The sequence below is a fragment of the Lipophrys pholis genome (genome assembly GCF_963383615.2).
Source record: "Lipophrys pholis genome assembly, chromosome: 10".
NCBI lineage: Eukaryota > Metazoa > Chordata > Actinopteri > Blenniiformes > Blenniidae > Lipophrys > Lipophrys pholis.
The window spans coordinates 28,970,122-29,113,672 of record NC_137640.1 but is presented as its reverse complement, the minus strand read 5'-3'; the positions used below and the strand labels follow the sequence as shown (position 1 = coordinate 29,113,672).

General features: G+C 42.9%; 7 protein-coding genes across 8 annotated transcripts in view; 5 read left to right on the top strand and 2 right to left on the bottom strand.

The window, feature by feature from the left end:
- The first annotated feature begins 26,379 nt into the window (after positions 1-26,379).
- Positions 26,380-30,557, top strand: LOC308115605 (proproteinase E-like). Its single transcript, XM_080473194.1, has 8 exons — positions 26,380-26,434; positions 26,522-26,610; positions 26,690-26,787; positions 26,952-27,080; positions 29,186-29,322; positions 29,553-29,695; positions 29,807-29,959; positions 30,095-30,557. The coding sequence occupies exons 1-8, from the start codon at positions 26,392-26,394 to the stop codon at positions 30,110-30,112; spliced, it is 810 nt and encodes a 269-aa protein (XP_080329320.1). The 5' UTR covers positions 26,380-26,391; the 3' UTR covers positions 30,113-30,557.
- An 8,993-nt stretch (positions 30,558-39,550) lies between these two features.
- Positions 39,551-44,575, top strand: slc34a2b (solute carrier family 34 member 2b). Its single transcript, XM_080473135.1, has 13 exons — positions 39,551-39,577; positions 39,970-40,017; positions 40,091-40,222; positions 40,311-40,439; positions 40,556-40,699; positions 40,936-41,047; positions 41,134-41,329; positions 41,553-41,648; positions 41,905-42,016; positions 42,570-42,737; positions 43,008-43,124; positions 43,213-43,337; positions 43,974-44,575. Exons 2-13 carry the CDS (start codon positions 39,972-39,974, stop codon positions 44,508-44,510), a joined length of 1,914 nt encoding a protein of 637 aa, XP_080329261.1. The 5' UTR covers positions 39,551-39,577; positions 39,970-39,971; the 3' UTR covers positions 44,511-44,575.
- Positions 44,576-57,034: 12,459 nt separating this feature from the next.
- Positions 57,035-74,270, bottom strand: LOC308115727 (protein sel-1 homolog 3). 2 transcript variants are annotated; one of them, XM_080473425.1, is made up of 24 exons: positions 74,148-74,270; positions 72,741-73,266; positions 72,493-72,619; positions 71,867-71,988; positions 71,570-71,685; positions 71,247-71,296; positions 70,987-71,110; positions 68,495-68,636; positions 68,179-68,325; positions 67,886-68,085; positions 67,619-67,798; positions 63,902-64,027; positions 63,600-63,740; positions 63,437-63,499; positions 63,144-63,320; positions 62,914-63,041; positions 62,471-62,554; positions 62,283-62,364; positions 61,017-61,092; positions 60,804-60,925; positions 60,499-60,620; positions 59,183-59,297; positions 58,876-58,939; positions 57,035-58,682 (listed from the first exon to the last, which is right to left on the bottom strand). In XM_080473425.1, exons 1-24 carry the CDS (start codon positions 74,241-74,243, stop codon positions 58,450-58,452), a joined length of 3,363 nt encoding a protein of 1,120 aa, XP_080329551.1. In that variant the 5' UTR covers positions 74,244-74,270; the 3' UTR covers positions 57,035-58,449. The 2 variants fall into 2 exon arrangements, with proteins under 2 accessions (XP_080329551.1, XP_080329552.1); XM_080473426.1 differs by lacking the exons at positions 71,570-71,685; positions 71,867-71,988; positions 72,493-72,619; positions 72,741-73,266 and having other exon boundaries at positions 74,148-74,236.
- Positions 74,271-74,890: 620 nt separating this feature from the next.
- On the top strand, positions 74,891-78,098 carry psmb11b (proteasome 20S subunit beta 11b; the record flags this gene model as incomplete). Its single annotated transcript, XM_080473966.1, is given in 3 exon segments — positions 74,891-75,537; positions 75,539-75,541; positions 75,694-78,098. Coding segments are annotated over 3 exon segments (975 nt in total). The 3' UTR covers positions 76,019-78,098.
- A 2,940-nt stretch (positions 78,099-81,038) lies between these two features.
- Positions 81,039-112,149, top strand: cdh24a (cadherin 24, type 2a). The gene is made up of 14 exons (XM_080474091.1): positions 81,039-81,143; positions 89,412-90,281; positions 97,843-98,137; positions 100,157-100,276; positions 100,664-100,831; positions 104,108-104,289; positions 104,979-105,235; positions 105,330-105,466; positions 105,633-105,754; positions 106,997-107,114; positions 107,197-107,505; positions 107,652-107,844; positions 107,978-108,377; positions 110,590-112,149. Exons 2-14 carry the CDS (start codon positions 89,613-89,615, stop codon positions 111,457-111,459), a joined length of 3,840 nt encoding a protein of 1,279 aa, XP_080330217.1. The 5' UTR covers positions 81,039-81,143; positions 89,412-89,612; the 3' UTR covers positions 111,460-112,149.
- Positions 112,150-131,073: 18,924 nt separating this feature from the next.
- Positions 131,074-136,662, bottom strand: cltrn (collectrin, amino acid transport regulator). The gene is made up of 6 exons (XM_080472851.1): positions 136,415-136,662; positions 135,385-135,443; positions 134,278-134,363; positions 134,011-134,127; positions 132,592-132,783; positions 131,074-132,506 (listed from the first exon to the last, which is right to left on the bottom strand). The coding sequence occupies exons 1-6, from the start codon at positions 136,479-136,481 to the stop codon at positions 132,443-132,445; spliced, it is 585 nt and encodes a 194-aa protein (XP_080328977.1). The 5' UTR covers positions 136,482-136,662; the 3' UTR covers positions 131,074-132,442.
- A 1,943-nt stretch (positions 136,663-138,605) lies between these two features.
- reps2 (RALBP1 associated Eps domain containing 2) overlaps positions 138,606-143,551 on the top strand; it is a 27,940-nt gene continuing 22,994 nt past the window's right edge. Inside the window, exon 1 of the mRNA XM_080472885.1 lies at positions 138,606-141,046. Coding sequence (XP_080329011.1) covers positions 140,867-141,046 — 180 coding nt within the window. The 5' untranslated portion in view covers positions 138,606-140,866. The remainder of the gene's footprint in view (positions 141,047-143,551) is intronic.

The following is a 143,551-nucleotide window of genomic DNA, read 5'->3' as shown; positions in this document are numbered from 1 at the left end:
TTAATTGGCTTAACATCTTAAAACTGACACTCGGTGCTCTATAATAAAAGATTGTCAGTGAAATGGGAGCGTTTTTAAGTACCACATAGCATTCAACACTTTAATTGGAATATTCAGCTTGGAATTTTGCACGGTATAAATATTTTTGCAGAGTTGTCGTCATCATCACAACTTTGAATTTGGCTTCATCAGCATCAGCACTGTGAAGCTCCAACATCAGCTCCACACCCGACAGGTACTCAAACTACAAGCATCACTGGATGATAATTGTGACACAACATTTAATCTTCTGGAATAATGATGTATGACACGCTGTGGTGGCGACTGCAGAGTGCATCGCTTGACATTTGAGCTTGTGGGCAGCAGAGGCAGAGGCAGGTTATTTGGGAGAGATAAGGTCAAAGTGTTAATCACTTGGTCTTCAATGCTCCAGCGCCACGTTACCAGGAGCACGCAGCTGTCGGAGTCAGCTGAACTTTGACTGGAGCTTTGGGATGACCATCTCTGTGACCAGGAAAGGCAACATGTGGGAATTCAGATCTGCTGGTGCTCAGTGTGTCAGGTATGTTCATACATTATAGCTCAAATGTTTGGCCTTTACAAAGTGTCCCTGTATATTTGCATAATGCAGAGAATCAGATGATTAATAGATGAGCACTGGCGTGGATCTACCAACACAAACAGGAAGCAGGATGGGAGTAGAGCTAAAAGTGCAGCAGGATGGTGTTGGTGTCCTGGTGAGCAGGGTTCATGACAGTGAGGTGGGACGGGTCACCGGCAGGTCAGCGGGACTCGCCTGGTGGTCTGCAGATGCTGAGAGTGACAGTTAAGACCTGAGATCTCTGAGGCTCAGCCGCAGCGCCGGGGTTATCGCACTCGCCATCGCACACTTCCCAGGATCTGGTGACATGTTATGGCTATCACTGACAGCAGCTTAAAAGCAAGGTACATCAAATAAAGAGCTCCAGTCATGCATGTAAATGCCCTGCGCTGCAACACATGAGCCAAATTAAAAGTCTGCTTAGTTTATTTTCTGCCTCAGAGACTTATTTTTTCACGGATTAGCAAAGTTTACTAAGAATGACATGGCTTTGAAGAGGTAGAATTGATCTGATCAGGAATATTGGTCTTGTTTGGATGTGATTGTCTAAAACTGATCTGCAGTTTTAGACAAATTATTTGTACAAGCAGAAAATCCACACATTCACAAATGAAGCAGATCCGGCTGGTTGGTCCACACTTTTTGAAATCCTTGGGACTTTTTAAGGCTCTTGCCTGAGTAAGAATGAGTCATTGGCCTCACAATGGGCCACAGTGACAGCCCGTCCTCCGCAGAGCTCTGATGCCTCTCTAGTGAGGGTTGAGCCGCTTTATATTCTCTCCACGCCGAGGTCCTAACCCCCCCTGTGTCAGCCCCCTCACCCCTCACCTCCTGTCTCCTCTAATGTGGCTTTATTGACTGTGACACACTGAGCATGGAGACGATGACCAAACAATTAAAAGTGCCCCCAAAGGAAGGGCCATTAGAGTCACAAACCATTCGACGGGCTTTGTGTGCAGGAGCGTGCGCGTGCATGTGCACGGGTTTGTGTGCTCCAAAGTGTGACAGTAACACAAGCAACAGTGGACAAGTGAGGCGAGTTAAATTCCTCTGGCTGCATCAACCCGGTCCCCCCCCCCCCCACCCCCAACCCCCTACCCCACCCCCATCAGTCTATGAAATGAATGTGAAAGAGTGTCCGTAGCTTCGTGAGCTACACCACCAAAGGCAACGAACACCACAAACAAACAAGTGCCGCATTTCCCTTGAATTACTGAAAACTGGTGATCGGCCTCTGTTACTGTCGACTGATAGCAGTAATTCATCTCTGAACTCTTCAAACCAACCATTTCAATCGTTTCTTTTCCCCCACATTCATCTTAAGGAGGACTTTCCTACCCATTTGGCTGCACATATAAGCCTCCACAAACTGGGTTATCTGTGAAATCAAGCTCGCAAAAGCTTGGCAAACATCTCTGAGATCAACTGGATTATGATATATTTAAGTGCGCGGTGGATTCAGCTGCCACGCAAAGCTCTCTCTCCACAGAGAGAGATCTCTAATGAAGTGGGGGGATGACAGCAAGTGGCTAATGCTCTTAAAGAAGCCCGGCCACAAATGTAAGAGCGAAACTCCAAGAGACCCTAATTGTGTCTCCTTATATCTTTTTTTTTTAAGAAACAAAAATGTAGCTGTGGTTCTGTTCTGTTCGCAGCACGTCAATGTGAAGTGAAATGCCTATAATTTGCCTGCTAATGATCCACATGACCTGTGACCCTGTGTTTCTGTTAGGGTCTTCACAGGGCCACAGGCCAGACACATAATGACTTCCATGAACCACTCACAGTTCTTTCAAATGGGCCTTTTAAACATGCTGGAGAGTTAAATGTTAATTTTGTAAAATGCAGCGAAGGCTCGCCTGTCACTTGTCGTCAGGTTTGATTATGTTGCTGAGCTGTTGTTTGTCCTTCTCTATTAGTTTACTGTGTGCTGAAATGATCTGTGTTTCATTACGGCCTCCTGGAAACAATCCCGTCAACCATTTAGGCGCACGCATGCAAATACACACATTCCTATTCAAGCCCACAATCCCAGCAATATTTAAATGGATAAAAATGAAAAAAGGAGAGAATTGGATAATAATGGAGATCTTTGAATGGATCAGCTTCTTCTGATTTATCCTGTGGTTGATATTTTGAAACTCCACCAAATACTGTTAAAAGAAAATCATCTGGTAGGAAGATGTTTACATATCTTACAGTCTGTTTCTTTGTAAGTGGCCATATATGCCATAACGTTTTAAACCAACATTGCTTCCATCCTGAGAGACTTTCTGTAAATATCATCTGTATTCAACTTTTACCAGACCGCCCTCCACACTGAGACAATTTCATTACAGCGAGAGATGACCTCACCAGAATAACTGGCTCTTTTATCTTAGTTAGGAACAGTATCAATTGGATTTGCTGCCTTTAGAGAAAATTGGAAGAACATGAGCCCAAAGCAGCGCAGAGCTTTGGGAGTCGCGGGCACGCTAACAGGTATGAAGAATTCACTTTTCCTGTGTGCGTGTTTTCGTTCACGGGGGAAATCATTAACTTATGAAAACATTCCTCTCTTTAGCACAATGTCTTCATCTGAGCACTCGCAGGTGAGGCACCGCCACGTCGCCTCAACCCAACGAGGGACAGGTTCTCCATTGCAGAGCATCAACGCAGGTTAAGAATCGTTGTATTGGAGGACATCAGCTCCAGAGACACATGGAGACCTTCCCTCATCTGCTAACATGTCTAAATGTAAAGGTGTGATGATGATGTCAGCACTCTTCATCCAACTGTTGTTCAGATCACCTCCACAGCTTTTATGTTTTGTGTTTTGGGAGAGCTTTATTTTTTCTATTCAACGTTACAAGATAATTTCAGACGAAGCAAATTCACTGTACACCGTCTGCTCAGCATAAAACCTCAGAGGAAGTTTTAGGTGTTGGTCAGGAGCCGTCCAATCAGCTATTTCAAAGTTCAGTTGAGCCAATCCTGCATTCTGAATAAACGCGGGCCTCTGGTGACAGGATGCTCACGATAGTTACAATATGTTTCTATCCTTGACTAGAGTTGAGTTGCTCATCCTGAGACACTGGAGGGAACATTTCCATGCAAACATTAATCAAGTAAAAATACCTTCTGAAAACTTCAATCAGATTTTCTCTCAGAGACACAAAAATTGTTATAAAATGAAACAACTTACCCACTACTGGGGTTTTTTCCACTCACCAACACTGAATAAACGGTCCACCAAGTATTATAACTGCTTTTCTTTTGTACTGACCAAAACATGTTCGCTAACTATGAACCTGAAAGGGTTAAAAACACAGTCAACCTTCATTTTGTGCCACACACACACACACACACACACACACACACACACACACACACACACACACACACACACACACACACACACACACACACACACACACACACACACACACACACACACACACACACACACACACACACACGAAGCCATGTAGTAACAGGTCTGTCAGACCCACGAAGTAACACACGCTACTAATTTAGAGCATTTACCTCCATCATAATAGCATATCAGGCTTGTGTGGTTTGGATTGCAGAAAATAGAAAGCGAGTAGATTGTTGTGATTTACGATGTCTGAAAACATTTGTGTTGAGCAGAGATGCTGTGGCTCGTGTTCATCAGCTGGCTCACCATGACTTTTATTTGCAGACTTTCTTTTTTGAATCCATTCTTTTGTACCCGTCGCAGGTCCCACAGGCTCTTTACAATCTTTTTTTTTTTTTTGCTTTTGTTTTCCCCACAGTTTTGAACATCTCTTTTTTTTATTTTCTGCTAAAGCCAGATTAATTTGCTGTGACACTCAGATGCGTTTGTCCAACAGCCCGTCCAAACACCTGGTATCACATTTGGTTTTGTGTTTGAGGCTTCTCAATGCCCCCATCCAACTGCTCCATGCAAATGTAAAAGCAGCCATGCTCAACCATGCGTCAGTCACGGTGTCATTCTGAGTTGGTCACCTGCACACCTTAACTTAAAGTGCCATCTATTTGCATCTGCCTCACTTAGCTTGCTTTAACAGTGTCTCAGTAGATCCAGTCCAAGGTGTCTGAGAGAGGACTGATAAATCCTGGATTAACATCATCTCAAAGTCTGTTTGAGTTTTTAATGAACCATTGGCACTTAATTATGGCACTTAAAATGTTTACGTGACCACATTTCTTAAAAGGTAGTGGCCATTCTGTTGACATCAATAGTGAATGATGTCACATGACCAACTTTCCAATACTCATTTGTTATTAATGCCAACGGTCACCCTACAGCCAGATGGCAGCCTTTCACTGACACAATTTGTTTAAGAAAAAGACTACTGCAAGCAAATTACCCAAACAGGCCACCAAATATGTTGATGTCACCTCATCATGTCAAACTAGACCACCATCACTGCCTTGTTGCATGTTTTAAATGTGAAGTTTAGACAGAAATATTCTGGAGAGTTTAGTGGCGATGCCTTAAACCTCCAGCTCACTTTCACCTAAGTTATCTTTCTTTTACTTTGACCTCATGTCGCATATGTCTTTTTAATTTTTCGATTATGTGGCTGAACAGCATATTCAGGAATAATAAACTTTTTTTCAGTATCGATCTGAACACTCGCTGGTTTCTCGACAAATGCATGGATTTAACCTCAAGGCCTTGGAAAAAAAAATCTTCATCCCGTAAAACTCCATGTCAAATACTATTCTATGTTAAACGTGGTTCACATGTCAGGATTTATATAGCATGCTAAGCTCATGGGAAATTCCCAATGGCAAAACGTCTCTTGCTTTCATGACATGCATCTTCCTCGAAACATTTATGGGGTTTTCTGCAGCCAAATCTCTCAAGGAGTTTACCACATAAATGCACCTTCCATGGCAATGCTTCCACCCAGTGGCTACTGCAGCCTTCTATTGCAGTGAATTAAAGACTGGATGACAAGACTTAAAGGTTCCCTACCAATTAACACCTACTTAATTTTTTCCTCCTTGAAAATAACTCTACTTTTAAAATGGGAAAACTTTATTTAGTTGCTTACTGAAGGTTTGACCAGACAAAATCCGTCATGTGCAACCTATAGCAAGATCAGAGTGTTGTACAAAAAGCGAAGTGTTAAGATCTAAAGTTATTTTCATGAATAAACTAGAATAAAGTGAGTGTGGTGCAGAAATCAGGCTTAGAGTTACCCACTACTGCCATCTACTGGAGACCACATTTCATCCGTTTTTCACAGTGTCACAACCACCTGCACGGATGACTGCCTTGTAAATGGATGGCTGTCTTGGGTTTCAAGTGTTGGAATCATAATCGGCAATAAACAAGAAATGAAAACCCTAAACCACTAAAAACACAGCAGAAACTGATGAAATTAGGGTGACGTGACAGCAAAAGTCCCCATTAAATTCTCAACGCGCCGCTCGAGAGAATTGTTACTCTGACTTCCAAATATGACCTCAGAACACTGGTGTGAGTGGGGAAAAAGTTTTGCCAAAAAATAGGAATAAAACAGCCAGTGTGAGCCGCATGGTGAGGTAAGGTGAGGTAAGGCCTTTTTGGGCCTTTGCCAGCCACCAATGTCATTAAAATGAAGTAACTAAATAAAAACAGACTTCATACATAGGGGTCATGTGAATCAGAGCCTGATTTCTCTGCTGAAGTGCACAAATACAGGCCAGACTTATCCCCAATCTGTAGCTGCATATGCAATTTAAAGGGATTATGTTAGCACTAAATTTAAATTATATTGCCCGTATTATTTGATAAAATGTTTTCTTAATATATTTACGAATATAGAAGTTCTGCACAGTAATTAAACACATGTAAAAAAGCAATATTTGACACAGTGCAAGTGATGTTGGGAAGTCCAATGTCTTTTGAGACAGTGCCCCCCTCTGGACCAACGCGGCGATACCATCCAGGGCCTTACGACGCCTAAAGGGCACATCTATATCATTGAGCATGTGTGGCTGACCACTGCGTACTGCCATTCACTGCTAACCACAAGCCCATTATGACAGGTGCACGAGTGTGTATGGCTGAAGTCAGTGGTGTGAATAAGAAGAGCTATTGGAAAATGAATTGCTGGAACTGTCATAATAAATTCAATCTTTTAGTGTTAGTTGCTGTTTGCACCGTTTCCCTTGCTGGTGATAGAACAGATTAATTTCCCTCGCAGTGTAATCTGGAACATCTGCTCAGCGCTAAAGAGGATGTGGATCCTTTCATAACATTCCTCAAAACGACAGCGTGTCATTCCTTAATCAGACGACCCAGAGCCCGTCCAGTGGGACTGGAAGCCTCTCCCAGTATACTCTCCTCACACCCAGAGAGTTACATAACCCCAGAAGAATCCGTCTGCAGGCGATCCGCCTGCAGACAAATGGGCCACAACAGGTCTGATGTGAATTTGGTCTGGTAGACCCAGACAAACACCCGAGACGCCTCCAGACAGACACCAGAGGTCCTACAGGGAGTCTGCACCTGCTTTGTTTGAAAAAAGCTGAATTGTCTCTCTGAGTGGAGGAACGCAGGTAGCATGAAATACTGTCCAGTGTGAGAGTACAGCTCAAGAAGTACCAACAAGCAGTTGGTGCTGAATTGTTGGCATTCAGCTAAATTACACGGTGCTCTGACTTTAAGGCACGTTTAAAATGTCTGAATCCTTAAAACAATAATTCAGCAGTTGAAAAAATAGACTTTGTTGTCAATACACTTGGTAATTATGAAACTACTGCCAATAGCTGATTAGCTTAGCTGAGCGATATTATGGGGGTAAATACATGGGGTAAACAAGCGCCCTGTGTCTGCCTCTCTCATGTGCTGAGTACAAACAAAGACCTAAATGTAAATGGATGCTGTCATTCATCGTTTCATCTACTGACGGGACAGTTTCATTACCACCTTTTTGATCAGTTGGGGACTTTAAAACTGCCCTTTTCCCAAACCACCCCTGGAAGAGTGCAGTGTTGTCAGTTAGAAAGTGTATTTATCTTACGGGATGAGTTGTAAACAGTTTACCTCTGGGTATCGTCTGAGGCTCATTCATCATACATCCTAATTATCGCAGTAGCTTTTCGTCAGTTTCTCCTCAGGTGAACTTCACCATGACAGCACGCTTCATCCTTTACTTCTTCATCACAGTTTACACATTCATGTCACTGGTCCCCTGGATAATGCTGAATGAAGGAAATTTAAAGGTGGATTTTTTTTCTGTCTTTATCTTTGAGGTCTTCATTGGTGCCACAGCGGAAACTGTTGTTGTGAAACCAAAGGTGACAGAAATCCAACAATCTATGTTGAAACTAATGAGTAAAAAACAATATCACCATCATCTCTGCTGTCTGGCAACAAGCACATTTACAGGTGACGTGATTTTCTGTGTACTGACCCATTCATGCAGTTAAAAGTTAAGGGTTGTCATTATGTGAGTCCGACAAGCATTTTCTGAGTTACTACAGCCACAATCTGGGGCAATGATAGGGCTGAGTGACCTTTAACCAACAAAATCTGACCAGCTTTACTTGAAGTATCTACAAAATCAAACTGGTAAAAGTGTGAAAGCTGATCTGAAGCAGACTGAAGCAGATCGGTGTAGAAACACAGAGAATGACAAGAAGCTGATCTTCTGGAAACAAATGCACAAAAACATTTATGTTCACAAAGTTGCACCAGAGTTGATGAAATCCTCACTGCCACAATTTCTAGGTTTGGGGACATCAGAACTCCTTCTTCTTTTCTCTGTTCAGCTTTGAAACTCTCTGCGAGCCAGCACACCTTCTTTCCATCAACTGCTTGAGGTCCCTGTTGAAGTCCTGGTCCGCCCGGCCTCCGCCCCGCATCCCAGCAAACACAGTGGAGAGAGAAATCACTAGCACATGGGCACACACACACACACACACACACACACACACACACACACACACACACACACACACACACACACACACACACACACACACACACACACACACACACACACACACACACACACACACACACACACACACACACACACACACACACCACTCCTTTAACCCTGACCTTTCTTTAAAGAACAATACGAGATAAAAACACCAAGAAAACCTGAGCTGACTCAGGAGATGTTCAAATATTTAGAGAACGAATCAGAAGTATATGTTATGTGAGGTTGAAAATGTTAGAATCTGTTAGAGTCTGGCACAATGTGTGGTGGTGGTGTTGAAGCATGTGTGAACGCTTACATGTTGCACAGAGGGCTCTTTGTGTTTTGGCTGTAAACTTTGAGGAGGCACCAGAAGTCAGCGGGCTCCAATTTTATGTCAACGGCTTTGTGACAATATTTACACAATGTTTGCATAAAAATTTCAAATATACAGGTGTATATTTGCAGGAGGGGGAGGGGGGAGTACTGCTCTTATGCTATGCCGTCTCTGAGACCAGCCACTATGCCGGACACATCGGGACCAGTGATTTGTACGTGTTTGTTTAAGCTTCGGGTTTCAGGCCCGGCCAAGTTCGCACTGCTTTCATTAACACGTTGGTGCGATCAGCCATGTGACTGCAAGGTCATCTAGAGTTACACACTTTAGCTTTGTGGTCACCAACTAGCTGTGGTTTCACTGGGCAACAAAACACTGGGGTACATACTATCTGCTGCAACGCTGGACAGTCTCTCATTTATTTCTGCTTAGTATCACAAGTGTTGTACTTCTTTTAACTCTTGTATTTGTGTCCATCCTAAAGATGACACATTTTTAGATGCAAATTCTCCATTGATTTCTGGCACCAAAACCCCTTGTATATATCGTATGCAATAAATAAAAATGCCGTTTTTCTGACTGAGCATCTGGATCAGCTCTCCTATTCAGTGGCCTCAAAGCCGCACTATTGGCCAGGTTGCATGAAGATTTATGGAGTCTTCTCAGCTCAGTATATTAAACCACTCCTGCCTGCCAATTTGTAGGGGTGTTGCAGGTGTCAGTGGGAGTGTGAGGTGAGTTTAAGCTGGTCAAAGGCCCCATTATGAACGAAACACGTCCAGAGAGGTAAAATGAAAAATATATACATCTGGGAAAGGAGCCTCTCACCAGGATTTAACCTATTTAAACATCTGCTAAAGGGAAAATATACAAGTTGCCGCTTACTATAGTATACATGTTTTACATGATCTAAAAAATATATACTTGGACTAAAGAATTGGCTATTTAGTTCAATCACAAGCTTGTAAAGACTTTAATGTCTGCAAGATTGAAGCCAGAAATCTTTTATTCTCTTCAATGAGAAATGTTTTGAGGTAAATGCTGAAGGCCTTTTAGTCACACAGGCTTCATTTCTACTTTTCAAATGATTCTCTGTGCAGTACTACCTACATAGGAAACTCCACTCTCCACTAAATAAATCCATCCTTCCATTGTACATGCTTTATTCATATTAGTGTTGCTAACCAAGTTTATGTTGTGGCCAACATTGAATTTATTTCAACTTTGATCCAGTAAATTGATGTACTTTGTTGTATTGAGTTGCAGTATGAGGTCTGTTATTTTGGTTGTGTAGGAGAAAAACTGCCCAATGTCGCCAGATTAAATATCAGATGACTCACAGTTGGAATATTCTGTCATGAATAAATTAATAAATGAATTAAAAGTCACAAATACAGGCTCATGCTGTAAGAAAGTTACAAACTCTGATTGCAGTATAAATAAGAATAGCATCAGCATCAACTCTCACTTTTTTTGTTTTACATTTAATGCCGTCATATTTTCTGCATCCTCAAATAAACCGACATCTCTCTGACTTCTATAAATCGTCAGTTTTAGTATTGAGGATTTAGTCTTTTATGTACATGGCATTATTTCACTGGAACAATAGGCTATTAAAACTGCAAGGTTCTATGTAATCTTATTGCATTTAAGTTGCTGTTGAGTGTATAATCTTGAAGCTGAAATAGAACTAGCACCAGAACCTTGTGACATGACAGGAGAGTAAAGCACAGTGGGCCATCCATAATAATCCTTTACAAACAATCCAATCCACACTAATAACAATATCAAAATACTGACTAATACTGTTTAATAATGACAGTCTGGTCACGGGGTGATGCAATACTGGCAAAAAAACCCCAAACATGAACAACTGACCCAGAATGAGAAGCAGACTGTGTTTAGAACTTCTTAAATTGATCCTGATGATAAAACCAACAATTATCAACCTTAAAACCAGACAAGAAGATTGATGTTCGCACATTCATTTTAGTGTTGTAATCTGTGTCTTTTCCACATTTTGTACAAGGTCTTCTCCCTTTGTTCATTTGATGGAAACATGGTGAATGTGTTGTTTACCAATCATCCAATCATGCCAGAGTTATGTTGGTGTGAGGTTGCCGACCCCAAATTACAAATAGGTGTAAATGCGAGGTGGTTCCCTGTGTCTCTGTATTTGTCCTGGGACTGAGCGGTGAACCTGTCCAGGGTGTAACCAGCCGACTGCAGGGACTCCAGCGCCCTGTGACCCTGAACAGGGTCAAGCGGTATAGAAGACACGTTTGGAGAATTGAATACCTCAGTGGTGTTCCACATCTGTTTGCAATCGCACGAGTATCATTTCCAACATGATTTTAATTCCTTTTAAGTGGAGGTCTTGATAATGGTATCTTACATCAGTGAAATCATAGCATTATGTTGAAACTCTGAATCTCCTCCCCCATCTACTGATATTAGTTTTGTCTGATTCGAGAGTGAAAAAATTGTTAAATTAGTTCTCTGATTCCCTCAGTGGTTGTTTGATTTCCCTTGGATGTAACTCTGGCAAGATGTGATGCCCTACTCTGAGCTGTAATGTAATATAATATAATGTAATGTAATGTAATGTAATGTAATGTAATGCCCCACTCTGACTGAGTGGCGCCCCTGCAAGTGATGGTGCTTGTTCGCATATCAGAGATGCTGAGCAGCACATAGCCAGCTCAGCTGTTCTTCTGTTACAAGTTCAGGAAGGAAAGTACAGTCCCTGTAGAAGTTGCATCTGTCACTGGACTCCCACATTACCTGGGAACTTCTGAGTGCTTAAAGTCCATCACACCTTGAGGAGGAGGTCTGGACTGATGCACAGAATTCAGTAAAAGTACACTGAAAGTTCAGAAACAGTAGACTGTAATAAAATCTTGAACACATAAGGGAAATGATTTCAGGCAGCACAGTTCTTTCAGTATTGAGTCACATTGTTAAATTAATACAGCAGAAACTTCCTGAGCTGTACGATGGAACAGTAGTTAGAACTCAGAGCGAGACGGTCCAGTCAGTCTGGAGTTTGCTTGTTTCCCCTGCGTGTGTGTGCGCGTGTGTGTGTGCGTGTGTGTGTGTGCGTGTGTGTGTGTGTGCGTGTGTGTGTGTGCGTGTGTGTGTGTGTGTGTGTGTGTGTGTGTGTGTGTGTGTGTGTGTGTGTGTGTGTGTGTGTGTGTGTGTGTGTGTGTGTGTGTGTGTGTGTGTGTGTGTGTGTTGACTGATTATCATATAAGGTGTGAATGTGAGTGTGTATGGCTGTACTGTGATGGACTGGCTGCTGATGACGTTTTCTATGACACTGACACGGATAAAACATTATAGATGTTATATGTATGTATGGATGGATGGATGGATGGATGGATGGATGGATGGATGGATGGATGGATGGATGGATGGATGGATGGATGGATGGATGGATGAATTGAGAGGCACAGCCGGCACTCATGCACTGACTGTGGATGTTTGTAAGGAACGGTGGGCTTTAAATAACTCATTACACAACCCGACCAACATGTTCCTTTAGGTTCAGGCTAAATGAACGATGATTTTCAGTCTTCTGAGAAACTTTATAGCTTACAGGCAAGATGTCTTAAAAGTATATAGAAGCGGGACTTCTTGATGGTGCTAAAGAAAACATCAAGAGAGCTTTAAAATGGAGTCTTTAAAAACAGTAGATATCTTTTTATGACTCTTCAAACGTTTGTCTGGTTCGGTCTGGACCAAAGTGTTGGAGCAAGCCTCTGACTGACAGTGTCATCCTCAAGTAGCCAGAAATATAACAACTTACAAAGTACTGCATTCTCATTTCAAGAATCAAAGACTGTTAGTTTTACAATTTTATTTGAAGTCATGAAACGAGGGTTTCAGATCTTGCGAGTGCAGAAACAGCACCGGGATGAGAAGACATTACTATGAAATACAGACAGGGGGTCAGATGACTTCCTTGTTATTGCCATTATCATTCACAGCCAAGAAACTTAAGCCTCTGTGGGAGAGGGGACCAGAGAGGAAGACCACCTCACAGCTTTCGCTGTCTGGTGTTTCTCTGTCGCTGTCCTTGTGCTGGCATCTGAGACGTTCTCTGAAACTTCCTTTTCAAAGAAAAAAATCAGAAGCTTATTTCATTTCAGCTCTGGTAGGTTAGTGTTAAGCGCTGTGCTATCTAATCTAACCCGACAGTTCATTTTGGGGTGATTAGCCGTCAGAAAGTCGACGATTAAGTCTTATTATGTCATTTTCCTTTTGATGTCGTGGACCCTGAATTGTGGATCTGTTCACTTTCATTTAACCTCACAGTAGCCAGGTGGCACCTCTGAGAGGTTTCTGCCAAAAAGTATTACCCCTAAAATCTCACGTTAGCAGAATTAATTTCCATCTGTCACTTTGATTTTTGGTTGTCGTTGCATAAAATTGTGTTTCCATAATGGGGATCCCTCACAGTGAGCCACATGTGCTCACACACTCTCTCATTGCGCTCCAGTGACGCTCGGCAGCAACACAGTGGGCTTCTCATTTTCACTCTCCTTATAAAAACTCTTTTATCACACCCGGGCCTGCAGCTGAACTTCTCATTGGTGAGTTAGTTGGGCAGAGATGATCTGCGTGCATCTGTCCCACGCGACCAAAGAGTTTTTTTTGTTTATGTGCTCATGACCTGTCCACTGGGCTAAACTGTTTTTCATTTCCCCTATGAGGTTTTAGTTAGGCAGCAGGCAAGGAAAATGAAAGAGGAGGAGGGAGGAGAGGGGGAAAGATGGGGTGGCAATGAATCAAAGGGTAATGTGTCGCCACAGGAGCCTCACGGTGCCCAAATGGAGACAATTACCAGAAAAACACTGGAGTGTCTGCGAGGCTGTACGGTCAGACAAAGTGTGAAAAGCCTTCAAAGGAAGATTCTCCAGTGAAGCTTCTCAACCTAAAATATGCATTTTATTTGGGACTTTTTCAGCCAATTGTGCCAATTGAATAGGGTCTAATTGTTTTGTTATGAATGGCTCTCTTCTATTCTTTTAACATTTGTTTTGTTGGGTTGAGGGTCCGTGACACACAACAAAGCCGTTCCCTTTGTAGCTCCTCTTTCCTTTGGAAGTGAATCAGAATCAGGCACTTGAGGGCAAAACAAATTTGGCTTTGATTCTTTCTCCTTTACAACAAAAGACTGAACCATCACATTGTTAACATCCTGCAGGAACCTCAACCTGAGAGCTGTGACCAAGCCCAACCAAATGTACCGTTACGTGGGAATGCACAGTAAAACAAGAAGCGACAGTGTTTAGTTTAACACTCCTCTGGTTCTCTGTGTGAGATAAAGGAGATTATTGTGAAATTAAACTCCCCTTTTCTGGAGAAAAGAAAGAAGCTACCAACAGAGAAAGAATCAAGACTAAGCTGAATGTGAAAACAAGCGATGCTTGAAAAAAACAATCACTCATTATTTCACGAGTGAGTAAATATTTCACAAAGTTCCCGGGACCAACGTCTGCTGTAGTAATTGGATTATTCTCATCCCATTCGTCCTGACTGAGAGGAGAGCTGCAGCAGAGAGGGAGAGCTGGAGAACACCACTGCATGTCAGAATGCCAAGCTCAAGGCTACAATTTGTGCAGAGCGACTTGCAGACATAATTATCTTTGACTGGAGCCTTCAGGAAAACTTCACTCTGCCTCTCAATCGCCAGAAAATGTCCACTGCAGACGCAGGAGAGGAAGAGAAGGATGGAACTCAAACAGCCGGAGGGGGAGGGTCAAGGGAAAGACATGGGAGGGATTGATCATAAAATGAAATTCTACCATTTCCAGTGCAGTTTGTTTTCAAACGTAGGTGGGAAAATGTGTTTTCTCCCTTTTTTTTTTTTTAAACACATGGGGATAAGACTCATATATAATTTGTGACGTGCCTGGAAGGCTGGAAGACACAACACCCATGGTCATTGTATGAGTCTCTGTATTATTTATTGTTACCGCAGGAAGGGATACAATTGATTTCCTCTACATAATGAATACCTTTTTAGCTATTAATCCCGAGCAATTAACTCTAAATTCACACTCAACCTGTTCACCATGTGTAATCTTCATCATGTGGTCAGAAGCAGATCTAAAGCCCACAAACGGCCTCGTCGGATGAGTGCTGGTCAGTGGATTTTACCTTGAAAGTCGAAGCTGTAGTCGTTGTAACCGGAGCACCTGAATCATTATAGTCTTATTACATTAGATTTGACTAAAATGTTATTTTCACTGCTCTCCTTTCATTCATCACCTCTCCTCCTTCTGCAGCTGCACCGGCTCGTCCCAGTGAGAGAAACTGAGGTGAACGAGGACAAGCTGGTCCCTTTATAGGCTTCACACTAAGCAAAACCAACTTTTAACCACTTATTTTCAAACAAACAAACAAAACCTATCAACATGCAAGAATTTGTGGTAAATGTTAATGATTTGGTTGTTGAATGTCCCCCTTGGCTCTGTGGTTCAATACAGTCTGGAGTCGTTTCTTACATCAAATAGTTAGAACAGAGCAGCAGAGATCACCTCACCTACTAGTTGGCTAAATAAATGAGAATCACTGAAGTATTCACACATCAAACCAAACTACTTCTGGTCATTTATTAACATTATTCATATCTTGATCGATGAAACTGCAAATCTCAGCGTCTTTAAGTGCATTTTGGTATTTAGTGTAACAATATGACAAAACAACTACAATCTTATTAACTGCTGAAAGGCATTCATGTTTTGTATGTTGTGTATATGTAGTTTGTTTTAGTAAAACAAACAACGAACTGTGATCATTTTACTGAAAGGCATATTTCCTGTCTGAAATGTGGGATTGTCTCCGAGTCTAATACCCAGTCTCTGGAGTTACGCTGCAGCTGCTTCCATGACTTGGTAACATCGTCCAGGAGCAGCTGGTCAGCTGACCTGAGGCACGAGCAGGAGGGCAGCAGTGGAGCAGCTCAGAGAGGCACCATTCAGACATTTAAAGGCAAATAAAAGAGTCTTAAAATGGACTCTAAAGTGCACAGGAATTATATGTTCTCTCTGACGTGTTCTCGTCAGTAACCGTGCTGCAGCATTCTGGACCGACTGGAGACGTGTGACAGAAGACTGGCTGACTCCAACATAAAGTGTGTCACAGTAATCCAGCTGAGATGTAATAAAAGCATGAATTACTGTTCCAAAGTGCTGACGCGTCAGAATGGGCTTCACCTTTTACTAACCTTCTGAGAAGAAGACTGAACCATTGTGCTTATCTGTACGTCTGATTTGAAATCACCATTTTAAAACCCAGAATACTTTTCTAGCAACAAATGTACACTTCATTTTAATAGAATCTATTTGGTTTATTTGTACAAACGCTTGTTTTTTAAATTTTCAATTGCTAAGGTTGTTGCTACGGACGCTCAGGACAATGAACTGGGAGGAAGTTGATGTGTCGTCACAGCCCTCAAAATCTCCTTCATTTTCAACAAATATGCTTTTGAGGATTAAATGTTTGTTGAGAAAGCTGAAAGAACGTCTGGGGCTCTTTCTCTTTGTTAACTTCATTTAAATACAGTGTTTTAAACCACTTTACAACAATTCAGTGATGAAAATGATCGAACTTTTAAACAAATAGTGAATAGAGAGCATTTATTAAGACCGTTTTATTAACCTTGTAAACAAATACAAGCAGATGCTTCATTAGTCCCTTTTATCAAATGAATGTGTTTTGCGGCTGGTTTACTTGAAATGACAGTTTGTCTGAGTTTAGGAAATGCTTTGAAGGAAACCTTAAATAAAAGTGCAACATAGACTGGGTGCTTTTTTTAAGCTCTTAGATTTTCAGTCATTAATAAATATGAGCATTTCTAAACATTAACAAACCTGGACACACGTGATAAATTCTGAACACGTTTCTGTTTGTGTGCATTTGAAAATAACCATGATGGAGAAAGTTGAACCTGACCTGCAGCTTTTCAGACAAATTTCTCCTTTTAAATGAGTAAATTAGAAGAGACGAGACAGAGTTAATAATCAGAGACTCACCGCTTGTTGTCTTCATCTCAGCATCTGGTAGGAACAAGCGAGAACAAACCAGAACTGACTTTAACTAATCACAGAGCAGCTCTGGTGACGGGAGGTTTAGAAAATCATGTGGGGGCTGAACTTTTGTTTCTTCAGGATGATGTTGTCCTTCCTGCGGCGTCACACTCGGGCCTCCAGCGTTCACTGAATCGGTTCACTGCCGAGTGTGAAGTGTTTGGGAAGCGGATCAGCACCTCCAAATCTGAGTCCACGTTCCTCTCATGAAAAAGGATGGCATGCCCTCTCCAGGTAGGGGGGAGGAGCTTAAGTATCTCGGGGTCTTTTTCACGAGAGATGGGTGGAGGGATGGTGAGATGGGTGGAGGGATGGACAGGTGGCTGCAGTACTGCGGTCACTGTACGGGACCGTTGTGGTGAAGAGGAGCTGAGCTATAAAGCAAAGCTCTCTGTTTACCTGTCGGTCTACATCCCCATCCTCACCTGTCCTCATTGTCATGACTGAAACAATGAGGTCACGAATACAAGCAGCTGAAATGAGTTTTCTCCGCGGGGTGGCGGGCGTCACTCTTGGTGACAGAGTGAGCAGCTCAGCCATCAGGAGAGACTCAAGGTCGAGCAGCTACTCCTCCACTTTGAGAGCAGCTAGTCGAGGTGGTTCATCTGATTAGGACGCCCCCTGGTGGCCTCCCTTTAGGGGTCTACCAGGCACGTCCAACTGAGAGGAGGCCCCAAGGTCGGCCCAGGACTCGTCTTCATCCGATGTGCTCTTTCCCTCAGCTTCACCTGAAACAACCGGCTCATAGTCCAGTAAAAGCACGTAAGAACCTAATACTAGACCAATCTCATTTTTATGCCGCTTGACACCTTCTTCATGTTTCCACAAATACAATCCCAATCTCCATGTGTGACGTCACTGTTCAGATCTACTGACAGATTTAAGTCAGCTGTCTGAGATCTGGAAACTGCCCATTGCAGTGGAAGTTCATAAAAGATGGCGGCTTCAAGCCTCAAACCCAATATTCTGTTGATCTGTGGGAGAAGGTTTGACTGCTGAGGTTCTGTTCCTTTCCCTGTGGCAGAAGTTAGCAGATGACGTATTTGGAAATAGTACCACAGATATTCTGGCAAGATTTTATCCACCAGCCAGCTTCTCAAATGACGTTATATCAACCCTTTCAATCAGGTTTGCCAAAGTTATATTTCCTTTTGCAATCCTCTCTTTTCATGAGAGGAATGTTCATCGACATGTAACTTTGGGTTGTTCCAAACACATGATTCAGATAGTAAATGATGTTTACATTACAGAGGATGGATAAAACAGAGTGAGGCAGGGAGAGACATTTTATATTCAACTGTTCTCCAGTTCACAGGCTTTAAAGCTTCTTTTCAGTTGTGGTTCAGCGGAGTTTTACAGTCGTCTCCTGCTCCTGGCTGAAACACATCATGGCGCTGAACCCGCGGTTTGTGTCTGTATGTCTATTCAGAGGCAATTAACAACGGGCATTTAAATGAAAATTCAAAAATTAAATACAGTTATAAAAAGGCCTCATGGATAATAAATCGATTTTAAAAAGTGATCCATTAATGTGTTATTTTCATGAACATATGCTGTTTTATTAGGAATTATTACCTGAGAACAAACTCAATCTTTATAAGTAAATTGAAAAGTCCCAACATGCTCCCCAATATCTTTCTTGGGAGTTAATAGTTTTTTTCAATTCAATATGAAATAGTGTAAATAAAACTCACTAATAGTTCAGCTCAGCTGGTTTCATCTTCATATTTAATGTACACACATGCGAGTAGTACTGTCTTTCTCACTCAACTAACAACCACTACATAGTACATATGTTCATTTTTAAAAGAAAATTATATTTACTTGAAAACTGCATATTCTTTTCTTCTGGATGAAACTGTAATTAAAGGCTACACTTTGGGACGAAATAAAAAAAAAAGGATTGTATTGTTACTCTTTTGAGGTGAAAATGATATCATGGAATAACTCATAGGCTGTACATTCATTCTGCCTATTTTATGCCTTCTATTAATGACTGTCGGTGGCTGGAGGGAAACTGAATATTGGCCACTTGATGTGACAGAGCAGTAAGTGTGATTTATGTTTCAGGGGTCTAATTGGCAGCATTTCCTCTGTCTCCAGGCTGCTCTCGTCACATTTTTGACATATCTGAAAACCTGGGGAGAAATATACTTGGCCTTAAACTGTGCTGGCTGCTCTTGGATAATTTATCTCTGTCTCCAGCAACCACTGAATAAAGAGCAGGCCTGCTTCTGTGGCTAACTGTATTTCTCTTTGGAAATATCAATTTACCTAGTTCAGCAGAACAATGTCTTGATGGAATTTAGTTTTTCCCTACCAAGAAAAAAAAAAAACCCCAATAAATTGTTATTGCTGCAAGTAGTTCAGGAACAGCTCGTTTCCTTTGATGCCAAAATTTACCAGCCATTTCATCATAAATACATTTTGAAGTGAAGTATTTTGTAATGTGATACCACAATCATTTTCTGATAGAGAGTGGTTCGACTGTTTCTGCGGCTGGCAAGACTTATCTTATTAAAATGACATTAAGGACACACGTCCATGTTCCCATTACACATACTAATGTTGGTGATTTACATGTTTGGTACTTAATGGAAAAAAAGCACATACTTCCATCACATCCAGTACTATTGAACAGTCCTTCATCCTAAAATGCCCAGTGTTGTTTTTTTTTTTGTATTATAAGCAAGACAAATACAAAGCCTGTTAATGGTGTTATTACTATTAATACTCTGCTGTTCAGTCCAGTGTTTCCATCATAAATAACATTACACTCAGACATTAAATTGATTGAAAAGAACCATTGATTGTTTTTCACACAGTTTAACTTTATAAAATTTATTGTTTTAAACACACGTGCTCATAATAAACGCTGCCTCCCACCTGTGTGACCTTTAGCAGCTAATTCACTGCACGCTCTAGGTTTTGCAGCCCTAATCAGAATTATTCACAGTTCTGTCACTGCAGTGTTATGCAAACATACAGCACAGGTCTGCTTCATAAATCTCCACACGGTATCCGGTACAGAGAATTATCCTAACATGGCAAGGAAACAAGTGGAGCATTTTAGCTGTTGAGGCAGTATTGATTTGATTTGCTCTCTAAAAGGGAGAAATTTATAGATGCACAGCGCCTTCTCCAGAGAGGGATATTAGTTTTCCTCGGGGGGAAAGGATCCTGTCGGAGCGAGGCGTGAAGAATTGAGTCCAGATTCAGCAGCAGCATGGGCCCCTTTGTGAAAGTATAACATGTTATTAAAGGAGAGAAAGTTGTTACTGGACTGTTTCTCCTGAAGGGAAACCCACAGCTTTCCAGTTCTGTGGTCGCAAGAGGAAAATGTATTCCCCGCGCTGCACTGTGCATCCAGACAGCTGACGACACTAAAACCCTCGTCTCCCTTTCAGCCTGGTTCTTTTTTCTTCACTCAACCTGAGCTGCCTCCTCGTCTACTTTCGTTCTCACTTTCACACCAGCCAGTTTCTCTTAAACAATCTTTTTCTTCTTTCATATACAAAGTGTAGACAAAGCACCTGGCAGTGAAATAGTTTTATGTTTTAGAGGCTCTCAGTGCTTTTGCGCTACACTTTTTGGAGTTTACAGTCTAATTAGAGTCGACAGTCAATTGTTTCAAATTTTCTCAGAGTTCTGGGAAGCTCAGTTCTGCCTAAACACATGTTCTGCCTTAATTATACAAATAATCAAATTTTCACATGCACACTCCACAGAGTAAGATCCAAAAACCGAAAATGCCACCAAGGACAACGTCACTGTGGATGTACTTGAAATATGGACACTTCTTAGAATTTAGTCAGTTGATTACAACCAAAAATGCAACAAAAATTCTGAAAACATACAGAAAACTGCGAGGAGAAACTTAAAAACGGTTATGCTTTAGTTGTTTTGTAGTGGTCTGATGGGTTTCTAATTGTGACAGGTGTGATTGCAACCGAATAGCAGCACAGCGGACACACAGGTACCGTTGGTGAAGGTTTTAATGAAGTTTGAAGGCGATACAGACGATTGCAAACAGAATGTCCAGCAGGCGAAAATCTACACAGAACAGCCACCAGTGTGGCAAAAAACAAGAGTCTCTATTCAACAGGGAATTACCGGAAACTCGTGTTCGGGGACAGAATGCTGAGGTAAGAATCAGGGTTCAGGCAAGGTTGGCTGGTCATAGGCAGGCAGAGTTGGCAACAGGATTTCAGTCCATGAAAATAGTGCTGGAAGGTCGTGCGTGCGAGCAGGCGACAAACAATCTGGCAGTGGGTGAGTGGAGAGCAGGAGTCTTTATACTGAACCAGTCTGATTGAAAGCAGGTGAGTGGAGTTGCCTAGATGAGGTGGGTGGCTGGCAGTCAGAGTGGAGCAGAAGTGGGTGTAGCTGGCAGTCAGAGTGGAGCAGAGGTGGGTGAGGCTGGCAGTCAGAGTGGAGTTTTTTTTTTTTTTTAAAAGAACACAGTCACAAAGCACCACCACAACCAGCGGGAGAGAAGGCCCAGAGAGGCCCCTAGAATTCCTCGGAGCCAGACCAGTCCATGCCTTGAACGGGGGGTGGGGGGGTGGAGGGGATTCGAGGATGAACCTGGCAGGGACCCATGACCTCTCTTTCGGACCATACCCCTCCCAGTTAATCAGATACTGCCAATGTATCTGATTAACTGGCGCCACTCCTCTAGCGCTAGCTTGACTGCCAATAACTTGGGGTTCCCAATGTCATAGTTCCTCTGGGCAGGGGAGAGTCGAAGAAAGAAGAAGGCGCAGGAGTGGAGGTTCTGATCGTCGGCTGCCCTCTGGGAGAGTACCACCCCCACCCCAACATCTGAGGCGTCCACCTCCACAACAAACTGTCTCTCAGGGTCTGGCATGTGAAGGATTGGGGCTGAGGTGAAGCGGGGCATTGAGGGTGCCGAAGGCAGCGGCGGCAGCTGGGGACCAGCAGAAGGGCACCTTGGAAGAGGTGAGGGCGGTGAGAGGGGCTGCTACCGTGCTGTATCCCCGGATAAAACGGCGGTAGAAATTGGCGAAGCCAATGAACCTCTGTAGCTGCTTACGAGACTCAGGGATGGGCCAGGCAGCGACAGCGAAGACCTTGGCTGGATCCATCTGGAGGTTCCCCTGGCCGACCACATACCTCAGGAAGGGGACCAAGGAGGCATGAAACTCACAATTCTCGGCCTTCACGAAGAGCGAGTGCTCCAGAAGCCGCTGGATGACTGCCTGGACATGGTGGACATGGTCCTCCTTGGTTCTGGAGTAAATGAGGATGTCATCCAGGTAGACAAAGACATGTTTGCTGAGCATGTCATGGAGGACGTCATTGACGAGGGCTTGAAGACGGCGGGGGTATTAGTGTGGCCAAAGGGCATGACCAGGTATTTGTAGTGTCTGGTAGGCGTGTTGAACGCCGTCATCCACTCATATCCCCCTCGGATGCAGACCAGGTGGTAGGCATTGCGGAGATCTAGCTTCGTGAAGATGGTGGCCCCTTCCAGGAGCTCAAAGGCTGACAAGATGAGAGAGAGGAAGTACCGGTTCTTCACTGTAGTGTCATCAAGGCCCCGATAGTCAATGCAAGGCCTCAAGGTCTTGTCCTTTTCCACTGTGACGGTGTGTGCGTGGGTGTGGCCGAGCTGTGATGCAGCAGAGAGAGTGGGAGGCGGATTGAGGGCAGCGCTGAGAGGAGAGCTGACACACCTGATGCACATCAATGTTTAATTGTGTCTCCCTTCCCTGACAGTAGCGGCTGGGAAGACTTTAAAAGGGAGAGAACCTCCAGAAGGAGCCTGGACAGGCAAACATTCACGTGCTGTGTGTAAAATAAAAGAACTCAAAAGCCGACACTGCCTCTGCATCTGTGTGAAGTAAATCTTGTACAAGAGACACTTATTACATCCACAAAGAAAAAACCAGCACCAGCAGGGGATGAAGACGGGCGGATGATGCCGGCTGCCAGGGAGTCATTATAGGATGTCTCCATGGCCTCTATTTCTGGTGCAGACAGGGAATACAGGCGACCTCGAGGTGGACGGGTGCCGGGTAGAAGGTCGATGGCGCAGTCATAGGGGCGGTGAGGAGGAAGTGTAGTGGACTTTGCCTTGCAGAAGACCTCTCGGAAGTTATGGTACTCTGGTGGAACCCTGGAGAGGTCAGGAGATGGGATGGTACTGGTCGCGGACAGAGGAACTGAGGCTTGCTTCAGGCAGACTTGAGGACATGCAGAACTCCACCCCAGGATGGACCCCGTGGCCCAGTCAATGTGGGGGTTATGGCAACAGAGCCAGGGGTATCCCAGAATGAGAGGGAGACAGGGCGATCTCAGGATGTGAAAACTGATAGTCTCATGATGATTCCCGGAGATGAGCATCTGTACAGGTCTTGTCTGATGGGTGACAGTGCCCAGAAGTTGACCATCCAGGGTGCTGGTGGGAACTGGCAGGGGCAATGGAACCCTGTTGATGCCAAGCTGCCAGGCTAGTTCCTCATCAATGAGGGAGACATCCGCCCTAGAGTGAATGAATGTAGCCATAGTGTGCGAACCCCCTGCCAGCAGTAAACGGGTGTGAAAGAGGGGGCACCTCTTGTGGAGTAGTCCAACAGTTGGGCTCACCAGTATCTCCCCAGCTACCGGCAAGCCTGTGCTTTTGCTGGACAGTGGGAGAAAAAATAACCAGCTCGACCGCAGTGCAGGCAGAGATTCTCCTGATGACGACGTTGGCATTCCTCTAGCGTGAGGCTGGTTTTGCCAACCTGCAGGGGCTCGGGCTCTCCTCCCAGAGTCGCGGCTGTGGGAGCTGGGGAGGACGACGAGACTGGTTCAGAAGGCATCGGTTGCCCCCTTCTCGCTGCCTCTCCTCCCGTCTGGCTTGGATACATCGATCCACTCATGCCGTCAGTTCGATAAGCCCATTCACTGACCCGGGAAAGTCATAGGAGACCAGCTCGTCCTAGATGTACCTCCACAGGCCCTGCAGGTAAGCCTCACACTGGGCTTTGGCGTTTCAATTACCCTGGCAGACCCGGGTGCAAAAGTCAAGGGAGTAGTCTTCCCCCTGCCGTATATTAAGCAGACCTCTAGAGGAATCTGGACCCTGGACAGCCGCCCTGAATACTTTGTGGAGCTCTGTGGAAAAGGCTTGGAAGGAGGCGCAAGCTGGAGTCTGACGCTCGCATTTGGTGGTTCCCCACAGGTAAGCCCTTCCGGTAAGGTGGTTAATCATAAAAGCCACCTGGGCCTTCTCTGAAGCAAAGGTGTGTGGCTGCAGGGCAAACAGGATCGAACAGTTCGCAAGGAACAGATTACAGCTCTCAGGATCCCCTGCATAACGTTCCGGGACCCCCACTTGTGGCTCAGGGATTGGTGTAGGACTCGCTGGCGGGGGTGTTGCAGATGCGGGTGTCGTAAACGAGGGTACTGCAGAGGGAGCTGAGGCTGCCATCTGTGAGAGGGCAGTTGTGAGCTGCCGGAATCGTGTGGTTAGAGCAGCGAGCGCCTGCTGCTGGCAAGCCGTAGCCTATTGCATCTCTGCAATGGTGGAGGTAAGCAGATCCTGGTGCTGCTGAAGAACACTCTCCACCCTCTCCAACGCTATGTTTGCTGGGTCCATGTCGAGGCCAGATTGCACTGTGTGATTGCGACCGAATAACAGGACAGCGGACACACAGGTACCGTTGGTGAAGGCTTTAATGAAGTTTGAAGGCGATACAGGCGACTCCAAACAGAATATCCAGCAGGTGAAAATCTACACTGAACAGCCACCAGTGTGGCAAAAAACAAGAGTCTCAATTCAACAGGGAATTACCGGAAACTCGTGGTCAGGGACAGAAGGCTGAGGTAAGAATCAGGGTTCAGGCAAGGTTGGCTGGTCATAGGCAGGCAGAGTTGGCAACAGGATTTCAGTCCATGAAAATAGTGCTGGAAGGTCGTGCGTGCGAGCAGGCGACAAACAATCTGGCAGTGGGTGAGTGGAGAGCAGGAGTCTTTATACTGAACCAGTCTGATTGAAAGCAGGTGAGTGGAGTTGCCTAGATGAGGTGGGTGTAGCTGGCAGTCAGAGTGGAGCAGAGGTGGGTGTGGCTGGCAGGCCGAGTGGAGCAGAGGTGGGTGTGGCTGGCAGTCAGAGTGGAGAAAGGGCGTTAGAGATATGAGAAACACACACCATGTAAACGTTGTAGCACTCAATTCACATATTACCGGTCACTGTTCTAGACAAGAGGGTTTTTTTACAAAGTAATAAAAGAAAACTGTACAGCTCCATATGTTTAAATTTTCTGGTTGGTCAGGTTGATTTTAACTACATTGGAAATGTCTTGTTAATTAAGTGTTTTAACAATAAAATCCTGTTGTAAGATGGGATCAAAGGCATATGAGGGATTATTTATCAGTCTCGTGCATAATTCTGTTGGATATTTACATATTATTTACTGTTATTTTGATAACAACAATTTTTAAAAAGTTTGTTTTTATGGTGCAAGTGAATATGCACACACGCACACGCACATGCACACGCACACAGCTGCCATTCAAGGTGTCGACCTAAGAAGCGGGAGCAGAGATCAAGCCATCACAATATTAAGGACAGCACACTCCACCACCTGAGCCATGCTCAACTCTGACTACTGAGGGTAAATAAAGACCCAGTTCACTACTCAGCCCAGTCTGAAAGAAAAACGTTATGTCATTGTACATTTCTGCAAGGCATCATTGCTGAAATATATTTTTCTGATGTTTTTACCACTATCCATTATAGTGACCATAAATATTACAGCAGAAGCTCCACAGGAGGTCAGAAAACTAATGTTATGAAGCATTTTGACACAACAAACACAGTTTTAGTCAAAACACAGTTATATTACCTAAACCAACAAACGTGCATCATTTTACAATGTTGAGGCTGTATTACTGCTGTCATGACACACAGTCGTTGGAAACTCCATTTGGGATCATTCTGTACTTTTGATGATTCGGAATGATTCAGGTTTTTAAAAATGTACAGAATCAAGATTCTTTCTAGAAATTGGATTGCATGCTGGTTATGTGTTTTCTCTTTATATATTTTACAACTAGAAAATATGTAATGAGATTTAGAATTCCTCATCGAAAGCAATGTTGAGTGTTGAATGTTAAAATGTCCCTCACAGCCATGTCATCTGCTTGTCAGCACACGCAGACTGGAAATCTTGCTTAAGTAAACTGTTGCGGCTATTTAAAATTAGACTTGGTCACAAATGGTAAACCTCTAATGTTTTCTCATCAGCATGCTGTTCAAGTTCAGCTCAGCAGACCAACTGATGCATCTGTGGAACGCTGAGTTTTTTCTCAGAGGCAGACGCTGATAAGAGAGTTGCTCAGGTTCGCAGTGACCTACGTTTGTGCTGACAGACAAACAGAGTCGTTATAAAAGGGTCAGTCTGGCCTGAGAGAAATGCCCCTCACACCGACGCCATGATGCAGACACTGGTCCTCCTGCTGCTGCAGGCAGCTTATGGTGAGTTAACGGCTTTGGTCAGAGAAGAGTAAGCATTAACATTAAGCTCTAAACACACAGCAGCTATAAGTTTCTGTGTCCTTGCAGTTTTTGGTTGTGGTGTACCGGCTGTTTCACCTCAGCCCGGTCGGGTTGTCAACGGAGAGGATGCTCGCCCCCATAGCTGGCCCTGGCAGGTGAACTTAGTGCATGGACCTGAGGTCGTCTCTTAATTAGAAAGACTGTGGATCCTCAATCCTCCCGTTTTTCCCTCAGATCTCCCTGCAGGTGAAGCACGGCAGCCGTTATCATCACACCTGTGGAGGGACTCTGATTGCGCCTCGCTGGGTGCTGACTGCCGGACACTGCATCTGGTGACTGACCACACTGCACAATCAAACACTGACGGGAGAGAAAAACCAGAGGGTTCAGAGAATGTGTGAAAAAGAAACAACGTAATGGTCATGAGGTAGAAGTACAAAGTGTGAGGAGGCACTGTGCTTGAAAGTACCTAGAAATATTAAAATGTGTCTCTCAGGCCAGGAGATGTGTACAGAGTGGTGCTGGGAGAACATGACATGAGCGTGCAGGAGGGCAGCGAGCAGATCAGAGATATCCTGCGAATCGTCGTTCACCCCGACTGGGACATTGACCATGTGGCTGATGGGTGAGCGCATTCTGACTCCTCAGTGATGACAAAAACCACAAAGACAGGGAGCAGTGGGGACATTAGAGGAGACCTGGGCTTTAAATGTTTGATATTAGAGGCAAACCTGGGCTTTAAATGCAGCTGAGTCTGTCCTTGTGTCGTGAGAAATGTGACAGTAAATCAAACTAAAACAAGACGTGATAACAATAAGTGTCAGTACAGCATGCAGAGCTGTGAATCCAGTGATAGATACAACTTTTTATTTTACAGTTTTTCAGAATCCTTTTGAAACCCGTGTTAAGATATTCACCTGCATAGTCCACTTAAATAAAGTCCTTATGCAGGATTTCTAATCTGAACTCTGAGCACCAAAAACAATCCAACCAACAAAGAAATAATGCGGCTGTTTCACTGACGCTACAAACAGAATGGACTTCAGCCTCATTTGAGGTTTTTCTTCTTTTTTATTTTTTTAATAATTAAAAAGTCTAAAATCAGCTTCTGCACGTTTTGAGTCTCAGAACAGAAGCGAGGTTTGATCCTGATGAGCGGAGAGGCCCGGGTGGCTCAGGGCAAAGCAGAAAACCAGCGATGTGTTTAGGCCGAAACCTTTCAGAACGATGCTTTGAAGTTAATTCACCGAGTGACAGGAAGTCAGTGCAAAGACCCGAGAGCTGGACTGATGGTGCCGGTTATCTTGGTCTCGGTGAGGAATGGATCGTCAGTCCTCTGAATCAGCTGCATCTGGCTGATATATTGATTTTCAGGAGGACAGTGAAAATATCTTTACAGTCTACTGAAGAAATACACTTAAATTTGTTTCTCTAAATCCACTTAACGTTGGTCATTTTATTTATTGTTCTTAAAGCTATTTTTCCCCTTTGCTCCAACAAAACGTCTCTGGAGCCACACAATAAATTTTAACATCAAAACATTAGTATTTTTATTTCCTATATTTATTCTATTAATTCAAAAAGTCTAATTCATGTTTGGTTGTTAAGCCGTAACTCAAAGTTTATTACTTCTTCACTGCTTTTCAACCTCTCTGGTGCATCCAAACGTTGACCTGATTCATACTGTGACCTTTGTGGGAAACTCCACATTTCACTGTGGTGTTTGTTTATCAGGAAGAAAACTGTGTCAGTGTGGAAACACATGAGGATTCTGCTCTGCACAGAAAGGACAAGTTGAGTTGATAAAACCAAACAGTATTTTCCAGAAAGCCTCCGACTTTTAATTTTTGAGAAGAAATTATGTTTAAAAGCGAAACAAAAATACGTTAATAAATAATAATAATTTTAAAATAAACTTTCTAATTTCTAAGCGAATGTTTGAATGAAAGTGATGAACGATGTAATGAGGACAAATCAAAGGCAGTGAAAAACCTGAGTGCGGCTGTAATAAACAGGACAGTTTTATGCAATTATTATTGAACGACTGACTATTTGACTATTTAACTATATTGACGGTTCTGCTGTGAGATTTATAGCTTGAATCATTACATTGAATCGTTGCATTACAAGATTCTGGCGAGGTTTAGAATCACGTGTGTCACTCACACTCTGGCAGCCCAGCAAGTTTTTTGTTTGTTTGTTGTTTCTTTCTGTCCATGTTGATGAAATTAAAACTAATCTTTTTTTATGGGAGGTGGAAAAGTGTCTATTCAGCAAGCATCTATCCACGGCAGTTCCCATAAAATTCTTAATTTATTTATACTTACTTTTGTTCAGCGTATCAAGAGACTGTTGTTTGCTGACAATTACATCTTTTAAAGATGTGAGACAACATGATACTGTTATTGGAGTTTAATCCTTCAATGTGACGCTTTGTTGTAAACTCAAACTGCGATAATAATTTATATGGACTCTGTCATCCACCGTGGCAGTCACAGTTCATTCTTTATCACAAGCCTAAACACAAAATGTATCTCCGTTGACGTGATTGCAATTTGCCAAATAACACAGGTTATTTACAGTTTTGAAAGAAAAAGTCCACGGCCGTAAATCAAACTAAAGTAGAGACCATGAAACAATCTGGCAGGAGGATCCTCACAGTTCTAAAGTGACTCACTCCTGCCCAGGCATTAGAACCGTTCTCACGGTACACATCATGTCTCCTCTCAGAAACGACCTGGCCCTGCTGAAGCTGGATAAGAGCCCCATCATGACTGACAGCGTCGCTGTGGCTTGTCTTCCTGAGGACGGAGAGGTCCTTCCCCACGGGGCTCCGTGTTACATCACCGGCTGGGGCAACCTTTACAGTAACGTCACTATCTGCTCTTGTGTCCCAAGCTGATTTCTGTCTTCACTTCTTTCGTCCCTCTTTGCAGACGCTCAACAGAATTGATATGCAAGTGAATTTTAACACCGCCAATTGTATCGTGGGCACTATCTGCTGAAAACTTTCCCCAAAGCTGCTGCCAATTGATGTGTCAAGAGGCGAGTGTGATGTAATTAGGTTTTGAGCAGCATTATCCTCTTTGTGTGTCAGCTCATGGTCCCATGCCTGATAAGCTGCAGCAGGCTTTGCTGCCGGTGGTGGAGCACAGCGTGTGCAGTCGCAGCGACTGGTGGGGCATCAACGTCAAGCACACCATGATCTGTGCAGGAGGAGACGTCATTTCTGGATGCAATGTGCGTGAAACATCACAGGAAAGCGGCTTTGGCCTGTCAGAGCTCAACCGCCAGTCGAGTGCAAGGTCATTCACTCACAAGGTTTCCATCTCTACCTCTCCTCTCTCCCAGGGAGACTCTGGTGGTCCTCTGAACTGTCTCGGTCAGGACGGTCGGTGGTATGTCCAGGGAGTGACCAGTTTTGTTTCCTCCCGGTACTGCAATGAGGTGCAGAAGCCCACCGTCTTCACCCGCATCTCTGCCTTCACTGAGTGGCTCGACCGGGTAATTAAATCCAGTTTCCTGTTCTGTTTGATGTGCAGCCAAACAACAACTCACCCGAACCTCAAGCTTCAGAAAAAACATACAAATGCACTGCAGCCACTTCAAATGAATAAACAAAGCACCTTGTCTGTTTAGGTCATGGTGCAGTACTGAGGATCTGCTGCTGGAGACCAACTGATGAACTACATCCAAGTATTGAGATCCCAAGTCAGCCTCCTCTCTGGCCTCCTGCAGGTTTCACATCAGGATCTAAGGCCCAAGAAAACAGAATTATCCTCCATATTTCCATAATAAAATAATACTTAAAACTGAATTAATTAATTTATTTATTTTTTATGTGAAAATATTCAGTGTTGAGGATAGGCCATTATACAGTAACATCGCTGGTTGTGGCAGTAATTAACTGACACTTACCATTGCTGAACTTCCCAACACCAGTGGTAGAGCTGCCGTGTCCCTCTGTCCTGCTTCCTGTGCTGGCTATTAGCCTGACGACAGAAGAGACTCTTGATTGCTCCTGAAGCAGCACAGCCTCCTGACACAAAACGTGTCTCCACAGTTCCTGTGATGGATTCACTAAAAGACGCTTTCCAACATGCAGTCTGTGGTTTATGTTTTGACGCACTTTTTTTTTTCTCATCATTGGTTTCTTATTTTTCTCAAGCATTTCTACGGTAATGCCGAATTCTGCAGGCCTGCATCTCCTATTTGATTATTTAAACAAAATAATATTTAAACTAAAAAGCCTTTTTCTCCAAACTAACTGAGGCGACTGCAGCTCATCTTAATGAATTAATCAGTCGGACCACCTCAGACTAATGAGCCTCCAGAAGCTCTGCAGAAAGCCTCACAACAAGTCACTCAGTACAAAGAGAAGTTTCAGAGCAGGACATCATCTCAGACATGCTGTGGCCCTGAATACTGTAGATTAGGACATCCTAATCCAGCCAGACTACTTCTACTTCTAATTAGGGAGTATTTTATGAAGAATTAACTAGTGACTGGACTTGCAATCACAACAGCATCCTGCATCCTGCTTTTCCACATCTTGAAAACACGTCTGAGGAAGGTGTTGAACATTTTATGTTTGCTTCTCGTGGCTGTGTGATAAGAGGAAGGAGGACTGAGTGCCGGCGCCCATCGGCGTGTGTAGAGGAGATATTAATCAGTATTTCCTATCAATCACAGCCAAGGTCAGCCGGGTGTCAGCACCCATGAGGACGGCGTCTGATGATCGTATGTGAGAGCCAAGAGGGAACGCAACATTTCACATCAGATGAATAACAGCCAGAGGTTACCGTGATGCATGGCGTCAGCCGCCGGCTGCATCTGATACCTGCAGCGTCTCCGAGCCTCTCTGACTAATACTCCTCCAGTTTACCAGCACACACTTTGAGGGCTCGTTTCCTGGCATGAAAGACGATGATGATTATAAAAGAAACATTACAAGCTGAGCAATTTCATGTCATTGGGAAATAACTGAGTCAAATATGAAAAAGTTGTAAATTTCATTCTTGTTTAGTTTTATTTTTAATAAATTTAGATTTTAGTTAAATCTTCATTTAATGAAAAGATAATGAACTAAATTACATAGATTAAATACGCTTGATACTGAACTGCTGACATCTACAAAATGGTAAATCTTTAGTTTGGTGGTAAATTGATGTCAAATAAACTGACTAGTTATCATATTTAACAGCTGGACTATATGTATGGCTGAAGAATCAACTACAACAACATGAGTAAAGTTTAGTCTCGTTCAAAGGTTCAAGTGAACAAACATCAGGCACGTCTTTTGTTTTAAAGTAGATCTTTGTGAAGGTTTTTTCAGTTACCACCTTGAGACACTTCCACTGATCCTGATCGGTGCTGCTGCTAAATCCAGCTATTAATGCCTTTTTCTTTTTTTTCTACCCGACTGTCATTAGCTTTTACTACATTTTTATGCAAATTGCATTATTTTATACAATAATAAATGTATTGAGCCCTTCTTAAACACATGGAACTGAGTCGATAGGTCATTATATTTAGATAAAACAAAGCTGTGTGCAAAAAGGATGTATTTTTGTAAGCAAACCCAGAATTCAATGTTACTACACTATATATAGTCCAGTGATTTCATAGACATAGGAATCTTTGTAATGTTTTGTTTAATGACATATTCTTCATGAATCAACACAGCTGTTGTATTTTTTCGGAATAATATAATCACCAGGTATAAGTAGTGAATGTTAAACTAAAGCGAGGTAACACTACAGGAAGCATGTACTTTTATTTAATGGACTTACTTCCTCTAAAAACAAAACGTCCTTCATTATGACTATATGAAAACACCACAAAGTTAAAGTTTGAGTCAGAGTAGTTTGTCTGAGAGTGTGACTCCTAACATATTGAGGCTGTAAAGACAGAATAGTCTGTGTCTCTATCCTAATTCATCCCTTGTTGTAATTTTATTAATTCATTAGAAAAGACTGATATAAGACAAGTAAAAGCTTCAAAAGCCTTGAGTTGGACATCTACAACAAAACGTGAGACTGTAAGGAGCCAGCGTTAACCACTGAATTTATTTCTGACATCCAAACCCCAAACCCGTAAAGAACCACGCACAGCATCAACGTCAGTAGAACAGATCCAGAAGTGCTAAAATGCTCACGTTGTCCCAGGTTTTTATCATTAATTCCTGCAGCACTGCATGATGGCATTGAAGCTGTGACCCAAGTTGCAACCAAATGTTTTGTAGCTTTAGAAAAGCTTTTCCATCTGCCTTAACTTATTGTTTGTGCTCATCTGATAAAATGTTCAGTATGTTTTAAATCTTTTTGCGAAGTCAAAGGCCTTCGTGCTTCAGATCCAGCTGAAGCTTTCCGATGCACCAGCAGTGTTTTTGTTGTGTTGCAGAACTTTCAAGGAGTTCAGGCGGTGAAGTGACTTTGCCTTGTGAAAATAGTCCTGACATTAATCCTGTAATGAGTGCGTCGGCTGCGGACCCAGACTATAACCTTATCTAATCTGCTCGACTGTGAAGGAGGAGATGTTTATGAGGCGCAGGTGCATCTTATCTTTTTTAGACATTTCACTCAGAGTTAAATCTCTTCTTGTTTCCTCATAAAACTTGGCTACAGACCAGCCTCAGCCATTTCCTTGATTGATTTATGGTTTAATTGTTTGAGTATTTATCAGGTTCTTGTTGTCTGCAACATAATGTTTGCATTTCTCTGGTCAAAGCTGTGCAGAATTTGTACACGTGACATTTTCCATGGTGAAAAGGTGAAACTGTTCCCACCGAAGTACTACTCCATATGCAGAATGCCTCTTTTAGAAGTAGCGTATATTAGACAATAAGACAGTGTGTTTGGACGCAGTGATGTGGTGGTGAGTACTGGTGAAAGGAAGAAGGCCCCACTTTGAATCTGGCCAGAGCGTTTGTGTTTTCCCAGTGGCTGCAGGATTTTCTTTTCTTTTCTGGGTTTTCCGACCTCCGTCACAATCAGGTTAATTGGTAACCTGGAATGGATTTGTGACCTGCCCACTTTGTACCTGCAGCTCACTCAGCGTCACCTGTGATAGGCTCCTGTGAGCCGAGATAATAGTCATAAAGAAGATGGTTGGATTTTCCTTCATTTTATATCTGTTTTCTCTTTCGATGCGCAGCAGGCAGAGTTAGATCTTTTAGCATCATTTTCTGCTGGATTCCTGCAGTAAAGTGTCTCTGAACTGTGGTTTGAAGTAGTTGTACTCATGAAAAACACAAGTACCTCAGCTGTTGTAATTCACCTTTGTAACCAAAGTATTCTGGTAGTGGTATGACATTTGTAGCTCCAGTATTCTGCTGAATACTATGACAAAGTATTGCCACTTTGAGACCGAACAACTGCCTCATGTTGTGAAACACACAAAGAGTATCCTGTGAGTACCACATAATTACAGCTGCATTACAAACACACATATCCAGATTTTTCTGTCTTTTTAAGGTTTTGAATCCAACGTGGGCATGGACACAAACCTTTGGACATTTAGCTGCCCCCATCTGCTGGTGCTTGGAGGAACTTCATCCAGCAGAGGAGAGGCTGAGGGTGGAGCATGTGACGTGTATTCACATTTAAAGAAGACTGGATTTCTTTGGGGACTAAAGTGATTTAAACACCAGCTTTGTGTTTATAAAGACATTATGTAGACGACAAAGAGAGAAAATCAGTTAGAAAAGATCCACGACGTGGTGGTGAGATTTGGTCTTTGTCCTTCCAGTTCGCTGCGTCAAGAAGTTTCATCTTCGTTGTGTTTTTCCATGGACTCATGCTGCCACTCCATCCTCCCCATTGGCCGAGCTGATTGTAGAGTTAACTTTAACGTTAGGTCCGTCCTCACGAGAAGAACAGTCTGCTTCTGTGTCAATGAACAGAGGAAAGAGGAGAAACGTGGTGATTCCCACTCCGGACTAACGGGGACCAGTTGACTAGTTTTCTAACTTCAGTGGATATTTAGGACAATAACAGAGGACGCTGGGTGGAATCTGGCTTGTTTGTTCATTGTTCTAAGGCTTGTTTTACTTTCAAGCAAGATATGTATTCTTCAAACGTTTGAAGGATCTTAACTACTTCTAAGTGCTTCGCTCAGATTTTTTGATATTACAACAGTTTCAAACTGAAGATCTGTCAAAAGTTTAACAGAGGTAGTTTTACACTGGGATCAGTAACAGATGACGATGACACACTGCCAGCGTGGTATAATCCTATTCTCTGTTTTCTGCTCAGTCAAGAGTCTGTCTGCTCTCTCACTACTTACACTGTGTGCTCTCTACCCAGAGTGAGAGAGGAAGGAAGGAAGGAAGGAAGGAAGGAAGGAAGGAAGGAAGGAAGGAAGGAAGGAAGGAAGGATTTATTTATTATAGCACCCTTCACTGATGAACATCATAAAGTTCTTAGCAGCATAAATCGCAGAAAGATACAACTAAACAAATAAAGGACAAACAAAATCAGTCAAATATAAGTATATGTAGTAAAACTGATAAAACAGAGTAACAGCGAAGACACAGAGCAGCAAAGCACAGAGTACACACCACAGAGCCTAGCTTAACATCCTTATAGTTATTTATTTTTCCTACATCATCTATCATCCATAATGTGTTTTTTATTTAAATGTATTTAAAGAAAATATTTATTTTGCTCTTAATATTTGCATTTTCATGAATCAAATAAAACACAAATGTGTATTTGGAGTAAAATAGTCTCGGACGTATCTCTCTAGGTACTGTTATGCTGTTAATCTCTATCACAATAATACAATGAAATATTAACTCGTTGTTGTCCAAATCAAATTGAAATAGAAAATAAAAAACTAACAAGGCATTTTATCTGTATTTTTCTTCCCATCAGTTGTTTTGCCCTGCGGATCTCAGTGAAGATGTTTGAGCTACTAATGAATATCCTGATTGGTTCAGTGTCTGACTGCTCTGTCTGCCTCAGCGCCACCTTTGTTCTGGAAACACAATAAACTCCATGTGACGGCGCCACGAAAAGGAAAGGCTGTTAAATGTGGGAGCGCACGCTGCCCTGCAACAAGCACAACGGACACTTAACCTGCATTCTCACCCAGATTAAACTCATAATACTGACCTGTCGTCAGCAGGACGCCGCTTAACTCGCCATTTAGATATCACGTCCTTCCTCCAACGTGCTAACATGATTTTTTCTTAAGGTGGTAAACTCCTTGAAAGAAAGAAAGAAAGAAAGAAAGAAAGAAAGAAAGAAAGAAAGAAAGAAAGAAAGAAAGAAAGAGCATTTAGATGCAAAAAGAACTTGACAACACTGAATTTTGACCGTTCTTGCTCCGTGGGCAGTTTTAGTTTTTAAAGGTCGGAGAAGCAGACTGGGGATCAGGAGTTGAGGGTTTGAATCCCACATCTGACATGTGTCTCCACGGTGGGTCCCTGAGCAAGAGCCTAGAGCCCCACCAGCCCCCCGGAGCACCGTGGCGTGGCTGCATCGCTGTAATCACCCTAGAAGTGGATGAGTCAATGGTGAAAAGGAATTGATAAAGTATGATTAGATTACATTCGTTCAGTTCGTACCGAGAGATCAAACCTGTGGAGAGACGCTGACCTTCTGTCACACAGTTAATCCGTTCAGTTTCACCACCCCCAGAGATACAACCAGTCTGGACAAGTTCTAACAGCAGTTTTATGGTTTTATAGGATACAGCGCAGTGTCGTGCTACAGGGCGGCCCACCTTCGCACAAACTGCTTGACCCCATGTGCCAGCATGGCAAACGAGGTGGCATCAGTGCAGCCGTCCTGTGGACAATCATTGACATTGACAAGGCCTTAGTGGAGATAGAGGAGAAGACAGTGCAGCTTTGAATGCAGAAAAGAGCTGAAATGGGAATTTAAAGGTTGTATATGATCAAATCAGATGGATCAAAAGGTCTTTTCAAAGGGCAAGCAATCTGATGCCTCACTACAGACAAGTATTTCGATTAGCAGCATTCCAAAGGTTGACGCCATACCTCAGCTGATCTCCCCATCATATGTAGGTCTCCTGCAGTCACATGGGACAGAAAGCATTGCATCAAGCCTAATGGGTTAGTCAATAACTAACCAGGAGAATTGTAAAGTGAAGCTGCCTTCAGATGAGGCCTTCATCCTCGGCCGCGCGCTGCTCGTCACACCACAGCACGGCGGAGAGGTGGAGGTCAGGCCCACAGGCTGGTGGTGGAGTCACACATCAGCCCAGCACCGTGTTGTAACTCCACAGTAGCACACACACACACACACACACACACACACACACACACACACACACACACACACACACACACACACACACACACACACACACACACACACACCTGTGTGTTCCTTTCAACTGCAGGCTAATCATAGGAATAATTACTTCGAACATAATGAATGAGGGTCGTACTCAAAGACATAATGAAAAAGTATAGATGATTTACTAGACGCAGCCGGGAGAATATTACTCACCTTTATGTCTTTTCAATGATTGTTAAACTTGTCAAATAATTGTATTAATACTGCTTTCTTGTGTATGTGGTGAGTGACAATGAAAAATAGTAATAAATGACTTTTAAATACTTTTGCACTTTTTCAATCAGATAAAAAAAACCGCTGAATAAAGTTGGATTAGATTCTGAAGTGAATTAATTTTAATTTATTACTTCTTGTACATTTGTCATATTAAACATTCTTAATCTTTTAAGTAGTTAATCTTTTGTAATGAATCACACACGTCTTATTTTTAAAGTGTTTCTTTCAATGTAATCTTGAATTCTATTGAATATATGTATAATCTACCAGATGCATTTTTATCTGTTCAAAGTACAGAAATGTGGCTGAGGTAGAGATTTTTCTTTCCTCTGGTGTTTTTTAATTATTTGTTGGCGCCGTCGTTCTGCTGAACACTGTGTAACTGCTATTGCCTGCAGCTGCAATCCCCTTACTGGTGGTGAAGTATTGTTTATAAAGTTGTAGTGCTGTATAATGATTGATTGCTTGTCAAACTCTATTGCCTTGAAACTATAAAATACTGCTGCAATTTCTTTTCGTGGCTCAAGCAAACCAAACAAACTAAACAAATGTGAAATGAATTAGAACCTTTATGTTTCAGTTGTTTTATTACTGTTGAGCTTAATGTGAGGGTTCAGGCTTTTTAAAGAGATGAAAAGGGGAAAGCTTGTACAAACGTGTAATTGAACATCTCGAGTGTTAAAAAAAATACACATCTAAGCTGCACTTGAGAAGAACTGCAGCGACCAAAATTGACTAAATTAGTGCAAAACTGTTAAGAGTCTCTTTGGAGTTTCTTTTCAAAGACCAAAGTTAGTTCAGATGAAAATGTGCACACACACATCTCATACTTTTCATTGCAATTTCATCATAAGATTAGATACCACTCTCAGCTTTTACCTAGAAAAATACTTAAAAAACTAAACAAACAAACATCATCACATTCAGATGTGATTTCGTTAAACTAGCAATTATTCTAAGTGAAGTTATGTTAAGTCAAGTGACTTTCCATCAACTCACTGAACCCTTTTTATAGGCGGCATCAAACCTGCATGGATCATTTTATTGCAGTTTGGGAGTAACTCCAATATGATTTCAGGTTTAATCTTTTACTCATATTCACACCATTTGTTACAGATGTAATATGCAATGTTATGACAGTCCTGCCCCAGCACTATCACTCACTAGAACCTTAAACTAATAGTGCATGCCATAAAGTGTCCACGTAGAAGCGTGGGCATTATCTCATTATCTCATGAGCTGTAAACCTCTGTGTGTGTGTGTGTGTGTGTGTGTGTGTGTGTGTGTGTGTGTGTGTGTGTGTGTGTGTGTGTGTATGTGTGTGTGTGTGTGTGTGTGTGTGTGTGTGTGTGTGTGTGTGTGTGTGTGTGTGTGTGTGTGTGTGTGTGTGTGTGTGTGTGTGTGTGTGTGTGTGCGTGGCAGAGCCTATGGAAAGGTAATGACATAGATACTGTGCCCCACTACTACACTGCGCTAGATTTGTTGTTGTTGTTGGCCTCAAAACAACTGAAAAACACAAACAAAATAATTTCACAATTTTCAGATTTTCTTTGTCCCAGCTTTGAGATATTTAGATGAAGTTCAGTCAAAGATGCTTTACTTTGCTATTATATTTAAAGTATTCCTCCTCTGCAAGGATATGAACTATAAAACAAAATAATATCTCTCTGCAACCAGAGGCAAAGATCCAGAAAGCCTTCTCAGACATTAATTAACATGCTTGATGTACCTAAAACAAATAAAAGAAAGTCTGCTTTCCACAACCAACGGTACAAAAAAACCTTTTTCAAGTCGTACTGAACAAATGTAAAAAAAATTCTAATTATATCAAATCATAATTGGAATAACTCTTCTGTTTAAGACAATGTAGTTCCAATAAAATATATCTCACTGTGTTTCAGTTAGGTAATGTAAATCCTTACAAATATTACTACAAAAACTGTAGTATCACATGAGGATTTCTTTTTCCAGCACAATTTTCACTTTCTGTGTGAATAAATGAAAGCTTGTGGCATAATGTGTATCACAAGACAATGGGAAGAGCTCAGTTTCATGGGATTAGAACTCCCCTGAACGCCCCTGGCAGGACGTGGAACGTGAACAAGATCATACGAAAAGAAAGTGTGATTTTTTTATATTTTCTTTGCAGTCACGTTCATGTCCACGGCCAGCAGGGGGCGCATGAACCGATGCCAATGCAGTTACACCTGAAGCAGAGAATGAAGCTGCGAACAGGTGCAAATCTCCAATTTAAAGTATAAGATGGTTCTTTATATTTATGACTCTACTAATGTGACAAACTTCATTAGACGATCAGAGTAAAGACAAGAGAAACAAAGAGCGGATAAACTGGAGCTCTCCCCCTCAGGTGAGTCACTGTGTCACCGTCAGTCTGTGCGGTGTTTCCCAGCCCCGCACACACACGCGCACAGCAGACTCCGCACATGCGTGTCTCACCTTTGAACCGCTGGCCGCGAGTGTCGCGCGCACAGTGGCGTTATAAAAGCGGCGGGCAGCTCCGACCTGAGCTACAGGTGACCCGACAGCCGAGCTCTCGCCCCACCTCCGGACCCTGCAGGTGAGCACGGAGCCTCCCGGTAGTACCGCCGCAGGAGCCGGTGAAGGTGTGACGGTGTGGAGGTGTGGAGGTGTGGAGGTGTGGAAGCAGGCAGTGGAGGATGTGAGGCGCTCCTGCGGTGTTTGTCCTCCGCTCACTGTGAAAGCTGGAGTTTTATTCTGAGCGTTCGATGGGCTGCTCCAGACCCAGGAAAAGTTTCCTCCATTGAATTTCACCCTCCGTCTTCCATGCTTGTATTCAGAAGATATTCTATTGGTATTGTGGGAAACTGAAGCTGCCTTTTCATTTTATTAAAGACAGTTTTTACTCCAGCTTATGCTTGGTTGCTATAACAGTTTTCATTGATTTCAATGAGTTGATAGTTGTGTTATAACGTTTTCTCTGCTCTCCAGTCATGGCTCCCAGACCAGAAGTAGGGACGCACTCCTCTATGTCTCTAGGTAGGCCCTCTCCTCTGGGATGTGTCAAACGGATTTTGCTTTGTTGTAACAACCCTTCCTGTGCCTCCATCAGGTGACAATGTTTCCACTAAAGGCTCAGACATACACCCGGCTCACTCCACGGTGGACCTGATGGATGAGGAGGCGAATAAAGACGACCCCTGGGTTCTCCCCGAACTCAAAGACACTGGGGTCAAGTGGTCAGGTGAGGCACCGTGAGGTTGGGATTAATACTGCAGACGTCCTCACAGAGCCTGCTGATTCACTTTGTGTCCGTGGGTTTCTTCACACAGAACTGGATACCAAGGGAAAGATTTTACGGGTGATAACATCGATTGTGAAGTTTATTTTACTGCTCGGACTTCTTTACCTTTTCATTTGCTCCTTGGATATCCTCAGCTCTGCCTTCCAGCTCGTCGGAGGTAAAACAGTCTACTTTTAACACGACGCACAAGCTTCCTTCCTCCCGTCTTCACTACAGTACTTTATGTGCTCTGTGTGTGTGTGTGTGTGTGTGTGTGTGTGTGTGTGTGTGTAGGCAAAGTTGCGGGAGACATCTTCCAGGACAACGTGGTCTTGTCTAACCCGGTGGCCGGCCTGGTGATCGGAGTGTTGGTCACAGTGCTGGTGCAGAGCTCCAGCACCTCGTCCTCCATCGTGGTCAGCATGGTGTCCTCTGGATGTGAGCAGAATACAGACACTATTCATCCATACATGCATCTCATCTGATGAAACTGCTTGACTGAAGATCATATGAGGCTGTCGAATCGTCGTTAAATTGTTGTTATCATATGATCTATAATATAATCAATAATACCCAGATCAGACTAGCAGATCAGAGAACTGGCATTAGGGAAATGTTGCGTATTCACTGAAGTCTCCTGTCATTACTGATTTTAACTCTCGCTGCCTTGCCAGTGCTGGACGTCCAGTCGGCCGTACCAATCATCATGGGAGCCAACATCGGGACGTCCGTCACCAACACCATCGTGGCCATGATGCAGGCAGGAGACCGCAATGAGTTCCGCCGGTGAGTCAAAGCACGCCATGAGAAGTGGCAGTGGAGCAGGAGAGCTGGTCTAGTTTCTGCTGTGAAGCTCCTTCCTGTGCTCTCAGGGCCTTTGCAGGTGCGACAGTCCACGACTTTTTCAACTGGCTGTCTGTGCTGATACTTCTGCCGCTGGAAGTTGCCACCGGCGTCCTGTACAAACTCACCCTGCTGGTGATTGACTCGTTCAACCTGGAGTCTGGAGAGGATGCCCCCGACCTGCTCAAAGTCATCACAGACCCGCTCACCAGCGCCATCATCCAGGTAACCAGTTGAAGGAGGAGGCGTGAGATTGATTCTAAAGGAAGGATCACCTCACAGCGAGCCAGTCTCAGGTTCACAGGTTCTCTTTACATCTTTACATCCATCCCATCATCGGCTCCAGCCACTGGCACCTCAGTAAACAAAATAAAAAAGTGTAGATGATGAATGAAAAGTTTCTTTTGTTTTGTTTTGAAAAATGAATAGTCTTTTCTTAATCCATCAGCTGGACAAATCTGTTATCACTGACCTGGCCACTGGAAACCCAGCAGCCAAAAACAAGAGTCTGATTAAAGTGTGGTGCAAGACAAAGGACAACACGGTAAGAAATCACCAAGAGCTGCATCACCAACATCAAATTATTAGTTTCACGTGATAAAGCCATAGTTACCGCTGCTTTTTTCTCTCCTAATGACTGATATTGTCCCGCTGGTACTGTGACCACGATGATTCTGCAGTTAGATCATACTTTTCTTTTAAAAACCTGTGCAGTCACACAGATTATAATCCACTGCTGCATTAATTACTGCACTGTCTATTGTGTTTGTGTTTGAGGACGTGTTTGTCATCTCTCCCAGACCTTCTGGGATGAAGCGGTGGACGTCTGCCCGCCTGGTGGCCTCTGCTGGGTGGTGGACAACCAGACCTACACTCAGATGAACCACACTTGGACCGACTACCTGGAGAAATGTAACCATGCTTTCAGTACAGTTGGGCTTTTTTTTTAAGAGAGGAAAACAGAACATTTTCAAAGTAATTAGGTTTACTTGATCCTCTGAAGCTCAGTGAAATATGAGAGAAGCTCCCGGCCACAGCAGCCTGCTGTATCAGGCCCCGCTGATGTTAGACAATGACTACCTTTGAGGTAGTGACTCAGCTAAAGCCTTCTGTCTTGACCCTCGACCTGCTCAATAGGTCCATTCATGCTTTTTTTTGCCCACAGGGACAAAAAAACGTTAAAGTATTTTGGCCCATTGCCGGTACATTTTCTTGGTGGCTGGTTTTGTAAAGAAGAGAAGGCTTCAATATATCATTTGAGAAGATCCGACACTGACTTCACACTGTGTATATTTTACACCAACAGCGAGCAACAACTTCCCCCTGAATTAGCATTATTGCTTTTTTAGCTCCTTTCATCCAAAAGGATTTGAAGTCCGTCTCGCAGCACAGGGCTATTTTTAGCAATGGAATCCCAGAGTGGACGCCGTTAAATACCAGTCGTGTCTTTGACCATCCTTGGCAGGCACACACATCTTTGTCAACGCGGACCTGCCCGATCTGGCCGTGGGCCTCATTCTCTTGGCGCTGTCTTTGACCTGCCTGTGCACCTGCCTCATCCTCATCGTCAAGCTCCTCAACTCCATGCTGAAGGGACAGGTGGCCGTCGTCATCAAGAAGGTGCTCAACACAGGTAGGAAGACAGCCGGAGGCTTCGATAGTCCAGCCTGTTTGATAGTCGGCACATCTGATGTCAGTGATGATGCCTGATGAGCAACACAGGCATATCCTCGGTCCTGTGGCTTCCAGCACGCCTCCACGTCCCACAGTCCTGTTGTGTGGCACACCAAGCTCAGGCACAAACACCATTTTGACAGAAATGTCCTTTTAGCTCCTCACTTCTTCAAAAGCTTTGCAGATGAAATCGTAGGCCTTATTACTCACCTGCCACCTTCTTCTACAGACTTCCCTTTCCCCTTTGCTTGGGTCACTGGCTATATCGCTATTCTTGTGGGAGCAGGGATGACCTTCATAGTTCAGAGCAGCTCCGTCTTCACTTCGGCGATAACGCCTCTTGTCGGTAAGGCTGGTTAGAAAACTCACTAACCTCAATTCTTTATTTTTTAATTCAAACCTTCTTTTATAGTTTGGAAACCTTCTTTTTCCAGGTATTGGTGTGATTAGCCTAGAGAGAGCGTATCCTCTGACTCTGGGGTCCAATATTGGCACAACAACCACGGCGATTCTGGCGGCTATGGCGAGTCCTGGAGAAACGCTGGCCAACTCTCTGCAGGTCAGATCCAGACTAGTTCAAGTTGTTTCCACTAACATACATCTGTAACATGTGTGAGTGACTTTCCCACAAACAATAATAGTTCTAGAAGTTTTTATACTTCCTGTAAAATGCAAATATTGCCGAGGTATTTACCGTCCCTGGACTTTTGGGACTTCCCAGGTAGAGCCGTTATATCTTTTACTTTTACTGCTTCATTGAACTTTAGGGAGTTTATATGTTCACATTTATTGAATCCTTGCCACTGATGTTTCATTAGATGTTTAACAAAATGTCTCTGGATATTTATAATCCCATGCATGCATTTTAACCATTCAAGCACAACATTGAAATATGAGTCAATTTAATAATAAAGTGAAATGATACCTGGGATTGTTCTGACCTTGACAAGCACTGCACAGTATCCAATTACAATTCACCTACTGCCAAAGTTTAAGGCTAAATACCATCATATCTTTTGACGTTAAAATGTTTGTATCTGCTGATTGTGTTTGTTGTCATGGTGATGACTAATTACATAATAAAGGTGAACTCTTGTAGCACCAAGAACATCGCTCATAGAACCAGGAGCACAACTACTCATTAGAATTCCAGTAGTTCGTGCAAATGTGACATTGTTCTGTTTTTGTGGTTTAGATTGCACTCTGCCATTTCTTCTTCAACATCATGGGCATCTTGCTGTGGTACCCAATCCCATTCACGCGAGTTCCCATCCGGTTGGCGAGAGGCCTGGGGAACAGTACGGCCCAGTACCGCTGGTTCGCTGCCCTCTACCTCTTCCTGTGCTTCCTGGTGATGCCCCTGACCGTCTTCGGCCTGTCGCTGGCTGGCTGGCAGGTCCTGGTCGGCGTCGGGGTGCCCTTCATCACCCTGATCATCTTTGTGATCATTGTCAATGTGATGCAGTCCCGCTGCCCCCGCTACCTGCCCAAAGGCCTCCGCAACTGGGACTTCCTGCCCCTGCCCCTGCACTCCATGGAGCCCTGGGACTCCGTGGTGACCAAGTCGCTTGGCTTCTGCGGCAGCCGCTGCTGCTGCTGCTGCAAGTGCTGCTCGAAAAGCAAAGAGGACGAAATGATTGAGGGGAGTCAGAAGAAGATGGAGATGTACGACAACCCCGCCATGTCCAAAGACCAAGATATAAATGACTCCTCTAAACAAACTCAGTTTTAATACCATAACATTTCATTTGCATCTAAAAGCAAGACTGAATGCAACACTGTATTTGTAATATACTTGTAATTGAGCTCACTGCTCTGGTTGCGGTATGTGATATTGATTCCCTCTTGTTGTTTGACACGTGGACACAGTAGTGTGAAGTGTCTGTACGAGCCAGCGGCGTTGACACGTGTTGCACAGACAATGGACCTGCTGCATGTGTTGTTTATTTCATCATGTTTTTAACTCCTTGTCCAGAATCACATCGAGTGGCTCAGAATGTGATCACCTATTTTTGTATATGTATACGATTTGTGAAAGGTGCCTTTGTTTTATTTTTCCGTCTTTGAACGTTTCACTCTCAGATGTTTATTGTATCGTTTGATATATCATGTTATTGAAATGTGTTGTTATTCTTCAGTATTTAGCATATATGATATTTCTAAATAAAAATGTTATTTTTAAAGTTGTGTTGTTTATTTTACATAGTTGACATTCAGCCTGAAGTTTTAGTTTCTTTTTTCATTCCCATGGAACTAAATCTATAAATGTATTTGATATTCAGTGCAGATCAGTCTTGTGGTGTGGATGATGGATGAGAAAATGTAGCTTGAGGCTCCTTTAAAAAGGTTTTTTTGTTTTGCTTTTGAATACTTCTTTTTTTTTTTACAAATGATTGAAACTGCATTTTCAACTATTTTATGATTGGCAGTAAAAAAATGGCAAATGTTTCATAAGCACAATTTACAAAAACACATGGTTAACCACTTCAAACACAATTAAAACGGCTTTCAAACAACGTAAGAGTCACAAAACATTGTTAAAATAGAGAAATAATCTACCAACACCAAAATGCCATGCTTTATTATGGCATCATAGACCAGACCTGCTCCACTCATAGTTCTACATTTTCTTTATTTTAAACTCTCAAATGTTGCTTATGTATTATATCATTCAATTGGTCTGTCAATTCTAAACAGAGTCTAGAAATATTATTGAAAAAAGCACATTATACAAACAAAGGAAATAGTCCAGAAACATTCCTGTTGTCTTGAGTACTGTCTCTGCTGTATTCATGAGGTACACAAGCGCCCCACCCATTACCTCTTTAATCTTACGTTTTATTGCTTCTCCCGATGCTTTTTCGTTTGCACTTGGACAGTGCTTGCTGACAGCTTTCAATAATTCATTTTGGTTGTTTTTTTTTTATGCCACAAGCGTTATTAGATATTTCATAGCCGCAGCAACTCCAAGAATTCTGTCAATGATTAAACTTTGATATTAAATTAGTTCGAGTGATGAGTATCTTGTGCTTTCATTTCATCATAGTTTAAGTGTGCAAACTGGTAAAAAGGAGCAAACCGGATGTTGCATTTATTTATATATTTCCAACCGGAGTATCTGGAAATCTGCTCAAAGAAAAATAATGAGCACATAAGCACACACCGGCTGGTAGGAACACCGTTGTCTGTTATCACTGTCAGACTCCGGAGGTCATGTAAAGTGTAACACATTTTTATCTTCAATTCCTCGAATTTTTGCCACATTTGTGCATCGTATCTGGCGGTTGCACAATTCCAGGCAAAGGTTTTTGGGGTATAAATTTAAATGCAGAGATAAAATACAACAATGTATAAGACTGTAAATATAAATATTGAAACAGTGCATTGAAGCTGATAGCAGTCACAAAAGCTCCTGACGCGGTAAAGGTCATGGTGGAGGAGCTGTTAGGGACAGACACATTTCAGCTGCTCGTTATTTCACGGGAACAAATCAGCCACCATCGTCATCCCTCAGTCGTCCACAAAAGCTGCCGGCTAGGTTTGTGTGATACCGTGGAATATATGTGATGTATTGTCAGAAAGTGGATCGGGATTGTTCAAAGTCAATTCAGAAAAGACGACAAAACTACCAAACAGTCTTTTTTTTTTATTTACCTGTTCAGATTTCTATTTGCAGTCCTGTGACTTTGGTGGTGGTGAAGTGAGGAAAAAACTCTGAGAAATGTCTAAACTATCTCCGAACTCAAACTGTGGAGAATCATAAAAACTGTAAAGTAATCCATGCAATAAAGTAATCACCTGCATTCAAGGTCAACCATCAAGCTATCAGCTTTTCAGAACTCAACAACTCCAAGTGTCAACTGAGGACAGCACATATTATTCCTGGTCTACAGTCCAACACCCGGCTTCAGTCCACACTCACAGCGTCAAACTATCATGGACTTTCACAAACGTAGCCGCTCAGAGCTTGTTGAATGGAAGTTAGTTTGTAGTTTCAGGAGTTTGTACATTTTTTTAAAATTCTAAAGTTGTCAAAGTTTTGCGGACCTCCAAACTGTTTATTGCTTAAATCGTGGAGGCTTGTGTTTTGGCTCCAGTGAAATGTTTTGTAAAACCATGGACTGGAGAGGGGGTCCCGCAACCTGTCTCAGAAGTGTTCAGGTGGGAGACAAAAGATCACGAGTGAGTAATCCAAGTTGAAAATTAACTCATGTTATCAATGTTTAGCTTTAATGAAAACCTTTGTCAGCAAACACGTTAAGTCCAGAAACTGCGGAGTGACATTTGCATTCATGTAAGGATGTCATTCATGTTTTCACATGAACGTATAATGATTTAATGAGTCACTGCTTAGTGTTCTGGGCCGCACGGTGGAGCAGTGGTAAAGTTCTAATACCGTCTGGAACCTTCCTGTGTTCAGTCTGCATGTTCTCCCCGTGTGTGGGGGTTTCCTCCCACAGCCCAGGATAATTGGTGACCCTAAGTTGCCCCTAGATGTGAATGTGTGTGTGTGTGTGTGTGTGTGTGTGTGTCCTGTGATGGACTGGACAGTGTCCAGGGTGAATCCTGCTCTCGTCCACTGGGATTGACTGCGGCGCCCTGCGACCCTGAACAGGATGAAGCAGCATAGAGAAGACTAATGGATGGATTCACTTTTTAGTTTTACAGCCATTTCTGTGGCGGTTGATTGTGAAAGTGAAGCAGGTGAATAATGCTTGTGGATTGGTGACCGGGTGAACTGGCCTCTGTGGCTCCCATTCGTACCAGGAAGCAGCAAAGCAGCTTTAACTTTTCAACCCTGAGTTTACGTCTCGGGAGTGTGCAGTTTTATGCCGCTCTTTGTATTTAAATTAGTGTTGCAAAGCAATTCACTCCACTAATCAATCACCAACAACCCTCAGATATCCCATCATCAAGATTAATGACTTTATATAAACAGATTGATAGCAGCTTGATAAAGTTGTAACTTACTGGATTGTTGCCCATTTTTCCACCCTCAACACTCTGAGGCCGTAATATATCAATATCAACTAACAATTACAGAAAATACCTATAACTTAATGTTCTAACAGTTAAAAGTATTTTAACAGACAATTATTTGTTTATTAATAAACAAATAATTGTCTGTTAATAGACAAATAATTACTTTGTGACGTCAGTTTCAATAATTAAGATTTTTTTTTTTAAATTTCCCCAGAACGTTCTTGCTGTCTAAACCTTACATTTATAAATAACTACATGAAGAGATGTATACATCTAAATACAAGCAGTAATATTCTCTATAAATTTGTGAAAAACTTGATTTTCTAAGAACATGAATTTCTCCCTCAACTTCAACAAACGTTTTAGCTCTTTGGTCTCTTGTTGTTTCCTGCCGTGACTGCGTCGTCTGAACAAGACCAAACACCGAGGACATCCTGGCCGGACCTTCAGCTGAATAATGTTACAAAGTGAACTGAACAAAGAGGATGAAATGTGCAACACTCTGTGTATACACACCTGTAGCAGAGTGCCTTTCTAATGGGGGTTGTACTTCAGAGCAAATCTTTGGTCGTATTTTTGCAAAAGTAGATTTTTGGTATTTATCATAAAAGGTAAAAGTCTGTTTAATCATGAATTAATTTATTGCAGTTTTGTCCTAATTTATTTGTACAAGATATGATATTTTAGTGGTTGATTGCAGTTATTCAAAAATTTTAGAAAGTTGACTGTGCACAGCCCCACTATGATATATTAATGATCTCAATATATAAAAGCAGCGGGGCCTGTCCGTCTCTCGGTGTTGTGTCCTCAGAAGGTGCACCGAGCTGTATTATCGTAGTGTTTCTGTGACTCATTGTTTCAGCTGTGAGCTTTGTGTGGGTCAATATAATGACTAATGTTATCTGAAGTCTTATCAGCTGTTTGGATTCAATTCATCTGTAATCTGGACGTTGCGCTCCTTGAAAGAGTTTGATTGAAGAACTAATCCAATTGAGAACAAGTTTATTTCAGCAAAGAAAAGAGTTAGATCAACAACCAGCATGCAGACGGCAGCAGTCCTTATTATACAGGTAAACTAACATGTACACTCATAAATCACCAGTACTGTGGATACAGGCTACTTAAAGGTCCCATATTATACCGTTTTTAAACAACTTCAGAGGTCGAACAATATTTAATATGTTGAATATTCAATTGTATTCAAAGTGTATAATTCAGCCTTGGTCCTGAATATCAGCCCGTCTGAAAGTCCCTCTCGTGGCTCTACTGAGAACAGGCTGATTCTGTGTCTGTCCACTTCTGCTCCACGACACTCTGGGAGAAGAATGTCCGCCCTGTGTCTTCTCAGAAGACGCAGCTTTCCTGTACCGTGCTCTAAAGTTTACAGTGGATTTATCGCTACGGTCCGTAGAAACGCTGTTTTTCCACCAGACCAGTTTGAAGCAGAATCTGAGCCAGAAGGAGACGCTCCTGAAGAAGTTCAGACTCTGCGGCTGCAGCAGAATGATGAATTAAAATTATGGAAGCAACACCTACATCAAAATATAACAGAAATATTATATCACGTCTATAATTATCATGTGTTTACGATCATTAATTCAGAAGAAATATAAAATATAAGGAAGTGACAAAGTATTATGGTTACTTACTCAATGAATGGTGAAGGAAGCACAGGAAGTTAGTGAAATAATAACACCTGTTCTTAACTGGAGAGATTGGTGTGAAGCTGAACTCACTGAGCAGGACTAAAGGGATTACTGTCATTATAGCATGAAAAAAAAAGGTAAACTAATACAAAATCACCAGAAATGTGTAGGAACACCCGGCTGGACGTTTTGTCATTTACGTCTTAATTGTGTTTCACAGCTCAACACAGAAGATTAAAATAAACCAAAGAAAATCAAGCTGTGTCACAGATTCTGACTAACTCCAGCTATAGCCCTTAAATGAAACAACATCGCTGGCAAAGCGAAGCCTGACTACACACTGCAGTGACTCCCCACCACAAGGTCCTGTTGTGTCAGAACAATATAGATCGAGCAGCAGTTGGCATCTTGTCTTGACATTTTGTGTTTAGTTAACCAAATGATATGTTTTTGATGACAGAGTAGAACTAGAAACACTCAGACAGTCCGTGTCAGCCCAGCTGAGTGCTTTTCTTCAGGTCCAGATCAAGTGAAGCTAACTAGTGAGGCTGTAGTTCAGCGCACACGTCCAAAGTATTTGTGCTTTAGGTTCACATGGTCACACAGGTGATCGTGTCTTTGAGGTGAAACAGTCACTTTGCTCACAGTGTTGACGGCCACATCACCACCGGTCAGACTTAATCTGATTATTAGCGTTAGAACTGGTTTTACAGCAGCAGCAGGCGGGCCAGCGTGTAATTACTGGTGGGTGAAGGTTCAGAAAGCAGACCAACGAGTATGTGCATGTGTGTTGACCGGAGCTGAACACAAGGTGGGTTTCACTCAAAGCAGGCAATCGAAGCACGTGCCTTCATGGCCGCACTTCATTTAGGGTCAAGTTGTGCGTGCTGGGTCACTGACAAGACTTTCCCAGTCATTTTCCCCATTTCTTCCACCCTGAGGTCTTCAAATGTTTTTATACATGAAACTTTTTAGTCCAGCAAAGAAAACTCAAAGAAAAGTATGCAGGAAGATCTTCTTTGATAATATGTGTTTTTCAGTGACCTCCACATAGACAATAACAGAATTTACAGGGGAATCTCTTTTCCCAGCAGGATTTTTTAATTAATTTTCTGATAAGAAATTGTGATTTAAAAAAAAAGAAGAAAAACAGTGATTGGAGGGTAGAACTATGATCAACTTCATTAAACGTCACATTTTATTAATGACTGTGTTGTGGGTGTAGTGGAGATGTGATGTGGTAAAGATTAGGGTAGAATTTTAAAATGTGAAATTCAAGTGGCATATTATAATTTTCATGTTTTTGTTATCATTTCTGCTGTGGCTGCTCAATTCTATAAGCCACATTTGTCTAAAAGCCAAACATGTCTGTTGTTCGGCCCAGAATCCTTTCAAAGAAACATATGAATAGTTGATTTAGTTAAATAAAAAATTTTCTGCAAGCAAAAAATAGCAAACTAACAACAATGAAAATATAATACTAACTAGTGCTGTCAAACGATCAAAATTGCTAATGAGATTAATAACAAAACTGCTGTGGATTCATTGTGATTAATCACGATTAAATATCAGTCACTTTTAATCTATATTAATCATGTTTCACTTTGCATGAGCAACCAGACTGAGGAAAGAAGGTAATATATCTGCACTTGAATTGTGTACACCTTTAACAGTTCAAGTCCCCCCAAAAATTGTCTTTTTCAAAACAAGACATTAAAGTGTTTGTCAGTTATTTGTCAGTAGCTGCAGTTACAAACGGACTTGTTGACATGGCTCGAGAGGAGAGCTGACCGCTTTATGATGTTGCTGCAGCTGAGAAAAGTCTCTCACCTGGAACAGTGGTTGCAGGAGTGGCGAGATGTTTGTATGCCAGCAGCTTCTCCTGATCTTTTGAATGAGCTTTCCCCCAGTTAGGGATATCGTCTGCATTCAGACATCAGATATTCACTTCCCGAGCTTCGTGAACTGGTCAGTCACATATTTGAATAGGACAAGAATTAAGCTTAGACATTTGCAAACTAAGACTCTTCAGATCAGCTCCTGGACCAGCTGACTGTATTACAGAGGAGTTTGTGTTAGGGATGCACCGATACTGATACCAGTCTTGAGTATCGAGTCCGATACTACATGGTGCACTCATACTCGTAAAAGATCCCCGAAACAACCCGGAGAGTATTACGTGACTTCATGCGTCAGCGACGTCAGCAGCAGGCAGACAAGAGGGCAGGAGCAATGTCAGCGGTTTGTAAATACTTTAATATTAATGACAATGACAAAAGTAAGAGAGACAGTAAATTCTGTTGTGTTAGGAGAAAGCTCGTTCTTACAACACCAGCAACGGAATTAGCAGAGACATTTGGAGCCGCACAGTTTGCTCGACATCGATCATCACTTTGACTGCTCAGCATGTATCTCCGAGCCGTGCTACATGCTACATGCTACATGCTAAAGAGTTTTGGGGTTCACACACCAGAGATGCTCCATGTTAAAGATGATTAAAATCTGACTGATGCACTCATTAACAGTGATCTTGGTCCCTCGATGTACAGTCTACAGTAAACAGTGTGTAGATAGATGCTGCGCTCTGCGTACTGTATGACTGTACGACTATACAACTGTACAACTATACAACTGTACAACTATACAACTGTACGACTATACAACTGTACGACTTTACAACTGTACGACTTTACAACTGTACGACTATACAACTGTACGACTTTACAACTGTACGACTTTACAACTGTACGACTATACAACTGTACAACTATACAACTGTACGGCTGTTGGAGGCGATGTAACACTGACGCAGAGCTGTGCAGAGGTGGTTTGCAGCGACACATAACCTTCGAAGCTAGTTTGATTATGTAGTATAAATGAACTTTTATGGCATTTAATAAGTACTCCTATTGGTACTCGGTATCGGCAAGTAGCTAAATGTTAGTATTCATATTTATCAGTGCATCCCTGGTTTGTGTAACTATGGCGGGTTTTTTTCTTGCTGTACTTACACTGGTGACAATGATGGTGGAAACATTATACAGGATACAGGATCTGACAAAGCTGTGTGAGGTACCTGAGGCAGTATCCTGTGGTCCAAAACCCAGTCCTGGTATGAAATTGTGATGAAAATGATTACTCCTTTGTTTCCTGTAGTGCTCTTTCAGTTGTATTATTTTTTGTTGCATCATCTTGTGTTGCAGAAGACTTTTTTTTTTTTTAAGTGTTTCTGAAGGACTTGTAATAATCAGAAAGAGTTAGAGAGGAGGAGAAGGAACATTTAATCCTATGTATGCAGAGGACAGCCCTGTCTGAAAAAGAAAATACCACAAATGATGATAAAGCCCAAAGAATTTTTTTCTACTTTACACTTATAAAGTTAAACTTGTTTTTTTGTTTGTTGTTGTCTTCACAGCACCATTAGTATTATAACCCTAACCCTTAGGATTATTTCTTAATGAAAATAGTATAATCCACTTTGAATAGTGGCTAAATCCAGATACAAGCTGAATGTATGCATTAGTCTAATTCGTGGTCATTCCTGGATGATGGATGACATGTCTCATCTTTTCTTTACAACTTTAGTCATGACATGTAAGACCTGACCTGAGGTCATGTTGCCTCATAGAGCCATGTTGGCTGGGTGGAGGATGATAGCACCACAACTTTGGGAGATAAAAGATTACGGGAGTCGTTGTGTAGGTGTACAATCTGGAATTGTGTGTCGACTTTGTGCACCCTTGATTGAACACAAAGACTCGACTTAAAATAAACTTACATGAGAGTTGCCATTTTTCTTTCTGGTTAATGAAAACAAAAACAATGTTTTAGTCAACAAAGTGACACAAAGTGCTTCATTGCTTTTAATAACTCTGCTTTGAGATCACAAACAGGTCACAAAACAGCACCTGAACCAGTAAGGTGGTCACTATTGTTCTCTCAAGCCCTTTGGGCTTTTTTAACTGTTTCATCCAGTATGGAGTCTACTTGACGATTAAGTAACTAATGAGCATTAAGGAGGGATTTCAAGTCAAACCAAAGGTTTTACCACAGTGTTTTGTATGAATTTCAAAAGCCTCTGGGATGATTCTAGTCAAAGAGGAGCTTCTCTGCCCTCGTCACCAAACCAAACCTCACAAAGAATCTGAAGCTCTTCCCACCAAAACATATTCAAAACAACACATCGCCAACAACACCATAAACATTTCACTGGTACAAACGTCAAACTGTCCCTCATTTAATCTGCAAACAACTGGATGTTCACGCTGCGAATGATTCAAATAAAAGCAATGCAAATTGTCCTCAATGTGGACAGAATCTCACCGCAGTGTTCGGGTTACTCTGACAAAGACAAGCTTACTATTAGCAGTGTGGGTGGTGACATGTCTTTCCCTGGAGGCTGCCCGTACCAGTGCAGACACTCAGACGCACTTAGCCTGAGAACAGTGCACCCGGACTGCATGTGCTGAGAACATTCAGTATTTTTTATTAGCTCATGGCACATTTAGGCTAAGTGCTGCTCTGACCTTGAGTCATTAAAGACCCTGTGCTTGTGTCATTTTAAATTGTTGATAATATAACAGCTCATTCTGCAGGGCACTCAACAACCCTGATAACATTCCTGAATTATTTCACACTGTGCTAACATTGATTTACTCAATTGCTGCATTTACACACACTGGAAATGTCCAGCAGCAGCTCATAAGTTGTAATGACGCCCCCTGATCAGCCATGGGAAATGGTGAGATTACCTGGAACTTCAAGTCCACGGGCTTGTCAGCAAATGTGCATCTCTACATCAAAATCTGTAATTACAGTCAGGAACATCTGAAAACAACTGCACAGATAGAAGCTATTCTCTGAGATGATTAGACTCACAATCACAGAGATAGAATGTGATCAGAGGAACTTTAGTGTGAGATAGAAGGAACTGATTTGGCCAATACTGACTGTCAAAGCGTGAAGAATAACTTGAAATGTTTTTATAGTGTGTCAATTGAATCAGTGCAAACTTCCCACTTCCCAAGAAGATCCCCCACAAGTGGGTCTGATGTCACTCAACATGGCAACAGTGGTGAAAGTTAAGAGAAATACTTGCAAAAACGATGTATTTTCACCTTTTGTTTACGTGTACACATGGGTATACAACGCTCCACGCTCCCTTCAGTGAAGTTTTATGGCGAGTGTGAGATGTGTTAACAACTGAAAACAAGCTTCATCTCTTCCCCCTCTTGGTGGATGCTTGTGATGATAAGCTTGCTTGTCTCTTTTCTAGATCTTAAACAGCAGCAATAAAGCAGCACTGCTATTGTCATGCTGACACTGTAAACTCAAAGTGACATTTTATCAAATGTGAGTTTCTACTTTTTACAGCTTCATGGATGCAAACTCCAAATAACAAGGAGGTCCTTTGTTGTCATGGAAACCTTTGGCTTGATGATGCAACGGCCAAGTTGCTCTACAGATTATTAAACACATTAAACCAGGATAAAGAATTTCAGAATTTTCATTCAAAATATACACACAGGCTAAATGTGAATCCCACCCCTTCGTGTTGTGGCTCTTGCTACCCTGCAATGCTTCTGTCCTAATAACTATAGCCACAGGGGGGCATCAGGTCAGGCCGTTGCAGCTTTGAGCCCATTCTATTTCCCCCCTGTAGAAAAACACTGAACTCCAAGGAGCTTAAAACTGTGGATGAGCACATTACATGACACCTTACCATTGGTGTGTGAACAGATGAATGAGCCTGCGTGTGTAAATGTGATTTTAGACTGCTGAAAGGAAAACAACAACACTATAAACAAAGGCCATTTATCTAATATATTACATTGTGATTCCAGTGGGTGCAGTTGGGTTCTACAACCCCAAATAGACTCAATTCATTTACACATTCAAATAAGCAAAAGATTAAAAGTGGTACAAATACAAACGTATAAATAAATCTTGCGATTACAACCTGAGTGGATATGAGGTGCAGAATCACCGATGACTGGGTTAATAAAGACAAACTACACTCAAACACACCTGTGGTGTTTATGCAACAAACATTTGAAGGAAAGTTATGGCATAAGAATGTTTTGATAGATTTCCAATAGTATCATATAATGAATATATTGTTAGTCTTTTTATTGGGTTAAGAGGAGAGGGTGGGTGGGGGTGGGGTGGGTAGGGGGGTGGGGGGTGGGGAATTCACCAGGTCATTAGATACAGATGTTGTCAAAGTCCAGTTGAGGCTGCAAAGGCATATGTGCTATTTTTAGTGATGTTGCAACTGATAAATTCGAGCAAACTGCTTTCCTTATTACAATATGTTTTAGTTTATAGAGAGCTACACTTAAACAGGTTGTCAACAGCTCTTTGCATCACTTCAACCAATAAAATCTGTAATTACAGTTGTGGAATATTATCAGTGGCAACATTGTACAATGAACACATGTTGGCTTCAGACCACAAGACTTTGAAACATCTACAGTACTTGTCAAATATTTGTTTTGTTTTTGTTTCCCCCGGGCAAGAATGTCCGTTGGGAATAATGGAAAAACTCCTGAGGGTTCAGGAAGAGTTTATTTCAATATAATGAACAATTTGTGTGAGAGCCTAACGTCAATGCATCGGGAATTGATGAACAATATTGGTTGGGCAGGAAGCACAGCTCACAAGCTGAGCACTCAAAGCAAGGATAGTGTTTGTGTGCTCAAATTAATTAACAATTGATAAATTCAAGCTGTCTCTTCATATACTACAAAGCTTCAACCTCCAGATGCTTCAATGTGACAAACCTTAGTCAACACAAAAATATCAAAATTAAGGAATTAAAAGTAATAAAGGTAACGCGTGTAATCCAGGCCGACTTTAGTAATTTGTGATACTGAGTCACAACTACAGTGTCGCATCAAACTGTGACTTGAATATCAATACGAATGGAACACCAGTGTGGTCAGTAAATCAATTTATTCTTTCCAAGGAATGATAAGAGTGATGTCAATGAGTAACAGCGTAGGGTGAAAGAGCAGACAGAGGAGTCATGAGCACGAATTACATGAAAGACACAAAACTTTGTCGAAACTCTCCCTGAAACTGCTGCTTTGGTACAATCAGTCCCTGTGCTGACATATCTGACTGTTACAGACAGATCTTGGCAACTGTGAGTGGCCATGAACTTCAAGCACAAGGGACCTAATGAGTTTAGTGTCCTCTGACTTCTCTCATCTAGCACCATCATGAGGCCGAAACGGTTTAATGATATCACCACATGCCGGGATGAAACCAGGAGAGACCTAGGTACATTTCTACATGGTGGAAATATGTTTGAAAAAATAAATCTATAGTTAGCACGAGTGACATTAACATTAAACTCCAGGCACTCACGGCAGGGCGACTGAAAATATTTTCAAACAGTAGCAATGAACAGACTTTAACGTCCCTCTTCACTATGTTTTGTCCTCTTGGTATTAAAAAGAAGAGGAGTGAGTGACGTAGATGAAGGCCTTATTCCTGCACGAGGGGAAACAGCACATCTCCAGGGCACATAACCTAAGACTTTAGTTTTACCACTCACATTCAAGCCATCGTAGTCCAGAATTAAATATATTAATACTTGAGGAATATATGTCCTTTTTAAGGATTTTTATAACATTACTTTGTTTTTGTTTGTTTTTTTTGTTTTTTTGGGTGGGTGGGGGGGGTGTATTACTCATTTGAGGCTTTTTTTTAATGTCTGGAGGCGGTGTATGTCTGGAGGGGGTGTTTCAGTGATTGAAACTAATTATCGCTCATTGTGTGAGACAACGCAGACTCTTTTCACTTTATTTCATTTAGCTGTTTTGCTTTTAACATCACCCCGATGGCCGTGGTGAGCGGCACAAAACAGTTTCACAAGTGATGAATGAAACAAAACCGATGAGTGATCGCTGAAGTACATGAAATAAATGCTTTGGTTTTTTTAGAATCTGGTCTCATTTAATGTGGAGAAAGATGGCAGAGAAGGAGGATCATTAGTTCTTCCTGCTTTACACACAGACATCACTCTGAACTGAAGCAGCTCCACACGGAGCTGTTTACACTGTGAAACTCCTTATTTAACTAATGACAGCTCTGCCAGACAGCAGCTATAAACTGCACATCATCACAACAGTCACTCAGACCTGTAAATAACTGTTAAGATCTGAGCAACAGTGCCTACTCCTTGGATTTGCCACAGGAACAAAATCTATCACAGGATACTGCCCGTTGTGTTGTTTTCATGAACAACAGCGCCACAGAGAAGCATCAGCATTTAACTCATAACCCGACACAGACTCCAAAGGTGTGTTGAAGTCCCACACATTTCCAAAGCAAGTCCCTTTTTCCCCAGACAATCTCTCTCTCCTCAGCGATGCGTACAGCTGATAATGTGTTATCACTAGTTCCTGCCTGGCAAAAGGCTGAATCAATACCATCTGAAATTCCTTTGTTCTGGCCTCAGACGCGGCCGGACGCTTGAGTGCTCTACATGCTGCTGTTGCATGTCTCATCTTCACAGTGATGGTTATCTTTGACATGTCACTGATAGGATCAGGGACAAGCCTTTAATAGATGACTCATTAGACCAGAGCTGGGGCAACATCTCTCAGAGGATCCCTCACTAAAGCTGACTCTTTTATTATAGAAATGCACAACCATCCCTGATGTGTATTTACTGGACTATCATAAAAAGAAGTTTCACTCCCAGACCGCGGTACTGAATCCCCAAGATCAAGGCAAGCAGGTAGCTGAACTCAGCTTTAATTAAATTAACTCCCTTATAAGTATTTTATCTGCTGCAGCCAGAACAATGGAAGAATGTTTAGTGAAGCAGCATTGGCTCAGATGAAGGTGTATGCTCACATCCTGACCAGCAGCTCTCACTTTCCCCACTTAGCAACTGAGTCACAAGGTTTCAAAACACAAATGTGTCACACCAGCTGTTGTGTAGCTCATCCTATAAATGCACGCTCTCACACTAGGGAGTGTCTAGAGCTTTTTCTGTGGCTATTGGATCACTGTGCTGGAGGCTTGATGTCATAAGACATGATAGAAGACTGTGGTCCAGAAAGCAAAGAAGCACAGGCCAGACAGAGTCACCACCAAGTCGCAGGTCCGCCGGAGCCACCGCTGGCCATTCAGAGTGGTAAGCCACAGATTCCCCGCCACTCTGGAGGGTCTTCCCATGAAGCCATCTTGCTCCCTATTCAAGTTGACACCATCATGGCGGAGAGTCCTCGCTCTGTGTGCAATCCCGTGGCCTCTGTGTTCTGTGGTCATTTGGAAATGAAGAAGATGAAAGATGCTACAGCTTGCTTGTTTGGCAGATGTTATGCTTCCATTAATGATTTCTTGATAAAACCTTCGAAGGTGCAGACTGTGGACAGATTTGTGGGGAAATTGCACCATCGTGTGGTAAACACATGTGAATGGGTGCAGCGGTGAACAACACAAATTACTCACCCAGGCAGCTCTGCACAGGCACAACGACAATAATGACAAAGATGGAGAGAAGGGATGCATATGCCTATAGAGAAATAAGAAGAATGATTTGAATAAATCATGACATTTTCTTTCTGAAAATAGCAGTACATAATGGCTTTAATGTCTTATTCATAACAGAAAGCCAATTTGCATTTCCTCATACTTCAATAATTAAAGGCAGATCAAATTATCAAAAGAAGGATAATATACAGTGGGATTACCGACTCCAGGGTGTTTGATTTCTTCCCGTGCTACATACTGAATGAGTTGATTGCTTTATGCCTACCAAGAGGAGCTGTGCACTGTTCTGGGTCACTCTCCTCCAGGCTTTTCCCATCTGGAGTCCGAGCAGAGCTACAGAACAGGGACTGACTCGCTCTACGTCCTCGATCTCCACACATCTTCAGGGGAAAGAACAGTACAACTGTGTTACCCATTCCATTAGAGCTTATACTTACAATAACAATAAAGACAACACTGAAACGATGTAAACAAGACAAACAAAGCAAATCAACACAGACGTGCTTAACAATTATAACTATTCATCTCTTTCAATTGAGTCGTTTCTAAAAGTAGATTAAATATGATTCAACTTAGGACATGTTGTTGTGACAGCGTTTGTGAGTGACGTGTGTGTGTTGTGTGTTTTTCCCTAAATCGAGGGAGTTGGATCTTTGTTAACAGTAGAATCTTTGTTTGACTAAAGACAGACAACACAATGGTGTGGCTCAATATGCCATCGTGTGACTCATTGTAGTATTAAAGGATAGGACGACAGGGTTTTTAGCCTAAAGTATTATCAGTGAACAGACGTGTTTGCGGTGGCTCTTATGATCAGTTTAGTTTCTCAAACAAAATGATATTTACATTTTGACCCTTTGAACAAATGTAGCCTTCACTGATTTTTTTCTTGTTCTTGCAGTTCATTCTGATTTTCTGTAGCAACGCTCAATACGGGAAGAAAAACATACGAATGATGTGACCTGACCCACTCTGCCGGTCACTGGCTAAGAGTAAATATTGTGTTTGTTGCTTTGGTTTTGGGAAAAAATAAGTGATGATTGGTTAATGTTGAGGTAAGACAGTCAGGATGAGGCAGCCAGAGATAAAGAAGGTATGTCACAAGGCTACCATAGTGAAACTATAATTATAGTCTGGGGGAAAAATACACTGCTAACATTTACAGTCAAACAGTAATTTATGAAAACAGAAGTAAATTGTATCTAATAAGCCATGTAGGACATAAAAAATGTTTTGCAACTGCTCACTTAAATAGGTAACATTATTGGATTGGAAATTAACCTAAATGAGTTTTTATGTTTGTTTTGGATTTTTTTTTTTAAAAAGGAAGCAACATTAAACATTTAACTTTGCACAAATACAGAAAACAGACAGACAGTCTGGTACAGCCAGTGCTGTAAACAACTTGCCAAACAGTATTGTCTTATTGTGTCTCGAATACCTGTAGTAGCAGCAATCCTTCACCATGGTATTCAGATATGGGAAACACGTCACATGCAACATACATTGGAAACCCGCTGCTTTGAACTGATGCGAATGTCATTATTCATTGCTGTGACAAGAGATTATTGTTTAAAGGACCTTTTCAGGATCTTCTCCATCACAGTGTCCTGCTCGTCCCACTGCGACACATTAAACGAGTTGAGGACGCCCAGTGGAAGAATGTGTCCTTGATGTGCCAAAACAACCAAGTTGTACATTCCCTGCGAATGAGTGTGGGAATAAAATCATAACAGTAGGCTGATGGGTTATTCACTGAGAAAGTCTCCAAATAATAACAGCGTATAATGCTGTTTGTTGTTTTTATTGCGGTGGGCCTGAACCCGCGGAAGTTTAATTAAGTTTATCATAGGGTGATGAGATTACAGCCTGAGTAAATCTGTCACCTGGGGGCTGCCTGCTAGAGCGGCTCTGCTATACATTGATATGGTCCGCTCAGCCAAGGATAATGAGTCCTCTTGTGCGCTGGAGGAATAGTAGTAGTAGTGGTCTCCCATTTTCAGCAAAGCTATAAAAGAAGATAAATACTTGCTGTTCAGGGGCCAGATTGACAGGAAGAGGGGGGGGGTTTAAAGCAAAATGAAATGAAAGGAACTCACCGGATGGATGAGGATCATAGTTCAATATAGAGTAGTTATGATATCTCCACTGACAATCATAACTGAGATTCAGTTCCTGTGTTTGGGAGAATGAGTGTACAGTGAGAAGGAGCAGAGCAATGATGAAGTTTACATTATCAACCGCAGATAATTTCCCTCTCGTTTAGTTTCCTGATTTCACTGCGTGACTGGAATCATGTGCTGTTTGTTCATCCGCCACCAACTTTAATTATGACTCAATTGTGCTGAAAATCAAATAAAATCAAATGAAGCAAGATCTGGCTTTTGTGAACGTTGTTGTTGAAAGGAGAATGCTGAATGATGTGAAAGTGCTGTGTTTCCAATTGACGGTCAGTTTGTCATGCTAACTCTGTTGCCAAGATTCAGATAAAAACATGCATGACTTGGATCAAATCACACATTTGCTTTTCAGTTGGACGAGAAGTAAACATTATGAAACATCCGCCGCCTGGCGCTGATGCTCATTGCAGCAGGAATCAACTGAAAGCCAACTTGTGCCTGACAGCAACTTGCTCAGCCTCGGTGTGGAAGGTCTTGTTCTTTCCTTCCAACTGATTCTGGGAAGGTGAAACACAATCACTGAGTAAACAGTGTTAATCAAAGCTGCTGTTGCTGCTCTGCTCATCCACCACCGTGTTGAGAGTTTCATCAAACAACAGGTACTGCTCTGTGCAACAGTAGGTTTTAGTTTGTTTCTTCCCCCACCGTCAGCAGCAGCTCTGTGAGCAGACACAAGTTTACTGGAATATATTGTCTTAATGGACAGTCCCGATGTCCACATGTCTTTTTGTCTCCATCCTCCCTGTGTTCGCCTCTGCTCGATTCAAACCCCCGTCTGCGTCTTGTGAGAACTAAAATGACTTCATATCATTTATATTCTGATCCACGGGTGTAATCCACCTTTGCTGTGATCCGTTCACTGTCGGTACGGTGAAAAGTCAGCCTTGCATGAAAATAAACTGCCTGAGCAGAAGGATGCATCGTGCAGCCAACTGACCTGGATTTCTCATAAAAGCTAGCATTAGCACTTTCCGGGTGGCTAACATCCTGTATTTTCAACTGAAAAATTAATGTTTGAAATCGTTCATGTAAACTTTGTTGTTTGTACAGCGAGGAGGAGGTTTGTGTTGTATTTACATTTCTGTATGCATGCCGTTTGCCTTTCTTTGAACATGTACAGAAAAAGCCTGTTATCTAATCAACAGACGAAAAGGGGTTAATATTGGGCAGGGCCCATATGTTTACCTCACAAAGGTGTGCAATGTTGCTCTGGGCCAAACCCAAACCAGTTTCAGCTGCCAAAATATATTTCACAAACGCATCCTGCCTGTTGGCGAGACAATAAAACAAATAGCAGCGGAGACGAACAGTATAGGGAGCAGAGAATGAATAAATGAGGACAATTGTGAAATAATTGAAATGAATGTCCCTACCAAGAGCCCTGGAGGTAGGCCTGCAGAGCCTCTCTGATCATAAATCCAAGGTGTCCATTCTGTTCGCAGACCTTTTTTAGGATTCTGCAAAGAGGGCAGAGGACAGCTGATGAATTATGGAATATAATTTACTCCACCTAAACGAAAAATATTTTAGCATGATCCAAAAATAGTTTCAGATTTGTTGAGGTCATTCTAAAAAAAGCCCCATGCAGGAGGAGCTTCTTTAAATTCATAAGATACGAGAGGGAACATTGGTAAGCAGAATCTCTCAGTGCCAGGCAATAATGCGGTGACAGTGCCTCTTATTTTTAGATATGCAAATACCGAGCTCTGACCTTGAATTAGCCACTGTCATTGAAATTAGATGCCAGTGAGCTGCAGGCTACAGTGCAACAGCCCATAACAAAGCTTTCTTCACCAAGCTAATGAAAGCCTCTTACATCACAGCCCTCTCCACATCCTGAGACACCCCTTCCAGGCTTCCTGTTGAAAGGTACCACGCAGCCTCTACTGATGCAGCGACGTGACCATACCGGGATGCGTTCAGAAAGAGCTTGAAGGCAGCACTCTGTGGTGGAAGATATTTAAAAAAGAGGTTTACCTTTATCAGCCTGTTGATCACACTTGGACAGAGACACAGTTACATTTTGACAAGGAGTTCAAATTGAACCTCATTGGCCACCGGGTTTCCAGAGATGTTCCCATTCAGGTGGTAAAGTCCCAGGTTGAACAGTGCGTCGCCACTCCCATTCAAAGCAGCTCTCTCAAAGTATTTCACTGCATTTTTGTGGTCGTTAAGAACGGTCCCATAGTACCAGCCCAAACCATTCAGGGCGTTAACTGAGCCCTAAAGCAAGGAAACAGACACTGCTATTCATTGTGGATTCACAGACTGTGAACACACAAACACACACACACACACACACACACAGCACAAACAACAATTGATTCCTACATTCTCACCATTTCTGCAGCTTTTTTAAGCAGCCGAAAACCTCGAGTGAGGTTTCTTTTAACTCCCTTGCCCTGAAAGAATCGACATCAATCAGTGAATCAATAACTGTCAAAACACAGACACCACATCAACTTTGATTGTAAAACAACAGTACCCATAGTCTCACACAACCTGCATCAGGAGAATGGAGTAGTCGTACATCACTGTAGGATCTCTCATTTGCATCGCACTCCTCTCCAGCCACTTCACTGCTCTTGCCAAGTCTTTGGGGATTCCATTTTGTCCCCAGTAAAGCATTGTCCCAATGCGTTTCTAAAGTTAATAGAGTTTACATGAGCCACTTCTGGACACTGAATCAGCTATTGACCTCTAAGTGGAAACTAAAGAAGCACTTTCAGATGTGCAAACATGCAGCCATTTTTTGTGCAGTGCAATTTCTCAAAAGTCCCAGCAGTTCTAAACACCACACGTACCTGAGCCTCTACGTCGCCTCTCTCTGCTTGGTATTTCAGGTACTGAAAGACATCGCTCGTCTCATCCTGTCTCATCCGCTCTAAATCCTCTTTATTCTCTATGTGGAGATATTCAGGTAGGTATTGCTTTAAGAAAAAAAAACAAGCATTATTAGAACATCGTAGAGCATATTAGTACTTGATTACAGTTAGTAGTTACTTCCCAGAAAGTTGTGATGTATTTTACTAATTGCAGAAAATGAACTGGTCACTTGGTAAGGCAACTAACGTTGCTGCATTACTTTGGCCTTCCTCCCTGAGGACTGTATTATTGTAGTGTGGCTGTGACACATTAGCTGAGCTGACAGCTTTGTGTGGGTCAATCTAAAGACTGACTCACAGCTGGAGTTACATCAGTTAATTGGAGGAAGATGTTCTCTCATCTGGATGTCTCTTGAAAGAAACTGATGTAAGAACTAATAACAGCAAGAAAAAGAAGCGACAAAAGAGCTGAGATAAACTGCCAACATGCAAGAAGCAGAAGACGGCTCCTATAGTCTGCAAACCGCTGGTGTGAAGATGACGAGGATAGGCAGGCCTCTCTGGTGGCTCTTTGAGGCTGATGTGACTGAAGCTACTTCAGCAGAATGGACCAAAAAAGTCTAATAAATGGCTTTAATATCTGACTAAAGCAGAGCTGTCACCTCGCACAAGATGAGTAAAACACATGATTAACATTAAACTCATGCTGCACACGAGGAGACTCACACCAAGCAGGAAGTTTTGGTTGAAAGCTGGACATGCAGCATTTTCAATATCAACATCATCCTTTTCAATTGCAGACCCATAAGAGATAATTGACTTCCAGTTATTGTAACCACATTTATAGAAAACTAAAGTTTTAAATATTTGGGTTTTACTTTCCACTATATACTATTGCATTACATCTGGTTACCTGTTGTTTTATGACATGACAATCCTCAAACCCTAATCTCAGGATTAATGAGACACTCGTCCTTTTTCACCAGCAAACAGGAGTTTAGTAATAAAGTAGCCATGAGCAAGACAGAGACAGACAGTAGCTGTTTTCATGCACCACAACACTAACTGCTTACAATGATGTCATTACTAACAGAGTTACACTTACTGAAGATTTAATGAGCTTGTTACCTGTTATGAGTGCAATACTGCTAAATGTCTTGTTACTCACAGTATGTTATCCAGCACAATATTAGAATCTACCACAAAACAAGTGAGAGTACTATTTACTCTGTGGTAACATTTACTGTCACAGTTGTTGAAATACAGCCAGAGGCTACATGTCAACTTTGTTTATTTGTTTGGCTACTCATGCGGACTTATATGAAGAATTGATCACTAGATGTCCCTGGATGACAACATAATGCTGCTGCAGTACTAAAGAAAAACCTCCATTACTTCCACGTTTAACTGATAGCACAAGCTAAGAAAAAGCCAGACAGCAGAATTTAAACTAAAAACTAAAAAATATATACAGTACAAAGTGGAAACAAAGCAGCTGAAAGAACATCTGGGAAACTTGTGATTGATTGGAAAAAAAGCAGAAACATTTTTACTGTGATGAAATACAAGAAATGCAAAGTATGCGATTTATATATGTTGTTTGCTGGGTTTTTTCCACTCCGTGATGTACTTTTCAACAGATAACAATTTGTGCTTAGAGGTGATTTATTTTGCTGTAGAATATATGGTATTTAGTCATCTAAACTGAATGGTAAACAGTTGTCCTCAAGTTATAAATATATTATTTTCTTCAAACAGAACATTTCATTCCTGGACCTAGAATACTCATAAGGGTGCATAACTGTTACTTTTTCCATCCACCACACGACCCACCATTGTCACTCCAGCTATTACTACTGGACAAGCACTATTCCTAATGAATCAGATGAATATATGTATGACTGTTTCTCATTCCTCAGTTTCTAAGGGAAATGTGTGCTTTTCCAGTTGCTAAATGTTCCGCTGGGCTGCCCAGCTTGTTGCCTGCTGTGTTTGGCAGGTAATCTGCAGCAGATATTTAGAGATGCTTTTTGGCTACAGAAAGAAAACATGTGATGTGGCTAAAATGAAAAGTAGAGAATAAACAATACAGCTGTGGGTTGGCCCATCAAATGATGAGCTGAAATCTGCTTTAATGCTTGTGAAGAGGAGGGGGAGCCGCAGATTTGTCTTTAGCCTTTTTAAATATTCATGGCTCAATATGCAATCAAACTTTAAAACAGAAGTTTAAAAGAGAGATGAATGAAATAAAAGAATAAAAGAAACTCCACAGGTGCTATTCAACTCATCTCATCAACAATACTGTGTGGGTGTGATGTGTTGTGATATGATCAGACAACACAAACAATGCCACAACAGTATTCAATTCTGATGATCATGGTGATGACGGGGACATGGCATCAAACTCAGAAAACACTGACAGACAACAAACTAGATAACAGGACTTTGTTGCCTTCAATCATGATTGGATTTGGTTGGATTGTTGTTCTGCCATCTTCACGTACTGAGAAAGCCTTGGAGTCGGTCAAATCATCATAAAAGATTTGACTACAACTGTGTGTTCCGTGCTTTGGCTCTCTTTATTCAAGCCGTTGCAGACAGTGGGGGCTTTTCATGTTTCCATGCACCTGTGTTCATTAGACGCAGCGGATTTAAATACTAAGAGAATAAACAGGAAATCAGTCAGAAGTAGCCTTTTCTCATCAGCGGCTCCTTATCTGGAGTGCTCTTGCTCTATTCATCAGGACTGATTCCCATTTTCAAATGAAGATTTTAGAGGCGTCTATCCTTCCTGTAATACAGATTCCACTGATCCAGCCAACATTCTATTGATCTAATAGTGAAAACAGTATGTTTTGTTATGTTGCTATCATACACCCGTATGGTTGTACAGTCTATATCCACATTTTGACAAATTTTACAAATTTTAAATTGTGTATTTACATGCACACACCTTTTCTGAAAATCCAATGTACATTTCCTGTGAGCATCTTATGTCACTTCTTGGTTTCAAATGAGAAGATCAAGATCACACTCGCCCTCAGAGCCCTTGGCCCTCCAGGACTCTCCTCATCTGCCTATTTGTAAATATATGCATAAATCTGAGTCTGCAACCTGTTAAATGTTCTCACACATCTGAAGGATATGACTGTAGGCAGCGCTTTCTTTGCACAATGATCGATGGGCTCTTCAGGTTGACATGAGGTTAAGAAGGTGAGAAGAGCTGCAGCTTTGAGACTGAGAGAGTGGATGAGGAGACGGCGCTGACGAGCTGGATCGTTTAACCCATAGATCGTTGTTTACTGACTGGACAACAAAGTACTTTTGTACTTTTAAGGAGCCCCAGGAGTGTCATTATAGTCTTTTATGTTTGTGGCTTTCTGACTGAAAGCATATTTACAGCATTTCCTTTTTCTTGAGTTTTGTTTTGCATTGTGCTGCATCTCCTGGAGGAATTTCTGATGCTTTTTCAAGCAAAGATTTCTATCAGTTATTTTCTATAATGAAGCTCAGCTAATACATTTAATGAAGAAAAAAATCAATTACAATTACTTCTGAATGAATTAACGCCACACTTGTTTCTGTTATTTAGACCACTTAAAATACGGAAGAAAAAAACGACAACCTAGTATGAGTAAAATGAGTCCGGCACTGCAGTACAATGCAAAAAGAACATTGGGTGACATTTAAACATACCTCACTGTCATGTATCCTCAAAGCATCTAAGCTGGTCTGTGAACCAACATTGGAATAATAGCTATAAGCCAAGTCCAGGTCTTCAGGAAACCCATCAATGCCTTGTGTGTGTTTGTACCCAATGTGCATTAAGGCCAAACGATCATCACTCGCAGCACCAATCAAACTGTAGACATGAGCCTGAAACACATGAATGGGATCCCTATTATTAAATAAGGTAGTTTACATGTGATAAAAAGTGCCTAAAACACAAGGTATCGCCTCTACCTGCTGCTGATTGACTGGACGTCCCAGACCGGAGAGGTGGATGGTCGCCAACAACAAAGAGGCTCTATGATTCCCAAAGCAGGAGGACACTTGTAATAAACTCACTGGTTTGGAAGTAATGGTCAGTCTATCCACAGAAAACAGTCCAGCAACTGCCAGCTCAAACAACAATCTCCCGAGGTGCTTTATACCAAACGAGCCTACCAAAAACAGAAAAACCCATGACTTGATTTACTAATCTGCTAATATAGTACCTGATTTCAGACAGAGAGAAAAGAAAAATCCTCCCACACCAGTTTCAATTATATCTTCTTTAGTTTGTAAGACACGATAAAGAGTGCTGAATTGATGTTGCACTTTCCAGGTCCATGTTTGTGTGCAGGTTTTCTTTCTGTCTTTGAGTTGACCCCACCGTCCGGAGAAACCAGTGGTACAAACACCTGAAAATAAAATAGAAAACGAACATGTCAACAGAATTCTTCCCTCACTCAGTGGGTGTACAACTGGGGAATTGGCACTATTGATATGAGGTCCATTATTATACAAGGCTTCTCCCTGTAGAATGGTTTTAGCACTGCCTTTATAAGACTTGTCAGAATAATATCTCACCTTTGTTGTTTGTTGACAGCGAGTGATTCTCACCAGCAACTTCTTCACAAAAAGCTTCTGTGAAAGCTTTTATTTCCTCACACTCCTGATGAGTCTTTTCCAGTTCGTGTAATGTTGACTTGGGATGAAGTGGATTTTCTGTCTGTACAATAAATTAGGCAGAAGTTTAGCTTCAAACACTAATAAAGCCAAAGTGGCCTGATTATCAAAGTAGGTGAGAAAGCAACAATTATGGGGGAATCGTACACATGCCTGTTTCTGTATTTGTAAGTAAAACTACATTGTATTACAGGTCTGTTAAGGTCACTGAAGCTCCTCATGTTTCCAGAACATAAGGAGCTGCGTCAACCTCTGATGATTATTGATTAACCTGGTTACAAGTACTGAATGACACGTCTCTGCAACATTGCGTGGCAGTCGGGGACAGTGCCTCTGGGGTGGCAGACCGGGGTGGTGGTCCCTCTTTATAAGAAGGGGGATCGGAGGGTGTGTTCCAACTACAGGGGGATCACACTCCTCAGCCTCCCTGGGAAAGTTTATTCCAGGGTACTGGAGAGGAGGATCCGGCCGTTAGTCGAACCTCGGATCCAAGAGGAACAATGCGGTTTTCGTCCAGGTCGCGGAACACTGGACCAGCTCTATACTCTCCACCGGGTACTCGAGGGTTCATGGGAGTTCACCCAATCAGTCCACATGTGTTTTGTGGACCTGGAGAAGGCATTCGACCGTGTCCCTCGGGACGTCCTGTGGGGGGTGCTCCGGGAGTATGGAGTCCAGGACCCTTTGCTAAGGGCTGTCCGGTCCCTGAACGCCCGGAGCAGGAGTTTGGTTCACATTGCCGGCAGTAAGTCGGACCTGTTCCCAGTGCATGTTGGCCTCCGGCAGGGCTGTCCTTTGTCACCGGTTCTGTTCATAACTTTTATGGACAGAATTTCTAGGCATAGCCAGGGACCGGAGGGGGTCCGGTTTGGGGACCACAGGATCTCGTCTCTGCTTTTTGCAGACGATGTGGTCCTGGTGGCTTCATCAAACCTGGACCTTCAGCGTGCACTGGCGCGGTTCGCAGCCGAGTGTGACGCAACTGGGATGAGGATCAGCACCTCTAAATCCGAGGCCATGGTTCTCGACCGGAAAAAGGTGGCTTGCCCCCTTCAGGTCAGTGGAGAGCCCTTGTCCCAAGTGGAGGAGTTCAAGTATCTCGGGGTCTTGTTCACGAGTGGGGGGAAGATGGAGCGTGAGATCGACAGGCAGATCGGTGCAGCGTCTGCAGTTATGCGGTCGCTGTATCGGTCCGTCGTGGTGAAGAAGGAGCGAAGCCAAAAGGCGAGGCTCTGGATTTACCAGTCGATCTTCGTTCCTACCCTCACCTATGGTCATGAGCTTTGGGTCATGACCGAAAGAACGAGATCCCGGATACAAGCGGTTGAAATGAGTTTCCTCCATAGGGTGGCTGGGCGCACCCTTAGAGATAGGGTGAGGAGCTCAGTCACCAGGGAGGAGCTCGGAGTAGAGCCGCTGCTCCTCCACATCCAGAGGAGCCAGCTGAGGTGGCTCGGGCATCTGTTTGGGATGCCCCCCGGACGCCTCCCTCGGGAGGTGTTCCGGGCACGTCCCTCCGGTAGGAGGCCTCGGGGCAGACCTAGGACACGCTGGAGAGACTATGTCTTTCGGCCGGCCTGGGAACGCCTTGGGGTCCCACCGGAAGAGCTGGAGGAAGAGTCTGGGGCGAGGGAAGTCTGGGCTTCCTTGCTTAGACTGCTGCCTCCACGACCTGGGCCGGGATAAGTTGAGGACAATGGATGGATGGACAAGTACTGAAGTTACCAATCATCCATCAACAAAAAACTAGAAACAGCAGCAGAATGACTTGTGTTTTCTACTAATGTTGGGGGAAAAAAACCCAAAGCAACATTTGTTGATCTTACAGCGTCTTGTCTAGAATTGTAATTAAACATATGGAAATGCACCATTGTTAGTCTACCTTCATACTAATTTATGCAGACAGTTTTCACTACACTCTGCATCCTGGCACTTGACAAAGAAATGTCACTAATTGTGAAGATAATTGGCAAGTGACATGTGTTGTTCATCCTCTACATAAAATGAAGAAAGCAAACAACTTCCTCCAGTTAAAATGGTTTTCAGTGTAGCTGATGACAGTATACACATAACACAGGAATATTATTTTGGTTATCATTAGATGCTAACATGTGAGCTGTAATGTGAGCAAAAGCCTGATATTATTAACAAGTGTTGTCAATAAGAGCAATATTGAATGAACTGTCACTTGAAGTGCCATGTTACTGCTCAAGTTATACTGAGTTCAGTGGCAAGCCCCTCATCATCATTACTATTGAGGTTAGAGGAAGGAAATGTCAAAGTTATCAAATATGGTCACTTGCTCAATAAAGGGTTAAGAGCAACGCTATAATATAGTAGATGAAAAAAAAACAGACAATATTTGATTGCCTTTAAAAAAAAATAAAAAATACCTCTGCAGTTCCAAAGCGGTAATATTTCATTGGTCCAAAATATCCATGGATGCCTGGTATGTATTTTCCCCCTCCAATCACAAAGTATCCATCAGTGTCGTCATAATGGATACTGTCCTGAAAACTTCAATATGTATTAAAAGTATTTATTACCAGCTTTCACAACCACTGTGCATGTCGTCAGAATTCTTATTTTATGCAGAAACTCAAGTAAGAGGTGCTTTCTGCTTTCCTTATTGTACAGAAAAAGAACATCTTACTTCCATTCATGTCGTTTGGTTTCATCATCCCATGTTGTATCTAACAGCACCTGCAAGTCAGACATAACAGCACATGGGTTCAGAAAACAACCTACTCAGCTGTGAACGACTTCAAATTGCAGTGCACACCGCAATCGCCTGGAGTTCTCCAGGTGGAAAGGACCCATCTTTCAGGATCTTACAGCTGTTGCAAAAAAACAACAACAACAAAAAGAAATGGCACCAAATGCAGCTCAGAACTGGAAGGATGAGCTGTTGCCGTGAGCTCCGTTCTAATTTCAGTTACTCCGCCACCCAAGGGCACACATGCTGGGGTGCGTTACCTTTGAGTGCTGTATGAAACAGTCCAATCTGATCCATTTCCACAGGGGCAAGGCAGCATTGATTAGGAAAGCTTCATCTTGTCCTGTTGTCAAACGTGCCTGAACTATAATATCCCCTAAACAAGACATATGACAATCATATATTTTACCAGGGGAGACTCCAGTCTTTATTAATGCAACAAACAGACTTTTTCACAGTCTGACGAAACACATATCACCAGTGACAATCGTCTCATGGTCCTGTTGTCTAAGTCTCTAAAGTGGCATCAGGTGCACACACAAGCCGCCACGACCCACCTGTGTCAGTGAGCTGTAACAGAATGGAGTCGTACGAATCATTTCCAGTGATGTGATGGATGATCCCGCAGAGCTTTGTGTGACATCGTCTCAGCAGGTAGATCCACACAGATAAGGTGACGCTGAAAAGCCCCGCAATGAGACACGGTTTGACAAAACATTCCTTGAGCCGCTCAAGCTTGAAGTTGAATTTAAAACGCAGAGCTGCCTGCTAAAAATGACTGACCTCGCTGTCTTTCATTGACCGTAAATAAAAAGCTTATATGCTCTGGTGAAGAGGCTTGGTGAAGCTTGTAAAGTCATTTATAAAGACAGTGAAGTAAAACTAAAAGTGGAGTGTGTTCTGACAGACGCCGGTGTTGAAAAAGGAAACAATCATTGACCCGTGGCCCTCCAATCTGCTGATGTCAGCACAAACCACTGGCCTTATATTCTCTTCATCTGAGCCAATTCGTACTCGTGTCCACCTTTATAACATTTAACATCTAAGAAAGTCTGCTCTTGTGGAGTACTTGATACACATTTGGAAACCCTGAAGGAGGCTTTTTCATGCTGTGCGGCTGAACTTCATAGAGAATACAGTCCAGCTATAATGAAGCAACAGAAGTCAGTGAGTGAAGTCAAACCTGGGTTGTGTAACAGCATGCAGGCGTGCTGTCTCAAGGGCTCTGTCAGTGAAAGGCTGGAGCCTGCGGACCACTCCAAAGTGCTCACCAGTGCTTGCCAAAGGGAACTTTAACACATCGATTATGTCTGTGTGCAAGCAGCACAAAGAGAGGCCGTGTTTGCCAACAGCATTTTCTGTTTACCTTGAATGCTTTGGATATGAAGACGAGACGTGAAGAGAAACTGACAAAATGATTAGAGCACTGACCTGAGTCGTGTGCACACTGATGAATCCTGTCGTCGGTCAGCTGCCACATTAGCTGAGCCCACCATGACAAGCACTCAGTGGGAGGTTTGCTTGGCCGCTCGGAGAGCGGCATTATCTGCAACACTTTATAAACCCTCAACATTGAGCGGTGGTATGTGATGAGTTCAGTGCCATTCTTAAAATAGTCCAGAAAGGCACGAACTGTCATATTCTGTATGTCCAAAATGTTCCTGTTGAAAAAATCAAGTTGATATGAAATGGACGGAGGCAATCTGAGCGGCACCTGGTGGACCCTGTTGACTTGGGGCACACTGCTGATCCATTTCCTTCTGAAGACCACTAAATCTGTCTTCTTTAATGCAGACACCACCACCTCCACTCCCAGCCGACATGGCCTGGAGCATTGATACCGCACACGGACCACTGAGCCATCTACCACTTTGTCAGGCACTGAGTCAAACCCTATGAAATTGTCAGGCAGGGCTTCAGCACTCTGGGTTGCAGTGGCTTGCAACTCGCAGTGATTCTGAAAATGAAATGAATTATTATAGTAATGTGTGTGAAAATAAACACATTTTCCAGTCATCTGTTTATTTTTCAAAATACATCAGACTAATGATGCTCTTTGTTAGTGTGAATGATTTCTAGGTTATTTAGTAGGAATTTAAAGGTTTTGATTAGTGGGTGAAGCTTACTGATGCACTTGAAAATACTCACCTTTTTAAAACCTAGACATTCTTTCCCTGATATATCTAACTGCAAAACTCGACTGCTTACAGTTTCAAACAGTTTCATTACATTGATTTTTCAATTCACTTTGTATTTTAGGAGCGCTATTAACTTTTTTCTGCATCACTGAGTGCTTTTACAACATCAAAACACTTTCAATCAGAATGGTTAAGATGTTACCACATAAAAAGAGACAATTCTCTTGTGTATCCATCTATTATGTGTGAAATTAACTCTCAGAGAAAAGAAACCGCTGGTGGAGGGTCCTTCAAAGGGTTACTCCTTGCTTTCATGCTTTGCGTACAGTTCAGAGCCAATATTTCATTACTTACAATTCTGAACACCATCTTCAGTGCACAGGTAACTATACTTATTTGAATCTGAAGGATTTGAAAAAAGCTCGAACTTATAAATTATATTCAAATTCAAATAAATTATATTTAGTCATAAAATATACTAAAATCAACAAAATGTGAATAGTTTTCTCTAAAAGTGATGATCTTTTCAACTGTCACAGTCTTCTGACTTGTAATTGACCACATGGTTATAAAAACATCAACCACAGTGGCTTCGAAGAACACAAACATTTATGTTCCATTTCCTCATTCATTAAAATCAATGGCGCTTTTATATTCAAAAGCTGACATCAGGGCAATAAAGAGTCATAAAGTCACTTACCATGAGAACCGACGCGGTGAAGACACATCCAAAAATGACTGAGTGAAGCACATTCATTTCGAGGTTTGCTTGGCTGAAACTGAAGAAGACAAACATAAAAGCAACACTACTGGCTGTCAGTTTGACACTGGCAGCACACTTCCTGAACAGGTGGCTCCAGTGTGAGAGGACATGTGGAATACCTGATAGTCAGGTGTTACGAGTTGAGCAGTTTGTATGGATTACCTTTAAAGGGCTCGTGTCAGAGCAGGGTTTGGCTGAATTCACCCTGCCGTGCAACAAAATGTTGTTTGGTTTATTTCTTTGTGATTCTATTAGGAAACTTTCCACGGGAGTGATGCATCAAAGCTCACAGTCTAACTTAATTTGATGTGCTCGAGTAAAGGCTTCACCATCACCCCAAGTCCTCTTTGGCCTACGCTCACACAAGACTTTGAAGAAATCTGATCTGAAAAACAACCTGATATCGCAGCCAAAATTAATTACCCATGGGCTACTGACTGTTTACGCTTCAAAGTCAAGGGAATGAAGCGTTGGTAACGTTGCTGATGGGTCGTTTCAGATGACCACATGGAGGTGGCTATATAAAAAGCAACCGGTGCTGGAATAGCGACGAGCTGCAACTCCAGATGACGCGCAGTGCTTCACCAGAAAGTGTGAATATAATTGGCCTTTATTTAAGAGTGTTTTTTGTCTAATAGAAGTATTCTTATTGGATATCTGTTATTGGATACACGTACAAAATGGCTTTACAAGACTTTTGCAATTTCCGAGACAACTTCAAGGACGCAGTAACCACAGAACGTTCTTCAGTGACATTTGGAAAGAAGACCTCTCCTGCCTATGTGAGATATTTACCCTTCAGCTACAGCACACATCTGTTTAATTTCTACATCCCAGTGGCAGAGTACCTCGATGAAAGTCCGATACAGTTCGGACAAATCAGCACTGGCCAGAGCTCCGGTGCCGTCTCATCTCTCGACTCCTGCTTAACATCCCACTCTCTGCCCGTGAGCCTTCCTTTTGCTTCCTCTCAGTCTGTGCCTCTTCCCTTCCCAATGTCTCACGGCACCACCACCTTGGCTTTCATGTTTCAAGGTGGCGTGCTGGCAGCAGCCGACACTCGCTCCAGCTGCTCTGGCCTCGTGGCCTGCCCGGCCTCCCAGAAGGTGTTGCCTATTCACAGCCACTTGGTGGGCACGACCTCAGGCACCTCCGCCGACTGCGCGCTTTGGAAACGGATTCTGGCCCGGGAACTGCGCCTTTATCAACTCCGCCACGGCCGACGTTTGTCCACAAGCGGAGCTGCCAAATTACTTTCACACATGCTTCACCCTTTCAAGGGAACTGAGCTGTGTGTGGCCGCCACGTTATGTGGGTGGGACGGAGGAGAGGTGGATGATGGATGCCATGACCATATAGCTGCAGAGATTGATCACAGCAGTTGTAGAGAAACAATGGATCAAATGACAAAGCAAAAAGAGTTTCCAGGTCCCACCAGTGAGCAGAGTTTGGTAATGAAGAAAGCAAGTTTCTCTGGACCCAGTCTGTTTTATGTATGCAGTGATGGTACCCGCTTAAAGGGAACACTCTTCTCTGTTGGCTCAGGATCCCCCTACGCCTACTCAATCCTCGACCAAGGGGTCCACTGGGGGCTGAGCGTGGACCAGGCCACATCATTAGCCAGAGAAGCCGTGTACAGAGCCACGCACAGGGACGCGTACTCAGGAAACTGCGTGGACATCTTTCAAGTCAACTCAAACGGATGGACTCGCAGAAGCAGGGAGGATCTGAAAGAGGAATATTACAGAGAGAAAGAAAGGCGAACACGCGAGGGAAGGGAGAGACAGGACATGACTCTGTCAGAGTAAAGACATGAAACAAACAAAAATGGCAGGAGAAATGGGAAAGCATCGCATCGGGGAGTATTTTGGAGCGATGTGATGGCATCTTTGCAGAAGATACTAAATTAATGAACAGGACAAGCAGTTGCATCCTCCAGGCTATTTCTCAAATGATTTGAGCATGCATATCGTTCCCACTAATAACAGCTGATGTTTTGTTTGTGCTGATGATAAAATAGGCACACTGCTGGCTGGCATTTTGATTTAGGATGCTTCAACAACAATCATTTGAATAGCATGAGATAATTATTAGCAATTCCTGTTTTTGGATGACTCGCAGCAACAGAGAGAAGCTCTCTGAGAAGATCAGAATTCTGAATGTTTCGGAGGTTGGAGGTTGTCCTGTATCGCTGGGAAGAGGTTTAACCTGTAGCTATAAACATTGTGAGCGTGAGAAGTGATTTGTGCCTGCTGAAGTTTCCCTGACACTTCAATAAATTAACAAATCAATGAAATCTTACTGAAGGTGCCACAGCGTTTTGTTTTAACCCTGCAGTCGTAAATTAGCCCCAGTAGTCATAACTGAAGTGACGATGACACTGCAAAGGATATTAGGGTAAAAGGTGCAGTTGGCCCTCATCCTCGGCGTTCTGCCGTGTCCCGTCTAACTTTAGTGAAGATATCCAAAGCACAGTGAGGAAACGTTTCTCTGGCAGCACAATCTGACTGGTCAGAGTAGCTTTATGGCAAATGGATTACATGTCAGCGTGCTGGAGGCCTGCATGATGTCATGTTTCAACACGCAGCCATGACAGGCCAGTTTTTAACTGCGCAATATATTGTACATGCCAGAGTTTTTAATGGATAACATATGCACATGTGTAGCAAGTGTGTGTTATTAACAGCTCAAAATAAATTACAAGCAGAGATGCGTGACTGCAGCATAAGTGGTGATGTGTGCCCGGTACTACTGCGTGATTGACTGCAGCTGCGAGAGTAAGAAGGGGAAAGCCTCCCTCTTTCCCCGACCTCATCCATAATTCCAATCTTTGGAAGTTCATTAATGGCAGAATTATTGAGCTGGTGAAAAAACAAGGAGTGGAAACCAATTTGGCGTTCCCGATTTGAGAGCATGCGGGACATACTTGTATGTATGGAGCCTTGTGTTTTGAGAGGAAGCAAGGACAGAATGGCAAAATCAAAGATCTGAGCCTGCGAAGAAAAACCCGAAGTCTGGATTTAAGTGAGCAGCCGTTCTCCTTTCGCTCGGCCTCTTCAAAGCCTTTTTGTACGGTACTTTCAGTTTCTTCTCCTCACATGCAATCTCCAGCCGAGGCCAGTGCAAACTCCATCAGATAGGAAATGTCACAGACCAGACCTTCTACATCTGTTGCTGTACGGTTCTTGTTCTCCTCTCTCTTGTAAAAGAACTCTGAAAACATGTGACCTTAACAACTCACAACTCTTGACAGCTCCTCTCACGGTATGAGCTGAGAGCAAGTTTTTGTACTTGTAAATCTGTCCCCATGAGCTCTCAAATCCTCACCAGCAGATTGATTACGGCTTGGCTTTGTTTTGTGCTCACTCAGTAGTTTTGGCGTGACCAAACCTCCATTACCCAGCACAGTGCAGGCTGATGTGAAGAGCGACCCCTGGGTTCCAAGGTTTCTTTCCAGTCATATCACCGCCTGTTTACAGGTGTGTCTGTGTCCAGCAGATGATGAAGGTCAACAACTATAAAGTCTGCAGCTGATCGTGATGTACAGTGCTGAGGTTTGTCTGTATTCAAAAAATAACCAAGTCACCAGCTTGAGAAGCAAACATGAAATAAGAAAAGTAAAAATACCTGATTAAATTAGTGGTTTTATTTATGCAAACTGAAAAATAAGAGGTTATTTTAACTACAAGAAATTCAGAAGAGCACTCAGATTTTTCTAAGGAGTGGGGCGAGGATTGAAGAAATGCTTCTTTGAAATTTTGGGTTTTGATTGAACATCTTGTTCAAGGGTCTGCAAGTGAACGCTCAGCAGCTGAGTGAGATTCTTTAGCTTCTCTGTACTGACTTTGTGTTGCTATTGAAAACTGCATGACAATAAACAGTGATTTTTATTCCATTTCTTCATAAAGGACTGTCATTCTGCAGTTGGAGGCGACAAATGTGATGCTTGCATGTGCAGTCTGAAAAACTAACCTTGCTGTGAGGTTTCAAAGGCTTCCAAGCAGTGCTTTCAGTGGGCCGGTATGCACCGGTACACAGTACCGGCACTTTTTCAAATTTTACCCCTCAGCGTACCGGGACTTTTTTCTAGCGTACAGCGCGTACCGAAACTTTTCGTAATGTCTGGACTGTTCAGGCTTAAACAATGAGGTTAATTTAGGGATTTTTACTGGTAAACGAGCTTCATACCGTGATACATAGTGATGCGTTCAGGTGCATCACGTAACTCTGCCCTCCGTGGCTGCACTGGCTGACCAATCGTCCTTCAGAGGAAAATCTCTCCGTACAATCACAATCAGCAAATACTTTATGACCAGAGATAAAACCCTCAGTGTTTGTGTATTTTTGCAGTAATTTACTTGCCCTCTCTTCCTCGCTCTCTCTCTCTTTCCCTCCAGTCCAGCCCATCGCCCCACCATGGAAGCAGCTCGTGTTTAAAACTCGTTTTTTCCTAAAAACAACAAAAAAACAACAACAATCCCACAGTGAAATTCATGGACTGTTACAACATGGACACATGTGCTTATAGACAAGTGTGGCCTATACTGTATATGTACAAATATATTTTTTCTTTTTAAATATGGTGGGTGCAGCTTATGTTCATTTAAAAACAAACAGTCTACACTCTACTGCCCATATTGACGTGATCATTGACATCATTAACATTTTTCACGATTACACACTTAAATCACACAGTAAGTTATATCATTGTACAGGCAGAGCGTTTCCTAAAAATTCAATTCAAATAGTTTTCAGCAAACTGCACCAGGTTCCTGTCCTGTCCATTCCTACATGACCCAGGTTCCTCTGTCAGTTTTCAAATGGATTCACTGGAGCTTTTTTTTCCACAGTTACACCTTAAATTACACCCAAATACATATAATGCTGTAAAGACTGAATAAATAAAAATCTCCACAGGGACAATAAAAGTACACCGGAATTTATTCAGGATGGTGTAGTGACATCCACTCATCTCTCTATTTCTCTCTCTCATTCTTTCTTTTAATTTTTTTGGGGGAAATTATTAAAAGTCTGCCAATATTTAAATAAATATGCAATTACTTACAACATGTACTTGTGCTTTGTTTTTTTTAATCTCACACCATTATAATAAAGCCGCCGGTGGATCCACACGCTGCATAAGGTGCCTTTTTTTTAACTGACCACCTGCCGTACAAAATGTCTGCGCACGCCACTGAATATTGTGTTTTTGTCCATATTTGTATGAGAGACTGACAGCAGGTCACCAAGAGGAGGACCGGCACTTAGTTTGTTCCAATTAAACCACTGCTTCCAAGTAAGGCTAAAAGCTCTTTCCACATTAGAACCAATGAACACATTCTGCAGTCACACAAGTTATCTTTGTAACATTTAGTAAAAAGACAATGGAAATAATACTAAGTTGTTTGCCTTGGTGAGGTTTCCTGTAAACTGTAAAACTTTATGATAACTTTTAAAATGACTTTAAGGTGAATAAGAAGGAAATGCATTCAAATGAAGAACTGATCTATCTATCTATCTATCTATCTATCTATCTATCTATCTATCTCCACACCTCTTGTGTTTTCTAATTCAGGCTGAAAAGGTAAAAGGTTTTTCTTTATAGGGACAAAAAGCCTTCCAGGTTTGGTGCCGCTGACTTTGAAACACACAGTGTTGATTCATGGTAGTGTCCATGCTGTCAATAGTGTGGGAGAATCTCTGTCACCAATAGCTTCAGACTTGTATTTACCTACTGCTACGCCCTTACTTCCTAATTCCTTGATAGCAGAATAATTCACTCCATCATCTTCTGTTACAAAGCAGAACTACAGACCTGATCATGGGCGCTTACGGTAGTTTGCTAAATTCAGCATAATACTATGACAACCATACATCCCCAAAACATCCTGAGATGTCAGGTTTACTGTTGGTTCTTGACGTTTGTTACCTTTAAAAACACACCCTTCAGCTTCATCAGAAAGACGGACGAGTCTCTCCAAACCGGGCACAAGTGTGAGGGACCTATTCAAAAGGTTATGTTAAAGTGTCGAGACCTCATGGGAAACAGAGTGTCAGCAATGTATTGTGTATTAAATGGTTCATGATTCCTCGGAGAAACACTTCACGGAGGATTCATTCAGCCCACTGAAATGTGCCATCGCCGTGTGAAGAGGAGGATAATTACAGTCATATACAGCAGACATGAATTTAACAAGTGGGAGAACATCATTGAAGGAAAAAGTCGTTTTTTTAATGCATCCTTCAGTGGTAATTTTCTGGTCCAGCTCGTGGAGGAAAATGTAAACTTACTGAGAATGATGATTATGTGGACTGGCTCTATTTAAGCAGATTAAAACACACACACACACACACACACACACACACACACACACACACACACACACACACACACACACACACACACACACACACACACACACACACACACACACACTTGTGCATGGCTTCAAAGAAAGCATACAGCCTGACCAGGAAACATGGAAGGGCTTAAAGGAAAACTATAGTGACGCTGACAATTACAGGCTCGAGCTGTGATTTGTTTTTTCCAGAAAAACAACAAGGAACAAACTAATTTGTTATTCTGGCCATTATAGACTGTGGTACACAGTCACTGTGTGTCTAAAATAGTAGGCTTTTAGGGGGACTATCGTCTTTCTGTGGCAGTTACAAAGTAGTGTGTGTGTGTGTGTGTGTGTGTGTAAGGGGGGAGAGAGAGAGAGAGAGAGAGAGAGAGAGAGAGAGAGAGAGAGAGAGAGAGAGAGAGAGAGAGAGAGAGAGAGAGAGAGAGAGAGAGAGAGAGGGAGGGGTAGCCTGGGCTAAGTGGACAGACCTCACGTTGAGCTCAGATGAACCTCAGCATCCTTTTCCCACGTTGGATCATTTCAGCTCCGTTAAATCAGAGGACCACCGGAGCAGAGCCGCGAGCACACGGTAAGCCAGACCACTTTCTCCTCCTCATCCTTTCTTTTTTTTTTTATTGAAGTCCTCACTGTTGGCACAGTTGGCACCGATAACTTCCCTCCTTTATTCTCACTTTATCACTCGGGGTTTCGCAGGGTTTTGGATCGACGCGGTCTCCAACAGTTTGTAGCTGTCTGCAAATTAGCAAAAACAAAATCCTGCACCTTGTCGCCTGCGCGCCGCGGCGCGTGAGCAGGCTGTGCAGGTGAGATTAAGCCCCGCTGACACGCGCGCTTTACGAGAAGAAAACCATTATTTTGGGAGACTCGGCCGAGCCAGGCTGTGACAGATGGTGCGGATAATGCCGTGTTTCCCTTCTCTCGCTTCCTGGCGCGAGCAGCGAGGAACGCGTCCTGCGTGTTTGCACATGCACGTGCGTGTGCGCGTGTGCGTGCAGGCAACGTGTCCCATGCGCACTCACCTGCTGCGTGCGCTCACTTTCGCGCGAGGATGCCGAAAAAAGAAAAAGACTAAAGGTGGGCTTGACTCGAGTGGTTTCGCGTTCATTATAATAGTTAGACGGAGTGTGTAAATCACATTAACATGCATCGAGTAGGTCAGTTCTTCCTCTAACAAGACAAGGTCGCGCTCCGGGCTGTTTAGTGCTTCTCTACGACGTATGCTAATGAGGGCTCCAGCTGTGAACGAGCGTGTGGGCGCGCGTGCTCAGGTTAGTGTGTATTGGTGAAGTACGACACCGCTGATCTCCTCTCCGCTACATGTCAGGGTAACCCTAAACCTATGTGGTTAAAAACCCAGTTAAAGGCTTTTTTTAAAATTTCAGATTATAACTATTAAAAGAAACAAAATCATACAGATTTCCTTCTTACTTTTGTTCTCAATGGCTTTGATGATATTGTCAGGGTTTGAAAGAAGTAGTAGTTATGACAACCAGCAGGAAATAGTAGAACCTAGATGGAAAAAGTAATTTTGCCTTTGGTGAAAAAAATACATGTTTGTCTCAAAATAGTAACTACAATAAAAAAATATCCCATTTTGAAGGAGAGAATTGATAGAGAAACAGACAGGTGGTATCTGAAGTACACCGTGGTAACAAGCTGCACATCTCTTGTGATTTGTGGCTCTTAAAGGTGAGATGTTTCTCATGGCTCCACTCTATTCAGCTCCCAAGTGGTTCCTCACATTAATTCATTATTAAATTACCTGCAATAAATACTAAAACAAAACGTCAATTGTATAGAATGTTTACGGCTGAGACCTTAACCTGGTTATTCTAATTAAACAAATGTATGCTGCTCGGTGCACCCGAGAACGTTCCATTCAGTCTGAGCATCCCGATCATACTCGAAAGCAACCCTGTGATTTCTAATGCATTCAGTGTTCCATCTTGTTAATGAGTGAAATGACATGTTTAATGATGTTATCGTGTTTGGCTGTGACGTTGATTTGGTGGAGAGGCGAGAGGGCAGGTAGAAGGCGAGTGTTTGAGGCGACGGACGTGTGGCGAGAGGTGAAGGAGCGACAGCATGTTTACAGTCGCCAAAATAACCCGATTCCTTCTTTCTGGCTACGGCACAGATATTCCAGACACATCAGGCAAGAAATGTCTGTGTGGAAAGCTTTTAAGAACAGTAGCAGGATAACGGATGCATGAAAGAATGAGAGCATGTTGATTTTCCCAGTGGATGGAAAGTTTCAGTTAAAAACCACTGGGATTGAAGCGTGGATTTGTGCAGAATAAGCATAAAAGCATTGATCTTCTGAAGAAATTCAAGTCTTTGACACCACCTCAATGCTAAATATAAAGCTGGAAGCAAGTTCAAATCATTCCTCATGTTACATTCAAACAACACATCATTGTTTACATTAGAAGTCATCCACCAAAATGAATTTCAATAAAAAATATTACATATATCATCAAACACTGAAATGGGATTGGATTGTGATTAATTTATTAGAAAGCAGATGATTAATGAAGTTAATGTCTATAATTGAGGTGCAGACCCAGTTTAGTTGTTCTACAAAATACAGAAAACATCAACAAAGCTCAAAAAAAGATGCAAATCTCAATCAGATCCATCATATGAATTTTACTCCACTGCTTGAACCTTTTACCTATTTGCAATAACAGCCTAAAAAAGCTTAAGAAGTCCCGACATGTAATGTGTGGAGAAAAAAAACCAACATCCAAGAATTGAATGGAATTTTTGGAAATCATACGCAAGCTCTTCTTTTCATTCTTCATCAATTATCATTTGTCTCACTGGGGTCAGAGCCTTTTGCACAGTCCCACAGAGCCCGAGGCTATAACCCTGTTTAGTGCACACTCACAAACGCTGCACATCATATAGTCGACCAATCAGTGACGGCTTGAAAGAAGAAAAAAAATCCAAGAGCCGCGCGAACGACGCATCACTAACAAAGAGCCATCGTCAGTCGTGAGAGAAGCAGTGTCCGCCTGTGTTTACAGTGTACTGTCAGAGTAGACATTACTACCTCCTTCTTCTGACGGCTTCACGCATCACCTTGATGCCACAGAGGTGCTCCCTGACAAATGGAGCTCTGCACTGCTGCAGTCGCCGTGCTTTCTCTCGAGGTTAAGCTGTCTTGAGTGTCAGGCCTTGACAATAATGAGGGGACTGGTGTGCAGAGTACAGTCGGCCCTCCTTCGCCTCTCTGATTTGGATAGACTGGAGAGATTTCCCAGTGTGCACTGAGCAAGAGTGAGAGCCAGTGAGAATGGATGAGAGAGGGGTACAGGCATTAAGATCCAATGGCAGAGGCAGAGAGAAAGCCGGGGATGTTCAAATAGAGCAGAATCTGTCCCGGCTGTTAAAGCCAGTCAGGCTGCCCTCCATCTCTCTCGCAGTGTACTTCCACCCACTCACTTACCCCTCCCCTGCTTCCTCCAATGCTTCTATCTCCAGTTTTCTCCCCTATGTAGAAAGGCCTGACATGCACAGGCTATTTTTAATAAAAACGAAATAGCCTTGTTGTTGCAGTGAAGCGACTCGGTGCAGAGTGAAGTGAGACTGAAACAGCGATTTGCAATTTGGAGCTATGTCACCACTCATCATTCCATTCTGAGCCGGCAAACAGCAAATCGTCCTCACGCTTTCATCCTCTATCCCTCTGCCTTACATTTCACACATATCTCACACACACTCGCGCTCTAAAGACTTCAAACAACGGTGAATGACATGTACTGCTGGCAACGTGGGTTTTGGAGGAAAGCTGGCAGAGAGAAATGTAAGCCGTGAGCTCAGTCTATGCTAATGAACAATAGCTGAGCAACACAAAGGTGTTTTCTGGATGAGCCACTTCTTATATTTCTTTCCTTTAGATTCAAAGATGCCGGCAAATAGATGCAGGAGCCCGAACATGTAGCATTACATGCTGATGACTTGGTGTGATTGTTGTGCCAAATGCAACAACAAGAAAAGGACAAACGTGCTTTTGAGGAAAGAAAATGACGTGAAACAAAGTAGAAATGACTTATTTTCTGTTCAACTGCTCAAACCGAGACTATTCTTGAGCAGTACTTTTTAAAGTAGGTCAGTATCTTGAGAGAAAAAGAACATTGGTTTCATTCTTATGTGTCGCCCCCCCCCCCCTTTCATATGTGGCATATCAATTTAGACATATCAGGAAATGCTATGGTTCACATTACGCAGCCCCATCAAAGGGCTACGCCATTCCTATAGGCTCACTCTGACTGTTTCCCTCTAAATTAATCATGTTCTCTGTACAGTTGTTCAGCCAGATCAGGCCGGAGGATTTATAAGAGTTAGCACGCTTATTAGCACGTACAATTATGAGCAAAACCAAATATGCCCCCTCAAGAATTAGCATTTTAGTTTTATCACATCAAACATTTATTTTTCTCTGAATAAGTGTCTGTTATTGTACATCCTTTCAATTATGGCTTCTTGAAGTTCAAAAACTATAGATCAAGGTTTGAGATCAGACATGACTGATTAGAACCTGGTTAGAGTGTGACACCTATATCCTCTCTTATTTGAACCTCTGACATTTAGACTCTGCTCTTCTCTTTGGTATTGAACCACATGGAGTCATCTTGTCAAGATCTAAGGAGCTCTCTGAGCCCAATGGAGGAAAGGTTGCGATGCCTTTGAGTCTGACAAGAGATCTAAAAAGATCTCCACATGATTTTAAATTATTCTAATGCAAGAAAAACTTTCCCTATAGGGTGCAGATTTCAAGCAGAAAATACAGTCGTAGTGTTTAAGAACAAAAATATGTTCTAAGAACGGCATCATTTGATCAGATAGCTCTTATAACTGCACAAGTGCAACTAGTCAAGTTGATATGTAGTCGTGACGGGAAAAAGCGTTTTCAGTGTGAAACATAACAGCCAATCTACAGCTGGGGAATGAACACACAGAATTTACATATCACGCGTGTTCTGTAGCTTGACTCTGTACAAGACAAGTCTATGTAAATTCTTTGGCATGGTGGACAAATGCACTTGAGACAAATAAATGAACTTCCTGCTGCAGTTTTATTTCCAAGTCTGTACAAATTCTTAATCTAAGTTTATGTAATTATATACGATTGATGTCACTTTTATGTGTCAGGATGTGTGAGGATGGACCCAAGTGCAGACTCGCAGAGTTCCATAAAAATCAGATTTATTGTTGAAAAAGTCCAGGGAACATAAGGAAACCACAGGGGAAACAGTAGCGACAAGACAAGCCGACCCAGACAACAGAGGGAGAGCGGTTCAGATACACAGGGAAGGGGAGGACACCGGTGGAACTCATAATGACAGGGGCACTCAGATGGAGAACATCATTAGTTAATAGGAAAGGTGAGGTGAGACACACAGGGGCAGACAGACACAGAGGCCACGTTTACACCTACATACTTTAAAAAAAAAAAAAAAAAGGATAGTTCCCTCTCTACGTTTAAAAAAAAAACAACCTTAATTTACACTGACCCACATATACAACTGGTTCTGTGCTGCCATCAGCTAAACCTGTAGGGGGCAGTGTAGCAAGAAGCACGAAGCCATCATAGCCAATCAGAATCCTGGAAAAAAACAGGACGTCACGAATTGTGACGTAAATATCCGCCTACCCGCCTTTAGATGCAAACAGAGACACAGATTTTATCCAGATCTCCACCGTGGCCGGAGTTTTCAGGAATCATCGTTTGCGGTGAGTCGGTGCTGGTTTATGTGTAACCGTTTTTTCAGATACCCAGGTACGTGTAAACGTGGCCAGAGACCTGACAGTACCCCCCTTCAGGGGCCGGCACCTGACGGCCCAAAGACAAGAGCCCGGAGGGAGGAACTAGAGCCTGGGGACTAGGAAGCCGGGGGACTTGGGACTCAGAGGGCACAGGGACTTAGAAGACACAGGAAACCTGGGACACAGGAAACATGGACCTTGGAGCGATCGAGTAAACCAGAACTCAGAGAAACACAGGAAACTATAGACCCGGGGAACCAGTGCTTGATGAGGAGCCTGAGGAAGGCCAGCAGGAGCGACATCGGTCCCTCTACTCCGGCAACATGTGGGCCAGCCAGGGGCAAAGAGACACAGAGACCTGACATTATGTACCATTAGGTTGAGGTGTACCATCCTGGACAGGTGGAGAAATGATCAGAGAGAAAGAGACAATCACACCCACTTTCAGATTAGAAAGACAAATTCCCTCAAAGCCAGTGACGTGCAGTGAGGCGCCGCCTTTTTCACTTTGAGATTTCCAAATATGTGGACCCAATAAAAGGGCTTAAGTTTTTCCATTCAATTTCCAGCTTGATGACCATGACAGAACTCTCCATACACATACAGTAAGGAACACATTTGGCCAAAGAAGAGTATTACAGCTACTAACAGCTCTTTGTGCTTTCTTAATTTGGCCATTCATATTGTCCCCTACAATAGAAAAATAAAAATAAACAAAACTATAGAAACAAGAGAAAAAGAGATAAATGTAGAGTTTTCAGCTCACGACTCTTTAAGGCAAGTTAAAAAAAAAAAAATGCAGACTAGACAGGGAAATTATTCAGTACAAAAATGTCTTATTTCAATATTCTTTTTAATGGAGGGAACTTCTAGTTTTCTTGCACTGTACACATTCAAAAGAATTGAAAGACAAATTTGATCTCTGCTTAGATGAGGGGTGTCAAACATAAGGCCTGTGGGCCAAAACCAGCCTGCAAGATTTTCCAGTCCGGCCAAAGCGACAAGCAAAGTGTTTTCATTTCAAAGAAAACATTGGTGATGCTGCCATGAGGGCGAGCTAACTCATTGCTATCAGTTTTTCAAAACAAGCAGAATGTGGCACCATAGAAGTTTTTGGGAGATATTTCACTGTATTTTGCACCAGAAGGTTTCATTGAAATTGTCTTTATGTTGAGATTATAGTCATCTTCCATAGTACTTGAAAATATAGACATTTTCACCACGTACACTCTGCGGCACAACAAAGTATACCTTTAAAGTTTAAAAGTCTTTATGGCACTCGTTTGCTTTTCTGGTCCACTCAAGATGAAATGGGGCTAAATGAGGCTCCTGAACTAAAAGGACTTTGACAACAAGCATAAAGCTGTTTGCTCAGCACTCCCCCCTACAGTGAGGCAGAGGTACTGACCGTCTCACTGTTTTCAGGGTGTTTTTATATCCAATCAGCAAGACTAAGAATTTTACAGACAAACACGAAATGCATTACTTTACGTGCAGTAAGCCAGAAATGATAGTAAATGTTTGTAAGAGGTAAGGTTCTTGGGTTCCGGTCCTGAAGTGGCGAGCTTCATCGCTATTTAAACACAAAACGTGATTTCATTATTTTGATTGAAAAAAACCAAAAAACTAAAATGATTGGAAACGTACAGGAAATACGTTTATAGCACATGCCAGGATACAAATAATAGAGCCTCTGTCTTCCCTTCCTTCACTGACTGCACATCTCTGCCTAGCAGGTATGTTATTGGACTTTTTTGTTTTTGTTTTTGTTTTTGAGGGAAACCAGAGTTTCAGATTAATTTCAGGCTCTCTTCGTCTGCTGGCTTTGATGGAAGAGGTCATCTGCTGCCCCTTCTTAAGAGCTGAAAAGTGACGAAATCAGGAGTTTTATCATCAATATCTCTGTAGCACAAAACATACATCATTATACATAATGCTATATAAATAATCTATCTATAGCTACATAATGGATTTATTGGTGTAGAATAGATCATTTTGCAATACTCAAATCTTAAAAGTATACATATTGCACCTTCTTGACCCTTTAGTCAAATAAATAATTTGTTTTTGATTGTAGCTGATGAAGTAAAACATTTTGTCCTTTTAGTTTAGTCCTTTTCCAAAAGCCAAAATCACTTCTAAAAACTTTATCTGAATAGAGCTGACGCTCACATCAATGACTCATGCATGGTTGCTTTGTGGAAATGATAATGTTCACCCGATGTGTGCAGAAAGGTGAAAGCAGATGTCAGAAATGTGTTGCGGGGAAAACAAGTGAGTCAGAGTGATAGATGCAGGTGGAATGGAGATGGAAAAACTTGCCATCAAACAGTTTTGAGTCTTGTTAAGTTGCTGACACTTCTCACCGCATCAAGTTACAAAAGATCAATAGCCCCGGGATCTGACTCAAATTCTGACAAAAAAAAATAAAACGCAGATCATTAAACTTTTGGGGAAATGAGGACAAGTCATTGATTAAATTATTTATGGGGCTAATTAATCTCTTGAGGGAACTTGTTTTACTACTGGGCATTGAGGCATGGGGACACCGTCTTTAGGGAAGGCATCAATCATTCGCTGTATGAGCAATTGTGTGTGACGAGGAACAGTAAAGTACCTGATCTCCACCTCACCGCCAGGCCCTCGGGCTCAAAATTAATTGAAAATTTTTAAGGCCACACTTATCTCTGAAAGAATGGGATCAATAACCGGATTCACACACACCAGCAATAACAACAGCGATGCGAAGAATACAACTGTGTGAACAAAGTGAACTCTCGTTTGTGGATAATTTCTTATCAGACCATAATGTCCACATTTTTCTGTGTAAAACTCGCGGCTATTTTTACAGCAGCTGGCAGAGAGCGCAGATTAGCAAACAAAGCTGTTCAGCAAAACATTTATCGAGAAATTGGTCTCAAAATATCCTCCTCGTTTTAAGATAATGAGTAAGATGTCGGCAGCGGGTTTTTCTTCACGCCATTTCAGTTTTTTGTATCATTAAGCACTTGTTTTCCATTTCAATGAGTACAATCAAGATCACACTAATTATGTCTTCTGTCAGGTGGTCCTGCGCAGGATGTCCACTGCATGGGAATATGTGAGAAAAGAAGACAGGATGAAGGCGAGCTCCGGGGAAAGGACAGGAACAACCCAAGAAGGAGTGGAGACAAGACACCCTGTTAATAAACCATCATAAAATTCTTCATTCAGTCGTCTGTTTGTCCAGAATTCCTTGTGGCAAACCAACCCGACAACCTCAGCAATGGCAGCACATGTTGTGCTTCTTCTTCTTTTATTATGTAAAGGGCAAAGGAACGGCCTTTCAGAAGCTGCTGTCGCCACTTCGGTGGGAGAGCGGGATTTGAATATGAGTTCAAGCAAAAAGCAACAAGTTTTATCTCAACCCGGGTCCTTGGACAAGTTTTTTGTGGGCGTCAAAGATCTGGAAAGCCGGGCTCTAGATGCAAACAGTGATGCAAGAACCCTGTCTTATGTGGCATTTCAGTTCGGCGACAGAAAAGTTAATGATCCTGACTTCAAAAAGAACATGACGACGCTACCCGAAATCCTGAAACTCCCTGGATCTCCTGCCAAATTCATGATGCCTAAACATAGCCCTGAACTGGATGTGTTCCCTGAGAAAAGGAGCAATTTGACTAATGAAGAGGTTGAAGGTGTAATTAATGATCACAGTCTCGAGCTGAGCTCAGAGGAGGAATCCGCTCTCGAGCCTGAGCCCTCTTCAAAGACAGCTGCTGGTGACGTTCCCCTCCAGAGGATCGGCCGGTCCGAATGGGTCACGGAGTCTAACCGCGGCCTTGAGGACCCGCCGCGGGCAGAGCCTCGCTCCCGGCAGCGTCGGAGCTGGCTCTGGAACCAGTTCTTTGTGATCGAGGAGTACCGAGGGCCTGAGCCTGTGCTCATTGGACGGGTAAGCTGTCGTCACAACTGCTCAGCCTGCATATGAGAATCACTTGCATATATTACATCCAATCACGTGTGTGTCTCTTTCCTGAGAGTGCGATGGAACGTTTTGGGGACAACTGAATTATTGTGAGCATAAACATGTTTAGGGATAAAGTTCAGTCACGCTCTTGAGTAATTAAATTATTGCAAATAGATATTCTTCCCTGTGTTTACGTGTGTGACATCATCCACATAAGGCTTTTCGCCTAATTTCACTCATCAGCACCATAATCCTGCGCTGTTTGGACATCGCTCTTCATCTTCAGTCATCATTTGTGCTCCCTGAGCTCCGAGGTCTGCCGTATAACTGCTGACACCCCAAACAATCAGCAACAGGCTTGGTCTGGTGGCTCTCTAAACATCTCTGTCTGCTTGCAGTGTCACTGTAAGGTGCTCTGCAGTCGCTTCAAAATACTTGATATGCTTTTGTGTCGGGAACCGTGTTTGACATCAAGGTAGAGCCTTGAAAATATTTCAAATGTACTACAGGATTAAGGTGGTATTCAGTCTTTGAATATACGTTTTGTAGGGGGCTGAAATATATTTTGTTGCTCACCTTGTCCTCAAGATTGCAATATAACTAGTGTGTGTGTAAATGGCCTGCTTTTCCAAACTGCGGATCAATAATGACCTCACATAAGCCCTTAACGAAGCGTTTCTTGGATCTATGAAGTGAAGGGAAACCACTAAGAGATAGAGAGTGAAATCAGGCAGCTTTCATCTGGCGAATCAACAGAAAAGATAATCTTGTTGCCAGAATAATAAAGAAGAGTAGATCACAGTGTTCAATCCGTGGTGAACGTAAATACTTGTGGAAAGTGGTGAACAAACCAGAGTTGATCATGTGAAAGTATTTGTTGTTTGTCTGGAGCCAAATCAGTGATAATAGATCAAGTCAATGACTCAATTAATCTCTTTTAAAAAAATCTTGACACATGATTACAGAGTCACTCTATATTCCGATTTTCCTCACAAAGGATTCAGAAATACTTAATAGAAGAGCTTTCCTCTAAAATGTGCACATAAGGCCATAAAGGAAGAGCTGAGGGAGCTTCATATCATAAATATATTCTCGTGCTTTGCAGCTGTAACACTTTTTTATTGTTCTTGTTTTTCACGCTAGACGGTTTCAGATCCTCAGATAGTATCATGCATCATAATGTATCATCATGAACGCAGCAGGTCAGGTTGTTGCCAAGAATCATGAGATCCTCTTAAAGAAAGAATGTTGGTAAATTCTTCTGCAACCAGTCGTCAGTGACGGAGCATTAGTTTAAATATAGTATCCATGTCTGGCTAAAGTTGTGAATCAATCACTTACCAAAGGAAAGTTGTGCTGAAGAATACTTGTGAAAGCGTCGCTCTCTTATATCTAAGCCTAATCATCTCTCATTAGCATGCTGTTTGAGTGTGACAACACGCACTAATTCCCTCCAGGTGTGATCCAATATTCCTCCTGAACGCTAGTCCTGGTAGAGGTAAATGCTTGATATTGAATAACTTCTAAAAAACTGATTGAAACGATTGATTTTGTTCCACTTTGATATCAGTCGTTAATAGTGGCTGCATTCAAACCTGCAAAGCTCCATTTACTGTGTCTCAGAGGTAATTTCATGTCCTCTCCCAGACGCTTTTTAATGACTCATCCCTCTTATACTGGTATAATTTGAAATCTACTATTAATTTCTATTAGAACATAACAAAATGTAATATGCAGTACGTATTAATGACTGTTCAAATATGAATGAACTCACTTGATATTGAATTCATAAAATGTAAAAATCAGTCAATGTTACCATGGTTTTTCTAACGGGCCAATTATGGATTTGTAAATAAATCTGACACCCAACAAAGTAAGACAAACAATAATGTAGTCCTCCGAGCAACAACCCAGTCGAGGTGATTCTTGTGTTTTCCACTTCTACCCAGCCATTTCACTTCTATACCTGCTAATTGCACAGTGTCAAACTACTGCAGCGACCTGGAGACTGAAGGAAACAGACGAGACAGACCACCATCCAATACAGAGCCAACACAGACACGTACAGTATCTTCTTAAAACCAAGGCCAAATCACCATTTAACACTTTGGGATTGTAGATGAAAAAGACAAATTTAAACACGATTATTCCTGCTGTGAGGGTGTAGTGCTAACCACTGCGGCAATTTGTACTTTTTTATTTGACGAGTTTCAAATATTTGAATCTTAAATTGGATCAAGAAACAGGCAACATGAAACTAAAAGTGATCGTGCATGGAATGGCTATATGGGATTATAGCGTGTTCATGTTATATGAACAGAAGAAACCATAAACAACAACAACAGAAGCAAACATCAGGTTTTTGTAATGCAGGGATCGTGAACGTATTATTATTTAACAATACAATATGTTCATGCTCTGTTTGGTTGATAGGGATTTAGTTTGCACTTTTTGAAGTATTTTACAATTGAACAATATTAACAGCTATAAATTTACATTTTTAAACTGGGCGTATACTCTCACATCTGATTTGAGTCCGAATGAATTGAAAACAGCCGAGCAAGTATATAGAGGTTGTCTTCTGGTTACCAGTGCAAAGCAAACTTCTGTTTCTTCCTCTTGGTTTTTTTCTACACAACGTTCTGGCAGATTACCAGCCGCCGTGCACCTTGGCTTTACCTCATTAAAAAGTGTCTTTATAGAGTCAGAATTAACCAACAGTTGTACAGTGAATGCCAAATTGTATGCCAGATTTACAATGTAAACATAATTTATATCTTTAAATGTATTTATAAATCAGTGTCAAAACAACTTTTTATTATATGCAGTTATTTAACAACATCGACAAGAAGGATTACTGACATACCGCGGAGATAAAAACACAAAATACACTCTGCCGACAACTACCAGCATAATGAAGACATACTTAATTTTCCATTTGTTTTTAGCTTTTCTGCCGCGATGGTGACAAGTAGTGTCATGTCCAAAAGTCTTAGAGATGCTGTTGTGAAGAAAGTCAGCCCTAAAATGCACAAGATTGAACCGTTCTTTATGTTATCGCCACGTTTCACAGTCATTCGGATGTCAAGGTGAAGGGAAGCGTGTGTGAAAGTTGGAAACACAGAGCTTCAGGCTGAACAACGTGTAGTGCTGCTTTCAGCTCGTACGATTATGGTGAACTCCCCTCCCAATGGGAACTAGGAATTCCAAAGTAAGAGTGACTCCAGTTCTTTGGGAAAAGTAACTATTCGTAGTTTCAGCCGATCCCAACATAGCGCGCCAGAAGAAAAGCCACTATAAATCATTTTGCCACATTTCTGAAATAGCAGCATGAATTCATCTGCACGTTAAACATAAGGCAGAACATTGAATGTAACGCAGTGCATTGCTTGAAAACCTCCTAAAAACAGAAGTAAAATAGAGTTTATAACAAGACGCCGCAGTCCTGGTTCGAAATGAAGTCGTGGTTCTTGAGGGCAGAACTTCACAGCTCAGAAACTCTTGGTTTGAGCCACCTGGAAAGCAGCAAATACACCAAACACTGAAAACAGGAATTCATGGGCCAAACCTGAGGACAATACAACGGGCAGGGAATACAGTACCGCCAACTCACCATGAAACATGGCGAAGGCAAATCTCAAAACACATATGTCATTTTAGAAGGAAAGATGTAAGCCGGTGTCTGAAAACAGGGTTTGCGTTGAAGGACACAGTGGTTGGAAAGGAAAAGATGGAGGTTTTTAAAGTGGCCAACCATGCATGTGACCTGACCACGAACCTCCAGAGATTTAATCTGCCAGTGCAGAAAGTAACCTGCTACGTTCAAAGAGCTTGAACACACCACGGTGAAATAATATCAGAAACTGCACAGCGGTGCAGGAAGCTTCGAGTTGGACAAAATAATGTTTGGAAGCTATCATTGCTGCCAAATCTTCTGCAACGTAACAAGAGCGGAGCGTGCCAGCATCTGTTCAAAGAGTCAATTTTATATTTGGTTTTTTTTGGTTGTTTTTCTTTATTCCACTAAAACTGACCTTGTTTTTCAGAAACTTTGAGAGTGCTATTAAATATTAAGACTACACAGTATTCTTTCATTTCTATTAATTTGCACATCCTGTAATTACAAGTTAGAGGTTCCAGTAATTCTGAGCAGCACCGTACTAATTACCTCCCTCTCTCTTTTCTTCCTTACCAGAGGATAAACTATTCAATTGCTTTAATTTACAGACACTGTTCATGCAAAATGTAGCTGTTTATAAAGGGGGTACACAACACTGATTGATTTTAATGCCTTGGCTGAGTAGCTTGACTCATCAAGTGTGTCAGCTAGTGAGGAAGAATTTATCTGGCAGAATTACCAAAACGGTAAACTAATTATGTGTGGGTGTTTGGTGCCTGCTTGCCTTTTCCCAGTGCTCTACTTCTCCCCCTGTATACAGGATAGTAGATGCGCTGCGACTGGAGGCAGAGTCGACATGGGAGCTGCTCGATAGATGGTTCAGCGTCGATATTTCGATGCGTGCATGCTTTTTAGTCACGTCTCAGGATTTAGAGTGTCAAGTGAGGTAAATGAACTCAAACATGCCATGTGGCAGCTTGATGGGAAACTTTGACTATTCTGAGCTTGCATGATAAATGTACAAGATAATTCTGCCTGCTGGAACATAATTGACTGCAATCTAAAGGTTTCTGGACACAGTCTGTTGTCAGGGAGCAACATCTTCCTAATCTTTGTAAACGATTTATTGTTTCCAAATAGAGCCGCTCAAGACATCTGGGAGAATGCGCCGCATGTTTTCACAGTACAATAGGAATTGTAGGGGGAAAAAAACATTATTTTTTTTTCCAATATTGTGCAGCCGAGCCCCCGTAGAAAAATCTAGTACCTTTAATTTTCGGACTGCCTGGAGTTGTGGCCCAGAGAATCATTCAAATGGAAAACAGTTAATTCTGCTTCAGTTATTCATGCAAATTTGACCCCTGGGACAACTTTTTCCCACAACTATTCAACCTTACCGCCAGGTCGGAGATAGCTATCAAACCACACACAAGTGCATCTGATGACACTCAAAAGATTTAGATTTTTTTTTGCATGTATCACGTTCTCCAAATGTATAATTTAGCTTTGCTAAAGCAGTTTCTTGTGTGCTTGTGGAAGCGACACAGATGTAATTGCAGTGCTTAGCAGCAGCTAACCCGCTCGTCGTGTCATATACTTGGGTTTTTACAGTCGCCAAAAGCAACCTGTAATGGCTGTCGCTGTTGCGACAGGAAAAAAAAACGTGTCAGAGATGATTTAATCCACAGCACACCTGAACCATTCAATCCCAGGGGTTTACTTGTAGCATTTCACACCCAGGCACTCCACACTAATGCAGCTGCTGGCAGCTACGGTGTACTCAGAGTAGGATTATATCAGCTGTAACGCTAATAGGGAATGCTGCCAGCCACTTTGTAGCGAGCAGTATACTTTATAGTGACAGTCTAGATTGGATTCCTACCAGTGCGGTATACACCTCATAAATGTTTAATCTTCCTCTCTGGTTGTTATTGATACAGTCAGGGAGGGGTGTTAAAGCAATCAGTACACACACGAGACTGCTCATTCTTCTGCGAGCTCCATGTTCAAGTTGGTATTCATGCAATAAACTATCCCTGCATCGTGGGGGCTCTCGGAGCAAAGGGCTTCTCTCAGGGGCCACTCGCGCTGTTTGCCGGAAATAGAGAAACACAAAAATTAACATGTCAAACTCACTGGAGGGGCAAGTTTGGAAGGTTTCAGGTGAGCCATCACCCACAGTTGAAATCACAGGAGCATCAACCTGTAAAACCAATGGGAAGAAAGAATTTGGTTGCCACAGGAAAAGCAGCGTGACGTAGATATAGACCTGGAGGTGGATGTTGTGCATGAGTGAGAGGAGGGGGAAATTGAGATTACAGAGTGGGAGAGAAAGTGACAAAGGGATTGGGAGAGACAGTCTCCTCTTTTTCCTGCTTTGTTTGTACGAGGTGGATAAATGTCTTCCCCACCGAGAGAGTGTTTTTCCATGCTGACTGAAGCACAGCAGGACTGAGCCAGCAATTAGACTGTGAGGAGAGGAGGTCTGGATAGAACGGAGTGCAGGAAGTGGAGGGGAGGGTGTGGATGGGGAAGGGTGAGGGTGAGGGGTGGAGAGGTAGGCTCTGTCTCTGACAAAGATGTCTCTTGCGGTGAAGTGTGGGATCAAAATCAAAGCTAGCTTTAAAGGAAGAAAGGAAGGAGAGGGTGCGAGTGTAGAGGATGAATAAAAATACCCAGAGTCCCTTATCTCGCAATTTGTAGGGTCTGCTATCATGAGTTTCTATAATCCCTAACTTCATCCTCCCCAGACACACACACACACACACACACACACACAATATACACTAATCTTATATTTTCTCCTGGTCTCTGTGTGCGTGCTGTCAGCTGCTCTTGTTCAAACATATGTTGTTGAGATGCACTGGCGAATGCTGCATTTTATAGTCACTTTTCAAGCGTGCATCTGTCTGGAGCACACAAACGATTGAACTAATTCAGCGTTTATCATTACGCGGGCAATAAAAAGCGTGCTCAGTGCTGTTCTCCAAACGAATGGACCTGGTCCAGTAAAAGGCCTTGAAACTGCCGAGCACGTTTGTAAACAGACGTCGTTGTAGCTGCATATTTTTAAAGTCAAGGTTTTGGTTCTCACCAGTGTCTGAGGTCCGCCACAGAGGTTGTGAGTAAGCCTCATGGATTATGAGCATGTGCAGATGCGCCTTAAGGATAGAGAGATGTGAAGGTTCCTGGTCAGAAAGCTCAGTGAGATGAAGGCTGAGTAATCTCTTTAGCTTTCTATTTCTGTGTGTTTGGCCTTTTACCTATCTAGCTTGCACTAATATCCTCTCTGCCATTAAATACTAAACCAGTATTCTGCACCAGAGAGCAAAACAGATACTCTGAGTGAGAGAGAGAGAGAGAGAGGGAGAGAGAGAGAGAGAGAGAGAGAAGGGGGCGACTCAGAAATGTGAGCAGATGGGCATTCTGTGTAACCGAGGTAACTTGATGGGAAAAGAGGGGGTTTAAAAGGTGCAGGCGAGTCGGGCAGATGGATTTGCAAGACGAGCAAGGAAGGAGGGAAGGGACAGATGGATGGAGGAGACAGAAAGATTTGCAGATGGATGCTGCCTGTGTTAGCAGAACGCGCCCATCAACGTACATGAGTTTTGCAAGACCACCGTCTGCGTTCATGTGGATTTGCCCTCAACAGACCCCCCAGTGGCAGTGCTTGGTCCAATGAGTTAATTAGCTGTATGCATCAGTACTCATCCCGGTCCCATATGTATCTTCCACACCTGGTGCCAGTCATTTCAGACTCACTGAGCACATCCCGTCTTAACATAAATCACTCCATTTCACACAGTCAGGTTGGCAGCCGTTGCCAGACAAATAGAAAAGTGTTAATGAGCGATACCTGCATTAGCTCTGAAAAGTGCTGCTGCCTGGAGGTGTTACAGCAATTCACTCCTTCTTTGATTCTTGCAGCTGCACACAGACATGGATAGAGGCGATGGACACACTAAGTACATGCTGGAGGGAGAAGGCGTGGGCTCTGTGTTTGTCATCGACAGCAACACGGGAAACATACATGTCACCAAGTCTCTGGACCGAGAGGAAAAAGACCAGTACCGTCTCGTCGCGACAGCCACCGACCGGGAGACCGGCCGAGCCCTGGAGCCCTCGTCGGAGTTTATCATCAGAGTGCAGGACATCAATGACAACCCGCCTGTCTTCCCCAATGAAGCCTATGTTGCCATGGTGCCGGAGATGGCCAACATAGGTAAAGACAACTTGAAAGTAGTTCTCCATCCATAATGTCTCCAGAGGAGGCGGTGAAATGTTATTGGGGTTGTCTTTCATGGTGAGCAGAGGCTTCGCTCAGCTTGAATTTATGCCTTTTGCAATAGATTTTTTTGGGGAAGGGGACTTTCACAGCCAGCAACATAACCCAGAACTGCATTGCTCAGATCTATCTTTCACTGTCCTGATAATAAAAGACCCCCTGATAGTTCCCTGGGGGATTGTGAAGAAAGTGGCTGGAAAGGGAGAATTGTTGCTTCAGTAACACGTTTGAAGAGGGACACCTTTAAAACTCTCAAGGCTGACACAATTTAAAATGTGTTAATCGAAATGATATGTAAATGATTAGACGCTTCTGAAGGATCGATAAGGGAAACAAAGTTTTCAGAAAATGTGAGATCAAAAAGTTAGAAACTTCAGCAGATGTAGACAGCAGGATTTTAATTCTAATAAAACCTAAAATATATAAACCACAGAAGAAACCTGTTTTCATTTCTATTCTAGTCAGATGTTGTGGGAGAGACTTCAGACAGAGAGGAAAGAAAAGGTTTTTTGTATTAAACAGTGGTCAGAAATATCACATAGCAAATATCATAGTTAACTCAACAATCGTGACACTCTTGTGTAATATTTGTGCTTCAAAAACAAAATGGCATCTTCTGACAATAAGTGATTTTATTTGTTTATTCTTTTTTGCAATTCTCTGAAAGTATCACATTGATTGATATTTTTTGCTGAATAAATAATGCTTCTTCTGCTTATTTTTCAAGCACATCACCTGTAAGAACAAACCACATTTCAAAGAGGATCAAACGTGTCCAAAGAAATCAACTTTTTATGTGCTCATATTTTCCAAAAGCATCAAAATAATCACTTGTGGTTACTCTCTGCAGTCCAATAAGACGACTGGCAGTATGCTGGAGCGTGAGATGTACATATATGAAAATATATGAATTTGTTCTGGATTGAAATAAAACAAGTCAAAATCTCAACACATCGAAACGTAGTCAACAACATTTTTAGAATATGTTTTAATTGATTTATTATGTGTGTACGATTGAATTGGTGCATTTGAGTTTGTACCTGCAATGTGCACATTAATGAGTTTCTTTTTAGTGAGGGTTCCCATTTTGAACTTGACTGTACGAGGAGCGTATAGTTTAGACGTGGCCACCCTGCTGAGATGATGTGATATAAGCAGTTTCATACTGGCTGCCCATTGTAAACATAAACATGCATATATATATATAATTAGCAGCTTCATCAGGAATGTTTTTAACACCCACAGCAGCCAACAGCTACTTGGCAGTAAGCAACCAAGGTAATCGTATCATAATAGAATTTGCTTTGCAAGTATTTACCAGCAAAACTGACAGCTCGGCAGGTATTAGATAAAAAGTAATGACCATTGGGATTTGTCCTCAAAATGTCCACAATTTGTAAGTGGACACCCCTTCCAACAGTTTTTTAGATTATAGCCGAAGATTAAAGTTATGAACGCACTGAGAGGCTGATTAACAGTTTTCTGATACCACAACCAAAAAGTACCATAACCTATTTCTCGAGCATCATCCCAGCTGTCTACTCATAACTCTGTGTCCTAGAAACAATCGTGTTTTTGCCAAGATGTGGCTAAATGCACTGCCTCTGGCTTAACTTCAAGGAGTGTAATTGTACTATATCGTAACTGGCTGTTTAGCCACATTTGTTTCTCAGGGAGACGTCTTTGAGGACAGTCTGTGCCCACAGACAGACAGCAGAGAACTGGATTATCCTTTTAATCCTTCGTGTTTCAGCATCTGATATTGAAAGGGTAGATTTAAGATAAATCGTCATTGATCCCCACGGTTTAAACTCAGGCTTTACATCGGCAGAGCAAGAGCTGGTTTATATTCAGGATCAAGTTTCACTGTTCAATGTCTCATGAACTCTCCGCCTGCTTCAATTTGCAGGAGGCCTTTTGTCCTGTCTACTGTGTCACGTCTCCTGTATTTTACAGGCACGTCCATAATCCAAGTCACAGCCAGAGATGCTGACGACCCAACATATGGAAACAGTGCACGGCTGGTGTACGCCATAACTCAGGGCCAGGACTTTTTCTCTGTGGACCCTCAGACAGGTCTGTTCATCCTCTCGTGCACTGGGCGCCACACAGTGCCTTTTAAAGCTGCTTCATAAAGTGCCTTGACAGCCGATGATTACACTTCACATAGTTAATCCCAGCGCTGCACTCAGATATCATATGTTGCATCCTTTGCTACCATATGCCCAGCGTGGAAAACCAACATTAGCAACAACTAGCGTTTTATATGATCTGTTTGAAAACAGAAGCGGCCTGGAGTCATATGCTTCGCAGCGCCCTAATTCTAAAATGTATGCATCTGAGTCGCTTTGATGGTAATGTCAAGAGACGCCGTGTCACTGCGAAATCTGTTGCCTTTGTGATTTTTTTTTCTTCCTTTTTCATTTTTTCCTCTCTCTCTCTCTCTCTCTCCTCTCCAACCAGGCGTCTTGCGGACAGCCGTACCTGACATGGACAGAGAGACACAGGATGAGTATCTGGTCGTCCTCCAGGCCAAAGATATGGGGGGGCATCTGGGCGGGCTATCAGGGACCACGACTGTCACTGTGAAGCTCAGCGACGTCAACGACAACCCCCCTCACTTCAGAAGGAGTAAGCATTAGGTGTTATCAGATCACCACTTACAGTAACTGGTGGCTGCTTTCGAGTCCTGTAGCGTTTGCGTGTGAGCATGTCTGTGCGTGAGTGAAGATTAAAATGATGAAACGTCTTGTAATGGCACTGGTGACAGCGGCCTGATACTTCCTTGCCTCCTTTGGGTCCCCAGCTGACTTGACAGGTTTGAGATAAGATATAAGCTCTGAAGTAGATAAACATCCTGTCAATCTATTTATTCTTCTTTCATTTGATGCTCTCCTCCGAATCATTGTTTTTAACATCCATCGCAGTAACATAACCTTTGGCAAGATGACAGACATTAACATTCATATAAATGCTGCCATTTGGTCCCCGCTGTTAAAATGGACTGCGCCCTGACGTAGAAGAGTGAAAGATCATGTCCGCTTTTTCTTATCCGAGCTTTTCCCTGTTCCATGCTATTAATATTTCATGCTAAAGTTCAGTGCTTTCTGCTTCAATAGACAGTAAAATCACTGCAGAATGTGTCTAACACTTCGAGACATATACTGCTTTTCTCTGTATACTTTCTCTCCTCTGTTCACTTTTTCCTCTGCTTTTTCTTCTCCCTGACAGTCTCTGTTTACTGCCATTCATCTTAATGTTTAAAGCCCCCTTCCCTCATGTTGATATATTGGGCTGCAATACAATCTTTTATAGAAGCTATTTAATATTTCCAAATGCCAGCAGTGTGTTATTTATTTACCGATATCTGACTATATCCCGCTTCCTACCCCCACCTCATTGCAGGTCATTATTTTCACTTTGACAATAACGCCACAATTCAGGCAAACGGCTCATTTAGTATGCTCTTTGAAAGCGAGGGGTGTGATTTTTAAACGTTCTCCATTACGTGGACAGTTTGAAGGATTAACAATCAGCGAGGTCGTGTTGATTAAAGCAGAAGCTTTTCTCTGAATTTGCTGTTTGTGTCTTGGCAGCATTATTAGTGATGCAGAAGTCACCACAGAGAGGCCAAGAAAATGCCATGACCTGCCACAGATCACTGGCTGCCTTCTTCATGCCTGCTTAGTGGACAGACTTGTAATCCCAGCTCAACAATAACAGAGGAACAGATTAATTTACCAACGCTGGAACTCTCAGTCTAATGAATACAACAAATTAATAGCTGAACGAGACTGATAATCATCTGTTAATTTGAAGCTTTGCAGAGTTTTATTTACTCTGCGTTTTGTGACAGCGGTGATAAAATAGGATTAGGATTTGTAAAAAAAAAAATGTCAAGAGCACTAAACGTGGGAAGGATCCTCACGTGCTTCTTCTCTGAGTCTATCACCTGAGAATATCTTATAAAGCGACATCAGTCGCATAGCATGTGACTATTAAATGTGTAATCTGCTGAAAACTCCCGCTGGATTCCAGCGTCAATTCCAGCGCTAAAGAGATGCAGCACAAACATTGCACCTTCAGGTGATGCTGCCTCCGCTCTTTGTGCTGCAGCACTTAAGACATTCTGTATGAATCGTTTGATCTTTAAACTACTCAACATGAGATCCGTTTAAAACACTTTTGAATTTTCTGCTGCTGTTTAAATCAGTTTTAAATGCATGCTTGTTTAAACAGCAAGAGTTCATAATAAGGTTTGTGAAAATATAGATAAACTGTAAGAGCAAACTGCCCTCATGCAAACGTATAGATTTATACAGATGTTTGTATTAGATGCCAACACACTGTTGAGATTTCCGTTTGGTTATTAGTATTAAATTACTGTAAGTATTAGATTACTAAAAGTAATAACTCACTGGAAGTAATTTATGAAAAAATGGAATTACAAATTGAAGTAAACTGTCATTTACTCCTTAACAATTCCAAGTAATTGATTAATTTCTTAAAGTGAATAAATCATTAGAAAATATTTTGTTAATTAAAATTATTAGCTGAAATAAATCTGAATCCGGAAATAAACTAATTGCCAAACTCGGTTGAAGGAATTTACTTAAGTTAGTTAATATTTCTTTACAAAACATACTAACACTTAAATAAAGAGAAGGGGTGAGATTCCAGCACCGACGTTACAACCCAGCGAATGTCTCAACAAAATAAACAACAGCCACCAGGAATCGTTCAATTCAGCCGAGCAAAGTGTTTTTATCAGTTCCAAATTTGAACAGCAACGCAAAATCTGCTTCGTGGGAACTTGGTGGTGATGCTCTGTTGATTTGACTGTGTTGTATTAGAGCTGAGCAATGGTGGTAGAATTCTGGTGTTTGCACTCTTCATTAAAAATTCATCAAACTGCTGAAATTGTGAAGGAGATTGTTTAGTTGTTCTTAACCGGCCTGCTGATAACCGGGGGAATGCTAACGACCAAAGGAATATGGCATCCCTGCAGTCCAAAATAGTGCTTTGTTACTTGTGGAGATATTTGTTGTGCATAAATAAGGTGAGAGTTTTGTTGACGAGAGAGTGAAATGATCAACAAACTCAGTTTTCATCTTTGAAGGGTCATTAATGTCTGCAAAGCTTCGGTGGAAATCTATAAAAGAATTAGAGATGTGTTAGCCTCGATGAACTAAGGACCCGGGCTGAAACCAGTTTCTTTTATCAACAGTACTCTGTAAAATGGAAGAAAATATTGAAAATTGGTCATAACAAGTTCAAAGAGGCCAGCATGACATCTTAAAATGGCTTGTTTCAGTCCGACCAAGACTTCAAAACCTACAACTGACAAGGGGAGACGTCTAAGATGAACCACATGTGTCCAAACAAACTACTGAAGATTTGAATGTGAATTTGTGCATCCATTAAGCTCATCAGCGGCTCAGGATTTAATAGTAGAGCTAATGACAGTGAGGAGCTTCAGACTTTCAGCACAAAACTTCCTCTGTTATAATTTCTACGCTGCAGCTCAGCAAGGAGAAAATGTGAAACCCCACAAAGAGTGAATTCCACACTAACATCACCGTGGCTTTACAAGACACTGCCCCCATATGAAATGATATGAGCATCAGCCGAACTTCTGAATTTATACCTCCGCAGAGGGCTACGGCTGTCCAGTCCCATTTCTCACTTGAGCGAAGCATTGAGAAAAGACATTGTGGACGAGAGGGGAGCACCAGGGTATCAGGGGCTGTGTGATGAGCGGGGAAAGAAACAGACACAAATTAGAGTCGGAAAGAAACCGCACGCATTCAACTAAATGTAGCTGCTTTCTCACTCATTAAGTCAAAACTGGATGTTCATTAGCATTCAGAGCTCAGACATTCACCGCCACTGCTTTACGCTCTGTAGGTGCGTGGTCGTTCTCTGTATCGGAGCTCGCAGCGCCAGGTGTGGAGGTGGGCCGGCTCACTGCTACTGATGACGATCTGGGAGAGAATGCACAGCTGGAGTTCAGCATCATGGACGGGGAGGAGGCCGAGATATTCAACGTAACGGGGAGAGACAAGGAGGCCGTTATTGTGCTGAACAAGGTGAGGCACTAGATGCAGGTCCAGTCCGTGTGTCGTCACCAAAGAAGCGGTTTCATAGCAGCCAGGATCTTAAGATAAATGTGGGTGGTTATCCTTAAATGTTGCAGAGTAAAGTTGATAATTTACAACATTTCAGGCAAAGGAAATTGCTTTGATTGGTTTGATGGGGCACATTAAGTTTTTCCTGAGAATCAAAACACAGCAGATCGTCTGTCAAAAACCTTCTGCTGCTCAGACTCCTTTTGCTCTGCGACGGGCAGTTAATAAGTAACATCGAACTAATAATGAGCAGGAGAAAAACCAGAGCTTGTGTGAAGTGAGTAGGTCATGTAGAGGCAGCCAGCGTGAAGCTGCCTCTTTACTTCTCAGGGTTTTAACAGCATTGGGCATTTAAAGATAATTATTGTACCGTGGACCCTTAAATTAAGAGGTTGCAGAGACTGAGTCAGCTGAGGAGAGAGGCTGGTGATTAATTGCCTAAAAATGTATTAGGAGCCAGATTTAAAAGAAAGTAAAGGATGGAGGCTGTGAGTTATGGAGGTAAAGAGAAGTGAGAAAAGTATCTTAAATGAATTATGAATTATTGTATGTGGGTAGAAATAGGCGGCATATACATATTAATCATATATGAAAGGCTTTTAATAAAGTATAGCCTGTGGCCTGTGGCCACTCTATTCTTTGCCCAACAGCTCCTGGATTATGAAACCCGCAACTCTTACACGTTCTCCGTGGAAGTCTCTAACCCCATAGTGGACGCCCGCTACCTGAGGAGAGGCCCCTTCAAAGACCAGGCAACTGTTCGTATCATGGTCCTTAATGCCGATGAGCCGCCCAGATTCTCGCAGCTGATGTACCACTTAGACGTGTCGGAAAACTGCCCCCCTATCTGCACTGTTGGCCGGGTGCACGCCGTCGACCCCGACACTGGACAAAGCAGCAACATCAGGTGATTATTACACCATCACTCAGTCTTTTACTCTGGGCTCTCTGCGCTATCTGCTTCCTTCCTTTTCTTGATAGCGCCCATTCCTGTGTCTCAGGTACTCCATCGATCCCCAGTCAGACCCCGAGGCCCTGTTCCGCATCGCCTCTGACACGGGCGTTATCAGCACGGTGATGGAGTTGGACCGTGAGCAGGAGCAGTGGCATAATATCACCGTCATCGCCACACAGAGGGGTACGCCGGCCTCCTCTGTCAGCCCCCTCTGTCCTCGGGCGCTTTGAGCAGCAGAGCTCACCAAAGTCATATTTCACTGAAACAGCTGGAAATACAAAGTGTGGAGTGAAAATGATGGCAATTCACTAATAATTTCAACATCAGTATCGGTGTCTTTTCCTTTCAGACAACCCTAATCTTGTGTCAAGGGTTGTGGTTGCTATAGAGACACTGGACCAGAATGACAATGCACCAGAGTTGGACAGGCAGTACACAACATCTGTGTGTGACTCCACTGCCCCCGGCCAGGTCTGTTCCTGCTTGGTTTTTGATACTGCGTTTAACTTCAGACTGTGTTCTTGCTTTCGGTCTCAGTCTGTTCTGCCTCCACTGTGACTATTACAATGGGAAAAATCAACAACTCCTTTTGTTTTGTTTTTTAGAGAAATGTGGCAGTTACATTTTAATGTCCATCTATAAAAATATCCAAACGAGTTGGAGACACATACAAAACACTATTTGAGACTGAGTGAAAAAGCGAATCTGTAGAAAACCAAAAACTTTCATGTGGCTCAATCTCTAGTATTTAATCATATTTACAAAAGTGCTGTACTGTGATCTTTTGGCAATCTCAGGTTTAAGGATCAGAAAGATATTCAGTGATCACTAAATTGACTGGAATAAAACATTAAACAGCCTTTTCCTGACTCTCCACAGCTCAGCACATCAAAACAACTGCAGCAGTGATTTTCCACAGAGCAAATTATATTAAATAAAACACTGTCATGAATGTTAAAGATTTTCTGAAAGTCCAGTGACCGTTCCCAAGCTGTTCAATAGTAGTGCCACTAATAACATTTTGTTTTCATATACTGGTGTGTGTGCGTGCGTGCGTGCGTGCGTGCGTGCGTGTGTGTGTGTGTGTGTGTTGCGGATTATTGAATGAAATGTTTTGTGAGCTCCACAACAGATGCAGTTGGATGTCAAATGTGTAATCACAATAAAAGTCAACCGATTCGATTTTATGGTTGCCCTGGTAACGGCAAGTCGAAGAGTAGATCAGTAAACAAAGGTCGGTCAGCGATTATTGCAGACGAGATTCTTTAAAAACTCCCCTGCAATTGATAAATGAGAGGTCAGTTCTTGTCTCCTCTGATTGCGTCACAATTTAAGTCAAGTGGTTCCTTTTCTAATTATTAAAAAAAGCACTTTTCCATGTTTGAAGCACAATTTAAAACATTTCTGAAACGCCAGGAAAGATCAGACCCAGTGTTTTTTGACCACACAGTAGCACTAATGCATCATTAATAATAAAATGTACTGTGTGTAGGCGCAGTTCAAGCGGGTTCATGTGAATGTTTTTTTTAATGAAAATAAATAGAAATACTTTCAAAAAAAGTGCCATATGTTACACATATCAGTTATGTCTCTTTGAGTGATGGTTTCATTTTAAGAAGTTTAGATGTTTTATAGAGAGCAGAAACAAAGCTATTAAGAAAACAGTTTTTGAGGTCTCTGATTCGTCAATTAAAACAGTTTTGTGTTCCACAGGTGGTCCAGGTTCTACGAGCCATCGATAAAGACCAAGGAGGACAGGAGACCCCGGTGCACTTCAGCATCCCCCCAGAGTCCGGCTCTGCCCTCAACCTGACCATCAGGGAAACTGGAGGTTGTTTCCTGGCGCCTGGCTAAACTGGTGCAGGTGCAGTGACCCTGCTTGATGTGTGCCCTTTTATTTGCCTTGTTGCCAGGTGTGACAGCCAGCCTGGTGCTGCAGTCAACTCTGGAGCCTCTCCCCGGGTTCTCCTCGTCTCTACTCACCCTGTACGTCCCCGTTGTGCTGCGTGACGGAGCCTCGGGTCTGACCAACACGGCCACGGTCACAGTGACCATTTGTCCCTGTCTGCATGGGGGCATGCAGACCGAGGACAGAGGCAGGCAGAGGGACCGCAGGTGGGAGAGACACGCCGTTTGCTTGCCTGTGCCGTCCACTTCTCCGTCTCTCATATTCAGCCTGGTCACCTTGCTGGCAATGCTGGCGTGCGTCACAACTCTGCTGGGTAGGTTGTCAGAGTTCTCCCTCGTCTGTGAAGTACCCCAAGTATGTTGTTGGTGACTTTTTGAAAGATGCTGAACAGTTGTGTCAGGCGGCTTCTGTAACATCTAAAGAGTATGTGGTCATGTGTCTCTTTTTTTTGCCCTTTAGTTGTGTGTGCACTCTCGCTGTCATTGCGCCATCAAAAACGAGACTCCCACTCACCCTTCGAGGAAGATGATGTCAGGGAGAACATCATATCCTACGATGACGAGGGGGGAGGGGAAGCAGACACGGCCGCTTTCGACATTACAGCGCTGCAGAGCATGCACAGAATACAGCACATGCACAACAGCAGAAACATGTGAGTTCTTTCCAAAAATGAAATAAATAAATAAATAAATGGAAAGTTTATCCTTGCCGTAGCGGCTTGTGGGAGTGCGTGTGGATGTTTATGTGTAACCATGTGCCTCTCTGACATTTATCTCTTGGCACAGATGGTACACCCAGCAGAATCTGCCACGGGCCAGGACCTACAGCTGGAGTCGTCACCCGCGCCCCGGCCTGGACCCTCAGCAGCGGCCGGGCTCGGCTCCGCTCTACGGTCGCCTTTGCTACGGCATCCACACGCTGCCTGTTCTCAGAGATTATCCAACCGGGCCGCTTGAGGCAGGGCTGCAGCTAACTCAGTTGACCCACGGGCTGGCGGGAGGTCATTTGGGCAATTCCGGCGTCATCCAGAACCAGAGCACCTTTGAGCCTCTGCTGCGCTCTCCTGAGATGAGCCCGGGCAGTTTTGAGGCAGAGCGCACGCTGGCAAAGAGCAAATCTACAGGCAGAAATGAAGGCAGTGAAGCAAACGAGGCTGGTGCAGCAGAGAATCAAGACCCGGCCAAGGTCAGGATATTGTTGGAAAAAATGAAAAAGAGCGATGTGGCTGCTGAAGCAAATACAAGCAACTGAAATTGTGTTATAATAATTGTGTTCTTGGTGGTGTGTGCGGAATGCTAAAGGTTTTCTTGAGGACAGTTGCACTGATATCCAACAGTGTATAAACAGATCCAAGTTTAGTGTGACTTTCCAAGGCGAGTTGTTTGCCCTTTCATAGTCCTTCATTTGTCAATCTTCTACACCCACGTTTTGTTAGGGTGACAAGAAGCTGGAGCTACCCTCGCTGAATGTGGGCAAAAAGCCCGTGGGTGCCATAAACAAGGCTCCGGACCGCTTATGAACTAAGATACATGTTCAAGTAGAATTCCACCGTTCCAACACTCACCATGCTCAATTTGAAGGATCAAATAGATTCACAGCAGCTCGTTCTTTGAAGACTCATCGTCCACTGATGGCGAGCTTATCCTTTTCCTTCTCTCCCACTGAGTGGCTACGTCTTCATTCCATAGTAGGAAATGAGAGAAGAGGAAGATCTGACATAAACCACATTCATTCCAACACAAAGTTTCCATTGTGAAACATGTGAGACCTCGCCACTGAAAAGGCCGAAGCAAATAACCAGCGATTGTGTGATTTGGTTGAAAACTTCAGCTTGAACCAAGAAAGTCGAAGTATTTGTGATCAAAGCAGACGAACCCCCCCGATGTGTAAAGATATTCAAATATTTACTGAGCTCAAAAACACAACACTTATTTGTTGTAAAATCTTTGTAGGGAAAACTAAAACTTTTTTCTAGTTTTGGGTCAGCCGAAAGGAAAAGGCCTCACGGAAAACATTTAATTCAACAGAACACAGAAAAAACAGACCATCTAGCAGATGTATCTGTGACAAACGGGAGACCAGACGTCTGAGCCGAGTCGGAGCGAGACTGACGCTCGTTAGCAGCAATCACTGCCAGAATCCTGCTGCTGCTGCTGGACACACTGCAGTGTCTGATCTGGATCTGGGTGTGTGCCGGTTCCTCTGCCAGCTGAGGCAACCCCCCCAGATGGAGTGTGAAGAGCCGACCCACCGTCATCCGCTGTGCTTCTGTCTGCGCCGACGTCCTGAAAGCTTTTGACTTCTCGTGTTTTGCCTGTGTGATATTTTGACAGAGTGTTTGATTTGAAGGAGGTCAAGCAGCGGCGAGAACACATAAAGCCCGTACTCGCTCACCTCCCAACAACAGCTTGACCCCTAACCTCCATTTCAGGCTTGAACATTTGTTAGTAGTTGACATTTTCTGTTTGACATGCATGGGCTTTCTTGAGATGCTCCAATTTGACATCATAATCCAAAGGCTTGCATGTGTGGGTAATTGATGTCTGAATTGCCTGCAGGTGTGAATATAGGCTATGTGAGTGTGAGAGATTGTGTGCCTCTGGATGAGCTCCATCTTTCCCATAGTCAGCTGCGATCAGCTCCAGCCTCCCATCACACCCAAATTACACTTGCCCAACTTTTGTATGGGTTGTCTCATACAAAAGGAGTGACAGCTGTACCCATTGGTAATAATACTAATCATAGTGATGCATTTCATTTTAAAGAACCCCACAAGAGGCCCAAAGTCACTTTACAGAATGAAAATGCTAAACGACGGATACAAACAAGTAGAAGAAAAAGTTCACAACAGTTAGAATAAAACAAATCACTGTTCTTCCTGAACGTCATGGCAGCTGAAACCCTCGAATCAGTGGAGTTCATCACGTTGTTGTTAAACTTACTGTCAAAACCTTGTTCTTCCAAACTATGTTGCACAGTTTCACCTAAAATAAACCTTTTAAAACCATTCAGTGTATAAATTAGATTAAAACATTAATTTAAGTGAGCGGGTGTACATTTGTCTGATATTGTATACCATTTCTTTTTATAGAATTTGAGGTGTTTTTGCAGACATTTGCAATAATATATGTCTCATGTTCAAAAGCTGGGAAAAACCTACAGGTTTTCAAAAGTGCAAATATTGATGGGTAAAGACTGAAACATATTATATAGACTTGAACATGTAAATTAAATTATGTAAACTCATTCAGTTTATTTTAACATCAAATATTTTCTGGTGTTACAATGAATATTGAGCTTTTCACTCGTGCAAAGTTGTGTGACTCTTTGTACTTGTGCACACTTGTCTTTGCAAGTCTTTTGTAATGCTTCCATTTCTCTATTTGATTCCCCCCAGATGAAGTTGGCAGAAGCAGAGGCGACGGCAGTCGACGTCACTGCAGATCTGGCCTGCTCTGACCCAAATGAGTCTTCATGCCAAAGTCACACCAGCTTCTCATCAACCCAACAAGAAGGTCGACCAGACTCCTCCCAGACTCACATAAGCACTGGAGCCACCAGCTGCACTCTGGATGACATTGACACTGACTCCTCCATACCCTCTGTCTCAGAGCAGAATTATTCAAACAACATTCAGATCAGCTGTGGAAAGCCCCCCGTTTACCTGAAAGGAGACGCGTACAGCATCGTGGGCTCGCTGAACCCAAACAGCAGAGGGACGTGTCTGAGCGGGGCGAGTGGCAGCGGGCTGTACCCGGGGGGAGTGCCGCTACTCAACATGTGCAGACTCCAGAGAAGGGATTTGACCTTGCAGTCCATGCCCTTACCTGGGGGGATGCTCGACAGCGGCGGCGGGTGGGCGTGCGGGGCAGAGCCAGTTCCAGCAAACGTCACCAACCCGCAGCCCCTCCACATGGAGGAGCTCCTGAACATCCGACTGGATCAGGTCACCTTCGACCTGTCGCAGCCGCCCTACGACTCGCTGCAGACTTACGAGTTTGAGGGTCGCGATTCCAGGGCCGAGTCTTTGAGCTCGCTGGAGAGCGACGGGGAGAAGGACAACGGGAAAGTTGTGGGTGGCATGGAGGAGCTCAACCAGAAGTTTCAGAGGCTGGTTGAGATCATCCGGGAGAGAGAGAAGGAGAAGAAGGGAGAAGGAGGGGCATCACTTGCAGCTGGGGGAGGTGACACTGTTGAGAGTACCTCCTCTGAAACGCATAAACAAAACCTCGACAAAGGACAAGAACAGCAGAGATGGGATTTCTAGGCTGCGGTGAAGGGGGAGTTTGCGAGAGGAGGACTCTGATGACAGTGAGGATTTTAAAGGCAGCAGGGGCGGCGACACTCGGAGGCGGTGGCAGAAATGGTCTTGTTGCCCCCCTGCCAGAGAGAATCCAGGAAGCTGACAGTATAGTGAAGATTTGTGGTGCAATCAGTGCACAGCGTCTAGTTCTCACCTCCACTGTGTTTAGAAAATGCATATGGAACTTGTCACTTTTCACACTGGTCTTGTAACTGATATTAATAATGCACTCAGGCTTTCAAAGTTAAAGTTGTGAAAAAAAAATTAAATATTGATTCTAAGCCCTGAAAGCTGCATTGTTAGAAAATAGGCCTCATGAAATATTGACTGGAATTGTGATATTTAATATTGATACTTTAATAGGGGCACCCTCGCTAGAAAATCCCCAGCATTTGAATACATTTGCATTTGACTTGGAGAGTTCTGAATCCCACACTCGGTGCACTGCCTCGTGTTCAGAGTCTCCCCGACAAGTGTGACTGTACACATTTACACCATGTAGCTCTGTGGAGAGGAGGACAAGTCCTGCAAAGAGTGACCAGTACAGAACTCTGCTCACTGTGCAATTGATTAGACTGTCACTGTCAAAGACTTGTGTACTGTTGTGAAAGTACAGTAAAGAAAAAAGTCCATATGTAGATAAACATCAACTTCAGCCTCAGTGGTTCTTGCTCATGTGTGATTGAAATCAATGCACGCGAAGTGAAACGTCTGATATTTGGAAACTGTTGCAGACAAAAGCTTGAGCACCCCCCACCCCACCCTTTAATTTCACCCACGCAAGATTATTTATATTTCCCCCTTTGTGTTTGCTCGTCTCGATTCAACTCCCAGAGGCTTGTTTATCTTCCACCTTTTAAGAGACAAAATTAGGCAAAAGCTATTATGTGACGCACAACACACACACACACACACACATTGTTCTTGTGATGAGAAGAGAAGGCGGTAAAGTAATCATTAACTTCACAATTGCGTAATGTTAGGCAATACATCTTATGACAAAGACTTATTTCTGTAGCCATTTCAAAACTGCTATCCAGAGGGCATGAGTAATTAAAATAATGACATTGTTTTCAATAATCTAATAATAATATATGTTTGACTGTCTGCAATTATTCTGTTTTCCGCTCCCCTCTACAGTGGGGATTTAGGTTTTCATCAGCTCACGTTGCCTAATAAGATTTGGACGCTCTCAAACTAAATTTGACAGAAGTCTTTGGCTTCCTGACGGGGAAGATGAGGTGTCATAAGAGAACAGACTCCTCAGGCAACAGATTGAAACTCGTCGTAAAAGAAAGGAGCCCAATGATTCTTCGTCACTGCTGCGTTATCAGAATGCTGTGGACACCCCCGGCGCTATACTGCAACTACTGCAAGAGTACAAGTAAATCCTATTGTGCACATGACAAGTTCTTTTCACTGATCATTTTGGCACATTTAATCCAACAACGGACTAAATATAGGCTGGAGTTGAAAAGTGGAGCTTGGTTTGTACAATCACTTCAAAAAAATAGTCAGACAAAAATAAAATAAGGGTAAATTAAAATATGTTTGAAATTCAAATGTTTAAGAGGAACATTTCCAGTTATGAACACTAAAGGTGCTGTGAAGTAGAGTAGGGCACAGCTCATTAAGCGTGTGGTGCAATACTGCCCCCTTCAGGCCACTGTGGGGGTCGCATGTGTCCTTTCTGAAGATGGGGAAATCACAGCAGATCTTTTGGTAATGATGATAACCCTGAAATCACAATATGGACTGTGTTAGAATTATGGGTTCATGGTTTGGAAATGAGAAAACGTAATTCGTTTGTAAACAAAAGATAGAATATAAAGTTACCTCAGAGGTAAATGAAGTCTACATCAAATGTGCATTTCTTACAAAAAGCCTCAGGCATAAAGCAGGTCTTCAAGTCGCTGATGCTTTGTTCATTAGGATTTTCATTCCATATTTTCTTTTCAAAAGTCAAATTGCTATCATGTCAACCTGCTGAAGTTCAGTTATTTCAGAGTTGCATACATTCCAACTACATTTATTTAGTTTTGCACCGCATTGTGCCGCCTCCACACAGTTTTCTTTACATGCCTTTTGAAATGCTCTCTTTTCTCGGTTCTTCCTTTCCAGATGAAGATGACAGAAGCGGAGACGTCAGTGGCAGGTGGCACCTACACCTCAACAGGACAGGACGGACTGGGGAGTCAGGCCTTGTCCATGAGGAAACACCCATACATTTTAATGCAGGACTACGTAGGGTCCGTCTTTTCCCCTGAGAGCTCCACTCAGTTTGGCTCTGCAGGACGCAGGAATCTTAAAAATCAAAGTAATGGACATCTTTCTCTGGATCGATGCTTTAAATCAGCCTGCTTAATAATCATGAAATCTTCTGTGGTCCAGCCAACCTAACGTCCACAATCTTATCTAAATGTATTTCCCTGAAACTATTTTTGAGAAACGTGATTCAATCTGGACACTGGCTGCTGGCCAAGTTCATATTGATAAATACACAGAAAACTAACTTAGCATATCTGCCAACAAACTCATGATGCTGTTACCACAGCTTTCATCACAGCTCAGATGTTGATGTGAGGTTTAGATGAGTCTAGGATTTCAAAAGACATCAGGGATTTGAAATATGGCCCAGTGTGTTGTGTTGAAGTTTGTTTCTCATTCACACATGAAGTTTATTGGGCGGTTTGTCTCTCAATGGGAAACCAACTTCAAGGTGAAAAGAAAAAAACATAGGTCAGGTCATATTTTAAACGTTTTAATCAAACTATGCACCTGTACATCATTTTATAGTTAACCCAAACTCAATTACAAAAGTGAGTTTTGAAAACTTTTCATGATCTTATTCTAATTAATTCTCTCATTACTGGGAGACCATCCCCAAATTTACTGAATCAGCTCTAGATCGATAGAGTGTCTCTCATGGTTGTCTTGTGATAACTCGGCCTCTGGCCTCCCCTGTATTCTATGGTGCTCCATCAACGTGACCCGGACCGGAGCGAGTCACCATAAGGCCTCAGAAAGAAACTATTTCATGAGTGACTTTTAGTTTCTAGTTTCATTTTGGTCAAATTAAACTAGAGGTGTGAACTTTAGATGCTCAGAATGTTTCCTAACCAGCCAGAGGTGTTCTGACTGCTGTGGTTAACGATAAATCCCACTAAAAGTGTGGCCACTCATGATTAATGAACCAAAAGACTGCATGAGGGCTGGTGTTCTGCTGTGTGCCAACTTTCATACATGCATAACAACCATATGGTCAACAAACACAGAATGGCCTCAACCCAAGAATCAAACAAGAGTTATCTCAATGTGAGGCAAGAGTGCTAACCACTGCACCAGCATGCAGTGGTTTTTATATCAATAAGGATCTGTGTTGATCAATAGTGTTCTTAGGCCCATTACTTTCATGATCAGACTGTTTGGAAGGTTTAACACGTCTCTGTCACAAGTGAAGCGTGGACCCAATAGCCGGACACAGCAGGTAGCGAGATGGTGTCTCTTTAGTTTGAAGGGACAGTGGAAGGAGGAAAACCCTGATGCTGAGCCGAGGTCGTGCAGGCAAGGGTCAAAATCTTGAAAGCCAGAGGAGGGCTGGACGGGAATCTTGGTCGGAGGGAAAAAAGGATCAAAAACACTGTGAGACTTGAAACCAGAGAAAAGCTGGAGCGACTGGTCAAACAACACAGACAAACTGGCAACAAGACAGCGAACAGAAGCCCAAGTTAAAGTGCAGTCACCAGGTGAAGACAATCACACACTCAGGTGAAAGACATCAGGGCAGGAAGCAGCAATCACACATGAGGAGGGGAAGTCAAGGAGCCTGACACCAGAGACAGCATGAAGTACAAAATAAAACAGCAAACGCACAAGACAGAAATGTGCACTGTGACAGTCTCAAAAATACAAACTTAGGTTTTTTGGGATCAGACTGAACTGCAGTTACACATTTAAAATAAATACATAAATCCTCAGCTACTCACATGCGGTCTAATGTATCAGAACTCCTGAGATGCTGAAATAGTAAAAACAAACTATAAATACAAACAAAATTAAGAGAGAATGTGTTCATCACTCTTCACACACACACACACACACACACACACACACACACACACACACACACACACACACACACACACACACACACACACACACACACACACACACACACACACACACACACACACACACAGACCTCTGTTGATGTTCTGAATCCCCATTAGGTAAGGGTTTGTAGGATTTGCTTGATGTCGCAGAACAAATGCATGTTGCAGCTTTGCAGGCAAACGTTGGACAGGTTTCCTGCTGGAAGAGATGTGTGGAAATGTTCTCTTTCCGTCAGTTGGGCTCACACATTTAGAAGTCCTTTGTTCTGCCTCATTGACTCCACATCACAGCACACGCATTTCCAAGCGCAGGTAACGTTGAAGTAATGATGAAACACCGAGCGCACTCCAGAGAGCACAGAGAGAGGAGCTGCTGTGAAGAAAGCATCAGTGGTTAGTGTTTCACTCTGCTTCGTGTTTCAAGCAGGGGAAATAGTAAGAACTCACTGAGAGCATTCTATTTCAAACTGAACGTGCTGAAGTTCACGCTCTGCCCTGTGCTCAGGTGAATGTTGGTTGCAGATCACTGACATGTGTTTAATGGTCTATAGGCCCTCGCGGTGCAGCAGCTGTAATCGATCAACATATTGAGTATCAGGACCTGTTAAACTGTAGTAAACTGTCAGATCAGATACTGCCCTGCATTTTCTAGGACTGGTGAGAAATGGTGAGATGCTGGCTGGAGTTTCTGGCTAGCTCATTTATTCCTGGAGAAAGAGAAGACAAGTCGACCTGTGCAAAGTATAGATGGTGGCGGTCCAAAGAATTTAAAATGCACACAAAGTTTCTGTACAGGAAGGTGTGTGTGCATCTTCATGGGTTAAACCTCTCCGCTGTAAATTCATTAAGAGCAGACGAGGCTCTGAGAGCTTCATGTGCACCATTATCTGCCTTATCTCGCTGAAGAATAAAGAATAAAGGCTGCCACAAACACAGCTTCATGGATGGCGAGGATGGAGCTACGGCGTCTTTTAAAGCGCTCCTCAGAGAGTAAGAAGCACTTGTAAACCTCCGGGTACTGTGTGCCCAGGCCTGCGTTCCTTGTACGCTTGTAAAGAAGCATTGAGTTAAACAAATAACACTTTAGAACTTGTGACGGCCTCAGAGCTTGATCAGTGAGTTTTCCTGCCTCTGCTCTCCTCGTTCAGATTGAGGTTGCTCCTCCTGCCTCGGTTAGGGATTGGCTGCACCTGCTAGGATACTTGAAAAGCTTGATGAATCCCAGATGTCTCTCTTCCTCCTGAAAGTCTTGGTCTGTTTGGTTCAGGGTTGATGATGTTGAGTTTAGCTTTGGTTTCCTTCTGTTGAGTATTCTCAATAAATCATTTGTTTATTTAAAAGCTGCTGTTTTGTTGTCCTCCCTTCTTTGTTATGCTCTCCAACGGGCGAGGCATGACAAACTACTGTACATTCAGCACGTCAATACTTCACTTTCATTAAGTGCATTTTGATGTACACAGGCACAAATCCTTAATTATTTTTTGTTATTTTTTAATCTCGCACTACTATAATAAAGCAGCCGCTGGATCCACAGGCTGCACAAGGTGCCTTTATTTTACAGTGACCACCTGCAGAACAAAATGTCTGCGCACGCCACTGAATATTATGTTTCTGTCCATATTTGCATGAGAGACTGACAGTATGTCACCAAGAGGAGGACTGGAACTTATTTTGTTCCACTTAAAGCTCTGCTTGAAACACCAAACAACTGCAAGAAACAATCACTCTTCCAGAATCTGATATTTAGCTGAATTTATTTCAAACTCTCTTCAAATAGTGGAGCCACCACAGAGGAAGTCTACAGACAGAAACAAAGGAAATCCAGCTGGCCTATTAAGAGACATCAAGAAGCAAAACATGTAAAGGCAAATTGTGAAAATGTTCAAAGGTAGGCCTGGAAGAAAAGGTAAGAATGTGTTTGTAAAGAGAAGACACCAGACCCTTGGTTTTATTCCATTTGACGTTAATAAAATGAGTGAATGGTCGAGGTTGTCGCAGAGGAACCAGACGAGCTTTCAGCGCAGATCGGATTTGTAAATAAAAGAAAGAGGAACCTGGTAAGTTGTACAACTTCTTAATATCCTGAAGAGAGTGTAAAGCCTTGTCATTGTATACATCCTTTAGGTGGTGGAGAGAGTGAGATAGGTCTGCCTCAAATCAACAATCACGTGATATCAACCAGTGGAGTTTGTCTTTTCTGTTTGGGTGTCGTTCATTCTGATTCAACTGAACAACATGAGCAAATATCGTTAGAAACTATTTGGCCGAAACGTAAAACGTCTGGCGTCTCAGTGTGACGTTGCTCTAATCAGGGGAGAAGCGTCGTTTCTGTCCCTCCACTGGAACCAGGTTTTTCTGACTGAACGTTCTGGCAGGTGGTAAAGTGAAGCACTTCGAAAATCAGGGTGCAACAACCACAGATGTGGAGTACCCCCATTACTTTGCCCTTGATTGTACAAATGTAAGTCTGAAAAGAAAAGAAACATGCAAAACTAACCTGCAATAGAAAAAACATGAATAAGAAAGCATTTGGACTACAACAGGAACCCTATTGTCATCTATAACATAGGAAAATGATCACAATGAGCGGAATATATAAGCATACAGTTGCACAGTCAGCTAACATACTTACCAGAACATTACAGATCGTTTCCAGACATCATGATTGTATCCATCCATCTTCTTTACTGCTTAAGATGCGTTTACACATCAGCTTGATGAGCTACCAATGTCCTGTTCCCATCATTCCTGCCACATTCCTGACATTCTTGATGTGATGTAATGCATCTGAATAAGGTTCTTAAATGGGCGTATCGGTGCGTGACATTCCTGATATCCGTGTTTCTGGTGGCCAAAAAATCTTCCAAGAATATCAAGAATCGCCTCGATACATGAACTTCACAACTGAGCGTGTGGATTAGTTGAGATGCGTGTTGATGCGTTATACAGCGAGATATTATTCACTCCGCTGCAGCATCCTCCTCTCTGCTCAACTGTATGGCCTTTCTCTGGATGTGGAGCGATGTGGAGCGATGTGGAGCGATGTGGAGCGATGTGGAGCGATGAGAATAGTACAACAGCTGATGGTTAGTAGAATGACTGGGTGTGTGTGGAGTCATATATATATATATATATATCCCTGTATATATATATATACATCTGAATCATATAATTCAGTTCAAAATCGTGATCGGCGGTCAAGAATTGAAATTCATGCCCTTCCTGACCCTGGGTAAACGCGCAGACCATCAGAGGACAAACACACAGACAGACAAAGACACACTCAACGTCACCAGTTAACGTCACATGCATGTTTTCAGACAGTGACAGGAAACCAGAGAACCCGGAGCAAACCCACACACACATAGAGGACACATGCAAACTCCATACTGAAAGACTGCGGCTGATATTTGAACCCGGACTTTCTCGCTGTGAAGCGTGAGTGATAACCACTGTTCCTCTGCTGGAAGAAAATAAAGAAAAACTAAAATTCTAAAATGTTTCTTTTTGCTTTAGTATAGTTTTTCAATTCGAAATACTTCATATAATATCCTAACCTCAACCTTACAGTCTGTATACTTTATTGTGTACTGCAGTACTATTGCTGACTGAAATTCAAATTTTTGTTATAACCAAAGTTGCTGTTTAAGTATGCGAATTATTTCCACAAAGTACTTTCTAATTAACTACAATCATATCAGAATTGATTTAAATCACCACAGTGACCATAAAAAAAGGTAATCCAATTAAATAAGACAATTTAAGATCTGTTAACTGCGATACGATCACAGCAAAACACATCCAGCCAACTTTCCTCCAGCAAATGTTCACAACTGTAGTGTGAAAGTAAACTTGACCTCCTGAGCTCCTTTGTTGATGTATGTGATAACATGTTTCTTCATTTCTCTTTTGGCATTTTGCAGTAATGTGGCCCTGCTGAAGGAGGCCATGATGTTGAATAGAATACATTTCTGCATTAGGAGTATCTTATCTCTCTATATTCAAATTAGATAACAGATGACAGTAGGAATTCTGTGTAAACTCCATCACACATCCCATTAAGATAAAAGTCCTGGATTCATTTTTATTCATTAGCCTTTATTTAGTCATGAGAACCACATTGAGATTAACAATCTCTTTTACAAGTATGTCCTGGCAGCAGCACATAAAATACATTTACAGTGTCAAAATAATACAAAAATGTTCTTAAAACAAACAAATAGCAAAGAGACAACTACATGAAGAAAAACAGTCACAGAGTAAGAGCATATGAAAGATAAAACTATAAAAGCCACTAAATAGTTAAAAATAGCTCAAACAAGAACAAGGTGAATTTTTGGTTTCCAGGTGCTGTAAAAGGCCCTAAACTCTCCCAGTGAGACCAACTCTGAGTTTAAAGTCTTTCTGTAAAACATTCCATGAGCATGGAACAGAACACATGAAGGTTTTTTTGTCCAGTTCTGTACGGACAGTTGGAACCGTGAGTAAAAACCAGCCTTTGAACCACAGACCGTAGTTATTTCTGGGTTTCTGTGTCACATAACTACAAAGGTAGGGAGGAAGCAACCCGAGAATTGCCTTGTAGATAAAACGAGAGTTACGTATGTGCCTCCGGTTCTATTTCATCCTTCCAGACTACTTTAAGCACTGGATTATTTATACCAGAAAGGTCACGAAGAATCCTCACCTACTCAAAGGTCTGAAGCTGTGGACAGTACAGAAATTGCTCCAGGCTGGACACCCGCCACATTCCCCCTATAGAAACGTCTATAGGTGCAGGATGACGACCAGGTAGCTGCAGCACAGATGTCCTGCAGGGGAACGCCCTAAGGTGGCCCATGATGCAGCCATGCCTCTAGTAGAATGCCACTTTATGCCCTGAGGCACTGGGATGCTCAGTGCATGATGGGCGTATGGGATGACCTCCACTGACCAGTGAGAGAGTCTCTGTTTAGAAAGCGCGTTCCCCCTTCTACAGCCTCCATGGCAGATGAAAAGGCTGTCTGTTGTCTGTCGCCTCCATGTACGCCTTAAGCGCCTGCACGGGGCACAACAGCGTTGCCCTTCCCCCCTGAGGAGCCCAGATGACTGAAGGCAGCCAACTGGAGAGGCTGGTTCACATGATGAGGGGGCAACCGCTTGGGCAAAAATGAAAGATTTGGCCTAAGACTCACCCCCAGCCATCAGCCTTCCAGCGCAGACATGCCTGGCTCACTGACAGAGCATGCAGATCCCCCACAAGTTTTGCCGTTGCCACAGCAAGACGGAAAGCTGTCTTGACAGACACCCCCTTTAAGTCACTGTGTCCCAGTGGCTCGAAGGGCAGCTGGGAAAGAGACTGGAGGACAGCTTGTAAGTCTCATGATGGCAGCTCCTGGACCCGGTGCGTTCTGAACATCTGGGTCCCTTTCAAAAACTGCTTGACCGGATAATACGATCCCACTGACTGGCCATCCACCTTGGTGTGACTAGCCGAGATAACAGCCAAATACACTCTGAGGGTGAAAGTAATCCTGTTTCTGTCAAAAATGGACTGCAGGAAACGCAGTATTGCCACCACTAAACATGTTTCAGGCACCTTGTGAGAGATACACCACTCCACAAGTAGCTTCCACCTGTGACGTAGAGCAACCAGGTGGACGGTGCCCGGCATTTTAAAATCGTGTGGGCAACTGCCTGATTGCAGGACGCCAAAAGTGCATCCTCAACTGTAGGGACCACAAGAACAGCTTCAGGCAACCTGAACTCGGGTGCCATATGCGTCCGTTGACCTGAGACAGGAGGTCCTTCTTCTCTGGAAGACGCCACAGTGTTCCCTACAGGAGTTTGAGCTTCAGCGGGAACCATGGTCTTCCTGGCCAGCATGGGGCAACCAGAAGCGGGCGGTGACCACCCTGCTGGACCCTGTGAAGTGTTGCTGGTATGAGGGGGAGCGGAGGGAGTGCATAAAATCGGCTGTCCTGCCAGGTATGCGCCAAGGCAGTCTCTTCCCTCAGAGAGAACCAGAGAGGGCAGTAGGTCATTGTCTCTGAGGCAAAGAGGCCCACTGCTGCTCTGCCAAACGTGGCCCATATCACGGTCACCACCTCCAGATGAAGTTTCCAGATGGAGGCTTCTGATGGGAGAGGACATCCGCGGCAGTGTTCCCAAGACTGGGAACATGCATTGCCCTGAGGCTTGGGAAGTTGGAGTAAGCCCATGTGAGGAGCCGGTGTGCCACTCGCACACCCTGGTGGGTGATGTGTTACACAGCTGAGGTATTGTCCGACCAAATGAGAACATGCCGATTTTTTAGAACAGGTAGAAAAGGCCTGAGCGCCAGGAATACACCCTGAAGTTCCAACATATTTATGTGTTGCCGCTTATGCTGGGCACTCCACAGGCCCCTGATAGTCCAGGACTGCCACACTGCCCCCCAACTGACAAGAGTGGCGTCCGTTTTGACAACCTCCCAGCAGGAGGCTACCCTCCCCAAGGGAACACCTGACATTAAGTATGCTCTCTCCCTCCGGGGTCGGAGGGTATGGAGGGACTGGGCAGACACCCTGACCACATTGTACTGATGAGCACTGGGGACCAATTGTTGGCTGTTCACCCTTACCTGAAGGGGACACAGGGTAAGAAGCCTGCGTGGTACAACCATGGATGCCGAGTCCAGCAAATCCCCATGAGCAGCTGGATCAGGCCATACTGCAGGAGGCTGCCATGCTTGAATAGCCATAGAAGGCTTAAGATGGCAGAGACCTCGAGAGGGAAGCCCGCTTTAATGAGGAATTGAGCACCAGCCCTAAATAACTTGCAACCTGGCTGGGTATGAGGTTACGCTTGGCATAATTCCCATTGAGGCCGAGATTGCCCATCTGACTGAAGAGAGCTGCAGTGTCCCTCGGCGCCTGGTCCTGCATTGGGTAAATGACTAGCCAGTCGTCCAGATAGGGGAGTACTGTTACTCCACTGGCCTGAAACGGTGACGGAGTAGCTGCCACTCACCGGGTAAATATGCGTGGGGCCAGGGAGAGCCCAAACAGCAGAGCCTTGAACTGATAACCCTTGTCCATGAACATAAAACGAAGGAACAGTCTGTGATGAGGAGTAATGGGAACCTGAAAGTATGCATCTTTAAGATTCACTGTAACCAACCAGTCTCCTGCCGAGACAGTTTGAAAGACGTCTTCCACACACAGCTTATGGAAGGGGGGAATTTTGAGAAACCGGTTCATCCCCCTTAAATCCAGGACTGTGCAAAATCCACCCTCTTCTTTGGGCCCCAGAAAGTAAGTGGAGCAAAACCCGCTGAGGCAAGCCTCCGGTTTCACTAGATTGATGGCACCCTTTCCAAGAAGGGTGGCCACCTCGTGACATAGCACAAGGGATTTCATGGGATCTTTGACCACAGTGCGTTTGATCCCGCTGAAGGTAGGGGGCCGGCGTCGGAACTGTAACGTGTAACCCCTGGATAACATGGACACCACCCAAGGGTCTGTGCTCTGCTCTTCCCAGCAGCGGAGTTGCTCCAGGGAAAAGAATCCGACGACCGGCCTCTGAAGTTCAGGTGGCAAGTTGGTCCCGAACCCCTATGCCCCTGAGAATATGGACGCGCTGCTGCACAGCATTGCCGATTACCTGGCATTGTGACCTGCAGGCCTCTGGACTGCCCAGACGGGCGAGTGGACAGCCGTGGGTGACCTGCCCCCGCTGCTGCCAAATGTCCCTGCCTGGGAGGGGCAGGGGTTGCCCGGTGCAGACTGGCAAACTGCTGCCTTGCCTGGCGAGCCTGCACACTATGCTCGAATGCATACAATGCCACTGGGTCAAATGTCTGGCCAGGCACAAATGGAAAAGAACGTAGTGTTCTGCGACATGACTCGGATAGAGGGGACTGTGCCAGCCAGACCTGGCGATGTGTTAAAGTTATCGTCGACATCAGTCTGCCCAACTCCCTGGTCATGAATGCGAATGTCTGCAGAGAGGCATCGGCCTGGAATCCTGCAAGGTATGTGACAGAGCTAGTACCAGTTGTGACAGCGAATACCCAGACGTCCCATACGGGCAGCAATGTTATGACTGCGGGTCAACAAATTGTCTGACAATCTGCACTGAGGTCGGGGGCAGCGTGCATCTAGTCTCACGGCCTCATCCGGTGAAACTATCAGTGCCGCAATTGCAGGCTCAACTGGAGCTAGCTGTTCCAAGCTGCCAGCATCATGCATGGCTGCCAGAGCTCTACCATTGCTTGTGTGATGGGAGAGAACCCTTGAGTCCGGCTAGCATCTGCGGAGCTCCACAATGTAGGGGTCAGAGGGAGGCACCACAAAGGCCGGGGGGTTGGGGGCTTGCCTGAAGAAAGCATTTGCCGTTCGGGTAGGGACCAGGGCTTCATCCACCCCCAGGCGTGCCCAGGCTGTGCGCATTGCCGGCTGCACAGTGCCACGGCTGGACACTGAGCCTACAGAGGAGGCCCTACTAGAACCCTCTGAAAAGGCATGAGAAGCCTGTGAGGCAACCTCATCCTGCCCAGCATCACCAAACAGAGTACAGGATGCTGCCGTGGACAGCGCATCCTCCTACTGGAGGTGGGATAACCCCACGACAGGGTTATCCGCGAAGTCTGGTGCCCTGGGTTCTTTATGCAGGCCAAGCGAGGTGGCCTTAATCTGCGCAAACTCCTTGTTAGCCAGACCATCAACCTTCCTCGCCTTCCGCAAAGGATCGCCGGACACCGTAGCAGAGCGCTTAACACCGCTGCCGCGTTTTTTTTTGTTTTTTTTTTACTTCAGCTACAGCGGCTTTGATGTAGGAGCTTGACTCAGGCCAGCAAGCACACCGGCCAAGAGTGATCAAACTATATGCCCAGTGAATTTAACTGGAGCAACCGCTGACAAAACCACAGAGCACACATTGCTGTTAGCGATAGAGAGAGAGAGAGAGAGAGTGAGAGAGAGCGTACAAGCTGCGCCAAAACACCAGCCCGCCGCTAACAGACCTGTGTCAGCCCCACTCACCTACACATCAGCGAATCCACTGGTCAGGGAAACCACAACGGTGCCAAAAGGAAGCCCCGCAACTCAGCAGAGTAACTAATGCTGTTTAACACGCAGTGGAGAGACAGTGGCGAAGCGGCGGAGCTACCGAGGCTAAGGTAGCACACAATCACAAGGCGAATCTCCGCCAATGATAGATGTGCACAGTACTCACCACCCCCAGCAGCCCCGTGGTAAATTAGTCACATTAGTCAAGCGGCGCTCTCACCTGCCACCGACTGTGGTATCCCAGCCACACTTGAAAAGGAAAACAGCGAGTCGCAGCTTCTAGTGGACAAGAATACTCGAGGCGCCAACCTTACGGTTACGAAGCTGCGAGCGACAAGCTGTGAATAGCAAACAACGACCTGCTATCGTATCCGCAATCGTGAGAAGATAGAAGGAACAGATCAGCTGATGACGGCGGTAGATATAGACTCTCCAGGTCATCCAGGGGTCACGGGTGACTGTTGATATAATTAATGTGCGAGATGGAACATCCAGTGCTTAAAGCACCACCTCTGGCAGTCTGGAAGGATGAAATAGAACCAAGCCAGTGAATGTGTCTGTGTAAAGAAAGAGCCGGCCATCCAACGTGTGCATACAAGGAACAATGATGTGTGAGAGCTTTGCAGCCTGTAATAAATCTCAGTGCTCCATGGTAAACTGTGTCCATTGAGTGAAGACACTGAGACGAGGCATTCATGTATACAATGTCCTCATAGTCCAACATGGACATGAAAGTAGCTTCAACAAGACATTCTTTAGTCTTGAAAGAGAAGCAGGATGGTGTAGACAAGGATCCTTTGGGGATTCAGTATGTTTGACCGGGAATTTCTACACGTGTTTTATCAATATCCGGGGAGCCCAATTCAGGCAAGGCAAGGCAAGGCAAATGTATTTATAGAGCACCATTCAAACACAGGGCAATTCACAGTGCTTTACAAAGAAATAAAAGAAGTTAAAGAAATACAGTATGTCTTGCTACTCAGTCATGCATGAACAATTTTGCAGATCATCTTGTCCACGTCTTCTATAAAACAGTATGGCAGGTCTGTTAATGCACATCAGCTTGGAGAGTTGATATCTAAACAGATAACGAATGACGGGACAAAAGGTTTTCTAGCAGAAGAGTCAACGGGACCACAAAGCACCACAGTGCCTTCAGTCCTGCTGCTGCCTTATTCCCAGCGAAGTGATGCACACTCACCCAGCTAACCACGGGAGTGTGACTCATCAGACCTCAGCCTGATGTTCTTGTGAACAAACACGGGGGGGGGCTCAGCATTTAATCCCCCCACCAACCACCCCCCACCCGGGGCCCCCCGCCATGCCCTGACACTTCTCTTCATTCAAAGTCGGCATTAAGGTTTTCAGTTGTTTCTGCTAGTGCACATTTTTGTGGTTTTGGGCCACGCTGACCAGTATACCCTCCACTGAGTGATTTGATTTAACCTCTCGCTGCTGCACCATGTCCTTCAATGGACCCACGGCAGTCAATACTGACCACTACAGGTGAGGAACCACTCAGGTACATGACATCTGACTGTTCTGGACAGAATCGCTCAGATCCTTGCTCTTGTTCATTATGTCTGCTTACAAAATAGGAACTTCAAGGGCTGAAAACTCACTGCCTAATCAAACATTGATAGAGGTCGTCATTTATATCATAGTTAATGATGAGTCGTTTCATGAATTTACAGTGTTATCAAAGTCAAACCTTCAGATTGGATCAGTATTGTGAGATAAACAAGCAACAATTTTCACTAAATAAAAATGAAAAGGCTATTGCTGCAGGGATTTTGGAACAGTATTGCGCAAACGTGAATGTAGTGAAGCAGCCACTTTGTCAGATAAAATTACAAGGTTTCAGCACTTGCAAAGGCCTTGTCACGACACAGTAATGTGCAACAGGCCTTCAACAGCATTGACAATTCTTAACCTTAAATACAAGGTCTCCATAATCCAGCTATTATTTTTTTAATCGAATGTCAAGTAAAATGAAGTTACAATGAAGTTTAGAAATGGCTGAATGAAGACCAGACTAACACACTGGCGGGTCATTTCTCACACTTTGTGATTTATGCTGAACAATATGGTTAATCTGGCCATATCGGGGAGGACCCTCAGCTGAACGGACGGCAACTGTATTGACACGCAACATCAGTACAAATGTCCACAGCAAGTGTGTGTGTGTGTGTGTGTGTGTGTGTGTGTGTGTGTGTGTGTGTGTGTGTGTGTGTGTGTGTGTGTGTGTGTGTGTGTGTGTGTGTGTGTGTGTGTGTGTGTGTGTGTGACCGTCACAGCGGGAGCTCCCAGCATCCCACCAGACCCCAGAGACCCAGACCACCAGCCCCTGGAGAACGGAGATATCAGTTTCTGGAAGGCAGGACGTCTCAGCAATCAATGAAAGCAATTCCCCACCCCTTCACACACACACCTCACACAACCCTGCAGGAAGTACTGAGAGGACGCCAACCCCCCACCGTCACCCCATGTTGAGTACTGGATGTATGTTACGGGGTGTGTGTGTGTGTGTGTGTGTGTGTGTGTGTGTGTGTGTGTGTGTGTGTGTGTGTGTGTGTGTGTGTGTGTAAACTCACATTCAGTCCAAATGTATGACCATTAACAGTTTCTAAATTGGAGCATTTTGGTATCAAGGGCCTGTTGTTTTCAAGAGTGTTTTCAGAAGTGTTAAATGTCTCTCTCTCTCTCACTCTTTCTCTTTTCCCTGATGCATTTTGCCATTTGTCAGATATCAGAATGTGAGGGACTTTTCCTCCACCCAGCTGGAGATTTGATGTCTACAAAAACACTTTTTAGCACCTTTTCCCCTCCAGCTGCTGTAGAAACTGCAGACACACACGTTCATGAAGTACAATTCAGAAGTGTTGATTTTGAAGTGAGAGATGTGAAAGAGCTGCTGGGGAAGAAAGAATCAGTTCAGAGTTGAAGTGGCAAAACCTACTGTTCATTTGTGTCTTTTATTTGCTTATTCCCTCTCCGGATTATCGGCCTTGTTAAATATTTTTGCATGAGACATCAAGGTCTCCTCAAGCTGCTTCCAGCAGTAAGATAACCAGCATGCACTGGACTTATTGAATTTGATTAAATAAATATAAACTGCAGCATTAGGTGGTTTTCAGAGTAGTTCAAAGACTCTGACTGTGCGAAATGCTTATTTCAAAATAGACAAAATAATGTAGTTTATATCAAACATGTGAGCATACATGTAAACCAGATTTCAAAGCACTCATTATGCATCAGTCTGAGTAATCCTGAATTATTAACGTGCAGCAGCTTTGAATTGTGCTTCGTTTGCACTTTCTTTTTCATCATCAGAGTTGCAAATCCAGTGAAAAGCAAAGCTCCAAGTCAAACATCAGCAATCAGTCGATTTATCAAAAAACTTTGGTTTACTTTGGGCTATGCAAACTTTCACATAGAAAAGTAGAGGGACAGAAAGGGAATGCCTTAACATCCTTCAGAATTCAAGTTTTCACTCCATAGGCCTCAAACATTCTGCTTCATTAAATATTGTTTGTATCGCAGGTGAAAAAAACATGATAGTGCACTGACTGCACTATTATTATTGTTGTTGTTGTTGTTGTTGTTGTTGTTAACTCTTATACTTTTTTCATTATGAGAAAATGCTTTTTTGAGGGCCGAAACATTCGTAACTTTTTGCGACACTTTGTCATCAGGCCTGACAAAACATTTGATCATTTGGAGGAATCACACAAGTGACTTGAAAAATGGCTCAACGGCGACACCTGGAAAATTTGAAAAATTCGTCCCAAGGATCCCGTTTCCCCTGGAGCTACGAAAGTCTGCACACATATGTAACACCCAAAGACGCAGAAAAAAGTCTCTTACACACATATCGAAAACTCAACAGGAAATCCGCAATTCTGAAATATAAGCGCCATTTGCTATAAGAAGTCATTAAAAGAGCAAGGCTGCGATCTTTCCTGGCTCTCAAAAGAGTTCGGCTGACTGTTTGATCTATGTTAACACTGCGGCAGTACAACACATAAGCTGTGGTCCCACCGCGCTGTTTGGTTTTCGTGCACAAAGGTTGTGAACGGAAAAAAACGTAACCGCCGGTTACATTTTACGTCACCCTTTCGTAGAGGTACCGAGCTCTGAGGAACGAGTCTCATATGGAGGAGCGACAACGCAGCCGTCTGCTGAGTGGTCGTGATGATCAGGACTCTCGACTTGTCCCCAATATTGAAATATTTCATGACCTTATGAACCCTCCTGTTGTTTACATACGCCGCTTCACGCTCACTGGTTGTTTTGTTAACTGGATTTATTGAAAATTTAACGGCACAGCGCTCTTTCAACGAGGTGCAGACGCTCCTCTCAGTAACAGGAGGAGGAGATTCAGCAGGAGCTGGACGCTGCTGTTCACAATGACAGACTTTATGCTGTGTCACGGACAAAGGAGGCTCAAGGCTTTTAGTCGGACGGCGGTCCACTGCCAGCCGATTCCGCATTCTTCGCCCGAAACATACCCACGTCCTTCACAACCCCCCTACATAACCATACTGTCTGTGGGGTGCGCTTTACCATACCGTACACTCCCACCCCGCTCCAGCACCTACTGCGGTGGAACCACAGCTATAGAGACAGATGAAGGTCACTCTGAGGTATGGAGGAGAGAGAGAGAGAGAGAGAGAGAGAGAGAGAGAGAGAGAGAGAGAGAGAGAGAGAGAGAGAGAGAGAGAGAGAGAGACAGAGAGAGACAGAGACAGAGACAGAGACAGAGACAGAGACAGAGAAACAGAGAGAGAAAGCGACAGAAACAGAGAGAGAGAGAGAAATACAGAAAGACAGAGAGAGAGACAGAGAAACAGAAAGAGAGAGGGGGATAGAGCAAGAGAGAGAGAGAGAGAGAGAGAGAGAGACAGACAGAGAGACAGAGAGAGAGAGAGAGAAAGAGACAGAGAAACAGAGAGAGAGACAGAGAAACAGAGCGCGAGAGAGAGAGAGAGAGAGAGAGAGAGAGAGAGAGAGAGAGAGAGAGATGTATTGCAGGCCAACAAACATAAACATGAATATGTTCATGATCTATTCAGAGAAAAAGGTTTTTCTGCACCAAAACCTCAGCCTGCTGCAGTGAGAAGACAAACCAGAGGACATGATATGTGTCCATCGACTGGAAGAGGAAAAAGGTCACGAGCCTTGTATCTTAATGAGCCACATTTCTGCTCCAGCTCAGCTTCAGTCTGATACCATCTGGACTCTGGAGGAGTTGTAGAGCAGCAGTTGGGATTCTGGGACGTCGTGTGCCCAGATGCATCCAAACTAATTTCCTCTTGTTGATTGAAAGCTGATTAAAAGTAAAGTGTTAAACTTCAGTACAAAGAGTCGCCAGGCTGCATGAACACAGAGTGAGCTGGTGGAAACTCACCGACTGGCCTTTCTGCGTACGTTTCCACACCACAGAGGGATTATCTAGATGTACTGAAGAATCAGTCTCATTGTTGAAAATAAACAAGTACAAAGTATTTCTGTGTCCAAAACATCTCAATGTTCATTTAAAGCTCTTATCTATGTTATAACGTACTTTTGTACAATTTTCAGTTTTTAATTCTTCACTATAATGCCACTATTTCATATTTTTTATGTTTTTTTAAATTCATTTTATTCATTTTTCTATGAAGGCCACAACAGAAATAAGTTATCTATCATTTCTTTGTGTCATCCTTTGGGTTTTTTTTCACATCATCAAAATCATTAATATATATTTGTATGTTTTATTGTGTATGCACATGTGGAAAATCCAAATAAATTCATTCATTCATTCGTCTCACACAGAAGTTTTGCGTTTCCATTTAGTGACACTGGATTTTAAAAGCAGTTAAATTAGTTAGTAATAAGTTGTATTTCGGTATCAGTAAAACTAATTCAAACATTGTGCAAGAACGACACAATAGTGATTAACTGTAGTGATGCAAGTATTTGTCGTAGTTTCTTCCAGCCGTAGCTCCATCTGATGTTTTCAAAATGACCAGGACTTTTTCAAGCAGTTTGTTTCTCAGGTCGTTCTAAAGTTTACTTAAGGTCATAAAATCTATTTCTTTGAAAGTCTTTCTCATTGGTGAGGTCAAGATGTTAAACACGATGTGAAGAAGTTAAACCTCCACAGTTGTTTATGGTACGACTTTCTGATTGGTGCGACATTTTCTCATGTTTATAGAAAATGTGTTTTATTTGACTTTTTGAGTTCATGAAATCAGAGGCTGCATCTGTTATGTTGTGATCAACATTTAATCAGAATGAATCATTTGTGTCTCTGAGTTATTTCGAGAAAGTAGTTTGAAATGATCTCACTTCTGAGCTCACTTCTTTGTTTTAGTACGATGGTATAGATATTCTAATGGCGTGTACCAGACCAGCTCGGGTTCACTAGACAAAGCACACCGACGTCACGTCTTGCTCGTGAACACAAAGAAAAGCCTCTTTTATTTTGTTGTCTTCAAGAAATAATCCGACACAGAGGATCACAGACACTGAAACATTTCATTTGTCACCAAACCCAGTTAGTCAGTATACATTTCAGAAATCAAAGGAACAAATCTCTTTTGGAATTTAAAAGATTTTTCCCTTTTTCAGGCGGCTCATAGTGAGCACTCTAAAATGTCCAGTCCATGATCATTCAATTATAAATTAAAATCCAATCAACTTCAAACAACAACACATAGATTTCATACATAGATTAAAGTATTCCAGAAAGCCTTGTGTGAAACTGTCAATAAAAAAACTGATTGGAAATGTTTGTCTCTCCTTTAAAGCCTTTATTAGTTTGAAAATAGTTCAAAAGCCTCATATTGAATATTTATTTTGAGAAGATTGGCTGCATTTATGCTGCATTAGAGGACTTTTTTCAATTTGGTGAAACAAAGTTGTGAAAACAGAATGTTTACCACGTCTCTCCACCAGGTCTTCCTTGAACAAGACTGTCAGAGCATTTTAGAAGTGACGAGGACAACGCTTGGTTCTTTTAAGAGAAGGGATGTGTTTCCCGTCCCTCCAGATAACGGCCATGTTTCCTCTGTCACGTTGCTGCTCATGTTTTCACTGGGAGCTGACAGGCCTGCACAACCACAGCTTCCTGAAGGAAAGCTTGAATGTTCAGACCACAGATCTGCAACCTTTATGACTAAAAGAGCCACTTCCCACTAAATAAATCTCCTCTGGAGCTAAAATGATGTTTAAACCTTCCGATGTACACGTCAGGCTGTACAAACATAAATAATTCAAAACAGTGAAGACTTTATTACAGTTTGAACTTTTCTTGCCATGTTTTGCAGTGTTTTCTCTTTTAGCTGCTTCAGTCGTCTATGTTGTGCTCGCTGGTGGATTCTTAGTCATTTTTACACATTTTAAAGTCATTTTAGCTCTTTTAGCTGATGTAAGTGATTTTAGCTTTTTTTATTTTATTTTACATGTTAAAGCCATTTCAACTCTCCTGGAGGTTTAGTTTTTCCTTTTCATATTTCCTTATTGTTTTACCTGTTTTAAGTCGTTTTAGGGGCGATCACAGTCTTTTGGAGCAAATAAATATGTGCAAACATTCTTTTTCTTTAATTACTTAAATCTTCATCATGCGTCTCCAGAGCGACAGGCTGCTGACCCCTGACCTCTCCTAACAATGCTCAGGAGCAGAGACCATGGATAATTACAAGCTATTTAATGTCCTAACTCTTCTGGTACTTTAATTTGTAATATAGTGCAGCGCTATTCATTTCTTCATTTCTTATTAGATCAGCTGATCCTTTCCTCATTTGTAAATCCTCTTCAGCTTTACACCTGGGTGAATCCCCCGGCGTCTTGTCCATCGTGCTCCAGCAACGCTGACTTCTGATTCCTTGACACACCAGAGACAAATCAGACATCATGTTTTCATAATTATTATGATAATGAGAAGAATCTGATCTGTTCATCTTGCTCACATCTTCTTCCTTATGGACACCAGGGTGAGCAGGAGGATGAACACGCAGATGAGAGACATGAGCACAGCGAACACAATCAGCCATGGCTCGGTGCCGTAGGTGACGGGTGTCGGCAGGGTGGGCGGGATGCCCACGAACTCCAGAGTTTGATCAGTCAGCATGAAGACGCTGTTGAAGCGAGCCCTGGAGCGTCTAAAAGAAAGGAAACAGAATCACTGAGAACCGTGAAGTTCTCCTCTTCAGCCACGAGGTGGCACTGTATCTCTGAGCGTCTTATTCACAGTCTGAAAGAAAGAATACAGGGAGAATTCTTCATTTCTCACATTAATTAATCGAAGCTTGAATCAAACGGAGGATTTATGTATTGAGGAGATTTTTATTTCACTCAAACTGAAAAACACCTTTTTTTTCCCTCAGCCACCCATTTTATTTAAACTCAACCCAGCAGCCTGCCAATTCCAGCTCACTTTGCGGAACACACACACACACACACACACACACACACACACACACACACACACACACACACACACACACACACACACTGGACTGTGGGAGTTTACTTCCTATAGTTCAAGACATATCTGATCTGATTAAATTACAAATGATAAGGATGAATAATAGACAGGGCTGCTTGTTGGTGTCGTGAAAATCAATCCAGTTCAAGTATGGCTGTGTATGTTCTCTTTTATCTGGGTGCTGTACACACACGGTATTATATTTCATTAACGGCAAACAGATTTACCCTCCTTAATTAAACTGAGTAACTATTTAATCAAATGTGAACACTAACTTTTTTTAATGGTGGAATATAAATAGTCCATGTTTTGTACGTTGACACGTTTCTTTATTGTGACAATCTGTTATACACTTGTCAGTTCTGAGTGGTACGTTCCTCTACCTTATTATATTTTCCAGTACAATTTATACTTTCAAATAAACCTACATTGTCTCTCGACGGTGTCTCACAAAACTATTGAAGCCTCTTGAACTTCCCTACATTTTGTCACATCACAACCAACCTGTGTGAGACGTTCAAAGCCGGGATGTTGTCTAACGTTAAACTTCTCCACAACTTCTTCCCTGAACCGTATGGCGTGTTTGTTCACAAATGTCCTCTGATGAAGGTCTGAGAACCCAGAACTGTTGGATTGTACTGAGCTTAGACTGCACAGAGGTGGACTCTGTTTAGCTCCTGGTTGCACCAGATTTTATTCATTAATTAATTTGCATGCCACAATTAAAAATTTTTCTTTTGTAAAGATAAAAGTGAAAACCATGCGTCACTTTACTTCCACTTCTCAAATTATACAGAACGCCGTGTCGGTCTATCACAAAATCACAATTATTCACGTTTAGACGTGTGGTTGAAATGTGATCAAATGTAGAACTTTTGTAACCCCGTGTGTGATGTGATACCTCAAGGCCTTCTCCACCTCTCCTCTCTCCACAGTAGTGGAATTGTTGTCAGGCCAGGTCACCACGAACCAGAATGACACTCTGAGAGTCTCCTCGCACATCTGGATGTTTGATTCTCTGGTGAAGTTTGACAAGACAATAAAGACCACGTCACCTTCACACGGTATGACTCACACGTCTCATTATACTTTAACAGGTTTTGCTTTTATGCTTTTACAGTTGTTGAGAGCATTCCGTCAAAGCAAGCAGGAAAAACAAAAGCCTTACTCAAAATGATGTCCGTCCAGTTGCTGTCTCATTGCATAGGCCAAAGTTGATCGGAAAAGGAAGTTTTCTTTTTCATTCCAGACATACTGCAATGTCAGAAACAATAGATGCTCTGCATTTATTGAGCTGCGTTAGTAAGTGTTTACCACGTGCAAGGCTGAATAAAAGAATGCAACCATGCACAAATTGATCATAATCTTTAATACACATTTAAATAAGTTAATAACTCATACAAATTGTGAAAATGACAATATGCATTTGGTTTGGAAAGAATAAACTAATTCTGATATGTGATGCCAGCAGCAGTTTACCAGTGAGTTGCACCAACTCTTCTTTTGATAACAATGGAAAAGTGTTGGAGAGCTGAGGACCCAAACTTTGTGTTTTTCCCGTCTTCCTTGATGTTTGATTCCTGCAGCTCCACACTGCATGATCCTGTTTGTAATGCAACTCAGAAGGTCTTAAATATCTGCAGTGAAATGTGGGCAGGTCACTGTTGTAACATGGATTACGTTTGGTTTGCCAGGATAAGAAGGACCTTTCCAGGAGCGTCACGGTCAAAACAGCAGCTTGTTGCTTCAGAACCTGAACATGTCGGCCTGAAACACTGGAGCCTGTTTGTCTGTGGCGGCTCTGCGTCACTGGAGCCTCACAGCAGAACAGCTTACTCATACAACGTGAACTGTATCAACCCAATTCTACAAACACGAGCTTTTGAATTGTACACAGACTCCAAGCTGAGTGGTGGGTTTTTTTTAAAGTCTCTGACTTTCCCCAAATGCAATGATGCAGAAGACGATGTGTGCACAATTAAACACATTTTCATCTTTCAGAAAGTGAAATAATTTTCATCTTTACTTCCTAAAGAGTCAGCGACAAAGGAAAGCTCTTAAAAAAAACAATTAAAGAAAACCAAGTGTGTGGTCCACGTGTAGATGTAATAGAGACCAGTCTGATGTCCGTCTGGATTGTTTGAAATATACACCAACAATCCAAAAGCAATTGTTTGAATAGAGTTTCAGTGGCTTTCACATCAGACCAACACATTTTCTCGCCAATGTTTTGAGGGAACTGAAAGTGTAGAGAAATATTTGGGTTCATACGTACAGCATCCTTTCCCAAAGCGCTCTGGATGCTGAGCCGCACCTTGTAGCCGTTTGGAGCGTCTACAAATACAAACCATACTGAAGTTTAATCAGTGTGACATCATTCATGGAACAACACTGTGGCAACAGACAAATACGACTTCAAAACTGTGTAACAACGGTGTAAACGCAAGTAAATGTTTGGTGGAACAACCGACAGAAAGATTTCTTAACAGTAAGTTGTTGGAGTTGGTCATAAAGGAAGAAGTAGGTGTTATGAGTTATCAACGCACTAGCTTACATACCAGTACAATCAGCTTGTCTCACTTCTGCTCAGAACTGTTAATAACACGACCATATATGGGAGGATGCAACTACAAACACACCAGTTTGTAACATATGTCAAGGTGACATCCTGCTTGTCTGAAGAATGTACGATTGTGATGTCTAAAACTTCTCGGGACAGAACACGAGATATCGTCAGTTTCGATGAAGACAACATGTGATATCCACACCATATGTGCAGGGAGGGGTAAAAGAAATGCTTATAAACCAATGATTTCCTGTACTCTGCGCTCTGGACCATTTGAAGCCTGGTCCTCCCGGACAGACTGGTGCTTGAGCCCGAGATCTGGTTTTATTCCATGTATTCTGTTTAAGGTAATTATCTGTGAAACTGTGCGATTAATTCCACTCTTGTTTCCTCATCAATAAAAGAACACATTAATGACTGTTCTTCCTTCAGTCACAAACTTTTTATGGTGAGAAAAGAGTTTCCTTTGTCACCCTGTTTATGCTGTCTGGTGAGGAGAACGTCTCATCACCATGGACGTCTGCTATCGTTGTGAATAAGTAATGAAACCTCATTGCTGTGAAGCAGACACGTGAGAGTCTGTTTATTCTGAGTCTGTTCCAGGAAAGAGGTTACAAACTGAATTCCACACTGATTTAGAGATTCAACAAGGAAGTAGAGGCCAAACTGGTGGCGTGTTAGCAGAGGATACCAGTGGATTAAATGTCAGTGTGCAATATCACCTGAAGGGTTCACTTACCGCTTTTGCAGAGCTGTTCTGCCAGAGCAGATGACAAACAGAGCAGGAGGAAGATTTTTCCCAACATGTCTTCAGACAGCACAGAGTAGAGATAGTGACAGAAAGAGAGCGAGAAGAGAGAGAGGGAGAGAGAGAGAGGGAGAGAGAGATCAGGTGAAGAGCTCAGTGTCCCAGTGCTCTGAGATTTAAAGGGTCAGCAGAAGAACTTTACTAGACCAAGGTTTAATGGTTAAACCAGGACACACCTGAAGTAGGAGGACCGCTCTTATAAAAATGAAGGCAGTCAGTGTGTGTGTGTGTGTGTGTGTGTGTGTGTGTGTGTCCTACATGGAAACAGTGAAGTGTGGGCTGTTGTTAAAGAGTTCTTGTTTGCCCAAGCGTCCCGGAGCAGCCAGATTGATCTGTTAAATGCAGCAGAGAGGGAAGTGGCCGCCCTGAGGGAAACACAGCAGCTCAACCTGCTTGTGTAAAAGGCCAGAGGATCAACAAGTAGGGGCACAACACAGGAACCCAGTGGATCCCATAGTCTCACCATAGTGAACCACGGTGACCCCCACCAACACCACAACATGTACTATTACACAAAACAGTTAAAGGAGCCTCGTAACACGTGATATGTGAAATCCAGTCTCTTTGCTATATTCTGGAGTGACGGGCTTCTTTTCTCTGAGGATAAGATTCTGTGTCCTCGGGTCGGGATGAGGTCTCAGCTCACAGTTTCACACTTTCTTTCACCAGCTTGTCACCAAACAAGATGCATGATGATACACATCTAATGTAAACACTTAAACTCAGCCGTTTTGTCATATAACTGAATAAATGCAAACTTGTTTATTTTCCAAACGCCGGTGGGCTCCCAGTTTGACCCCCGCCGGTTTACACGAGGTGAAGAGGTCAAGCAGAATGAAATGAATCCATGGTGAGCTTATGGTGGCAGATAGAAAATATACTTTATCAAGAAGATCAAACAAAGAGCTTCTCTTTGGCTAGAGCAGCTCCAGCACTAATGAATGAACATCAGAAAAGGTTTCACATCATACAGAAGTCTTTATCTACATGAATTATTTATTCAATCTGGATGAGAGACATTCAAATGTTGTGAATTATTATTTTGATTCTGGAGAGTAATTCAGTGTATAGTGTGAGTAGCTCTCAAACTTCATGTAAAGGTTCCCTGAATGGATCTCTGCCTTGTTGGTCTGTCGGGTCCTTTTCTCTCCTCCGTCCTCTCGCCCATCCAGAGCAGCAGAGAGCCGCCGCCTCTGAGTCTGGTTCTGCAGGTTTCTTTCTGTATTAAATTTATTTCTTATTTTGTCTCCTCTGCTTGCTCATGTGGCATTGTTGGGTTTTCTCTGGAAAAGTGCCTTGAAATGACTGTTGTGTTTGGCGCTGTTTAAATAAAGTTGAATTGGATTGAATTGTTTATTCGATGCAAAAAATACTGATATTTGGTGAGAAATTAGAAACCTTTTGTTTGTGAACAGCAATCAGGTGGAACTTCAAAACAAGAGCAAATACTTACTTCTCACATCTTTGCAAATCATATCAAAATATCAACAAGTACGATGAATTAGGACCTGAAAGTTAACAAGTGTGAAAAGTGTGAAATCACTTTCATTCCATTTTATTCTTCTTCTTCTTCTTCTTCTTCTTCACTTTTTTCCAAATTTTGTTTTGTATTTTATGTTGTATCGATCACATCTTTATTTTATATTTAACAATTACCAGCTGTGTCTCAGTTGGTAGAGCAGTCATCTCCCAATCGGAAGGTTGCAGGTTCAATTCCCTATCTGCCCACACATCAAAGTTCTCTTGAGTAAGACATCGAACCCCAAACTATCTCCAGTGGATGGTTTGAGCACCTTGCATGGCACATTGGTGCGTGAATGTGTGTGTGAACGTGATTCACAGTGTAAAGCACTTTAGGGCCGCACCAGTGGTGGAAAAGTTCTAAATAACTGAAATCCAAATCTTCACCCTGAAGTTAATCACGGCCATGAGCAACGCAACATGACTTCTGTATTTTCTCACCCTCTCACGCCCTCTTGTTGTGGGGAGAAGAACTGTAGCTCTCAATGGACCCGTCTGGTCAGAGGGCATCATGGGGGGATGCCGAAGGTGGAAGAATCTAAATTATTTCATTTTCATTTTCCTTTTTACAAGAAATAATACAAAAACATAGGTAGATGGTAAAACCATTTCTTATTTTATTCCAAGAGCTTTTGGTCAGTGTGACGGAGACAAATGACAATTCTGAAAGCTTTCAAGAGTACGACTGAAATCCATTAAGTGTAAGGCAGCTGCAGAAATTACTTGCCAGATTAGAATCAATAAACTAACACAGGAAAGTGTATACTTATTTTAAACAAAGACAACATACAATTAACATTATCCCAAAACATTAAAGTCCTCAGGGCCAGTAGTAGTTAACTCGCTGGCGTCTCGGTCAGAAGGTCATGGATTGAAGGACATGCCGGGCCTTTCTGTCAGCAGTCTGCATGTTCTACCAGTGTGTCCATGGGTTTCCTCCCACAGTCAGAAACATGCATGTAAGGTTAACTGGTGTGAATGTGAGCGTGTGTGCTTGTCTCTGTGTGTTTGTCCTGTGATGGACCGGTGACCTGTTCGGAGTGGACGCTGCACTCGCCCACAGTGAGCTGGCATCTGCTCCAGTGACCTGCTACCTTGAACAGAATAAAGCAGAACAGATGATGGATTAAAGTCCTCAGGAAGTCCAAAATGTCAAGAAAAGAAAAACAAGTCAAGAGAAAAAGAGGAAGGCCTCAGAGAAGATGAAGTGACGAAGGACATGGGGATGGTCGGTGCAGGAGGAAGGGAGACATGAAGTGATTGCGGTGGTGACCAGAGGTGACACAACAGGTTAGGGTGCCAAGCTGGGAAACGGCCCCAGGCAGGGCTGACATTGGGCCATACCATCGGCAGTATGAGGGGACTCCTGCAACATGTAGGTAATGACAGTCAATGACCCAACATGGAACCCACATTAACCTGCAGCAACTCATTGAGAGTGAAGTGCCACTATCCCGCAAATGCAGTGAGACCGTGGCAACTAAGAAAATGTGTTTCAATGAAAACTATTCATGCCACTTTGTGCCAGAGCCGCCAACCATCGCAAAAGTTTATTTCTCAATACATAACAACAGCTATCCTTGGTTAAATGGTAGGATACTTCTAAACCTGCAGTCTTTAGTCAGTTTCTTGTCAATGACAAGCTCAAACTGATTAAATTTACACAATGGCACAAATGACATCTCTTATACACCTTGAATCTGTCCTAAAAGTCACGTCCAAGAATACTTCTAAAGCATTTTGCTTGTTGTTCACAACAGGGGAAAATAATGTGACATGGATACGATTAATCCATCTTCTATACTTCTTAATCCTGTTCAGGGTCGTGAGGCGCTGGAGCCAATCCCAGGTTTACTGTGGGCAAAGGCAGGATACAGCTGGACAGGTCTTCAGACCATCCCAGGACAAACACACAGACAGACAACCACAGACTCTCACACTCACACCAGAGGTGTTTTAGAGTCACCAATTATCCTTATGCATGTCTTTGGACTGTGGGAAGAAACTGGAGTACCCATGAAACCCACGGCCACACAGGGAGAACATGCACACTCCACACAGAAAGGCCCGGATGGTTTTGAATTGGGACATTCTTGCTGTGAGGTGAGAGCGCTAACCACTGTGCCACCGTGCCACTCTGCAGCCCTACTGTTAGTCACTCATTTTAAATATACTGCAATGGGAGAGGGAACAAGAGAGAAGACAGAGCATTGAATATCCAAAAACAAACCATCTGTCATAAAGAGGGTTTAAAAATGAATTCAGTTTTTATTTGTGCACTTTAAGTTTGCTTTTGGGTTTGTTATTTACATTATGTGGTGAAACGTCATTGTTAAAATTCAACGCTGTGAGTTTGCATTATGTGGATTTAGAGAGGGCGATGCCCAGGGGGTCTCAGAAACGCCCCCTAGTGGAGACTACTGAATGGGTGAATGTGGTGCAATGACGTTCAGACTCTGTGACTGAGAACTCCTGTCCTTCTTTCATGTTTTCATTCACTTTTATATTAATTTAATCAAACATGCAATCGCTTAAATAGAAATTGTGGTAAAAACAACCAACAATTAATTTAGGAGAATATTGGCGGTGCATGGAAAGCTTATACGGCCCTCTTCCTGTGCGCTGTCGCCCCCTGGAGGCGCAGCGCGGTGGTGCTACAATCATCCACAATAGACGGTAGGAGTGGACGAGGCTGATCCGAGCAGCCGGTCCGTCCTCGGTCTCTCCAGGAGGGCTGCGACCGTCCACACCCCCTCCCTCTGCCGCTCCTCGCCGCCCTGACACGGGAGCCGGTGTCCGGATGTATTGATCCGTTTGGCTGCGGCGGGTCACGGGCGGACCCTCCATGCGTCAGTCCCGGGAATGGATCCGGAATCCGGTGCGGCGCCTGCGGGGAGTTTCATCCCGCTGAACGAGCAGGAGCAGCGGTACTACTCAGGTCTGCACGGGCTGTGCCAGGCTGACGCCCCGGGGAAACTGTCGTCCAGCAAAGTGGCGGAGCTGTTCAAGGCGTCTCAGCTTCCTCCTGAAGCCCTGCACAAAGTGAGTACCGCCGCCGCCGTGCGCGTGCTGCGTGCGTGTGCGCGCGCTCTGCGCCTGCTTGGTCATCACATGTGATGAAGTGTGAAGAAGAGCTGCTGCTCACTAACCTCAGTGTGATGATCCTCCTCTGGTCTCCTCGTCATGATGAGCCATGTTCTCATTGTGCCTCATTGATGCTGTGTGCGCGTGCGTGCGTGCGTGCGTGATCACACGCCTCTTGATTCCCCTGTCACACCGATCCTCCAGAAAGCTGCACATGTGACTGGATTCCTGCTCACTGCCTCAGTGCAGCGTGATAATCCTCAGGGAGGACAAAATGTGTGAGAGATTAATTTAAAGTTTGATTTTATTCAGTGTAAATTGTGATGATATTAATCACTATTATCTAGAAAAGTCTCACACCTAAGGTCTGACATTGTCAGCTGCTTATGACAGATTTTGCAATATCCTCCCCAGTCATTTGGTTATTTTAGCCTACAATTAAAATGTTTATTTTTAATGTTTGGTTCTTGTGCTTTTCCAGCCAATCCCACTATTGTCAGTCCAATCTACTACTTTTGCTAAAACATTTTACAATGAACCTTTTAAGAAATATTATCAGTTGAATATTAGATTAATAATCAATCAAATCTGTACTGTATCTTTGCTATAACTGTGTGATCAGAGGTTTCAAAGCTGCAGTCTCACTTAGTTTTTGTTGAAATGTGTAGTCTTTACCTTTTCTTCTTAAGTCCTTGTAATTTGTATTTCATCGTGTCAGTGATAAGGTGCAGTCTAAAGAAATGGTTGAGAATGATTTGTAAACCTTCAAATCTTCAGTTAAGAAACGTAAGAGTCTGCACGTATCTGAGTTTCCTAAACAAAGGATCAGACGTGTGTTGGCAAAGCTGATACTGACAAAATAGTTTGTCAAAGCAGGTCTTTAAACTGTGACATGCCGATAACATGCCTTGCAACCACCAATAGCGTAATAATAGCCAATAATGTCATGATATTTCATCCATCCTCATACTATTTTGCAAACAATCTGATAAGCTATTACATGACATTAGGCTTGTCCACCAGCATTTGGCTTCACTGTAATATTTTGGCACATTAGAGAGGAGTTCTGCTGCCTTCTGGGGGATTCCCAGAGGGGAATGGGTGGGAACCATTGTGTCAAACTCTCACTTTATTTTCTTAATAATGCCAAAATGAAAGCTCAGGTTGTTGAAACCTTTGGGTGTAATTGCATTAGAAGGAAATCTGAAGCTTCACAAACATTAATCTAAAGCTTGTTTAAAGCAAGTCTCCTGTTAGACGAACTTATAATCTTAAAGCAGCGAGGTGGGCAAAGTCCAGATGGATTTATTGACTCTGCTCATGTGATTTTATCTGGACTCAGTGGAGATCAATGGCTCCCTGAGCAGACTGGGAAATCTGTCTGAAATGCAGCATTTGAAGATTTGTCAAAATCATGAAGTCTGCTTCAAAAAAAAAAAGAAAAGATTTCACGCTAACAAGTACGATCCCAGAGTCCCAGTTCTCCGCATGGAACAAATTAATATCTAGGTTTATTTGGACAGGCGCTAAACCAAGGATAAACCTCAAAACACTCCAGTTAGATAAAGAACGAGGAGGTCTCGCCCTGCCTGACTTAAAACAGTACTACTATGCAGCTCAACTGCAATACAGTGTTTACTGGTGTTCTCCTGAATATCAAGCAAAGTGGAAACATGTTGAATTCAATATAGATAAAGTGCCACCGTCTGCAGAATTAGGGGGGAAAGAAATGAAGGATCATAAGGAAGATAATACAAGCTTGAGTAACACTTTGAAAATATGGTCTGAGATTAAGAAAAAGAAAATGGAAGGAGGTAGTAAACTATTAATATGGCCCCCTCAAACACCTGCTTTGGTCCCAGTGTGTCCGATGAGACGTTTTCCAGGTGGACAGAGCAGAATAGCAGCAATACGTAAACCTGCTAAAGGAAAAACCTTTAAATCCTTTGAAAAACTCAAACAAGAATTCAAGTTAAAAAACAAAGAGCAGTACTGGTATTTACAGTGACGGAACTTTTATCAAAAGGAAGTGAAAAGGCTTTTATCAGAGGAGATGAAGTTGATATTATTTGTGACAGAGTTCCTTCAAAGATCGTAACAAAACTATATCGCTATCTTTAAGAATGTAATGGAAGAACCTCGTCACAATGTCTGACGGTGGCTGGCGCTCCATGTGCAACTCAACAAACTTCTACGTGCTCGAGAAGAAGAAAAAACTTAATACGCCTTTTTATAACCCCACACATAAAGACTAAACTATTTAAATGACAACAGGATTGTTGGACAGGGTGTGGACAGGGTGTGGACATGTGGACGCCAGTCACTCCCACATCTTTAGGTCGTGTGTAAAGATCCAGTCGTACTGGAACGATGTCATTCAGATAATGGAGGAAATCTTAAACGTAAAACTACCCAGGGACCCACGGATTGTATATCTGGGATTAATACCTGGTGAAATACTTG

What these genes read in the sequence shown, in the direction of transcription:
- slc34a2b (XM_080473135.1), top strand. Translation starts at nt 39,972, where the DNA reads ATGGCTCCCAGACCAGAAGTAGGGACGCACTCCTCTATGTCTCTAG. An exon ending in TGCCTTCCAGCTCGTCGGAG is followed by an intron (nt 40,440 to 40,555) that starts GTAAAACAGTCT and finishes GTGTGTGTGTAG; the next exon opens with GCAAAGTTGCGGGAGACATC. An exon ending in GACCGCAATGAGTTCCGCCG is followed by an intron (nt 41,048 to 41,133) that starts GTGAGTCAAAGC and finishes CTGTGCTCTCAG; the next exon opens with GGCCTTTGCAGGTGCGACAG.
- cltrn (XM_080472851.1), bottom strand. Translation starts at nt 136,481, where the DNA reads ATGTTGGGAAAAATCTTCCTCCTGCTCTGTTTGTCATCTGCTCTGGCA. An exon ending in AGAACAGCTCTGCAAAAGCG is followed by an intron (nt 135,444 to 136,414) that starts GTAAGTGAACCC and finishes TTGTATTTGTAG; the next exon opens with ACGCTCCAAACGGCTACAAG. An exon ending in GCGCTTTGGGAAAGGATGCT is followed by an intron (nt 134,364 to 135,384) that starts GTACGTATGAAC and finishes CTGACATTGCAG; the next exon opens with TATGTCTGGAATGAAAAAGA.
- LOC308115605 (XM_080473194.1), top strand. Translation starts at nt 26,392, where the DNA reads ATGATGCAGACACTGGTCCTCCTGCTGCTGCAGGCAGCTTATG. An exon ending in ACTGCCGGACACTGCATCTG is followed by an intron (nt 26,788 to 26,951) that starts GTGACTGACCAC and finishes TGTGTCTCTCAG; the next exon opens with GCCAGGAGATGTGTACAGAG. An exon ending in ATTGACCATGTGGCTGATGG is followed by an intron (nt 27,081 to 29,185) that starts GTGAGCGCATTC and finishes GTCTCCTCTCAG; the next exon opens with AAACGACCTGGCCCTGCTGA.
- cdh24a (XM_080474091.1), top strand. Translation starts at nt 89,613, where the DNA reads ATGGCAGCACATGTTGTGCTTCTTCTTCTTTTATTATGTAAAGGGCAA. An exon ending in CCGTTATTGTGCTGAACAAG is followed by an intron (nt 104,290 to 104,978) that starts GTGAGGCACTAG and finishes TTTGCCCAACAG; the next exon opens with CTCCTGGATTATGAAACCCG. An exon ending in AGAATCAAGACCCGGCCAAG is followed by an intron (nt 108,378 to 110,589) that starts GTCAGGATATTG and finishes GATTCCCCCCAG; the next exon opens with ATGAAGTTGGCAGAAGCAGA.
- LOC308115727 (XM_080473425.1), bottom strand. Translation starts at nt 74,243, where the DNA reads ATGTTTGTCTTCTTCAGTTTCAGCCAAGCAAACCTCGAAATGAATGTG. An exon ending in GTTACAGCTCACTGACACAG is followed by an intron (nt 71,686 to 71,866) that starts GTGGGTCGTGGC and finishes TGTCTTGTTTAG; the next exon opens with GGGATATTATAGTTCAGGCA. An exon ending in GCCTGTGCAGAGCTGCCTGG is followed by an intron (nt 58,683 to 58,875) that starts GTGAGTAATTTG and finishes AAATGACCACAG; the next exon opens with AACACAGAGGCCACGGGATT.